This window comes from Taudactylus pleione, unplaced genomic scaffold (genome assembly GCF_031769625.1).
Source record: "Taudactylus pleione unplaced genomic scaffold, aTauple2 ptg000208l, whole genome shotgun sequence".
NCBI lineage: Eukaryota > Metazoa > Chordata > Amphibia > Anura > Myobatrachidae > Taudactylus > Taudactylus pleione.
This window is the reverse complement of record NW_028284610.1, coordinates 2,791,320-2,916,472: the sequence shown is the minus strand read 5'-3', so window position 1 is coordinate 2,916,472 and position 125,153 is coordinate 2,791,320. Positions and strand designations below refer to the sequence as shown.

Below are 125,153 nucleotides of genomic sequence, written 5' to 3'. Positions count from 1 at the left end.
AATCAGAATCTATGGGCTGAGAGGCCGGTGCAGTCCATTTATATGCTTAAACAGCTGATGCCTTAGTTCGCCTGTAACATCTGCAGATAGGTAGATGCTAAAAGCCAGACACTGAACTATGGACAAAGAGGTGAAGAGGAACTATAGCAGGGCTGTAATCACTGTGGGAATCCTGAGTGGGAGACAGTGTGGGGGCTGATAAGCGGTCCACTAACTGCGTCACAACCTGAGACCAGGGGATCATTCAAGGTGACCCCTGAACAGGTGCTGCCAAGGTAGACTGTTGTGGTGTATAACAATCAACACACAGTCCATCCTGTATGAAAACCTGAGAAGCCTACTGCACAGGGTTTACACAAAACCAGCCCAGGGACAACAGTCTTCTAATTCCCTTGTCCTGAGACCTGGAAAATATTTTGCAAGTAACCTACAACAAGTGTAGGGTTACCAATGCCAAGTGACCCCCTTCACAGAAAAAAATAAATGTGAAGCACTCTCTAACCCCATAAACCGGCAGTTTGGGGGCTTAGGAAGAAACAAAAAGAAAAAAACTCTCTCAACAGTAGAGTTAACATAAGTCACATAAAATGCATATAATATATTTGCAAAACGGCATTAAAATCAACTGCCTAAACACATCAGTTTGGTAGGATCTACCTGCATATAAACATATTTGCAAATGGGCACTAAATCGCAGTCATATTTGAAGGATATAAAGTGCAATGCATACAAATATACTTAGAAATTGGCACTGAATCACAAGCAACAAAAGTTGATAGGATTCCAGTGCTATATACCTTCCTAGGAAAAAGGTATTCTCAGAGAGCCCAAATCTCCCCTCAGCCAGCACTCAACTGCAGCTGTGCGTCGACTAATTAGGAGAGAGGGGGATGGGCAGCTCAGTCTTCACAAGTATATGTGAAGTACAATTTAACCCCTGTCTGGCAGCTGGGGGTTAAATGGAGCAATAGCAGTGATTGTTATAACAGACAGCCATAAATAAAACCTGCACAACCTGCTGCTTCTTTTAGTCATATAAAGGCAACATGTAATGTGACCACCTTAAAAAATATCCAGTAAAATGTGAAGTACAGTTATAACAGACAGTTTTTGCACAAAAATAAAGGCAGTATAATACACAAACTCAATGCATTTAAGCAATATATTTGCAATAAGCTCTTAGTCAACTATGAACAGCACAAAAGCCTAGTAGGATATTGAGCTCTGTATAACTGGCCACCAAAGGGGAGGTATACAGGGAGACTGACCAAATCTCCTGAGATTCACCTACAGTAGAACACCTGAAAGTGGTCTCTAGGTGTCTCATAACAGAGAGGCAGGTAGGAGCAACCCATACGCGAGAAATCTGGTCTCTGGACCAGCATCTGGGTTGGGAGAGTGGGCCGCCGGAGAGAGCCTACCTCCCCTAGGCTGTATGGATCCACCTGGAGCACTAGCTTTACATGGCCGCTGCCTCTTACTATCCCCAGTGCCAGAATTTTATGCCCCGGTGGTCTAGTGGGGAAGCAGTAGTCACTGGTTTCTCACAACAGCGGCCTCCGGCAGGTCTCCACTGTCAGAGGTATGGACTGCCACGTGGTTCCCCACCAGCGGGGAACCACCTTACTTGCATCCCCGATGTCTCCAGCTGCAGTCCTGGGCCCAGCGCCAACAACTCAACTGACTCCCACTGAAATCACCAGTTCCCTCACTGGTGCTGTGGTGCCGGCGGGGGTAGACGGAGCAGCAACACGGGCATCCAGACGCCTAGTGCTGCTCACTCACAGGCAAAAAAAAAAACTTGTTTGGGACTGCTAAAGCAGTCCCCTGTTCATAAGGTGCACTCGTATGCACCAAACTAAAAACGAAGTGCCTGTAGCCAGGGGCAGGGTATATATGGAGGAGGACCCAGTGCATCCTGGGAGCTAAAGCTTGTAACTGGTGCCTGGATCATTCCAACCACATACCCCAAGGTAATTCCTGTGGACCCTATGGAATCCGAAGATTACATATTTTCTCCTGGAGCATTTTGTGCTGTGTATTTGGTGCAAAAATGTGTCCAACTTAACATTGGCCCCTCAGTATTTTATGGTACTTAGGGCCTGACTCAGTCGCATGCAATGCCGATGTTCATGTAGTTTAGCGATTTTTGCAACTGCGCACGCACCAAAATTTCTAAAGACAAGTATGTCGCATTGTTACACAGTTTACGCACATAGGAGTTGTTGCGATCAAGATGGATGGTATCAGAAACATTGTGGAAAAGCGATGGGCGGTGACTGGGAAGCGGCTTGAAATGAAAGCAAAAATGGTCCATTTAGTGGGCATGTTATGGGACTGTTGCTGGAATGTCAATGCAAGCAGGTGCGTTCACAGATGCACAGCGGCAGGAATAGGAGGCTATGGTCAGACAGAAACTGCACCTACCATAGGGCTGGTTCAAGTCTCTATGGTGCGACCAATGGTGGCGTCTAGGGACGCACCAATCGGTATTCCTGCATGCACAGATGCTGAAAGTGGGCCCCTCTGTCCTTGCACATAGGCCGCACTGATGTACAGCAGGGAAGAAGTATGTAGCACTATTTTATAAAGTTGCAGATGTCAGAAATCTGGGTTTTGTTTGTGGGCACAGGAACAGGGAACACTGGACTGCATGGATAAGATTGATATGAGTGATGACTGTGTAGTGGTGCTTAACTGTAAACAGTAGTGATTTTATTAGTATGACTGAACTGGAAGGCATCCGGACTGGAACCAGTATACTGGATGCTGAGGTGGGACTGGCTTATGCACACAGGGCCCGACAACGGGCACACACTGGAATGGGGCCCGACAGCGGGCACACACCGGAATGGGGCCAGATTACTGAATAACTGGAATGGGACCAGATTGCTGGATCAACGGAATGAGACCGGTATGCTTGAAACAATAATGCTGCAGACCTGATATATGCTAGAAGCATTAGTAACTATACAAGGACTAGTATTTGCTGGAAACAGTAGTGTTGTAGGTATGATAAATGCTGGAAGCAGGAGTAACCAACCTGGGACTGGTACTTGCTGGAAGAATTAGTGCTGCAGAGCTGGTGAATACTGGCAGCAGTATAAACTAGGCTTGGGGTCTTTGCAGAATTAGCAGGCAGCAGGATGATTGATTAGCTAGCCCCTCAGGTTGACATTACAATTAGTATTGACTGACTGAAGCACTATGATGCAGACACCAAACTAAATCCGTGGATTGTATCCTAGCAAAATATAAAAATAATGAGGAATAACTCCAGGAGTACTAGGTAACAAGGAATACAGGAACCAGTAAGTCATGAATGTGACTTGTTTATATGGCAAAGTACAATTGGAAGCGTTTAAATAGTCTGTCCTGGGAGCAGATAGGGTGCAGAGATCATGTTGAGAATTGCATGAACCCGATTGGTGCAGGAATATTCACAAGACCATAGTCAAGATGGCTGCACCCATACTGTTGGGCTTAGTCACACAGTCTAACTGAAACCAGAGGCAATACAGGGAATGACATACACAGGGATATCCAGGGAACATGGCATACACAGAGGACCATAGGACACGCAAGGATGCCACATGAATAAAGTAATCTGCTGTCACGTCCTGCTCTTCTAGATCAGAGTATGTAACATAAGTTTCTGCTATGTGCGCTTCTTCATCCACTTCTGAATCAGACCCTCTGTATGATTCTCAAAGAGATGTCAATTTTCTCCATAGAAAACAAATTAGAAAGCTTTAGTTTACACAAACACTACAACAACATGTCTATATATGGGCAGCTTTCAAAGGAGGATAATGTCTCTGACAGGTGGAGACTGATGGTTAGGGACACACTTGTTATTGGAATCAGTGGTTGAATTAACAGAAACCTGTATTTATATACATCAATGATTCCCAAACTTTTTCAACTAGCAGCACAGAAATTTGAAAATTGCCAAAAACACACACATTATCCCCCACTGGCAAAAAACACACACACACACACACACACACACACACACTCTAGTCCCTACAGGGGAGAAAAAAAAACAATGTCCTCCACAGTTAAAAATATATAAAAACACATTAGACCCACAGCAAAAAAAATGAAACACATTAATTATTGCCCCAGTTCTCCTCAAAAGACCTGACCTGTTGACAGCAGAAAAGAGAGAGGAACTCCCAGTCTGTCCCTGGCCTGCGCACATTCGGAGAAGTGATTTCCAGCCATGGCCCACATGACGTGGTGTGGCTGTAACTGTGACAGGTGAGCAGGGCCCCGCCCTCCTTCAGATGGCGCTAGCCCATCCCAGGCTCATTGCACGGTTGACAGACGGAGGAAACAGCAGTCATGGGCAGGAGGATAAGACCCAGCCACCCGGTGTTGCATCCGTCCTCTCTGCGCATGTGTGACCCCCACTCCCCTCACTGAGGCCGCATCTGTAGAGCATCACATAAGAGGGCTGCACCAGATATGGAGTCTGCAGAGTATCACATCATGGGGGGTTTGCACCTGAAATGATGTCTGCAGAGCATATCATAGGTAGGGGCTGCATCTGGCATGGGATCTGCAGAGCATCACATCATAGGGGGCAGCTTTCCACACAAGAAGTTCCAGCCTCAGGCAGCCAGCAGAGCAGCAGGCACAGCCTCACTCCCATGGGGCTTCACTGCTGCAGATCTCCACGGATCAAAGAAGTATGTGTTGGGCTCCTCCAATCAGAGCTGGGCACATGCTCCTCTGACCCCTTTGCAGAGTCTCATGGGATTTACCCAGTAGTGCAGTGGTCCAGTAGCTGCCAGGACTCATTAACCCTGCTATAGTGAACGGTGCCACTGCCATAATATAAACCCCGCCATCCTGTGATAGATGGCATAGCTGAGAATCAATGGGATCCACCGGGGATTTCCCAGACTCCCCAACAACCATGAATGGATGGATGGATAGATAGATAGCAATGCCCGTGCAGTTAGTAGAGGGGCTTTGACATGCCGCTCTGTACACTATAAAATCATTCCTTTCCTTCTCCCCTCACATGACATGCTGATTATGTATGAATTCCAGCCACACAATTTGACAAGTACAAAATGATTTGTAGGACAAGTAAGAAAAAAATACTATAAGCAGCATGCTAAAAGGTACTTTACTCCTATTTTAAAAAATAAGTCTATGCGGGATTGTTGCTTTAAATACATATAAAACTATTTCAAAAGAGTACATAATAGTTAAATTAACGCTAAACCTAAAATACAAGATACAAATATTTGCTTCGCAGGAAAGTACAAACAAAACCCCTTTTTAATCTTACATTTCTACAAAAGAATACCAAGAATATTGCTGAGATAGTGTATTTCAATGGGATTACAGACAAAAAGTCTGGTATGTTTTGGAAAAGTGATCAAAATTACAAGTTCAATCCAAATATCTCCTATTCTGATGAATTCTTGAAATTTCAGTTCTGGCACATTTTTTAAACATTTAGATGCTCTTAAAGTTTCAATTGACAATTAGATTTTACCGGAGACCATTTCCCAAGTTGTTAACCAGCAAGCTGTAAGAATAAATGATATTCAGAACACTTCCAAACCGGAAAATGTTTTTGTCAAATTTAATGACAGAGCCTGATTCTTAACAAGGGCATCGTTCTGGAAGTGTAGCAGATGGTACAGATGGGTGAAAGCAGACTGACAGTGTGTGTCTGTAACAAGAAAGGGACGAAAGAGGGAAAAGCACCGTGTTTCTGTCCAAAAGTAAATAAGCAGTCCGTTATAACAAGTTCCCTATTCAATGTATTTTACCTTTGATAACTAAGTATTCCATTAAGGAACACTTTCAAAAAGTGTGACAATGGAAGGGCTTGTTATTTGAACACTTTCAAGCAAATAGACCATCTAAGCAAACTTCTATTAAATTGTGTGAATGTAGCAGGCAGAAGTATTACACAGTCCTATCAAGTTTCACTTACTATATTATTTGGATTGTTTCATTCACATATTACATATTCATTTGAACTGTCCTTTTTATATTCCTTATTGTACTGTGGACCACTATTCAGGCGAAAGCTAAAGCTTTCTGACTGTTCTTTGCAATGGTATGTGATTTCTCATTTGCATATGTGTTGATGAGATTATGAGAAGCTATCAATTCCGGACATTGACTCGTCCTGTCGGGATCATAACTTTTGCCTCGTACCTCATAAAGGTGCAAGGGAAAACATGCAATGTTGGCACTATCGTAATTGACCGAAATATGCGCAGCCGGGCTTTGCCGCAGCACACTGGGCTCAATTCAATTCAAAACAAATTGAATAGCGCCGTGAAGGAGCTCCCGGAGCTATTCAATTCAGAAGCACATGGGATATTCACTGATGTAAGATTTTCAATCTATTAAATTGATCACACACATAATAGTGCATCTAAGTGTGCATAAATGTGTCATGTTTAAGGTTGTACTCTGCACAGGTTTAAATAACTTGAAAGATGACTATTTTAAAGTGAGCTTATAGTTGTAACTTTAGGAATGAACATTTTATATCTATTAAACATGCATGTGATCTTATATGCATTTCATCTTTTTAACTGCAAGACATTCTATCTTGAATGCTGATCTAGCATTAGGAGGCAGCTTAAATTGGATGTAAGCACCCGTTGGAGCTTCACGCACTTCCACGTATAACGGTAGATAAAACGTAACTACATTTTGCTTGCACCACTGTACAGTGTGAGTAAATATATACAATGATTTACTACTCTACAATCCCACAAAGTCTCATTGTGCTAGATTCTAACAGAACTTCATAGATACGGTAATTGAATCTGCCCTTTCATCTATCTGTCCCATGTGCTTTTGTGTTGAGAGCATCTCTTGTTGCTAGTGTTCACATAATAATTTTTTTGAATAGGAGAGGTTTTAAAATCGCTTCATTTGTTTTCACTCGCTACCCAAATATGTTGTTGAAGTTACCAGGATAACATTTCATTGACTAATATAGCTAATATGCTCACCTATGTAAAGAATGATCCATACTCTTTTATCTATAGCCTTCACAAAAGCCAGGTTATCGTGGAGAGCTACTGTTGAAAACAAAATCAGGAATTCGTTTTAAGAGGAAAGTAGACTAAAGCTATAAATTAAATTTTTTCGTTGGCCACAACTTAAACAGCACAAATTATTGATTTTCAAAATGTACATATTAACAGGTTACATTATATAAACCAAACTAGCTCCCCATATTTATTTATATATACACAGGTTGAGTCTCCCATATCCAAATATTACGAAATATTGAATTATTTTGGCATGACTGAGATAATGAAATGTTTGATTTTTGATGGTTCAATGTACACAAACTTTGTGTAAGGCACAAATTATTAAAAATATTGTATAAAATTACCTTCAGGCTGTGTATAAGGTGTACTGTATATGAAACAAATGCTTTTTGTGTGTGTATATTGGGGTCCCATTCCCAAGATATCCCATTAGGATATGCAATTATTCCAAAATACGGAATATTCAGTTATGCAAAATACCTCTGGTCCCAAGCATTTTGGATATGGGAGACTCGTACATACATGTACGTGTGTGTGTGTGTGTGTGTGTGTGTGTGTGTGTGTGTGTGTGTGTGTGTGTGTGTGTGTGTGTGTGTGTGTGATATATAATATATTTTATGTATGTAAATTTGCCCTTATCTCGCGCTAGCATATAGATAGATATAGCTACACCTCTTAATTAGATTCTACTGACAGAGGACCCACTAAATAAAAATACGCAAGAAAAAAGACCAGAAAATACTTTCAGTGATATTAGTTATTGTACATATTCAAGGAGTCCATATTTGTGGAATGATGAATAGACTTTACCAATTGTGAAACAAGGAATAGAATAATTATACGGTTATTGATTCTTTCTTCTTATGGTACCAAGGTTATTCCATGTGTTGAGTTCAATGTAAACACTCTCACCAAGTAAAGTCACCAAGAAAAAGGCCTAAAGGCTGCTTGTTAGTAGCAATCAGAATATTTTATTCTTGATAAAAAAATTGTATACAAGTAAAAAAATAGCTTATTCTGCTTTACATAAGTCTCATATTGTTCACCACCACTTAAGGAGAAATGGAACCACTTCCTATCATCACCCTTTAGGGTGTGAGCTCAAATGATAGTGTTCTCACAAAATGGCGCATACATACGGCACCAGAACCCTACAAGTTTCGTCCCTTAAAGGAACTTCTTCAGAGGTTATCTTGAATATAAGGGTGATATTGTACCATATATTGTATAAACAATGTTATTAACAATGGAGGGTACAATTAAATTATACATTTCATAAAAAAACATGTAGATAATGAATAATATTCTACAGAATAATTAAAAATGTCATTATACTTCAATGGCTTTTTTAATTATACTGTATAATATTATATTACCGTTCAAAGTTTGGGGTCACTTAGAAATTTACTTATTTTTTGAAAGAAAAGCACTGGTTTTTTTCAATGAAGATAACATTAAATTAATCAGAAATACACTCTATACATTGTTAATGTGGTAAATGACTATACTAGCTGCAAACGTCTGGTTTTTAAAGGAATATCTACATAGGTGTATAGAGGCTCATTTCCAGCAACCATCACTTCAGTGTTCTAATGGTACATTGTATTTGCCAAGCGTGTTAGAAGACTAATGGATGATTAGAAAACCCTTGTGCAATTATTTTAGCACAGCTAAAAACGGGTTTGCTTGTTAGAGAAGCTATTAAACTGCTAGTTGAGTACCTGGAGCATCCCATTTGTGGGTTCGATTATACTCTCTAAATGGTCAGAAAAAGAGAACTTTCATGTGAAACTCGACAGTCTATTCTTGTTCTTAGAAATGAAGGCTATTCCATGCGAGAAATTGCCAAGACACTGAACATTTCCTACAACAGTGTGTACTACTCCCTTCAGAGAACAGCACAAACAGCCTCTAACCAGAGTAGAAAGAGAACTGTACAAAAAGACAAGTACATTAGAGTCTCTACTAGTTTGATAAATAGACGCCTCACAAGTCCTCAACTGGCAGCTTCATTAAATGGTACCCGCAAAACGCCAGTGTCAACGTCTACAGTCAAGAGGCGACTCCGGGCTGCTGGCCTTCTAGGCAGATTGGCAGAGAAAAACCATATCTGAGACTGGCCAATAAAAGGAAAAGATTAAAATGGGCAAAAGAACACAGACATTGGACAGAGGAAGACTGGAAAATGTGGCATGGACAGACAAATCGAAGATTGAAGTGTTTGGATCACACAGAAGAACATTTGTGAGACGCAGAACAAGTGAAAAGATGCCGGAAGAGTGCCTGACGCCATCTGTTAAGCATGGTGGAGGTAATGTGATGGTCTGGGGCTGCTTTGGTGCTGGTAAAGTGGGAGATTTGTACAAGGTAAAAGTGATTTAGAATAAGGAAGGCTATCACCCCATTTTGCGCAATACCATACCCTGTGGACAGAGCTTGATTGGAGCCAATTTCCTCCTCCAACAGGACAATGACCCAAAGCACACCTCCAAATTATGCAAGAACTATTTAGGCAAGAAGTAGGCAGCTGGTATTCTGTCTGTAATGTAGTGGCCAGTGCAGTCACCAGATCTCAACCCTATTGAGCTGTTGTGGACCATATGGTACGCAAGAAGTGCCCATCAAGCCAATCCAACATGTTGGAGGTAGTTCTGGAAGCATTGGGTGAAATTTCTTCAGATTACATCAACAAATTAACAGCTAGAATGCCAAAGGTCTGCAATGCTGTAATTGCTGCAAAGGGGGGGGGGAGAAAGAGAGAGAGAAAGAGAGAGAAAGGAGAGAGAGAAAGAGAGAGAAAGAGAGAGAAAGAGAGAGAGAAAGAGAGAGAAAGAGAGAGAAAGAGAGAGAAAGAGAGAGAAAGAGAGAGAAAGAGAGAGAAGAGAGAGAGAGAGAGAAAGAGAGAGAGAGAGAGAAGAGGAGAGAGAGAGAAAGAGAGAGAGAGAGAGAGAGAGAGAGAGAGAGAAAGAGAGAGAGAGAGAAGAGAAGAGAGAGAGAGAAAGAGAGAGAGAGAGAAAGAGAGAGAGAGAGAAAGAGAGAGAGAGAGAGAAAGAGAGAGAGAGAGAAAGAGAGAGAGAGAGAGAGAGAGAGAGCGAGAGAGCGAGAGAGAAAGAGAGAGAGAGAGAAAGAGAGAGAGAGAGAGAGAGAGAAGAGAAAAGAGGAGAGAGAGAGAAAGAGAGAGAGAGAGAAAGAGAGAGAGAGAAAGAGAGAGAGAGAGAGAGAGAGAGAGAGAGAGAGAGAGAGAGAGCGAAAGAGAGAGAGAGAGCGAAAGAGAAAGAGAGAGAGAGAGAGAGAAAGAGAGAAAGAGAGAAAGAGAGAAAGAGAGAAGAAGAGAGAAGAGAGAGAAAGAGAGAGAAGAGAGAAAGAGAGAAAGAAAGAAAGAAAGAAAGAAAAAAGAGACCACATTTTTTCAAATACAACGTGCCCGGTACCCTCCGCAGACAATATCAATCTCATAAGGGATGCTTACACACAAAAATCAATATTGGTGGCACTTGAGTCAAAGATATAGGAGCAGGTAATATCCCAACATTTCAAAGATTTAATGCTTCATCATCAGGGTCACAATTAGATTAATATGACAGTAACTTTATACCTTCACCACACCTCATGCAAACCACAGTATCCGGCGTCTGGGAGAATAAGCGCCCTCCACTGACGTCATCTCCCGTCGACCGTATCCCTGGTAACTAAATCAACATGTGAATATACAACACCATAAAAAAACAACAACAACAGTACAATGAATACATTAAGCAAATAGTAGACACAGACATAATGGAAGACACTTACATCCAATAGCTAAGTTTTATCAGATGATGTAGATCCAAAAAATAAATTGGTAGTTTGTTACATAATACAGGTTGAGTCTCCCATATCCAAATATTCCGAAATACGGAATATTCCGAAATACGGAATTTTTTGGGCATGACTGAGATAATTAAACCTTTGATTTTTGATAGTTCAATGTACACAAACTTTGTTTAAGGCACAAATTATTAAAAATATAGTATAAAATTACCTTCAGGCTGTGTGTGAAAGGTGTATATGAAACATAAATGAATTTCATTTCTGTACACAAACTTTGTTTGAACCATAAAATTATTGAATATATTGTATAAAATTACCTGCAGGCTGTGTGTATAAGGTATATATAACACATAAATGCATTGTGTATATATTTGGGTCCTATTCCCAAGATATTTCATTATAATATGAAATTATTCCAAAATACGGAATATTCCGTTATCCAAAATACGCCTGGTCCCAAGCATTTTGGATATGGGAGACTCAACCTGTACATATCAACTTAGATGGCTAAAGTCACCTCAAACAGTGAATACACCATGTAATAGTTTAGAATGAATAGCTTTTTTGAAAATACACAATCGTGTAATATAGTAAGAATTTGATACTTAAGCCGTTCGTATGTATGTGACAGGGAGACACCTCTCCTTCCCTGTCACATACATACGATCGGCTTAAGTATCTAAAGCACTGAAAGGAAGTAATTTTAATGTCATTTTGACCCTGATTATGAAGCATTAAAGCTTTGAAACGTTAGAGTATTACCTGTTCCCGTATCTTTGACCAGAGTGCCGCCGATATTGATTTTTGTGTACAATTATACATACATACATACATACACACAGTGGCAATATCAAACTAGGTGAGCCACAACTTCTGTCTGGGACTGGAGCGATCCACCCACACAGGGAAGAAAAATGGCTGCCCAGGGGAGTCAGTCCAAAAGAGGACTGGGGCAGACAAGTGTGTATACAGCCCAGGTGGTGTTGTGGAAGCCAGACCAGTGGTCTTTGAATCTGAGAAGGCCAGGGTCCATACTTGCATGTGGCAGGAAGGACCACAAGAGAGACTTTGTGGGACTTTGTGGCAGCCAAGCCAGTGTCTTTACCTGTGAGATAGAACTAAGACTGAGACTGTTACGTCTGCAGACTAGCTGGCCTGTTAGTCATGGTTCAGAATGCAGGCATGCATAATCAGATCTATGCAAGAGGTTTACGCAGAAATAATGGATGCATAGCATAATGAAGGCAAAAGGACAAGAGTACTCACCTGTGCAGCCGAAGGGGCTGGTGAGTGAAAACAAAAAGCCTGTTTGAAGTGTTGTGAACAGAAAAATTGTCTGCAAATGTGCAAAAACGTGATGCAAAGTTTGCTAAGATTTCCAGTGTGTGAAATAATAAGTGTTAAAGTGTACACTTTGTCCTTGGGAGAGGAAGAGAAATAAGTGTTAAGGTGGGTACACACCTGACAGATATATCTGCAGATGATGGTCGTTCAAACACACTAAGCGGCCATCATCTGCTTGTGCCCTCGGGTCCCGGCTGCAGGTCCCGCCCCCTTCCTCGCGGCTGCCGTTGTGCGTGTCCATCGGCTATGCAGCACAACCAATGCGATATGTAGGTGAACGCTGACATACACCGACATATGGCGCGTACACACTGGCCGACAGGTAGCAGATATATTGGCCGATCAATTGATACCAATTGATATCAATCAAGTGTGTACCCAGCATTACACAGTTGTTGAAACATGTCTGCAAACAAAAGCAAGTGTTTGTAAAAATTTGTTGCAGCAGTGTGCAGCAGAGAAGAGGTTAATAGTGCAAAACAGTTTGTGGCTGTGGTTGCTGAAGAAAAAAAAACGTGTTTTTCTCTGTCTCGTTAGATCAGGGTGTGGTACCGACAGAGCAGAGAGATACCTCTGGCAAAAGGCAGTTAAAGGGATAGTGCTTGATACATGCTGGTAATTGTAGTGCCACATCAAGTGAAACTTGCATGAGCAAGCTGAAAAGAAGTTACTAAGTGAACTATCTTCTTTAAAAATATTCTTTAAAAAGAAGGAAGCAAATAGTTAATTGGAGATTAAGGCTCTTAAAGAGACAAACCACTAATTAGCAGTTATGTCTGAATACCTTGAGGAGGCTGAAGCATTAAAATGTATTACAAACTGTGGAAATTATGTGCTGCTAGCAAAGAATTAAGTATTAGAGCAAGACATTGTTGAATTGCACCAAAAGTGCATGGTACTTCAGCAAATAGTGGAAGAATCAAAATAATGTGTCAAGGGACATCAGAGTGATGCAGCACGCACGCAAGGAAAAGTGGGCGATTTAACTTTGATGTTAACAGAAAAACACTTTTAGTGTTCTCCGTAAAAACAAGACTTGCATAGTGTGAGTTAGAAAGAAATAATTATTTGTCTGTGAAGCTCCGTGAATGTTCTAGAGAAAGGGATTGATTTATCATTGTTACTTATCTGCTTGTGAGAATTTGATGGTTCTCTTCGATACCAAGTGTGGCAGCTGGTTTTCTTTGTACCTTGGATATCTATCCAAATATTTTTCTTTTTCCTATTCTGCACACCAGTGATTTGATTTCTAGGCAGCAGTTATGTTTCAACATAGAAATGATAGAGCTAAAATAGGTCAGGCAGCAGTGGTGTGGCACTGTGTACCAGGTCAGGAACTTGATCCTGTGCTCGTGTATAGTGGTGAACAGGAGTGCTTCTGCAGATCTGGTATTAGTGCACCCTTTTTCATTTTAATTTTATCTTTTGGTGTTAAATAAATTATTTTTAAATACTACACCATGAAATCTCCCTGCATTTCTTTACATATGGAGTCTGTCTAACTCCTGAGGATAGGATGACACTTGCATAAAAGATACAATACTGAGGGTCTGTGCACATCAAGGTAAGTAAGCTTGATGTAAGCACCTGTTCTTAACACACACTCTGGTGATACAGAGGTGGAAAAGCACTAATGGTGATCAAAAATCTATGGAGTAAAAGATACCTTTTGTGGATTTAAAAGAACCTGAATGGTGTAAGCATACATGTGAGCCACTATCCTAGATGTGTATAGTACATTTGGGACACCATTACACATAGAGGCATTGGAATAATCCTTAACGATACCTTTAAAAGGGAGTGTACCTACTGTGCCACATTTAAGCAACATGTGAGTTAATAATTAACTCGTATAAATGGAAATTGTCTCGATGTGATATTGAAAAGACAGAGGCCCAGATTCAGAGCCGGACGCTCTGACAGAGCGCTCGCTCTGAATCAGGGACGTCCCTGATCCTTTTTGAAGCGGCCCCCTGGCCTGACCACCCACAGCTATAGCGAGCGGCCAAAATGATGGTCGCGATGGTCAAGTCCATCGCGACCATCGGGCTTGCGACGAGACCCTGCGGTAGGGTCACGCTGCTGCAAGCCCAGGAGTGCTTTTGGCTCTATCAGAGCCAAAAGCACTCCCACTGACATCACTAATGATGTCAGTGGGGCCGGAGCCAGACGGTAGGCGTTCCCATGGGAACGCCTCCGTCTGGGCAGCCACACCCCCGGCACGCCCACCAAAGGGGGCGTGCTGTCAATCATTATCGACAGCACGCCTCCTTTGGTGCGAGACCCTTATTGACGGCTTTGGGTCTCGCGCATGCGCACGACGGAGCCGCCTCCGTCGTGCGCATGTGCACTTGGGCACCATCGACCCGCTTGCGAGCACTCAGCGCTCGCGAGCGGGTCAGAATCAGGCCCAGAGTGTTTTCCAACACTATACTGTCTCTCCAGGGGTGGTCCATATGTAAATAGATATAGATAAAACAAAGGAAACAGACAACAACAACAGACTTTTTTTATCATATTTTGTGAAACTACTAAGCGCCGAAGGTCTGGTATTTATCAAAGGGAGAAATATCTCCAGATGCTGCAGAAAGAGCGTGATGCAAAAGGCAATGAAGTATTTTGTGTTTAAGCAAGTTGGAGAAGCAAATGCAGATAGTCCAATCCAACTTGGTTATTGCCAAAGCAACTTCAGAGCATCTGGCTAAAATAAACGCATTTCTGGAGGAAAGACTGCATGACACAGTAGAACTAAGTAAAGCTTTGGATAAATAAATTTACAATGTACATGCTATGGTTGAGAAGTTTCAATGAGAGAATAAGACCCTTGAAAAATTTCTGTTAAGTATACAGAACCAGTTGCACAATATCCAGGTGGAAATGAGTGCCAAAGAACAAGAGCTTCAGTATGAGATAAAGGTGGCAGAATCTGAAATAGCCGTACAAAAGTTGGAAAATGCCATAGGAAAACTTGACCAGCTGGAAGTACAGCTCTCTGCATCTAAAGAAAAATCCACTTGGAAGTGGGAAAATCAGGAGGAGGAAAAGAAGTTGGATAACCAAAAATGGCATCCGATGTCTTCACTGAACCTAGTGGGACAGAAATACAGAAGCTCAAGTAACCAGGCTACATAGGTTTTTATTTCAAAAGTGATATTACATACACAGGAGGAACACAGGAGGAACACAGGAGGAACACAGGAGGAACACAGGAGGAACACAGGAGGAACACAGGAGGAACACAGGAGGAACACAGGAGGAACACAGGAGGAACACCGTTAAAATAGAACTCTTTACAACTTTGAATTTAAAAGGATCTTTTGAGCTTTGGGATACCCTGCAACTTAGCCACCAGCTTTCATTATAACCTGGACCCACATTTATCCAACACCCTGCTTCAGCATTGTAAGCAACTACCAGTTAGTTTGCTGCACTTTAATTTTTGTATGTATGTTTAAATCATCCCTGTACCACTGTCAATTTATCTCTATACCACTGCAGTATCTACCATCGTTTAACACTTATACATATTTAAGAATACTTTATCCTAAATTTAAAGTACTGCAACTTTAACAACTCCAAACTCATTTTGTTTATTAGATACTACTGTAGTTGTGCCTTTACATCTACCAGCACTGTTCTTCCTTTTATCTGATTTTTAGCCATTTTTACTGTACTGTTCCTGCATCTCACTGTCATCACTACTACTGCTCCCCCCCCCCATATTCCCTCATCTACACTATGGGCCATATTCAATTAGATGTGAAAAGTTCGTTGCCGGACTTTTCGCCAACATTGGAGGTTTTGGGTTCGAAAAAATATCGCGCTCGTCCCCACGTATCCCCGTATCAAATTCCAAATCGGCAAAAACGGGACCCGGCAAAAACGAAGTGAGCGAAAAGTGCTGTCATTTTTGGTGAAATCAGCCTGACACCCCCCTAAAGATGCTGTGACATGGGTTTTAACTAAGGGTACCCCCGCATAGCCCTGCTGAAGGTATTTTGGGTCTTTAAATGGTCTGAATAGGTGCTATTTAGCATCTTGAATAAGTGATGATGAATAGCATTTACCAAGTTTTTTGGGGGGGGAAAACTGAATAGTCCCAGCAAATTTGGGGTACCTCAAAATGGGTGCAAGCATATTTTGGCTAAAGTGAACTTATAAAAATCTTGAAAAATCCACCTGCTGCAACCACCCACAATCAAATATACACCTGGGGCATACTTGGGGTTACCCCCCCTGAGTATAGTTCGCTAGTTTTAAAGTTTGTCCCCCAACATGAAAGTACTATTTTGGAGTTTCCAGTGGGTTTTTTTTTTAGAATTTTTTTACACAGTTAAGCTTTTGGGGACTGTCTAAGGGGTTCTGGGGGGTTCCCGCAATGTTGCACCCCAAAAACCCAATTCTGCACTCGTTCGACATCTATTCATAGGTGAAAACTTTTCACAGATTTAATACAGGAATGATTGCAAAATGGCGAAAACGGCTTTTCGTTTGCAAATGAATATGGCCCTATGTCTCGCTTTTCTTCTGCTCTACCCCTCACTTAGCAGCAACATAACTCTCTCCTCTACCACCAGTTCCCATCTATTTCCTCCCTTCATAGTCTCCTCCCCCTCCTTCCTCTCCTGTCTCCCTTGATCCCATCTAGTACTCTCCACCGTATCTCCCACAACTCCATTATTATTTACTCCTGCACCCTCCCTTTTCTCCAAGTTACCTCTATTCTCCACCCACACCACACTTCATTCAATGCTCATGGCATTTGCTTCTTCCAACTTCTTCAAGTAGCTACCTTTATTCGTCCCCCTGGCCTTAGCTCAAAATTCCATGAAAACTTTGAAGATTAGGAGCCAGGGAACAAAGTTTTCAAGTAGTGGGTTAAGATGAGCGCTGGAAAGCTTTGAGGAAGAAAGGGTTCTCGAGAGCCCATTTGCAGATTAGGAGCCAAGGAACAAATGGGCTCTTGAGAAACCCTTTCTTCCTCAAAGCTTTCCAGCGCTTATCCTAACCCACTACTTCATGTTCCTTCCTCACAATCCAACCCATATGTGTCACCCCTGTTTGTTTACTCCTCCCCTTTAGAATGAAGCTCTCACGAGCAGGGCCCTCTTCCCTCACGTGCTACTTCTTCCCATACTTATATTTTAATTTACAACAGCCCCTAAACACTTGTTTGCTGACACACTGCATGCAGCATTGTTATGCAGCAATTTTTACAAATCTTGTATTTGTCCTGCATTGTTTGCACTGATAACTGTTGTTCTTGTGTGCTCATTTGTTTATGTACTTTGTAAGGCGCTGTGGAACCTTGTGGCACCTTATAAATAATAATAATAACAGTACTCTGAAAATGGATTCTGGACCAAAAATGGCTTCCGATGTTTTCACTGAAACTAGTGGGGCAGAAATACAGAAGCTCAAGTAACAATTACTATAGGTTAATCAAGAAAAGGCTGGCATCAAGCAAGATATGCTAGAGATGCAAAGGAATTTGGAGAGTATACAAAATGACTTGTATAATGAACAGCAGACAAACAGTAAATTGCTTGAACAAAGTAAGATGTTCCAAAAGGAAAATATCCTTCAGCAACAGTGGGACAATGGAGATGTATCCATGTGCAAAATGGGACTGAAGTATCAAAGTTGGGAAACTCCCTAAAAGACTGTTGCAAAAGTGGATGAGATAACTTGCAGGGACATTCAGCTTCCTATTTTGTCTTAAGGAGTGAAGTCCTCCCAAAGGGCTACAGTTCCCAATGACAAAGCTGTGCCTAAAGTTGGTGATATGGAACTGACAAATACAAATGGTGATAGTTTGTTCCTTGAGGCAAAGATTCGAGTAGACGAGGAATGTCAAACTCAAAATACCATCCGGGCCAAATATTCAAGCTCTACGAGCGTGTGGACCACAACAAAAAAAGTCTTATATGCAATTTTTGAAGGTTTATTATTAATAAAACCAATGCAGTGCCCCCTGTAGTAGTGCCCCTTATGCAATTCTACCCTGTATTACAGCCCCTTTTGCAATGCCCCCTGAATTTGTGCCCATTATGCAATGCCCAATATGCAGTGCCCCAGTAATGCCCCTTATGTTGTGCACCCAGTAATGTCCTTAGTGCCCCTTATGCAGAGCCCCCAGTAATGCCCCTTATGCAGAGCCCCCAGTAATGCCCCTTATGCAGAGCCCCCAGTAATGCCCCTTATGCAGAGCCCCTTTATGAAGAGCCCCCAGTAATGCCCCTTCATGCAGAACCTCCAGTAATGCCCCAAGTAGTGCCCCCCAGTAATGCTCCTTTATGCAGAGCCCCCAGTAAGGCCCTTAGTAGTGCCCACATTAATGCTCCTTATGCAGAGCACCCAGTAATGCCCTTAGTAGTGCCCCCAATAATGTCCCTTTATGCAGAGCCCCCAGTAATGCCCCTTATTTTGTGCCCCCAGTAATGCCCCTTATGCTGTGCCCCCTCCCAGTATAGAAAAGGCCCCCTCACCTGTTTGTGCAGTACTTACCTTTCTGCATGACGGCCGCTGGGTACTGCTGCAGTCCTTGCCATCCCGTGTAGACGCTGCCGCTGACTGGATCTAATTAGATCCAGAGCGGCAGGCGCAGGGGGTGTGGGCCGCATATTATATGTGAGCCCACACTCTGAGGCCGCAGAAATTGTTTATTCGGGCCGCATGTTTGACATCCCTGAAGTAGACTATAAAATACATACAGTAGACTATAAAAATATATATGGCTTCCCAGGACAAGACTCTAATGTTGCTATGTGATCAGAATGATACCGTATGGATATGACCAGATCACAAATGTTTGCAGTTGAGAGTAAATCCTTGCAGGAAGTTGATCTTGACAGTCTTGAGAAAAGTAGTACTCTGGTCCATGAAATATTGTCTTTATGTAATCACGTCAGTGCTTATAATTCAGCAGAGTGTGTTTGCAAGGAAATCAATTTAAGTGGGTCTCAAACTACAAGGCTTGAAACAAGAAAAATAGCTGAACAGAATCTGAAATGAAAGACCTCTGTAGAGGGTGAATCTCAATCCGTGCTAAGGGAACATGTTTAAGTTGTACACCATATTTTCAATTCCCAACAAGTGGATGTCCAAGAAGTTTCAAGAGAGATGAACATTATTGAAGTTCATCTCACCTATCTATGAGATGAAGGGTAAGAATCAATGGAGTAAAAATTAAAGTATGTTACATGGACAAGAGTTAAGAATCTGAGAGGGGCAATGCCAGTACATCCTTTGATGACAGACTTGGTCTATAGATTATGATGTAAGTGGCTCTTTGAAATAGATGAGTTACCAGTGAAATATGCCAGTAGCCAATACAGTGCTTCAAGGCTGAAAGTTAGACATTTCAAGTAGAAGTCTTCCAATTGGTGTGACAATAAGAGGTTTATGCATAAGAAACCTTGACTCTGTTATGAAGAAAACAAGGAAAAGTCATTGTCTGAATCAAAAGGGTCTAATGCTGCCCATCCACTAGAAGACAGGCAAAAGAATGCACGATTATGACATTGTAATCGTGCAGTCGTTTGTCAGTCTGTGATGTGCCTACACAGAACGAGCAGGTCGTTCAGTCTAGGAACATCAATCATCTGTTAACATGCTCAACATGACGATATCGGCAGGTTGTCCAGCATGTTTGCCCGATGATAGATGTCTAAACGACCAGCAGGAGCGTGCATCACTGGTCATTTTAGACAATTTTGCAAATGATTTATGAACGATAACGATATCGTTCAACTTAATAGTCTAGTTTCATGGGCACCTTAAGGAAAGGTCTGTGTCTGACAATAGTGCCTTGATAATCAGTTTGCCACTGCAGAATCCTTAATTTAATTAACTTGCCCTGTTGATCAATGTTAGCGTTCCCGCTAGGCTGTTTAGCAGGGCGCGACGCCCTGCTCGATTTCAAAAGGGCAGAATGCACCCTGCTGTTTTGGCAGCACCCCGCTAAAACATGCCGGGTGACGTCCACCCACGGGTCGCAGTGTCCTGCGAGTGGAAAAAATAGCGGTGCAGCGATCACCGCCGGTGAATAGATACCGTGCGCATGCACATGGCATCTACTCACAGAGAGAGGAGTGCTGGGGGGGCAGTCCGGCATGTCCATAAGTGCCGGGAACGCCCCCAAGAGTGAAGAAAAGGGGGTGCATCTTTAAGACATGCCCTATTTTCTCTTGACCATGCCCCCTTTTCAGACATGCACTAGAGTGCCCCCTCCACGGTCCGGCGCCGTGCTGAACCTAGAGTGAAGACTAAATGAGGAGGAAATAAAATGTAATTGAAAAAAATGTGACCTCCAAATGATACTGTAGGAGTCGCAGAACATTGCATCTCCTATCTTGCTTACTATGCTATTAATTGATGACCATTTACTGACCATGCAGGGACGTGCAGAAAGTTGTTACTGTGCATAAATCATTTTTTTATGGCCTTGGTGTTTGTGCAGCTAGGTAAAGAGTTTATCTTTGTTTGTATTAATACCCAGGGAGCCACCCTGGATGGAGGGTATAAATGTTAGCTACAAAAGATACACAGTAGCCTCAACTGGAACCATTTAATGCAGAACAAATGCAGAGATGTACAACCACAACTTTTTTTGTCCAACAAAACATTATGCAAAGTTCTAGTTTACAACTGCTGGCTGCAGATCTACTTCAATTATCTTACCTGAAAAGGAGTTTTTCATGTATTAAATTTAAATAGGCATTTTTGTGGGAAGATGGGGATGATAGGGCATTGAAAACAGGGATTTAATCTTCTGTAGCGTTCCTGCTAGCTTGTGTTAGGGGGGCACCACACACTGCCCGATTTCAAAAGAACAGCATGCGCCCTGCCCTCTTGGCGGCACCTTGCTAAAACATGCCAGGGGCTGTCCCACGGGTGGGAAAAATTGCGGTGCAGCATCCACCGCCGGTGAACAGATGCCGGACACATGCGCTGGCATCTATTCACAGAGAGGGGAGAGCTTGGGAGCAGGCAAGCACTTGATGAAAAGGGGGGCGCGACTTTAAGACACACTCCCTTTTATCATGGACACGCCCTGCCCTGGACCTAGAGTGAACACTATGCTGGACAATGTTTTTTTTATCCAAACTGGGTTTGACATTGCTTGAATTCCATATTATTCATGAATGTATGTATGTATATTATGCCCATTGTACAATTCCTAAATGTCATCAGATAGGGTTGCACACACTACCACTATTGTGTAAACATTCCTTTTGTTTGTGTACTGCGTTAGTTGTGTAATACGCTTCCTGGCAGTTAGGCTGCATGCATCATATTGCTTTGCATACTTCTTTATCGGTCATGCTGGAGTCACACAATGCTGGGTGCCTACAAGTGAACTGATGCCTTAGGGAAGTTCACAGGCATAGCCTGCTAAGTGGAAACCCAAACCCAGGTGGGGATGTGGTAATGAATTGCCCATCTGAAGCCACACATCCATGGGAACATGAAAAGGGATTGAAATTATGCAAGACAGAGGTGTCTCTCTTGCTTTCCTAGTTAGTGCTCATGACTGCTAGCATATTGAAGACCGTGGCTCAGCATCCAAGATTGTGCAATTAGTTTCTTGGACAAAAAAAGCTGGTGTGGTACAGATGTGTGTAATCTGCAGTGTGTTAAACACCCTATAATTAGTTCCCAAACTGGCTAGATTTTTGTGTTGTACATCTTCATATCAAAAAGATCCATTTTTCATTGATCATTTATTTAACCCAAATTGAGGTACTGAGAAAGCCTAATACGCCTAACTTAAAATTAAACCAGTTGCCTGGCAAGGTAAAAAAAAACTAAATATTACCATGGTACACTCACATTTGGTGGCAGCAGTGGGATCACCTAGGCCACCCTCACAAAAATAAAACCTGTCACTTGTTCATACCTAACCTACTGGGCCTCTCTTCAGCTTTTACACATTACTGTCTTCTCCCAGCTTTGTCATCTTTAAAAGAAGCCTTGCATTTTCCAGTCATCCAGGTGAGAGCACCACAGATTGCCCCATACAGTATCTGCAAGCACCTCATACCTGCCAGTACTAGTATTGAAGCACTGCAGACATTTGAATAACTACACCACTTAGTCCAAATTGACTAAACAACTACTGGTTGCAAGTGGAGTGGTTAATCTTTATCTTGTAACACTATGGGCCAAATGTAATAGGGTGAGAGTTTAGAAAAGTGAGAGTTTCTGACACTTTTTAAACTTTGCCAATGTAATAGAGTCCAAAAACAAAGTAACAGAGCGAACGTGCACATTTTTTTAGACTTAAAAAACTCACGATTTAAAATCTCATTCAGATGTTTTCCCATTTTGAAGATAAAACTCAACCAATGTGAGAGTTTAGCAGTAAACTCTCACCCTATTACATTTGGCCCTATATCTTTAAAATGAGGGGAACTCAATGTTGTGCATACGAATAAAGGATATTAGAGGACCTTCACAAATTACATGTATTCTTTTTTTTTTCCCCCAAAGCAACAACATAGATAATTACACAATACTTATTCTTGCAAATCCCCATGTTTACATTAGCTGTCCTTCAACAGCTAATACTTTAGCTGTAGAAAGATTAATGCAAACTTGTTTCATTATGTAAACTCCTAGCCAATATCAATAGAGTTAGGAAAAGTGTATTTAAGGAGACTGTATTTAAAACACATGAGTATATGATAATTAGTATTTTGGACCAGTCATTCGCTAGAAATTTGTGTCTGGAGCTGCAGATTTTTTATTATCCTGCCTCTTCCCACACGTTGCTGAGAACTCACTGCAGCCATGTCGGCCAGATATGTCTTTCCTATTCGGCCAGAAACGACATATCTGTGGACTGTGCATTTTGGAAGTTATTGCTCTATCCGGATTCAACTATACAGCTACATCATTTAACCACTTGGTAAATATTTGCCGTTCATGAACTCTGAAAGACTTTTTGGGAGCAAGTCCTAATTATAACCAATGTTTATACACTAGGTCAGGAGTCCACCTAACAGCTGACAACATATGACTATGTATTAAGCTCCTTTATGGTATTATGAAATTACTTCATGTAATAAATGTGAATTGGTAGTTTATTTTATTTCTGTTTCTCAATAAGTAGCTAAATAAATAGTTAGCAAGTGCTGGTTCTCAGATTCTTAGCTTTGTTCCCTTAGAGCAGAGGTTTTCAACCGCTGTGCTGTGGGAAGCGTGAGAGCCGCTGGTCACATTAAAGATCTGCGGACCAGGCAGCACTGCCGCTGAGCTCCTAAGGGAGACTCAGGCACGGCCGGGCCATGACCTGCTAACAGTGTCCCGCCAGCCAGCCCTTCCCTTCCTCCCACCCGCCCGCAGCCAGCCCGCCCTTCCCTTCCCTTCCACCCGCGGCCAGCCAGCCCTTAATGGACACTGCTGACAGCTCTAAGAGACGGCTCTGTACTGTGGGAACCTGCAGCCAATGAGGGACAGGTAGGTCTAGAAAAATGTAAAATTTATTTGTGTGTGCGCCATTTGTTTTTGGGGGCAGCAATGTGTTTTTTTTTTCTCTTTAGGGGCCAGCCAATGGTTTTATTTTTTGCGGGGAGCAATATGGTTCATATTTTTTTTCTGTGTGGTCAGCAATGTGGGGGTTTTTTTTCTGTTTATGTGGGGGCCAGCCAATGTTGTTATTTTTTTTCTGTGGGGGCCAATGTATGTGCATTTTATTCCTGTGGAGGCCAATGTATGTGTTTTATTCCAATGGGGGTCAATGTAAGCGTGGTTTGTATTTTTTAATGTGGAAGCCAATATGTATGTTTTTACATAGGTCGCGCACACTGTATCGCTGGATGGTGTGCCTTAACAATTTTAAAATCTTGCGTAATGTGCCTAGAGTTAAAAAAGGTTCAAAAAACGCTGCCTTAGGGGCGACAACCTTTTACCAGCTGCTCCGTGACAGCGCACTTCAATTTTTTTATATATTCTTAGGAACAACAAGGCGAGGCAGGGCGCCGGAGCAAGAGAGGGCATTTCCGTGCGCGCGCCGAAGACACGCGTGCGACCGAGAAGGGGGCGTGGTCATCAAAAGGGGGCGTGTCTAAAAGACGCGTCCCCTTTTTGTCACTCTTGGGGGCGTGCCCGGCACTTACGGACACGCTGGGCAGCCCCCAGGCCCTGCAGACAGGGAGAATAGATGCCGGGTCACCGCACATTTCTTCACCCGCGGGACACTGCGACCCGCGTGTGAAGACGGTTCCCGCAGTCTGTTAGGGCAGGGCGCTTTTTGCCCTCCTTCTGGAGGGCAGGGCGCTTTTTGCCTTCCAGAAAGACGGCAGGGTGCCGCGCCCCGCTAAAACAGCCTAGCGGGAATGCTAGGCTGGATAGATGAGTGTGTATGCCCAATCTGCGCGCTCCCACAGTTGTTATCGATATCTTCTGGTCGATTATGGACAACCGGACAATATTGCATGCAGCACTGTGCAAGGTAATGAAGGAGGGAACGAGAGATCGTTCTGACTTCTTTACATTGTTCTGATGTGTACTGCAGATACAACAGCCGCCATATCGTCCGGTGTGTACCCAGTATAACATATCTCCTTATATCTGCCTGTTTATCTCCCATGTGTCTCTGTGTCAATAACAACTGCCCCCAGTGCTCATCAACACACATAAGCACTTCCAGCAGGGATGACACTCAGGGATGATTGCTCCATTGTTTATCCCTGAGTGCCATCCCTGCTGGAAAAATTTTTATATATATATATATATATATATATATATATATATATATGTATATACACACACACACACACATATATACACACACACACACATATACACATACTACCAACCAGCACTCAATGCCGCTGGTTTGTAGTACATGTAAGTGAACCCTGACGGGTGTTTCATGTGGAGGGCATCTGTGTTCCAGCATCTGAAGTGTATTATGAAGAGTGCTTACTGCATAGTGGAATAGATAGTGAGATAGATGTGCCAAAAGTCATGAGATATATGCCTAGTATCGTATAGGACCCTCTCTAGCCCGGCAAAGTCCAGTAACTCGATGTGGCATCGATTCCACAAGTGGACGGAAGACCTCTGGAGATATGTTGACCCATGCCATCTGGATAGCTTCCCACAGCTCCCTGATATCTGCAGGTGCAGGATCTTGGTTGCGAGTAGACCTCTACACCATGTTCCATAAATGCTTGATTGGGTTCATGTCGGGCGAAAGTGGTCGCCACACCATTCGTGTTGGGGTACATAAAGTCCATGAAGGAAATGGTCATCAAATAATGCAAAGTAGCGATTACTGGTCAATGACATGTTCAGTCGAACCAACAAATACAGCCCATGCCACGTGAACACACCCCACACCATTATGAAACCATCACCAGCCTGCATGGCCGGCCCCTGCGGTGTCCACGTTAGGTGGTAATGCCTTCCAAGAGGTATTCCCGGTACATACATGACACTTCAGATTGAGGAATGTTGAATGTCCACACATCTTCAGAAATGGAATGACCCATCTGTCGAGCACACATGATCATGCCCCATTCAAAATCCAATAATTCACGCCACCTTGCCATTAGCACCCTAGCCCATGTTCATAACTGACTCACAAGATATCAGATTACAACCGATGCAGGGCGGGGCATTTCCAATATGTCACCTACGGGATCTGGTTTAAAGATCTACAGTAAAAAGGTAGACAATGTCTAGATAGACACCAGATGTTAGACAGTCAAATAGGTCAACACTAAAGGTCGATATGCAAGAAGTTCGACAAGTACAAATGTTCAACAGGTACAAAACGTAGACATGAAAATGGTTGACACATGATTTTTTTACATTTTTTCTTATGGTTAGGCACTTATCGGAGGGTTAAGGTTAGGCACTTGAAGGGACGGTTAGGGTCAGGCACCTACCCCGATGGTTAGGAAATAAATAAATGTGTCGACCATTTACATGTTGACCTTTTGAATCTGCCGACCTTCTTACAAGTCGATCTTTTGTCCCTGTCGACCTATTGACTGTGTTGTCATATGGTGTCTATCTAGACATTATAAAACAGATAGGCTGCGCAGTCTAGTCAATTAATAAAAACATTTAATGACATATCTCAGAAAACAATCAATAAACCATGTCCAGCAGTCTATCGCAGCAGCGTCCTGCTGCACAATAATTAAAATAAAATGTAAAAAGCAAAAAACACACAAGAAGGAATGTTAGGGATGATGATAAAAAGTATACAAATTAACTATAAAGCTAAATTTTGTTAGTCCTGGAACAATATCACTAGTGTTCACTTGTAGATGGCAAAGTATATAATGATGGATAATCAATGTTATCTTCTTAAATAGGTGCCGTGATCATTTGAAATAGGTAGTCACTGATGTATTACTGTTTCCGTGACTGTAGATAGAGCGATATAAATAAATCCCATCGAGGGGCTACGAGAAGGTGATTGGAATTGGTATCTCACCTTTCTTCAATTTGTAGGCAGTGTATTGTGCACGACAGCTACTGTTATTAATGGTCATTCAGTTGTCTAAATATCACACTTTTCTTTATTTTCTCCCTTGTTCTGGATTTTTTAACTTTATAATTGTACTGTTAATGCGTATGAAAATTATTTCCCCTTAATGATGCTGTGAACACTTGATAGAACGATATAGAATATAATATATAATATACAAATACACAATGGAGTGGTTCACAAGCGCTGTTTGGAATCAGGTATATGTACAGCACCCTCGATTTCCTCTGTAATAGGATTCCCATATACTTCAAAAGATCGGAAAGTAGTGATTTAATAACATATGCGGTTCCTTTTTCTTAAAAGCTGTATCTGTTTTTCCCAACTCACCGCAAATAAATGGGATATGGACATCAAAAGGTATCTTTACTTCTCTCTATATGTATTCAGTGTACCATAGTACCCCCAATGGTAAATAACTCACCGATTTTTAAGCTGCTACATGCACATAAAAGTTTGTTTTTCCATCTGGATACAGCGATCACTATTAGGCGCTTTGAATTATTTTCCAGAGGAAACCAAAAATGAATCGTATTCAATTCAAAAATGGAAAGGGATTCCTTAGTATTCCAAAAATATTTTTTACATATAGAAATATATATATAAAAAAAAAAAAAAAACAAACAAGAACAATCCCCCAGAAAAAATGTTTTGGTTTGTTCTCCTCTACTCCACTATGACTGAGAACACATTCCTCTCACCACTCATATCCCAGACATAGGAATGGGACATGGAACTGTTCATAAACTGGATATTCAGCCAAATTTAGAGATGAGTAGATTTCAAACCATAGGGGATCCTCCAGCTCACCAATGCATTTCGGAATATGTTATCCTTCCTCGGGGTGTGGAGGTGAACAAACTATTTGGGCTTTTATACCCTAAAAATACCATGTGACTAATCAACCAATCAAAAACCACCCCTAGTAAAAGGAAGAATTAGAGAGAGATACGGGTCTACAAAACATATAGAGACCTCCAATAGTGTCTATGCTTCGTATCCACATCCATAGTTTATATCAACATCCAATACATACATATAAAAATATATATAAATAGACAAAAAAGAATATATGACATATCCAGGACCGGGGTCCACTATGGCAATATACACATATCCAAATCCAGGATCCGCAATCGAAATCCAGTCAGTTTTAAATAAAGACTGTCCTTATAGTCCCGTCCTCCAATCATAGAGCCTCTCCTATAATTCCGGTTGTTATCTTCTCCACCATTGGGGGAAAAGGGCGCATAGTTAGTTGCCAAGGAAACCGCTGCTGCAAGGAAGAACGCTGGTTCCCTCGATCTCCGTCTGGGGGATTGTTTTTATTGTTTCTTCTTTTATATATCATTCTATATGTAAAAAAAAAAATTTGGGAATACTTAGGAATCCCTTTCCATTTTTGAATTGAATACGATTCATTTTTGGTTTCCTCTGGAAAATAATTGAAAGCGCCTAATAGTGATCGCTGTATCCAGATGGAAAAAGAAACCTTTTATGTGCATGTAGCAGCTTAAAAATCGGTGAGTTATTTACCATTGGGGGTACTATGGTACACTGAATACATATAGAGAGAAGTAAAGATACCTTTTGATGACCATATCCCATTTATTTGCGGTGAGTTGGGAAAAACAGATACAGCTTTTAAGAAAAAGGAACCGCATATGTTATTAAATCACTACTTTCCGATCTTTTGAAGTATATGGGAATCCTATTACTGGGAAATCGAGGGTGCTGTACATATACCTGATTCCAAACAGCGCTTGTGAACCACTCCATTGTGTATTTGTATGTTTATGAGGCTTGGTGTCCTTTCTGAGTGGGTATTGAGCTGCTGTAAACGGGCGCATGTGATTTTCACCCTATCACTATTTTATAATATATAATGAAAATATTTAACCATGCACTACCTTTAACAATCAGCTGCTAGTGAGTTTCTACAAAGAGTACACACCTATCCTTTTTCTAATACTACAATTGCACAAAGTTTTATATAAAAACCACCAGCACTCAGTTCCAACGATCCATTCAATAGTGCTGTGACAGTTATATACAGTCAGGTGCATAAATATTGGAACATTGACAGAATTTTCATATTTTGGCCTCTATTCACCACCACAATGGCTTTGAAATGAAACAAACAAGATGTGCTTTATCTGCAGACTTTCAGATCTAATTTGAGGGTAATTACATCCAAATCAGGTGAACAGTGTAGGAATTACAACGGTTTCTATATGTGCCTCCCACTTTTTAAGGGGCCAAAAGTAATGGGACAAACTAAACAATCCTTAAACTTTCACTTTTTAATACTTTATTGCAAATCCTTTGCAGGCAATTACAGCCTGAAGTCTGGAACGCATAGCCATCACCAGACGCTAGGTTTCATCCCTGGTGATGCTCTGCCAGGCCTCTACTGCAAATGTCTTCAGTTCCTGCTTGTTCTTGGGACATTTTCCCTTCAGTTTTGTCTTCATCAAGTGAAATGCATGCTCAATTGGATTCAGGTCAGAGGATTGACTTGGCCATTACATAACATTCCACTTTTTAGCCTTAAAAAACTCTTTGGTTGCTTTTGCAGTATGCTTCGGGTCATTGTTCATCTGCACTCTGAAGCGCCGTCCAATGAGTTCTGAAGCATTTGACTGAATATGAGCATATAATATTGCCCGAAACACTTCAGAATTTATTCTGCTGCTTTTGTCAGCAGTCACATCATCAATAAATACAAGGGAACCAGTGCCATTGGCAGCCATACATGCCCACGCCATGACACTACCACCACCATGCTTCACTGATGAGGTGGTATGTTTTGGATCATGAGCAGTTCCTTTCCTTCTCCATACTCTTCCCATCACCCTGGTACAAGTTGATCTTTGTCTCACCTGTCCATAGGATGTTGTTCCAGAACTGTAATGGCTTTTTTAGATGTTGTTTGGCAAACTCTAATCTGGTCTTCCTGTTTTTGTGGCTCACCAATGGTTTACATCTTGTGGTCAACCCTCTATATTCACTCTTGTGAAGTCTTCTCTTGATTGCTGACTGACACATATACATCTACCTCCTGGAGAGTGTTCTTGATTTGGCCAACTGTTGTGAAGGGGTTTTTCTTCACCAGGGAAATAATTCTTCTGTCATCCACCACAGTTGTTTTCCGTGGTCTTCCGGGTCTTTTGGTGTTGCTGAGCTCTACGGTTCGTTCTTTCTTTTTAAGAATGTTCCAAACAGTTGATTTGGCCACACCTAATGTTTTTGCTATCTCTCTGATGGGTTTGTTTTGATTTTTCAGCCTAATGATGGCTTGCTTCACTGATAGTGACAGCTCTTTGGATCTCATATTGAGAGTCGACAGCAACTGATTCCAAATGCAAATGTCACACCTAGAATCAACTCCAGTCCTTTTACCTGTTTAATTGATAATGAAATAACGAGGGAATAGCCCACACCTTGCCAAGAAATAGATTTGGAGTTGATAGTCTCATTACTTTTGGCCCCTTAAAAAGTGGGAGGCACATATAGAAACCATTGTAATTCCTACACCTGATTTGGATGTAATTACTCTCAAATTAAATCTGAAAGTCTGCAGTTAAAGCACATCTTGTTTGTTCCATTTCAAAACCATTGTGGTGGTGAATAGAGGCCAAAATATGAAAATTCTGTCAATGTCCCAATATTTATGCACCTGACTGTATTGTAAACCACACATTAGATATATACACATATATACACACACACACACATACATATAATCCAGAACATCCGCCACTCACATCGCCATAATGTTCAATATTTGGAGTACACCACACTGGAAAGTTCAAGATATTGGGTCCAGAAAATATATAAATCAAAATAAACAATCAAATTTCACAATATACAGGAACACCTTCTTGGCTTCTGGTGTTCCTGTGTAATACATTGTGAAGTTTTATTGTCTAGACAAAGGTCCCAAGGGACCAAAACGTCGACCCTGCATGTGACGTGAGCTTATTATATAAAAAAAAAATTTCACAATTGGACCTGGTGAGTGCCCTCTGTTCATTAGATAGATAGACCACCATTGCTACTTCAAACAATCCAAAAGTGCTGTGACAGTTCTCCATATTAACCACATGTATCTTATTCCGATGTTTCCAAATAAGGTAACTTTTCTTTTGCTGTATCCTTTTTTCTTTCTTGTCAAGTATTTAGAGTTAGACTAACACATACATAATAATTCTAAGGCTGGGTACACACTTAGCGACCAGCCAAAGCGACGCCCGATGGTGCCTATGAACGATATATCGGGCGGGAGGTACACACTGTATGATACGGTGAATGACTGAGCGCTATATAATTTGTCAGCACCATTGACCTTGCCGGCGTCAGCAGCTGTATCGCTCTATCGGCCGTGCATGCAGGCCGATGGAATTACCCCAATGAACGACCCACAGGAGCACGCATAGGGCAGTATCCAATTAGCCCCGAACATTGTTCAGATGCTAATGGATCCCCCGGGCTATCCAATTATCCCCGAAGTCCATCCGACACCGGCACTTATCATTGCTTTTTTGGGGGGACTTGATGTGTCCCGAAAAATAAATGCCGTTTTTCACCTCTGAAATGGCGAAAACACATAGGTCTGTGAGCTTAACACTTATGTGTTTTTGGAAGAAATATCCTATTCCTGCAATCCCATAATCACTCTCCCTCCTGTCACATCTGCCTACCCAGTAGACTCAACACGTTATGGAGATTCTATCTCCTTTTTCAGGCAAAACAAAATCCCTGATAAGTGCTGTTTTTTTTTCGTAACCGCAAAAACAAAATAGCAGTAAATTCACATTTTTACCAAACACAAGATTATTGTGTGCAACTGAATTCCCCCATTAGTATACACATCTAAAATAACCAAAAACTCCCAACATACATAGTGAGTGTTGCATTACATTCAAAGGAGAACAAAAATAGGCACTTTTGTATGATAGGTGCATAAACTGGATGCAAAAGAGCTAGAATTCGAGGTATGGAAAAAAGTGGGACAGGGATATCAACCTAGTGACAGTTGCAGGGTATGCCTACACCTCTATTACTAGCACTCCTCAGTGCTACACCATTCTACTACTATCCAGTACTGCACCTCAGTTACTACTACTCAGGGATACACCTGTTACTACTACACCCCAGTGTTACCCAGCACTACGCCTCAGTTACTACTACTCAGGGTTACACCTGTTACTACACCCCAGTGCTACACCTCAGTTACTACTACTCAGGGTTACACCTGTTACTACACCTCAGTTACTACTACTCAGGGTTACACCTGTTACTACTACACTCCAGTGTTACCCAGCACTACACCTCAGTTACTACTACTCAGAGTTACACCTGTTACTACTACACCCCAGTGTTACCCAGCACTACGCCTCAGTTACTACTACTCAGGGTTACACCTGTTACTACACCTCAGTTACTACTACTCAGGGTTACACCTGTTACTACACCTCAGTTACTACTACTCAGGGTTACACCTGTTACTACACCTCAGTTACTACTACTCAGGGTTACACCTGTTACTACTACACTCCAGTGTTACCCAGCACTACACCTCAGTTACTACTACTCAGAGTTACACCTGTTACTACATCCCAGTGCTACCCAGCACTATACCTCAGTTACTACTACTCAGAGTTACACCTGTTACTACACCTCAGTTACTACTACTCAGGGTTATACCTAGTAATGCTACAATCATGCTACCCAGCACTACAACTCAGTTACTACTGCTCAGGGTTACACCTTTTACTACTACACCTCAGTTACTACTACTCAGGGTTACACCTGTTACTACTACACTCCAGTGTTACCGAGCACTCTACCTCAGTTACTACTACACCCCAGTGCTACACCTCAGTTACTACTACTATACTGCACTATAATCCATTTACTACTACTCCTCTGTACAACACAGCTACATGCACAAACTTTCATGGCACGACTATAAGGTCAGTGGTGACCGGCATGTAGCTCAGTGCATACCTTCAGTATATCTCTCCCCCAATGGAAAAAAAAAACACGGATCTTACCAATTAAAAGCGTGACCCCAACATTTACATTGGCCGGGTTGAAGTAAGACAAAAAGCTCCCCGATGCCCCTCTATTCCTGGTGTGAGGGGTATCGGTGCTCGGATGGGGAGTCCTGCCCTTCCCCCGCTGCCTGTGCCTCAGGGGACCATCCGTCGTTCTACTCTGCTCCTTGCATTTATTTGGGGGATCTTTCAGCCGGGATTTGCATTCGACGGCCATGATATAGACCACCTCCAAATTCGCAGCCCTGCGAGACAGAGCTCAGACACCGTACACACCAGCAGCAGAGCGCTGTACAGTGAGCGATGGTGTTGCGCTGCAGTACAGGAAACGTACAGTACCGGGCAGTGGCGCTGTGTGTGTGGCCGCCAGCTGCGCGTGGGGTATATTGTACCGGTCACTACTGACTGACTGACTGTGTCCGAGCGCATCAGCACCCAGCTACGCCCCGACATTCGACTTGCAGCCAATCGGTAGCGGCCGTGGATGAAGCCAATGAGAACACCGCTGTTATCTGCAGCTTACTCCACGAGCTATAACATGAGAAGTGTGATAGGCTGCTAGCAGCAGCGTTATGGTGACGCTTTGATCCGGGAGAAACAAAATCTGGTGGTGGCGGTGCAGCTGTGTTGTTTTGTGTACCTCCTGCTATCTGGGGTGTAAGCGCAATGCTGCAGTATGTGAGCTGCTGTGTACTGCTCCTGTACCTATGTGTCCCTACTGTACCCCGTGTAACAGGATAGTCACAGGTACATGTTGCTGCTGTGCCCCTAGTTACGGTGCATCTGTATAATCTGGATACAATTCATTAACAGGAGTTAAGTGGGGGGTTTTTATATCCCAGGTTACTGCTACTCTACTTGGGTTTACAAGCAGACAATATGTAAAAATACTGTCATACCTGACCCCGAAATGGCTCATATAAGTGTATGAGAACTGTTGACTAGGATCACATTTGATGGGACAGAGGATGGGTATGATACTATGGTAACTTTGCCAGGGCCGAAACTAGGATTTTGGTCACCAGGGGCAAGACGGTAATTTGGCGCGCGGCCCCCGCCCATCATAAGATGGCCTTTTCTGACATAAATTTAATATCCATCTATCTATAAATATATAAAGATATATATTAATATGGATAGAGGGCACCGGATTGAGGCGACAAGGCCAAGACAGACCAGACGGGACAGCAGAAAGGAGTAACAGGGACAAGAAAGAGGTGACAAGACCAGGAAAGAGGGGATAAAGCCAGGGTCGAGGTGTCAGGACAGAGGTGACGGGACCAGGGCAGAAGTGACAGGACAGGAAAGAGGTGACAGAACAAAGAGGGCAGGGTAGGACAGAGGTGAGAGGTCTAGGACAGGGGAGACAGAAACAGGACTGAACCCCTCACCTTTTTGGGCTCACTTGACACATTCCCTTCCCTTAGTAAGCACACTTAACAATCATCCCCTTTTTATTGGGCACACATAGCAACCCCTCATTTAGTTTGCCCTTACTAGGCAAACTTATCCACTGGGTACACTTACCCCCACCATCTGGGCACACATAGCAACCCCTCTCTCAATGGCCACATTTAGCACCCCCCTCCCCTTCCATTGCTGGGTACACTTAGCCCCCCACCCTCTCCTCCATACTGGGCACTTAGAACCCCCCTCCACCTTCCTGGACAAACTTATAACCCACCCTTGCCAGGAGACTTACCTCCATTATCCTTTCTTTCCCGGAGCACTGAGAGCCACCGGGTACAGCTGTCCGCATCTTCTCTGGAGTCCCGCTGCCTGGCTACCTCCCGACTATCCAAACAGCACCTCTGCAGTCACTGGCACTCCGGCTCCCGCTGATATGAGCCTAATGTCAAGGCCCTTCCAGCCAGGCTTCTCCTGCTTCCAACGGAGGAGTGGTCTCCAGTCAGGTGCAGCGCAGCAGAGGAGGGGGGAGGAAGGGAGAGGGAAGTTAAAACAGCAGGGGGTGGGGCTGTGCGAAGAGCCTCTCAGGCAGGCTCAGCCACACTTCTCTGCAGCAGGCTGCCACTGCATGTAATACTGCTTGACAGGCGCAGCGGTAGCCTGCAGCAGCATCAATGGACTCGGCAGCAGCTGCAGGGATAGCGCCTCTCAAGTCTGGCGCCTCCCTGCAGTGCAGGATCCACTGAGTGGTTTGCGCCAGCACTGCAGGGATATGTATAGTAGGTTTGGTGGTCGCGGGGGTGACCGCTCATGCCGACCCGCACATAGTTTCGGAACTGGACATCGGCACCTGAATAATCCAGCACCCGGTGCACGTGCACCTCCAGCCCCCCCCTAGTTGTGGCCCTGACTTTGCACCTGGACAAACCATGATGCAATCCATGCAGTGGCAAACGCTGGATTTCCAGATGGGGGTTTCCAAATGCTTGATTTTGGAGTAAGAGTGGCCAGTCCATGCAGAGGACATAGGGCCTGATTCAGACCCACTCGCGAGCGGCTGTCCGCTCGCAAGTGGGTCGATGTTATGCACTGAGCATGCGCACGACGGAGGGAGCTCCGTCGTGCGCATGCGCCAGACGCGACGAGCGAAGGAAATTCCTTCGCTCGTTGTGTCCGATCAAAGGGGGCGTGCTGTCAATGTTGATTGACAGCACGCCCCCTTTGGTGGGCGTGCCGGGGGCGTGCCTCCCTGACGGGGCGTTCCCACGGGAACGCCTCCCGTCAGAAGCCGGCCCACTGACATCACTAGTGATGTCAGTGGGAGTGATTTTGGCTCTGATAGAGCCAAAATCACTCCGGAGCTTGCGGTTGAAAACCTCAACCGCAGGCTCCGGCTCGCAAATTCGATGGTCGCGATGGTCTCGACCATCGCGGCCATCACAAAGCACGCTCGTATAGCCTGTGGGTGGTGACCCACAGCTATACGAGCGTCCAGGAGGACGCTCCATGAAAATGGAGCCCGGCCCTCATTCAGAGCGTGCGCTCTGCTCAGAGCGTACGGCTCTGAATGAGGGCCATAATTAGCATTTCTCCAGCTTTAATATGTGTCATACAAAGTGTATTGTGTCATAATTCCAGCATATACAGGACCAGCGATCACAGTAATAGTCATTAGGTGCTGCAGTAGGACCATCCTACCTGAGCTGAAAGTTTTTATTTCAGATGTGGGCACCATTACACAGTATTGGAGGAAGTCCAGGAGTCTGGGGGAGCAGCAGAAGAACCTAGCACTGCCCTGGACATATATGAACATATTGGTCTCCATATGCACTGGATAGTGTATTATTATATGGCATTAATCATTAACTCTATTGATGGACTATAGCAGTGCACCCATAACAGTGCATGTTTTCCAGATCTCCTAGTTGGTGCACAGGTGTATTATTACTGGCTGACATGTTAAAAAATGCACAGGTGGTGCTTGTTATTTCATTGTGATAATGAGAAGAACATGCAGTACTAGTAAAACTATTATATTACTACGTATATCGTGGTCATGGTGTGGGCTGGGGAGGGGGGTTTCCAGGCAACTGGAACCGCCCCCTGCAGTTGCCTATCCCATGGGGGCATATATATATATTATTTTTATTTTTTCCGGCACTCAGCACTGTCCAATACATCTGACCCTGTTGCTTACGTAAAAAATCTTCATACCATCCAAAAACGACACAGCACTCCAAGGACTCCAAACTGGCAATATCACATACCAAGTGTATTTAATGTCAACGTCACATTTCAGGGCATCCGCCCTTTCGTCAGGACACACTTGCATATAATATGTATTTGAGTAATGACGAAAGGGTGGATGCCCTGAAACGTGACGTTGACATTAAATACACTTGGTATGTGATATTGCCAGTTTGGAGCCCTTGGAGTGCTGTGTCGTATATGGATTGTGTGTGTGTGTGTATGTATATATTGTGATAGGATCACTGGTAAAATGGTCTGTGGCAGGGACATTTATCCCAGATTCCTGTCCTATGTGTTTAAAATCCCCAGGAGAAAGTCTGCAGTGTAGCAGGCTTGAGTTTCGGTTTTTTGAAAAGCCGGTTTGGGACCTGGGGGTTGTGGGTGAGAGGAGAGGGAGGGCTCCACCCACGGCCACTCCAGGTTTTGGTTCTCGCAGCCTGGTAACAGGCTTGTTAAGGTTTCCACCTGAGAGTGGCCAATATAAGCCTAGTGTGTTGAGGGCTGATTGTCTCACCTGGGAGAGCAGACAGGGAGTTTGCTCAGAGACACTTGAAAACCTAACTGTAAGTGTTATGCTGTGCTTTTGTTGCTGGTGAGGGCATTAGGCCCTGCCAGGTTCTGGTAGTGAGGGAACTACCTGTGAAGTTAGTGCCCCGACAGGGCTAGGATTTACGTTTATGTTTTCTTTGTGCTATTTCTGACATTGCATAATAAAGACTGGCGCCGACCAGCTTGTACTTGCATCCAGTCTGGCTTACTGTTTCCCAGCTGCTGTGTGTGAAAGATGCTCAGAGAGGCAAGGTTCAGCTTCCAACCTACACCCCAGAACAAAATGGAGGAAATTATTAAGGCCTTGCTCCAAGCTACAGGAGCTCAGCAGGAGACGAACCAACTTCAGCTGGAATCTACCAAGGCTCAGCAGGAATCTACCAGGGCTCAGCAGGAATCTACCAGGGCTCAGCAGGAATCCACCAGGGTGCAACTGTTGGCCTTGGAGACAGCCCAGAGGCAACAACAGGTCGCCATCGAGGAAACCCACCAGGCCTTAAGAGAGGTGATACAGCACCTGGTCGCCCGGCCCAGAGATGTTACTACTGGTCCTCCCACCACCACTCACTCCGTACGAGCCAGTCACTTCCTCCAAAAGATGACTTCGGGCGATGATGTGGAGGCCTATCTCGCCGCATTTGAAAGAACGGCCGAAAGGGAGAGTTGGCCCCAGGAGCAGTGGGCAAGTCTGGTGGCACCTTTTTTGTCTGGGGAGCCACAAAAGGCCTATTTCGACTTATGCCTGGCTGATGCCAAGGACTATAAAAAACTAAAACAGGAGATCCTAACTCGCTTGGGAGTCACCACCTTTGTTCGTGCCCAACGGGTCCACCGCTGGGAGTTCCATATGGACAAGCCTCCACGTTCACAGATGCATGACCTCGTCCATCTGTCCTCAAAATGGCTACAGCCCGAGACGCTGACGGGACCACAGATCGTGGAAAGGGTCGTGATGGACCGGTACCTGCGATCGTTACCCGCGACTCTGAGCAAGTGGGTGAGCCATGCAGACCCTAAGTCCGCGGACCAGTTGGTCGAGCTGGTGGAGAGGTACGTGGCGGCTGAGGAGCTGAGGAGTATGCCCCACCAAGCCCCGATGGCGCATCGGCGAACTCCCACAGACACCGGTAATACTGTTCCAGGGGAGAAGGGTGCTGGGCGGTGGGATGTACCTAAGACTGAGGGTGTAGAACCTGGAGACAGGCCAGGAAGGTTCTTGCCCCGTAAACGACTAGACATTAATATGATTCAGTGTTTCCGGTGTGGTGACTTCGGCCATATTTCCGCTAATTGTTCACTTACAACTGAACCTATGCAATGTGATACTGCTCATGTCTACCGCAGGGGGTCTTTCTTTGCACAGACAGCCTGTACGGCTGACCGGCAGGCTGAGACTGATAAGCACATGTGTGTACTTACTGTAGATGGCAACCGAGTAGAGGCACTGTTAGACTCTGGTAGCTTGGTGACACTTATAAAAGCTGAGCTGGTGAACCCCTTGAGGCATAAGGGGAAAACTGTTGATGTGACCTGCATACATGGGGATAATCGATATTATGTTACTGCCGAGGTGAACATCGAGACACCATGTGGCTCTGCTATAGTTTCTGTGGGTTTGGTGCCTGGTCTGATGTACGATGCAATATTGGGGAGAGACTTTGCTCACTTCTGGAAATTGTGGGAAAGCCGTTTTGTTCCAGAAGTGAACAACCCCGGTCCACTTGAGAATGTTGTCGATATAGTGGAGGAGGGAGTTTCTTCTGAGTCAGAGTTATTCCCTTTTCCTACTATGGTTGGCGAACTAGAGAATGCGGAGCGTGACGGTGGCCCGCCAACTGATGTGCCTCCCATTAAGGTGGGAAGTGTTGTTGGGCCAGTGGATCGTCTGCCTGATTTAGAGGTCAGAAGAGAGGTCTTTGCCGTGGAGCAGTTGAATGACCCTACTTTGGTAAAAGCCAGGGAGAATGTAAAAGTAGTTGATGGTAAACCCATAGACCCTGATAGTCCTTTGTCCTATCCCCACATGGTAATGTGTCAGGATTTGTTATATCAGGTGACTAAGAAGGGGGAAGATGTTGTGGAACAACTAATAGTTCCCAAAGCCTACAGTAGAACAGTGTTGGATCTGGCCCACAGTCATATAACGGCAGGCCATATAGCGGTAGAGAAAACCACTGAGCGAATAATGCAGAGGTTTTTCTGGCCCGGGCTTCGTAAAGAGGTATCTGACTTTTGCGCATCCTGCCCTGAGTTTCAGTGTCATGCTCCCAGACCACATTTTAAGGGACCACTAGTTCCATTGCCTATTATAGAGGTGCCGATAGTGAGAGAGCACCTGAAACAGGCTCAACAGGCACAGCAGAGGGTATACAACCGCAAGGCTCGGTTACGCAGCTTTGCTCCTGGGGACAGAGTGTTAGTGTTTGTTCCCACGGTGGAAAATAAACTTTTGGCTAAATGGCAAGGGCCCTTTGAAATCTTAGAAAGAGTGGGACAGGTCAATTACAAATTTTACCAGCCGGGGAAAGAAAGCCGGAACAGGTATACCATATAAATCTGTTAAAGCCCTGGAAAGATAGAACGGTACCGTCGGCCGTCCGAGCCCCTCCAGTAAATCTAGGGCCCTTAGTTCCCGAAGTGACAGTGGCAAAAACCCTGTCGGCAATTCAACAACGAGAGGTCAAGGAGTTTCTGGTCAGAAATAGGGTGCTGTTCTCTGACGTACCTGGGAAAACCTCTGTCGTTAAACATGACATCATCACTGACCCAGGGGTTAAAGTTAATCTAAAGCCCTATAGGTTACCAGAAGCACCAAGAGAATCGGTGTCGAAAGAAATTAAAAATATGCTAGAGTTAGGGGTTATTGAAGTATCACATAGTGAATGGTCAAGTCCCATTGTGTTGATTCCAAAGCCCGACGGGAGTGTGCGTTTCTGCAATGACTTCCGAAAGTTGAACAGTGTTTCAAAATTCGATGCCTACCCGGTGCCATAGTGGAGAAGGAGGCGTTGGCCATAAAGTGGGCGTTACAAACTTTTAAATTTTCGGTGGAACACAGGCCAGGGGGCCTGTTGTTTAAAGCAGATGCGTTGTCACGCGTTCATTGTTTGGGGGCTTCAGTTGTTCCGCCCCATAGGTCGAAACAAAGGGGGGGGATATGTGATAGGATCACTGGTAAAATGGTCTGTGGCAGGGACACTTATCCCAGATTCCTGTCCTATGTGTTTAAAATCCCCAGGAGAAAGTCTGCAGTGTAGCAGGCTTGAGTTTCGGTTTTTTGAAAAGCCGGTTTGGGACCTGGGGGATGTGGGTGAGAGGAGAGGGAGGGCTCCACCCACGGCCACTCCAGGTTTTGGTTCTCGCAGCCTGGTAACAGGCTTGTTAAGGTTTCCACCTGAGAGTGGCCAATATAAGCCTAGTGTGTTGAGGGCTGATTGTCTCACCTGGGAGAGCAGACAGGGAGTTTGCTCAGAGACACTTGAAAACCTAACTGTAAGTGTTGTGCTGTGCTTTTGTTGCTGGTGAGGGCATTAGGCCCTGCCAGGTTCTGGTAGTGAGGGAACTACCTGTGAAGTTAGTGCCCCGACAGGGCTAGGATTTACGTTTATGTTTTCTTTGTGTTATTTCTGACATTGCACAATAAAGACTGGCGCCGACCAGCTTGTACTTGCATCCAGTCTGGCGTACTGTTTCCCAGCTGCTGTGTGTGAAAGGAAGGAGTCCTCTACCCAGGAGAGGGACCCCCTAACCTAACTGTGTCACAATATATATATATATATATCTCAAGATCGAGGAAGCGGCAGTCAACGGGTTAATAAAAAGATTTCAAACAAGTTCCATCAAATCAACGTTTCAGATTTATTTCTACCCGACACATATGTCCTGATGATGGGTTGAAATAAACCCGAAATGTTGATTTGATGGAACTTGTTTGAAATCTTTTTATTAACCTGTTGAGTGTCGCTTCCTCGATCTTGCTATTTTAACTCATGACTGGCCCCTCGGTATTTTCATTATGTGACTGGGAGTGCCGACTCTATGTATATATATTGTAGCAAGGCCGGGGAACTGGTACGATCTTCTGAGGTAGATGGCACTGCGCAGCAGCTGAGAAATCACACAAAGCCCACTGTCTGGTGCAACTGGTCTCCGCAAGTTTTATTAGGCAAACAAAATAAACAGAAAAACACCTTGCCATCTGGCACTAACTATACAGAAGTGATCCTAGCTCACTAATACCCCTTTTACACCGGAGCTAAAACCCGGGTTATTGCAGGGTTAACCCGGGCAACTCCCTGGTGTAAAAGGGGAGGGGGTTGGATCGCCGGGTCGAGTGACCCGGCAATCCAACCCAGGTAAATAGCAGGGTTTAACACGGGCATAGCCTGTGAAACTCTGCTGTAAGAACAGCGCATTCCGGGTCACGATGACTTCAAGCGTCCACTTTCACGCCGGGATATCAGGGTCTATGCAGACCCGACTCCGGTGTGAGCGGCGACGACTCAAGAATATCCCGAGTCAGCGCCGGCTAAATTCCGGTTCTGATCCGGATAGGAACTCTGTTCCAACTCTGGGTCAGACCCGGAATTTTGGTGGAAAAGGGGTATAATAAACAAAGTATTAGAAGGGTTTTTCAGGTTTAATTTACCTGCTTTCATCAACCTGATTCTCACAAAGAGATACAGAAATCTGTCCTTTCCCCAGACAGTGTCTCCCTGTAATGACCAGCCTCACAGCACTAAAAAGCAGCCACACAGCTGAAAACCCTAATTAGCCTCCTGTGAAGCTCATAACCCAAAAAACTCCTAACACAAACACCTTCCTGAGGTTTCAAAAGACATAGGTCAGGAATCTAGGGCAAATATACCGGCCTTCCACTATGATGCCAGTGACCTTGTCGCATATCCCCCACCCCTGTTTCGACCCAGGGGGAGGAACACTTGCAGTCCCCAAGCAAAAGATGCTGGACAATGCATCTGCATTAGCCAGTTGGGACCCAGGCCTATGTTCCACAGTAAATGTAAATTCCTGCAAAGCTAAATACCATCTTGTTATCCTGGCATTTTTGCCTCACTTTACTGACATCCATTTTAATGGGGCATGATCCGTTACGAGCTTAAACAGTCTGACCAAGAGGTAATACCTCAAAGTGTCCAATGCCCACTTAATGGTAATGTAAGGTCTGTTATTGGCACCGCTGTGGTGGCAAAATTTGGGATAAACCGTCTGTAGTACCCAGTAACACCTAAAAAAGCTCTAACTTGTTTTTTTGTTTACGGGACGGGGCCAGTTTTGTATGGCTTCAATTTTGTTTGACTGTGGCTTAAGCCTCTCCCTATGGTGTACCCCAAGTATTGAACCTCTTCCGTTGCAAGGCAACATTTCTTAGGGTTGGCTGTTAGGCCGGCCTTCCTAATTGAGTCCAGTACCGCCTGTACTCTGACTAAGTGAGATTCCCAGTCTGAACTGTGGAATACCACATCGTCCAGATAGGCCGCTGCATACTGTCTGTGGGGTTTAAAAATTCTATCCATTGTACGTTGGAAGGTTGCTGGGGCCCCATGCAACCCTTATACAAATATAAAGCAGCTATATATATTTTTCAGTGCTTAGTAATATGCTGCTTTATACAGCGGAGCGGCAAGACTTTCCAATACTGCGCATGGATTGTATGACAAATGGGTTGATAGATATTACTTGTATGCTGCGGCAAATTAACCCCAGATGGTAAACATGAAGGTAAGTATTTTCAGGACACTGATACTATCTATGTTATACAGTTATAAAGCAGCTATATATATTCCAGTGCTTAATAGTGTGCTGCTTTATACAGTGGAGCGGCAAGACTTGCAGATACTGCGCATAAATTATATAACATAAATCGATAGATGTTGCTGGTGTGCTGCAGTAAATTAATCCCAGATGGTGAACATAGAGGTAAGTATTGTCAGGACGCTAACACTGTCTATGATTTAAGCGTCTTGAATGTTCTGCATAGCTGTAATGTCAGCTGTTTTCAACGTCTTGCTGAGTTCATGTATAACTGGTCACAGAGTTTTAGCATATAGACATCACATGTATGGTTACTCGTCTTGTACATAAACAAACATAAGGTCACACAGCGGGACCTGCCGCCAACGTGTGTTTCGCTGAGAATAGCTTTATCAAGGCTAACCAGATTGCTCTGTCTGAAGGTCTAATATACGTGAGTATGTCCAATCCAAATTCGTTCTTAGAGTCACATGTCAATCCTCATCAGGTGCATTCCACTCGTGCTAATCAAGCCAAATTACTGTTCATGGAATACTCTGGATGCAAAGAATCCAAAGCACATAAATTGAAGATATTTCCCGTGAAAATAGTGGAATATAAATGTTGTCTAATAATTAAATGTAACGCATAATGATTACTAGCCAATAGTATTAAATAATGTATTAATACTCTCCTCTATATATATTTTAGATCAATATATCCACATTATTGAATCTTATGTCAGGCAATAGGTGATCTTGATGATATTATATATAAAAAAAGTGTATGTCATTGGATACATTTTATTCACCCAATAATGAATATGTGCAAAATATATGTAGCTAAATCCTTTAGACTACAACTAATATTATTCCTATTATGTATGTGAAATCTATATATAAAATCTATATATAAATTAAATATAATGATTACAATATAAGAATAAGTGAAAAAGAAAGTGCCAACCCATTTTAGGGGACTACAAATAGAATAAAAATATTAATGTGTACCCCTGCAAAAAAAAAAAACCTCACAATAAAAGCAAAAATAATCTGTGAATAATACCTGTGATCAGTGATGAATATGTATCAAAAATATAAATGCTACCTAAAATCAGTGTATAAGATATAGATAATATATACTTATAAGGTCACCTAACTGAGTGCGTATTAATGAGTGTCATCTATTCAACATTAATAATATATATCTGTAAAATAATGTGTTAATACCCATTCAAACATCACAAAAAAATTTTGATAATGACCAAAAAAATTTTTTACCAAAAAATATACTTATAGATGATACCTGTAAACAATTAATAATGTGGATACAGTAATTATAAATATAAAGTCTGTTGTAAATGATATCTATAGATGGTATGAATTGAAACTGCTCTACCTTCTTCACTATTAATTCACTATTGGGAAATGAATAAATGTGCTGTTAAATGCGATATATAAAATGTCGATCCTATGACATCATTGCATCATACCATTATTTCTAAAGATATTCTGGTCATTATTCTGACTAATAATGGAATCATTGATACCATCTAGTTGGAAGAAATGGAATTTATATGTTCTTGACAAAAAGGCTAGGTAACTATTCCTCTCAGGAAGGAATGAGAGGAATAGTTACCTAGCTTTTTTGTCAAGAACATATAAATTCCATTTCTTCCAACTAGATGGTATCAATGATTCCATTATTAGTCAGAATAATGATCAGAATATCTTTAGAAATAATGGTATGATGCAATGATGTCATAGGATCGACATTTTATATATCGCATTTAACAGCACATTTATTCATTTCCCAATAGTGAATTAATAGTGAAGAAGGTAGAGCAGTTTCAATTCATACCATCTATAGATATCATTTACAACAGACTTTATATCTATAATTACTGTATCCACATTATTCATTGTTTACAGGTATCATCTATAAGAGTATATGTTTTGGTAAAAAAATGTTGTGATGTTTGAATGGGTATTAACACATTATTTTACAGATATATATTATTAATGTTTAATAGATGACACTTATTAATATGCACTCAGGTGACCTTATAGGTATATATTACCTATATCTTATACACTGATTTTAGGTAGCACATTTATTATATTTTTGATACATATTCATCACTGATCACAGGTATTATTCACAGATTATTTTTGCTTTTATTGTGAGGTGTTTTTTTTTGCAGGGGTACACATTGATTAATATTTTTATTTTATTTGTAGAATAAAATGGGTTGGCACTTTCTTTTTCACTTATTCTTATAGTCATATATTGTAATCATTATATTTAATTTATATATAGATTTTATATATAGATTTCACATACATAATAGGAATAATATTAGTTGTAGTCTAAAGGATTTAGCTACATATATTTTGCACATATTCATTATTGGGTGAATAAAATTTATCCAATGACATACACTTTTTTTATATATAATATCATCAAGATCACCTATTGCCTGACATAAGATTCAATAATGTGGATATATTGATCTAAATATATATATAGAGGAGAGTATTTTTAATACTATTGGCTAGTAATCATTATGCAACATTAATCATTAATTATTAGACAACATTTATATTCCACTATTTTCACGGGGAATATCTTCAATTTATGTGCTTTAGATTCTTTGCATCCAGAGTATTCAATGAACAGTAATTTGGCTTGATTAGCACGAGTGGAATGCACCTGATGAGGATTGACATGTGACTCTAAGAACGAATTTGGATTGGACATACTCACGTATATTAGACCTTCAGACAGAGCAATCTGGTTAGCCTTGATAAAGCTATTCTCAGCGAAACGCGCGTTGGCGGCAGGTCCCGCTGTGTGACCTTATGTTTGTTTATGTACAAGACGAGTAACCATACATGTGATGTCCATATGCTAAAACTCTGTGACCAGTTATACATGAAAACAGCTGACATTACAGCTATGCAGAGCATTCAAGACGCTTAAATCATAGACAGTGTTAGCGTCCTGACAATACTTACCTCTATGTTCACCATCTGGGGTTAATTTACTGCAGCACACCAGCAACATCTATCGATTTATGTTATATAATTTATGCGCAGTATCTGCAAGTCTTGCCGCTCCACTGTATAAAGCAGCACACTATTAAGCACTGGAATATATGTAGCTGCTTTATAACTGTATAACATAGATAGTATCAGTGTCCTGAAAATACTTACCTTCATGTTTACCATCTGGGGTTAATTTGCCGCAGCATACAAGTAATATCTATCAACCCATTTGTCATACAATCCATGCGCAGTATTGGAAAGTCTTGCCGCTCCGCTGTATAATGCAGCATATTACTAAGCACTGAAAAATATATATAGCTGCTTTATATTTGTATAATATTTACCTGCTTAATAAGGAGAGCCCTCTTATATTGACTTTTAATACGGAGATAGAATGTGATTGCAATCATTATAATGATTTTTCTCATTACTTAACATACGCAGCCACTCTATAAGTGTATACATATTGGATTATATCCTCATACCCCTGATATTATCAATGACATTTTGTCTTATGGAGTACAATTACTGGCAATGTAAATCACACATGCTGGTGAATAGGGGTACGTTATAATATAGTGCACACGTGACACTCAGAGCTATTAGCGGCTTCAATTCTGCACAGCGCTGCATGCAGCAATGTAGGGATATTTTTACTGATATATCTATCCTTACTGCATGACTGAATATATTATTCAGTGGTTTTGGTACAGATAGGATTGGATCCATCACTTATAGTACATGCATATTTTGCTCTACATGGTGGTAATGTTCCACATAAGGAGCTACATTTAGACTTTCACTTGGTTACATTTATTTATTGAGAGTTGGACACACAACAACATTGTTGCTATTAGCATATATCATACAGAATTTGATGTGTAGTCCCTCTCATAACTTAATACGAATTATTTATACATTATATATCCATCACACAGCGGGACATATAGTTTTTATTGATATCTTTTTTATTGACACTTTCTCTACAGTCCAGTCCACACCATATATGTTTGTCTATAGTCTGGAGACATCTGTTTCCTTTTAATATTTCGCTGTTGATTTTTCAGTAACATATGTTTATTATAAGATGAATTAAAAGTTATGTTTTAACTATTCTTTGTGCGCCTGTAATAGACATTCTTCTTCTTTGGTATATTTGGATGTGTTTTTCATTGTCATCAGGCTGCACCCCCTACATTAATATAATATTATTATTCGTATTTAATAATAATTTCAAGTATAAGGGGCCTCACTAATATTTATACATCATTTTAACTAACTAGTGCAGTAGTTTTCTTGGTTGTTTCTTTTTTTGTGAATAGCCCCATGCAACCCAAAAGGCAACATCCTATACTGGAATAGCCCTTCTGGAACAGAAAAGGCTGTTTTTTCTTTCGCCCTACCAGTTTATGGTACTTGCCAATAACCCTTTGTCAGGTCCAGTGTGGTGAGATATCTGGCTGTCCCTAGCCTCTCTATCAACTCATCTACATGTGGCATGGGATACGCATCAAATTTGGAAACTGCATTTAACTTACGAAAATCATTACAGAAGCGTAGGCTGCCATCACGCTGAATAGAAAAAAACTGAAATCTGGAACGCATAGGAGGAGGTGAGTATGGATTTTTTATTACAGGTAATCCATTGGATTATCTACTGGAGAAGAGGACAGATTGGCTTCAGGGATACTAGGTGAGTATGTGAGATAGTGTGTATGCATGTGTGAGTACATGTGTGTGTGCATGTATGTTTTAATAAAATTTTACTTTTCTACGGTGTGTGTGTTCTGTGATTTTTTAATATTGCTTTTGTTGTGGGACTACAGGTACCATCAGGCCCATAATGTCCCGCATGTTGATACTTGTGGTTCTCGAAGTACCAGCATGCGGGGGTGGCTTGCTGGGAACTGTAGTTCCACAGCAAAAGCCAATATTTTAACATTACTTGCACCACACTACATAATCAACCCAGCACCCACCGCCCAGGGGTGCTGGGATAGCCCCGGGCTATCAACCCGGGCCTGGGGTGCCCTGATGAGGAGGACCCCTTTATTGGGGAGCTCCCCAGTTCCCCAGGGATCCCCAGCCTGGGCTGACTATCGGTCAGGGGTGATGCTTTGGCTGGGGGGCCCAGTGAAAGGGCTCCCCTAGCTGTGGCATCAACCCCCCCCACCCCTGCTAGGAAGGGTCCGGTGCTGCTTCTGGTGAAGATAGGGGCACCCTACGCATTTTTTCCCCCTGTATTTCCAGGACTGGCTCAGAGCCCAGTGCTGGTTGCGCTTACATCATTTGTCCCCTATATTTTGGCAACCAGGACTGGGGCTCCAAAGCCCGGAGCTGGTTGTTCTTTGGGGGGGTATGCCATCACACCCTGTGGTTAACTGCAGATTCAGGACTCTCACAGAATGAGATTGCTGTCACTCACAAAATGGTGGAGCTGCTAATTCACAGAATTGTGTGCTCATTGGAATACACACATGCAGTCTATGCAACTGAGCTTTGAGCAGTTATGTGGCTCCCACATCCCACTCAGTGCCCACAATCTTCCCATTCAATCACCACAACAATCTCACCGGCTTCCAACATCCTTCCCACTGCATACATTTATCTCATTTAGAATACACGTTCAGCTCCCTTATTTTTAAAAATATCATACTCTGTCTATGCATGTACATTTTTTTCCCCTATATGCCTCAATGCTGCTATATATTCCTGAAATCCCTCCCAACTGTGCTAGTCTGTTCCCTCATCCGCACCAATCTGTTTTTCCCCAGCCGCACCGCCTTGCATCCGTGCCTTCTCCACAGCCACGTTGCTGTCTTTTCTCTCATCTGTTGCACTCTTTCTCCCTCCATCTGCAGTACTCTGGTCCCCCCAAATGTGCAACTCTGTCTCCCCCCACCACCAGCACCACACTGTCTTCCTCCGCATCCACACCAATCTGTCTTCCCCAATCCCTACTGCTGTGTGGTCTATGAACTGTGATAGTCTGTGTTCTCTCATCCGCACCAATCTTTCTTTCTCCATCTGCTCCGCCCTGCATCCGTGCCACTCTGTTTCCTTATGCACCACTGCCTTCCCCTAAGCCACTGTCTTCCTTTCCTCTGTGGCACTCTTTCTTCCTCCATCAGCACCACTCTGTCCTCCCAACTGTGCAACTCTGTCTTCCTACCCATCCACACTACTCTGTCTTCCCCAATCCCTACTGTTGTGTGTTCTCCTATTTGTGCTAGTCTGTATTCCCTTATCCGCACTAATCTGTCTTTACCCATCTGCACTGCTCTGGCTTCCCATGTTCATGCCACTCTCTACCCCCATCCACGTTGCTGTCCCCCCAAACTGCGCCACTCTGTTTTCCCTCATCCACACCACTGTTTTCCACCCATCTGCATTACTTTGTTCCTCCACCTTATCCGCAGCACTGTTTTTCTCCCATCTGCATCATTTTGGCTACCCCCCCCTCCCTCTGTACTGCTTATCCCTCCTCTACACGCCTTTTGGTCTCACCTATCCACGCTGCTCTGTCTCCTCCCCCCATCCACACCACTTTTATCCGATCTGCACAGCTCTATTTTCTGCTTAGATCTCAGTTGCATAGACTGCATGTGTGTATTCCAATGAGCACACAATTCTGTGAATTAGCAGCTCCACCATTTTGTGTGACAGCAATCTCATTCTGTGAGAGTGCTGAATCTGCAGTTAACCACAGGGTGTGATGGCATACCATATCTGTATTGCGCAAGGAACACGTCCATTAAGGTGTCAGCCTTAATGATTGTAATTTCATTGCTTTTTTTTTGTTTGAGTGGCACAAATTCAGTAGGTTTTGTGAAATTTCAGATCATGTCTAAGAAGCCTCAATGGGACATGTAAAACCGTAAGGTTTTTTGTCTATGGAATATATAAATATATATTTGGCATGTGGGATAAATATTGCGGTTTAGATTTCAGTTTGGACACTATTGCCAACTCTAAAGGTGCGTATCCACTACACGAGAGTGGAACGACTGTATGATTACAACATTGTAATTGTTCAATCGTTTATCACCCTGTGCAGTGGATAATGTGCCCACACTGAACGATATGTCGTTCAGTGCAGGCACCCTCCCTCATCCCCGAACATGCACAACCTGTCGATTTCGACAGGTTGGCCTGCATGTTCAGGCGATGGCAAATGCTGACACGACCAGCAGGAACGCGCATCGCTGGCTGTTGCTGACATTTTTCTCTGCATGATTAATGAGAGATTGAACGATGTCGTAATCGTTCAATCGCTCATTGTTCTCGTCTAGTGTATACGCACCTTTAGGGGTCAATCCTATTAGGCGCGAATTGCGAGTAGCGAGTTTATTTCTTGAAACACGCAGACTTATAATGCGTGCGCTCCAATTAAAAATGCCTATTCGCGTGCTCGCAGCAGAGAGGTGCGAAATTACTACCAAATTCGATGTGAAAGAAGTGCATAAAAAAGTGGGGAGACCATCCTGGACCCCCCAAAATTGATAATTTCGTTAGCAGGACCGTATAGAAGGATGTTTGTGGGCATTAGGAAGGTACTGTAGGTTTTTAAATTATCTCAAACTCAGGGCTGCCGAGAGCCGCGCAAGGCCCAGGGGAAGGGGGCATGGCCTAATAGTGGGGGGCGTGGTCATGCCCCCTTAGGCTTAAAAAACCTATAATGAAATATTTTTTCAGCGCTGGGGGAAGCGGGCGTTGTGAGACCCTCAGCCCCGTGGCAAGCCTTGGGGGGAGCACGATCAGTGTGATCTCTCCCCCCCCCACAGGCATAGGAGACTGTCGCGGCTGCTGCTTAGCAGCCGAGTGTAGTCTCCCACTGCCGCCCGGCACACAGCAGCATGTGCTGGGCTCCAGTGAGTTATGAGGGAGGGAGTCTGTGCCAGACCCGGGCCCCTCCAGCAAGCCCGGGCAAACAGTACCCGCTCCCCCCCCCGCCTCCCCTCTCGGCGCCCCTGCTCATACTTACCTGCTGGCTCCAACAGCAGCAGTAGAGTACTGGTGGCTCTGACAGCAACGTCGGTGGGCACCCTCCTGAGCGCTGTGGCGCGCCTGCGCAGGCAGTTGTGACACAGTCTGCATGGAGGCCGCTTTACATGTCACTGGCCGGGTCAGGGCGCCCTCCTCTAGGTGGCGACTTGCGTAACCAACATATATGTAAAACCTCCCTCCCTGCAAAATCTGGTCGCCAGGCAGCAAAATTTGGTCGACCTGGCCCCAGGATTTGTCGACCCTGTTCTATTAGATGCAGTGCCCGGGCTATTTATTCAATTGCAGCCTGTGATAAACCTGCAGGCTCCACTTTCAGCAGATATTTTTTTGCACTCTCGTGAGGTGCGAGAGGGCGTGAACAGAAATCTGCAGTATTTACAGTAGGGCTTTTTGCACTGCCGCGATTATTATGTATCCATCTTGCCTGGAATATTTTCATTTTTAATGAAAATATCCCCGCTATGTACCAAGGGGAACTCGCAGAGACAGCGGTTGCGAAAACAGCTGTCCCTGTGAGTTATATCCCTGGCATTTAGAAGAAGTCTTTCACAGAAGTGAAAGACTTCTCCGAGGGAAGCTGAGGCTGCGCATGAGCTGGCTGGGGGCTGCTGGGGAGAGATCAAAAAATCTCTCTCCTGCCCCTGGAGCCCCCAATGGCTAACAGTATTTTGCACCATCTGAAGATGGTGTAAACTACTGGGGCTACTGGGCCTGTGATCTGAAGTGCTAATTAGCACTATGCTGGAGATTCTCCTGCATTGTTCTATTAATTCATAACTACAATACATAAAATTATGCAGATACTGCAGTTTCTGCATAATTGTGTGTAAAAATCAGCTTGATACATAGGCCCCATAACCCAGAATCTATGAGCTAACGTGCATTAGCTGTGGGCTTTACATGGGAGGAAATGGGCCTATGGGCCTGATTCAGAGCCACTCGTAAGCGGCCGCTCGTTCGCTCCGAGCGATGTTTGCCCAACTGCGCATGCGTACGGATCGTTATACGCATGCGCGAACCAGTCAGTGCGGCTGAAATTCATGTGCTCGCAAAATAGCGAATGCCTGATAATTTGAGTGACAGGAGTAGGCGTATGTGGGTGGTAACGGGGGAAGGTGCTTGAAAACGGGGAGTGGAGATCCGAACGCAGGCGTGCTTAAAGGTCAAAACGGGCGTTTTATGGGTGTGCATAATTAAAACAGCAGCGTCATTGACCACGTCACTGGGTTATTTTATAGCCAGAACTGCTCGCAAAATTGTGGTAGCAAAAACCAACCCCAAGAATAGCGAGCAGTTCATACCCTGGTCGATGTACTCGATTAATCTAATAAATAGCGGACATGACGTAGGATGCGAGCTGCCAGGGGGCGTATTTTTTAAAAAAACGACCGCAAGTTTTGTTCGCTCGTTCAGACCTAGAGACGTGAACAGACCGCAAAGAGCGAACGGTTGATTTGAATAGCCACCCCTATTTTCTGGACGAGCGAGCGCTAATTGCGTCCGGCTCTGAATCAGGCCCTATATTTGAATAACTCGAGGTTATCCTCCCCGTGATAAGCCCCGCTGCTAATTGAATATGCCTGTAAGTGGGGCATGCATCTTTTTAATATTTGCAGAGCTGAAAGTAAGATGGACTTCCTTTACTCATAAGAAATGTGTTTGGAAAAATGGATACTGGCTGTCTGCATCTTGAAATGTGCACACCTCTGCATTGTGATTGTTTACTACTAATCCTCATCAGTGTGTATTGTACCTCCCCTTTCCTAACACACCTCATAGTGGGTGTATCTGCGTTTATGTGCATTTATGCTTGGGCCAAATGCCCCAACTGAGCCTGTTTAAGTGAGAATTCTCCATCACACCCCCTCTTTTTATTTGATGAAATTCATACAGTACACACTTCAGAAATAGCCATATGTCCAACTCCGCATCAGCAGTTTTTGTATTCTTATTTTACCTTTTTGTAAGGTGTTGCCAATATTGAATTACTTTACACTAGCTATCTCCCCTCCTTTAAAGATCTTGTTGTCTTCTAGAACATATGTGCTTCCACTATATACCCAGGATTTCATTTAAGAAGTGCACAGCAAAAAATAACCTTGCTTTTGAAAAGGTCTTACCTGCATTGTCCAATCAAGGTCACAGCTACTTTCCTGAGAAACTTTGAAGTGTGCCTAGGTTTGGGAGTAGGTAGATAAATCTAAACCGGCACTCTGCAAAAGTGTAAACATCACATAAAAGTACAATTTCCTACCACTCTTTAAGTACCCTTTTCGTTACATTGTTTTGATTTTTTTCTACAAATCCTTGTTCAGTTTGGTCTTTTTTATGGTGATTATGTTGAATTAGATAACCAATACATAATGATATTACTAGTGATATGATTTGACATTGATACTTCTGTGTTACATTGCAGCTTCAAGGAATAAGGAAATATTCTTCACTGTGGCTAGTAAGGTACAGTATGTCATTTCCTTTGGTGTGACATCACTCTTGGGGGCCAAGTGTTCCTGTGGAACTATACATCCTAGCAAGCTTAGTGACTTATCTAGAGAATCTTCAGATCAATGAAAGAAGAACACATAAGTAATATTGGAATAAAAATATTCACAAAGTTATTAGTTAATATCTGTTTGGTTTTAAGACAGAAAATACAGTAGACTATAGTATGTGCTGTAGAAAAGAATCTCTATAGGAAATTCTATGGTTATGGTTTGCAACATCTGGAGTTAAAACATATGACAAGTGCTGACAGAAAATGCTGACACATACTGTAACGCAGCGTACTGCTTGTACTTGTCACGTGATAAAAGAAAAGACTCATTAACTAATGGAAATACAGTTAGTCTGAAAATACTCACTGTCGGTATACCTACAGCCATGGCCAAAAGTTTTGAGAATGACACAAGTATTGGTTTTCACAAGATTGCTGCTTCAGTGTTTTTAGTTCTTTTGTCAGATGTTACTATGGTATACTGAAGTAAAATTACAAGCATTTCAGAAGTTTCAAAGGCTTTTATTGACAATTACATTAAGTTTATGCAAAGAGTCAATATTTGCAGTGTTAACCCTTCTTTGTCAAGACCTCTGCAATTCACCCTGGCATGCTGTCAATCAACTTCTGGGCCACATACTGACTGGTGCACCGTCCATTCTTGTCTAATCAATGCTTGGAGTTTGTCAGAATTTGTGGGTTTTTTTTGTCCACCCGCCTCTGGAGGATTGACCACAAGTTCTCAATGGGATTAAGGTCGTCGGAGCTGATTTTGTCCCCGAGCCACTTAGTTATCACTTTTGCCTTATGGCAAGGTGCTCCATCATGCTGGACAATCATGTTTGTCACCAAACTGTTGGGAGAAGTTGCTCTTGGAGGATGTTTTGGTACCATTCTTTATTCATGGCTGTGTTCTTAGGCAAAATTGTGAGTGAACCCACTCCCTTGGCTGAGAAGCAACCCCACACATGAATGGTGTCAGGATGCTTTACTGTTGGCATGACACAGGACTGATGGCAGTGCTCACCTTTTATTCTTCGGGCAAGCGTTTTTCCAGATGCCACAAACAATCTGAAGGGGATTCCTCAGAGAAAATAACTTTACCCCAGTCCTCAGCAGTCCAATCCCTGTACCTTTTGCAGAATATCAGTCTGTCCCTGATGTTTTTCCCGGAGAGAGGTGGCTTCTTTGCTGCCCTTCTTGACACCAGGCCATCCTCCAAAAGTCTTCGTCTCACTGTGCATGAAGATGCACCCAAACCTGTCTGCTGCCATTCCTGAACAAGCTCTGCACTGGTGGTGCCCCGATCCTGCAGCTGAATCAACTTTAGGAGACTGTCCTGGCACTTGCTGGACGTTCTTGGGTGCCCTGAAGCCCTTTTTGTGCAAAGCAATGATGACTGCACGTGTTTCCTTGCAGGTAACCATGGTTAACAGAGGAAGAACAATGATTTCAAGCTCCACACTCCTTTTAAAGCTTCAGGTCTGTTATTCTATCTCAATCAGCATGACAGAGTGATCTCCAGACTTGTCCTTGTCAACACTCTCACCTGTGTTAACGAGACAATCACTGACATGTCAGCTGGTCCTTTTGTGGCAGGGCTGAAATGCAGTGGAAATGTTGTTTTGGGGATTAAGTTCATTGTCATGGCAAAGAGAGACTTTGCAATTAATTGCAATTCATCTGATCGGTCTTCTTGACATTCTGGAGTATATGCAAGTTGCCATCATACAAACTGAAGCAGCAGACTTTGTGAAAACCAATACTTGTCATTCTCAAAACTTTTGGCCATGGCTGTATGCCGGCATTCTGACCACCAGGATTCTGAATGTCTGGATGCTCACTAGTACACCACCTCCATACTTTTGCTCATCCAAACTCCTCATCAACTTTTTTGCAATGTCTGCTCACAATCAATGTTTCTTCCAATGTCATTTTCAGGTCTTCGGATTGTCTCTGGCAGCCCGCAAGTGACTGCTCCAACAACATCCTTGCCTAAGTGTTCATAATCACAATAAATTGTTCTTTGAGCAGCTCCTGAAGCCCCCTTTATTGGTCACACACTAAGCACAAAAGGGTGGTGACTTGTGGTTGGTCATTCGGTCAGTCATTATGGTACCAATGTATACATGTACAATAAATTATGGTTTATAGGCACAAAATCATTGCTATGTGACACAATCTTTTAGTGGAATCGATTTACCTTATATTTGTTTACGATGGCAGTAACATCACAACTATCCCCTCCCCCCTCCTCCCATTCGATTCTTCTTTCTAGCGTGCCTGCAACTTTGATTTGAAGTTCCACCTCCTCTGGGTGTAGGCTGAGTTGTATACAAGTGGAGTTCCTCAAATATGATTGTGGGCAAACCCAGTCCAGTTTCTTACATTTAGTGCTCCACAGCATTGGACAATGGGAACAGACATGCATAAGACAGGGCATATCCAAGTAGCCACGATATATTTTTGGCAAAAATTACGACGACATTCAAGACTATTTTTTTTTTTATTAAGGCAGGTATGCGTGCTCCCGATTTCCTAGTAGTCCAAACTTTCAAAGATGGTTGCTGTGATCTTTCCCACAAACCTCATCAGGAAATTAAAAATATAAATAAAAAAACAGCTCGTACCCTAAAAAAATGGTTTAAATGTTTATTACTGTCCCAATGAAAAATATTCTGCAGTAGATGATTTGTGCATTTCGGGGGTTTTTTTACAAGTAAAAAATTATGAAATGTAAACTTTTGGTGTAAATGCAAATTAATTAAACAAAAAAGTAGAAAAAGTGATTTTGGGATAATATGAAGCCAATTTATTTTTTACATTATTTTTTTTCAATAAAAGGTCCACAGGAGACCTTGGGGTATAGGTGATGACGAAGACATCCGGGCACCATGCAGTTAAAGTTTTCTCCCAGGATGCAAAAGGGCCTCCCTCTATACCCCGCCCCCGGGCCGGAGGCTCCTCGGTTTCGTTTGGTTCCAGGCCGGAGTTGGGTCACTGTATTGCAGTACAGCTCTTACTAAAAGCCCTGAAAATGTTACGTTTTTTCTAAGTGCGGTCAGCGTGAACAGTCCAGTGGAAGTTCGCACGGCCGCTACATCATCCCACTGGTGCTGAGACGCCTGTACTGATTCGTGCCTCTTGGTGGGCAGGAGTCTTGGCTAGCTGGGACCCCGGAGGATTCCTAGATGTGGCTGGACGCTACGGGGTGCCAAGACACAGTCTTTTTCCTCCAGGGTTGGGGGACACCCTGGGGATGACAGCAGTGTGGCCACGCACTGAGTCCTGCGTCCACACTAAAGATGCCCATTCACTAGCAGACATGAAAACGACTGCACGATTACGACATTGTAATCGTGAAGTCGTTTGTCAGTGTGTTATGAGCCTGCACTGAACTAGCAGTCGTTCAGTGCAGGCTCATCAATCATCTGCAAACATGCTCAACCTGACGTTATCGTCAGGTTGACCAGCATGTTTGCACGATGATGGATGTCTAAATGACCAGCGGGCATGCACACCAGGCCGGTGAAAGGTTTTCTCCGGCTGCGGGATTATCCCCCCGCTAGAAAGAGTTTGGTGCTGGTTTTGGAATTTTCAGGAGACCCCTACTCATTTTTTCCCCTGATTTTCCAGAACCAGGACCAGCTCAACAAAGCCCTGTGCTGGTTCTTAATATACAGGGGTCCCCTACGCATTTTGGCCCCTGTATTTTTAGAACCAGGACAGGCTTTATAAAGCCTGCGGCTGGTTATGCTTTTGGGGAGGGGGTGCACAGCATTTTTTTTATAATGTAAAACCTTTTACATACGTGCATGTTTCTGTGTGTACTTATCTCATGGATATGTGCATGTTTCTGTGTTAATCTGACCTGCTCAGGATATACTCGCTAACCTGAAGCAGGTCTATTATTTGAGGACTTTTGGTTATCTTTTTTTTTTGCCATTTTAAAACAGACACCCTATTACATTGGGTGAGTTGATTGTTTTCAATGTGAAAACATCTGGATGCAAGTTTGAGAATGGAGATTTTTAGTAACACTTAAAAAACGCGAGTTCTATTGAACTGACACCTTATTACATTGGAGAGTTGTGAAAAATTGCGAGTTTAGCACAAAACTCACAATTTACCAAAACTGACACCCGATTACATTTGGCCCTCAGTCTCTGTTAAGTGATCTTCTTTACTATATCTGGCAGTGAGAGTGATATGACTAAGTTAACCCCTATTAAACTGCCCTGTAAAAAATGTACAGCGGTGTTAATGGCAGGGGACATAGCTTCTGAGGAGTTACATTTCCGGTGTTACATTGCCACAGGTCCTTATGAGGCTTCTGCCGTTCAGCAGGAGCCGCAATGGGAGTGCTTTGTAAAAGCACTATTAGCCATTGCAGGGCGTTTAACAGGCCCTCCTATATGTCCACAGTTCAGTTTCAACAACAGCACCTTTTGCCAGTGCAAAACCTGCTGCAACCTACTACACCTTCACAGGTGTTGCCCCCTCAGTGGGTTAATACAGTTCCTGCTATTGTGCAGGGTGGGACTGAGATACGTCAGCAGGACGCACCTATCAGCAGACCAGCTAAAAGGGTCTTGCTTTCGTCGCATTCTACTGTATGGGATGATGGTGATGTGTCATCTGATGATGGACTGCTTCTAGATGAGTCTGACTCTGAGCTACTTCCTCTGGAGGCGGGGGTCAAGTCTAAAATATATATTCCAGGGCTAATAAAATCTGTAAAAGCAGTCCTGATCATTGAGTAGGGTGAGCCTCCTGGGCCTAAATCTAGGCATGCATATTTCATGGAAGAAAAGGTGACTGAGGCTACATTCCAATTGTCTGACCAATTGGTGAATCACTTGGAGGTAGCTTGGAAAACACCTGGAAAGCGGTATCAACCACAGAAGCGTCTAGTCTCTGCTTACCCTTTTGCTAAGAATTATTTTTCCATATGGGAGACTCCACCAGTGGAGGATTCCCATGTCACGCGCTTGGTAAGAAGCACAACGCTTTCCATGTCATCCCTGAAAGATGTTACAGATGGGAAGGTAGAGGTATGCCTTAATTCTGTTTATTCCATTTCGGGGGTTGCGTGCAGACCAGCTATAGCCATTTGCTGGGTGGCTCGGGCCATGGAATGTTGGGCTAATAGCCTTGAAACATCCTTAGCCTCTAATGCTACCAGGGAACAGCTGAATCTGGTGGGAAATCTCAGAGATTTGGCTACTGTACATATAAATGAGACAGCTTTAGATATTGGCCTACTAAATGCCAGGGTTTCTTCGGCAGGCAATTGCAGCTCGCCGTTCTCTGTGGCTCCGTTCTTGGAGAGCTGATGCGGAATCCAAGAAGGGGTTGGAAAGTTTGCCTTATGATGGTAAAGTCTTGTTTGGCCCTGATTTGGACAAGATTGTGAATAGCTGCCTTCTGCTTGGACTCCGTCCTTTCGGACCTATCGGGCCCCAGGTAAGGCTAGAACTTAGTCCTTTCCCAGGCCATCCACCGCCAAGAAATCTGCCAAGCCTAAGAAGCAGCCCTGGAGTACCAGACCTCCGGCTCCCAAGCCTGATGACAAACTCCGCTTGATGGGATGGGCCTCCTCCTGGGAGACCCCAGGGTGGGAGTCCGACTTCTTCAGTTCGCCCAGTACTGGTCAAACTACCACGGATTTCTGTGTGAAGGAAGTGGTCTCTCTGGGGTATGCCCTCTCTTTCACAGTAGGCCTCACCATCAATTATTTTGCACAGGACTTCCGAAAAACTCGGACAAGGCTGTGGCTATTCAAGAGGTGGTACAATCTATGCTGCAGGCAGGGGTCATTGTACCGGTCCCGTTGTCACAAAGGAACAGGATATAATTCCAGCCTTTTTCTAGTCCAGAAGCCAAACTGTTCTTACCATCCTATTTTCAATCTACGGTCCCTGTACAAATTCCTCAGGGTACCCAGGTTCAGAATGGAGATCCTCCACTCAGTTATACTGGCTGTGGAACCTGGGGATTTTATGGTTACCCCTGATATTCAGGATGCATACCTGCATATTCCGATTGTTTCAGCTCACCAATGTTTTCTCAGGTTCGCTGTGTCACAACAACCTTTCCAGTTTCAGGCTCTGCTGTTTGGCCTTACAACTGCACCTTGGGTGTTTACAAAGGTCATGGTGGTAATGGCAGCCCATCTGCGGCTGCAGGGGATCTGCCTAGTTACCATACCTGGACGACCTCTTGCTACTAGCAGCGTCCTCAGAGGTACTTCACCACCACCTGCAGCTAACGATATTTTTGCTCCAGGTACACGGGTGGTTGATAAATTAGAAAAAGTCCTCACTGATTCCGTCTCAAAGGATGCTCCATCTGGGAGCCGGTTGGATTCACAACAGCAAAGGATTTTTTTTACAGCAGAAAAGATCTCCACTTTGCAGACGCATGTACGCAGATGCCTTCACAAGCGCCGAATGTCAGTCTACTCAGCAATGTAGTTACTGGGATGCATGGTGTCGACATTTGACATGGTGGATTATGCCCAGTTTCATTCCCGGCCTCTGCAGCTATTGATCCTCTCCAAGTGGGACGGATTTCCCCATCATATACGGACTCAAATGATGGTGCTCTCTCCGGAGGTACGCTTGTCACTGACCTGGTGGCTACAGAAGGCTCACCTCACCAAGGGGCATCCCTTTTGTATCTCTGACGGTCCTTCTGATGACTGATGCCAGTCTTCAGGGCTGGGGCGCAGTGACAGGGCACACTTTCAGGGAAGGTGGATCACAGAGGAATCTGCACTTAAAATCAATATATTGGAACTGCGGGCAGTCTTCAGGGCTCTGCAGCAAGTCAGGCTGTTGATTCACAGAAAACCCGTGCAAGTACAGTCAGACAATGCCACAACAGTGGCTTATCTAAACCATCAAGAAGGAACTTTAAGTCAGACGGCAATGACAGAGGTGTCACGCATTCTGACATGGGCTGAAGGCCATCTACCAGCCATATCGGCTGTGTTCATTCCAGGAGTGCTAAATTGGGAAGCGGACTTCCTCAGCCGCCACGACATGCATCCAGGGGAATGGTCTCTCTTTTGCCAAGAAGTGTTTCAACTCCTATTGGACAGGTGGGGCCTTCCAGACGTGGACCTCATGACTAAATCACAAGCTGCTTCAGTACAGGTTCACGACAAGAGATGCCAGTGCTCTCTTGGTGGACGCTCTGTCAGTCAAGTGGACTTTCCAGTTTGTGGACCGGTTTCCTCCAATCTCCCTCCTTCCTCAAGTAAATCATAAGTTCAAAAAAGATGGAGGCATGGTTTCATGGAGTCAGGTCCATAAATATTGGGACATTGACAGAATTTTCAGATTTTGGCCTCTATTCACCACCACAATGGTTTTGAAATGACACAAACAAGATGTGCTTTAACTGCAGACTTTCAGATTTAATTTGAGGGTAATTACATCCAAATCGGGTGAACGGTGTAGGAATTACAACAGTTTCTATATGTGCCTCCCACTTTTTAAGGGGCCAAAAGTAATGGGACTATCAACTCAAAAGCTATTTCATGGACAGGTGTGGGCTATTTCCTCGTTATTTCATTATCAATTAAGCAGGTAAAAGGTCTGGAGTTGATTCTAGGTGTGACATTTGCATTTGGAATCAGTTGCTGTCAACTCTCAATATGAGATCCAAAGAGCTGTCACTATCAGTGAAGCAAGCCATCATTACATCATTACAAACCCATCAGAGAGATAGCAAAAACATTAGGTGTGGCCAAATCAACTGTTTGGAACATTCTTAAAAAGAAAGAACGCACCAGAGAGCTCAGCAACACCAAAAGACCCGGAAGACCATGGAAAACAACTGTGGTGGATGACAAAAGAATTATTTCCCTGGTGAAGAAAAACCCCTTCACAACAGTTGGCCAAATCAAGAACACTCTCCAGGAGGTAGATGTATATGTGTCAAAGTCAACAATCAAGAGAAGACTTCACAAGAGTTGAATATAGAGGGTTCACCACAAGATGCAAACCATTGGTGAGCCACAAAAACAGGAAGACCAGATTAGAGTTTGCCAAACAACATTTAAAAAAGTCATTACCGTTCTGGAACAACATCCTATTGATAGATGAGACAAAGATCAACTTGTACCAGAGTGATGGGAAGAGAAGGAAAGGAACTGCTCATGATCCAAAACATACCACCTCATCAGTGAAGCATGGTGGTGGTAGTGTCATTGCGTGGGCATGTATGGCTGCCAATGGAATTGGTTCCCTTGTATTTATTGATGATGTGACTGCTGACAAAAGCAGCAGAATGAATTCTGAAGTGTTTTGGGCAATATTATATGCTCATATTCAGTCAAATGCTTCAGAACTCATTGGACGGCGCTTCAGAGTGCAGATGGACAATGACCCGAAGCATACTGCAAAAGTTTTTTAAGGCTAAAAAGTGGAATGTTATGCAATGGCCAAGTCAATCCCCTGACCTGAATCCGATTGAGCATGCATTTCACTTGATGAAGACAAAACTGAAGGGAAAATGCCCCAAGAACAAGCAGGAACTGAAGACATTTGCAGTAGAGGCCTGGCAGAGCATCACCAGGGATGAAACCCAGCGTCTGGTGATGTCTATGCGTTCCAGACTTCAGGCTGTAATTGCCTGCAAAGGATTTGCAACAAAGTATTAAAATGTGAGTTAGATTTAGGATTGTTTAGTTTGTCCCATTACTTTTGGCCCCTTAAAAAGTAGGAGGCACATATAGAAACCGTTGTAATTCCTACACCGTTCACCTGATTTGGATGTAATTACCCTCAAATTAAATCTGAAAGTCTGCAGTTAAATCACATCTTGTTTGTTTCATTTCAAAGCCATTGTGGTGGTGAATAGAGGCCAAAATATGAAAATTCTGTCAATGTCCCAATATTTATGGACCTGACTATATATATATATATATATATATATATATATATATATATATATATATATATTACTGTTTCTATTATGTCTAAAGGTGCAATTTGTATACGGTTTCCCTTGAAATTCTTTACGATTTGTGCCAACAAATGGTACGTTTGTACAGTCGAGCATACAATTTGATGTGACTTAAAGCAGCAAACAACCTCACGATGCATCTGCTTAAATTTTAATAGGGGAGGGCTTATCTAGGGGGTATAAAAGGTAACATTTAATTTTAGATCTGGGCACACTCTGCTCTATGACTAGTGAGGCTTGGCTTTATACCCTGCTGAACGCTGTACATTGCTATTGTGCTTTGCTTTGTGTGTTCTATACTACGTTTTGTGGTGATGGATTCCTATTGCTGTAAGCTTCTGCTAGCCTATGGCTATCTGAAGCTGAAAGGTGATGGAGCTGAGGAGAAGGATGAGGTCTAGCTGGACCAAGGAGTGGATGATGAGGAGGGAGACTCGCTCCCATATGCCCCTGTTGATGGAGATTAGGGAGAACAACCCGGACGATTACCGCAACTAACTGCTTATAGATGATGCCACCTTCCAGAAGTTGCTGCATCTATTTCCAAAGGCAGGACACCAGCATGAGGAGAACCATCCTGGCTGAGGAGAGGCTCATTGCTACCCTGAAGTACCTGGCTACAGGAAGGTCATTTAAAGACCTGAAGTTTGGGACCCTCATTCCTCCAGGCTTTTGGGCGCATAATCCCGGACACCTGTGATTCCCTTGTCAATGTCCTGAAGTTCCACTACTTTAAGGTGAGTAAAAACACTAAAAAAAATGTATTTCACTGAGGGAAAAAAATCAACCAACATGTCTGTAAATATCAATAAATGTATTTTTACTTAAAAGCAAAACTAACATGGCTGCTTTTAAATGTTTACGAAAACTAACATAGTTTTAAATGTAGAAAAACAGCTAAATCAACAAGTTTTCTCTCTCCCAATAGCTAGGCATCTGCATGGTATATGGTGTGTCAGACAACTGATTGAATAGGCCAAGAAGCACATGGCGAAGGTCCAGATTGAGGCCCTGGCATTCCCCAATCTGTCCTTGCGACATGCGGTTAGTGTCCAATCCGCGTCACCTGCACCGTATACCATGCATTAGCTATTGGAAGAGATGAAACTTGTTGATATTTTAATTTTACTATAATTTAAAAAATTGGGGTGGCTACTCATCCTCTGCCAACAAGGCAGTGTAAAGAACCTCAGAGAATGTGGAGGGGTTGGTGGGTTTGGGAGTAAGGTAAGTGGGATAGGGTGTACGGTGGGATGGGTTTGGCCCCAGTTGTGTGACCTGGTAACTTGGTGGCTGGTAGAATGGGATGAGGATGACCCATAGGGTGGGTGCACCATTGTCAGAAGGCAGAGGCTCAGCGGTCAGCCTTGTTGCGGTGCCCAGCTGCTTCAATCTTCCCCGATCACTGTCTCATAGATGATCCTCTGGGCATGGATTGTTGGCATTCATTTATTTCCCGGAGACTACTGGCTATATGAGTGCCCAGGTGGTCGAACATGTTTTCTAATTTGTATTTTCTTTATTCAAGTTCCCAACAACGGTGGAGGAGTGGCAGACCATTGCTTAGGAATTTGAATGTTGTGGAATTTCCTCAACTGCGGTGGAGCCATTGATGGCACAGCGGATTCTTTTATTACAATTATAAGGTTTTTTTAGTATAGTGCTCATGGCGGTGGTGAATGCCAATTACGAGATTATTTTTGTTGATGTGTGCAAAAATGGCCGTGCTTATGATGGAGGGTGATTAAACCAAATCCTCTTCTATGAGAGACTTAACACCAACCGTCTGAATTTGCTAACTACAGCAGCAACCAAGCACGGCCTAAACTATGTTTTTGTGGCTGATGAGGCATTTGCTCTCCATGAACACTTACTGAAGCCATATGCGTAAAGGGGCTTGAAGAAAGAAAAGCGCATCTTCAATTGCCGTCTATCCAGGGCACGGAGGATAGTGGGAAACACCTTTGGCATTCTCTGCAACCGATTAAGAATCTTCAGTACGGCTATAAATCTACGTGTGGGCAAAATAGATTCTGTTGTCTTAGCCTGCTGTGTCCTCCATAATTTCCTCTGCAAACTTCCACTATACAACAGAGGACATTAGACACAGCTACACCAGACGACCCAGACCATCCACAGGAGACATTGCAAATGCCCTCTGTGGCCCCATCTGCAGTTGTGGTGTCAACATGGACTGCGGGGGCTAAAGAGTTAAGGGAGCAATACCTGGTCTACTTTTATGGAGTGGGGGGCAGTACCATGGTAGGAGGACAGTATCTGCTATTGTGATATGGACTATTGAACTTTTAAAAAACATTTGGCATGGTGTGTATGCACAATGTCTGTACTTACCACATCCAAAGAGGACGGAAGTTATTTTTCAGCGGTGTCCTTTTGCTGCTTCTCAGGGACACGACACTGTCGACCATGAGCACTTCTGAAGCTGTCTGCGGCTCCTGCTCGTGCAGGTCGAAGTACCACAAGGTACTGGTGTATACCTCATCGGCCCCCACTCCAGTTGCCCGCGTCTGCTGCTGTTTTTTATTTTTTTTTACGTGCACTGTCCGTAAATTCTGTATTTTCGCTTTCACCCACTTCGGGGAAGCCTCGTCGTGGAATGGCTTGCTGAAAGATACAAGTTCTTCAATTGCAGCAGCTCTCTTGTATTTATTGCTGTAGTCGGGCCCCTTTATGCGTCACAGACATTCGTGGGCCGATAGCGCTCGAGAAAACCGTTGACAAACTGGCGCTCTCTTGCACTGGTCATTTCTGTGGGAAAATAGAAAAAAAATGTTTTAAAAGTTTTAACAGTTGAATTATTTTATTTAGTTATGTTTTTAATGTTTTCTAAAATGTTTAAATCTGTCAGTTTATTTTATAGTACATTTATTTATTTTTTTAAACAATTGGGGACAAATTGCATTGTCCTACACTGTCATAACATTAGCTGGGGCAGTGTGTACATTGCGGGTGCAGTGGATATTAACCATTGATGGGCTACTACGTTGGTGGCATAGGGTACATTCGTGGGGCAGGGATTAATACGCATTGGTGGGCCAGGAGTTATTACGCATTGGGGGTGCAGGGGTTAATGCACATTGGGGGCAGTGGTTAATACGCACTTGTGGGGCAGGGATTAATACACATTGGGGATGCAATGGTTAATAAGCAAAAGTGGTACAGGGGTACATTGTGGTTCAGGGTTTACATAGTAGAATACAGGCGATTACTCACTTTTTATACTGCAAACCTCCGCAAGATAGACCATGCTGGAGCTTCTCTTGACTTCTCCTGTCGTCTGTCACAAAATGGAGGAGGGGAGTGGCCAGGGACATCGTAACTCATACATCAAGCTAAACACTGTACGATGTGTGTCAAATCCTACACGATAGGTAGAAATCTTACTGCGGGTTAAGTTGTATGCGATGCCAATACACGACGTCGGGGACGTGCATTGTAATTGTACTGGAATACGCCATTTTTTACAAGATTGGTCATTACGAATGATCGAAAACGGCCAAAATTGTGTAAAGAAAAATCACACCGTTTATGGGCACCTTTTAGGCCAGTTACCTGACTTCTGCTGGTAAGGTAAGTTCAAAGCATGTGGCTGCATCTTGGAATGGAACCCATTCAAATGTTAACTATTTTTTCTTCTGTTTTTTAGAAATGGAGACCTAAAGTTCCTTGTCGGAGTGTAAAATTAATGATAGGAAATTGGAGACTCTAACTTTCCATCTCATTCTACTTACCATAAAAGTGTTAGAGCTTAATTTGGAAGTTTTATGGTAACTTTTATTGATTCAATATTTCATAATCTCATTTACAAAATAATGAAAACCAACAATACCAACTATCCCATGCAAATTTATTTCAGAACGCTCAAACTCTTTTGCAGAGTTCACTATAAACACTTTACTATGGGTAAAAAAAATTATAGAAAAAGAGCATCTTTAATAAAACCCACAGAGTGTAAAATGGATCTCTTCATTTTTGAGGCTATTATCAAACCATGCAGTTGAGCTGCCACATGTTGTGGCACGTTGGCCAGGTTTAAGGGAATATATTGAACTTAAAGATGCACTATTTAATGATCAAGGTTGTTATAATGTTAAATGGGTGCTACTTTGGGTTAAAGTGAAGTGAATAGCAAAAGATTTCCTTCACATTATGGAGCAAATTTATGCTTTTTTTTCCCCTGCAGTTGTGAGGTGAGAGTAAATATGCCCCAACTTGCAATGTGAATATGAATATTATGCATTTATCATAGTGGGAGCAGCGGTACATAATATATCCCAGTGAAGGGTTAGAAGCAAAGTGAAAGCTACCTCTAGCATTTTGCTCCTATTAGTGGACCCAGCGAGCGTATTGCGCATGAGCGGCCATTGGGCTACACAAGCATGAGAAAGGGTTAACTGACCGGGATCCAAAGGAGGGTCCCTCTCAGAAATTAGATCTGTTAAAATAGTCCATAGGTGACTATGGGCAAACTCTTTCTGAAGATGGCATTAGCTGCCAGGGCCAAGATCCGGAGCTTTGTATGTTACACAGTTTAGCAGCCCCCATAGAAATCTATGGGGACTGCTTTAACAGTCAGTAACAAAGGAACTGCAGCAGGAATCTGAGATATCTGCTGCTGTCAGTCCTTAAATTATGGGGTTATTTCTCTATTATGGGTATCTACCTAAATTGCCCTTAACTCTTTCACTGACCTATGCAATTAAAATAATCACCATACTCATTTTTTTCTTATATTTTGCAAACTAGAAATGATTACAGAATGGATACAATGAAGTACACCTTAGTTTTACAGTATCAAACAGAAATGAATTAAAAAGTTTGGACAAATATGTAGCCAACTTTTTTTTTATAAAAGTACAAAACAAAGAAAACCTAATCAAGAGACCTAAGACCAAAAAATACAAGGCTGTGATCAGTAGCATAAAGAGAAGCAGCATTAGATTTATGGCTAGGAGAAGTGAACCTTCCTCACTGCATGTGGCTCTCATGAAGCTGACATTGTATACATTATTGAGATAGTGACTGGTTCTGGTCATCCCTAAAAACCATGGCGTCCAAACCTGTAATGAATATTGAAGGTTTTGTGTTTGTTTGTTTTTATGGCCGCAATATGCCAAATTTAGTTTTGTGCTACCTTTGAATAGGATGGTTACGGTTTCCATATTTTGGCTGTTATTCACTTGGCTGTTGCCAAACTATGTGATGTTAATTACTTAGAAGGTTTGCTGAGATTTTGAGATAATTAGTCCAAGGATCTTTTGTAATTGGGGCTTCCAACATACGGGCCAATGCTGAGTAGTCTGCAATATAAGTGCATTTTGCAAACAAATAAAAGCATAGATTCCTACTTATGTAAAGACATCAAAATGCAAATATGCTTTGGTACTTTAAATCGATGCAGCTCAGCATATAATTGTAAATGTGTATGTTTGCGTAAACCATGATTATATACTTAATAGTTTTTGATGTGCCAAAATTAAAACTCACAGTAGCACTATCTCTAGAGTGCACAAACTAGGCTACTATTGGCAAATTACTGTAAGCTGTTAGCATTGCTAGGCATCCCTGGCTGGGCTGGGGACACTATAATGTTAACCGCAACATTGCGTCCCGCTGCCATAATGTCCTCTAGCCTATTCTAGGACTGAATTCACCAGGGGAATTGAATCAGAACAAAACAATGCCCGGCCTCCTCTAGGAAAAAACAGCCCTATGTTGAAAGCATTAGGGCTTTTCTCTCTTGCATGTAGCAGTGGGTAATAGAATGTGTCAAAAATAGTTTCAAATAATATTTTTGCTGGTGAACTACATGTGCAAGCAAACCCTGTCATGTTTTAAGTGTTGGGGTATTCTGGCATTTAAAACTTCAAATGCCTGCATACCAATGGCCATTAGAGCGTGCTCGGGCATCTGTGCCCACTGGGACTTGTAGTTGACTTTTAATATAACACTGACAAAAAATAAAACCTTTCAATAAAGACTCCCTGACATGGTCCCTCTTTATTGTTCACCTAGATTTGGATACAGTGGTCCTCTTCTTCCAGGTTTGCAATCTACTTAGCAAAAATAAAAATGCATACAGTAAGCACCAGAATACCGCTCCTGGAAGAAGCCCCAGTAATTAATGCTTCTCATTCTCTTCCACCTCTTATTGTAAGTGTAGGTTTAAGCAGAATGTCTAGAAAGTTACTACATGATTTGTATTCCGCTTGCAGCAGTTGCAGTACCACTTGATCACCAGGGGTGCTGCTTCATTAGATTTTTCTGGATATCCAGGTAAGCTGCCAACGCATCTAAAGATTATCTTTCCAACTAGTTGGCTGGATGGAATGAAAATTTCGTAATGTATGGGAGCAAACTACAATAAGTAAGGTAACAAGATCTCTGATGTGTGTAATCTATTTAATTCTAATTTTGCACCAGTCCAGAGCTGGTAGACCAGAGCTGCTTCCCCTTAAAGCCATTAAACTGTGCCTTATATCATATCAGTCATACTGTCCCAACATCAGTTGTAACATGGCAGGGCTGGCGGAAACATGGTCAAACATTGAGGTGCCTGATCAGAATTCTGCTTCTAAAAGGCACATCAGCAACTAAAAGTCATCGCCAATTTGTCGAGGTGTACAGTGATAACGTCATGTCACGGAAACATGTCTGGTGCATTGCCTTTGATAATGGTAGGACAGACGTTCAAGATGAGCAGCAATCTGACCGGCCAAGCACATCCACCAGATAATAATTTCTGCTGCATTGAAGGTCTGGATGGACTCATTCGAGTTGGTGATATTGCTGACAAACTGAACATCTTGTTACTGTGCACAACATTGTTTATGAGCAACTGGGGTACAGAAAAAAGTGTTTACGTTGGGTATCTAAGCAACACACACAAGTTCACAAAACCAATAGGATGGGATTGTCTTGTGCACGTGACCTGGTACCATGAGGAGAGAGTGCAGTTCCTGCAGCATATTGTTACAGGTGATGAAACCTGGGTGCATCATGTGACACTGGAGGCAAAGCAAGCATCCATCCATGATATGGAAACACACATCATCCCCACCATCAAAGAAATTCAGAACAACTCCATCAGCAAAGAAGGTCATGGCGACCATGTTTTGGGACCAAAAGGGCATGCTTCTTGTTGATTTCGTCACCAAGGTAGATACTGTGAGTGCTGTCCGCTATTGTGATACATTGAGCTGGTTGCTGTGGGCAATTCTTCGACCTGGGTTGTTGCAAACAAGTGATATATTGATGCACGATAATGCCAGACAACACTCTGCCAACTGCACTTGTGAGTTGTTATGGAGCTACCATTGAGAGATACTGGACCATCCTCCCTACAGCCCTGACCTTGGCACAGAGGGATTTCCATCTCTTTGGACCAATGAAGAAGCACCTGGGTGGAAGGTGATTCGCAACCGACGTTTAAGTTTAGCAAGCCGTCATGTCCTCACTTCAGGCGTTTACACTGCTTTCCTCTATGAGAGGAATAGATGCCTTGGTGGTGTTAGTGATACTAGCCAGTCCCAGCCCGGCCTCCATTGGGCTTTCAGTCCAGTTATACTAGCCGGTCCCAGCCCGGCCATTATTCCGGTCCGGTCTATTGTTTGTTCCCAGCTAGTGAACTACACATGTCCATCTGTGAAATACCTCTCTCCAGCAAACAGCCCTTGCCATGTAATTGACTCCACTTTGCAAGAAGCTAATCTCTGGTTTTTCTATCTACTTGCTCCAGAATCTGCTGCCTTGGAATTCTTTTCTGCTACCTGTCTCCTACTCTGCTAAACCTGGACTCTTATTTCTATATTTTATAGTCTTGATACAGCATTATGATCCCAATCCTGTTTCCCTAACCACTGCACCACTACCTTTGCAATAAAGACGATTATACTTACCCCATTCTTGCTTAATTTACACACTTATTTTAGAGTTTGTAAATCAGTGTGAAGCCTCTGTGTCACCCAGTAAGGGTTTGACTATAAAATGTGAAAGAGAGTACACCCCTGTGACCTCTATTTATCCAGCAGATGCGGGTAGCTGTAGGAAACATTATACTTAACATGTCAAGTGTTGTACCATTGGTAATATAATTTATACTTTTGGAAATGGAACTCTTTGCTTTGTCCACCATCATGTTGCTCCAAGACACCTAATTTGGTGTAGCTACATGCTCTCCCATTTTGTTTTGAGACGGGTTTGCCAGGGGAAAAGAGGCCAAGAAGAGATTAATTCATCAGTAGGAGGTAGATAATTGGCTTATTTAAATTAGCTCAAAATGTATCTGGGTCTATGAAGGTGTTTTGTTGGAGATCGGAGAGGGTAATTGGTCTTGTGTGGTAATGTTCACTGTGTACTTGAGAACTGCTCGCAACTACTTAGGAAATCTGTTGGAAGATATATTTAGAAGCAAATACAGGTTACCTCAGAGGGCTAATGTGGACAGAGGCCTGGTCTCCTTTATATCCAAGATAGCTTCCACAGCACTGAGGTGGCTAACCCTCTGTGCTGCCTCACTATATATATATATATATATATATATATATATATATATCTATATATATATATTTAAATGTGTTTCAACTGTTTAATGTCAGAGTCTGATGGCTGCTGCACTGCAGGGAAAAGCATCAGAACTAGTATAGGTAACAATGTAATAAGCTGTGGTTTTGGTATTTAAGCTCCAGAGCAACTGGAAAGTACAAGCCTGGGTACTGTATGTAAAGTTAAGAATGGCTTTAATAGGCTTTAACATGTGATTTGTTGCATGTATTTAAATGTGCTTAAATTAAAATGTATTTAAAGCTCCTGACTGCAGTGATGTAAATGATGCATTTATAAGTCCTGGGCTGCAGTGAAATGATGGGTTCAACTGCGCAGATGCCTGACCTGTTCTGTGCGTGCAAGCGGGTCTGCAATCTCGCACGCAGACTGTCATTGATTGACAGTCTGCTGCTATTTGTGGGCAGGGAGGGGGCAACGACTGCCTCCGTTTCCCGTCGTTGGGGGGAGGGGAGAGGCCAGGATCTCTGTCGGCTGGCGGAGATTTTCTGGCCTCTTCCTCTCATCTGCAGCGACTGGATTGCGTGACTCCATGGGTCACTTAGCCGTCTGATGTTCCCACAGATTATGCGATGCTGCGTTGGACAACGCAGCTCAGATAAGTAATGCAGCAGGAGGCGTGATGCCTCCTGCTGCATTATCATATCTGCAAGGACGGAAATGCAAAGCTGGTTGCGTGCAGCTTTGCAATTTCGTCTGTAGCAGAATCCGGCCCACTGTGTAAATTATCAGGCAAAAATATATTTTTATTAAGTGTATACTAATATTTTTGGACCCATCATTTGCCAGGCCACTAGTTATTGTGCAGTTTCCCCTCCCACATTCCCATCTCTCTCCCCCTATTCTTCACATCTCCCTCTTTTTGCTCATATTCATTCCTTTCCTCTTATTCCACCGGTCTCACCTTTTTTGACACTGTTCCTCCCCTATCATTTTATTTTATTTATTTTAATTTCAAGTGTAAAAGAATGACAATCACAATGTACATATCATATATGGAGATGGCAATGATAAATAACAATGAAACAAGTAAAGAAGGTAAAAACCAACAGTCCAGAGAATACAATAAACATTCTTGAAATTTTACAAATAATAGTGAGGTACAGTATAAGGGAAAAAAAGGAACAAAATCATTCCCGTTTCATAAGAAGACCCTTAACGCATTACAAACAGTCGGACACAATCTACCTTGAATCTTTTTCTGCAGTTGAAGAGGCAGTGTCAACATAACTCTCCCAGACATGGAAAAAGGAAGCCACCCACTTTTCCTTCTTGAACATGGGGCATGATTCAGAGTTGGGAATAGAAGAAGAAGAAATAGCAAGTAACTGTGTACATCAGTGATTCCCAACCTCGGTCCTCAAGGCACACTAACAATCCTGGTTTTAGTGATATCCATTAAACACAGATGTTAAATCAATATAACTGAGGTACTAATTAAGTCACCTGTGCTCAAGTATGACTATCCTTAAAACATGGACTGTTAGTGTGCCTTGAGGACCGTGGTTTGGAAACCCTGGTGTACATGGACAATTCATGTTGCAATGCAAGGGGTGCACATACATACTTTTTTTTGCATGTGGGGTAAATACTGGCTGCTTTTGCACGTAGCTCACAAATGCTGGACAGTTTTATTTTTACACTTCAAATTAGATTTCAGTTTGGACACACCCCTCCCAAATCTCTGAAGATTTTAAATCTGCCCCAACTGCAGTGCAGCATGGTTTTACCAAAATGCTCAGTTACTGTACTTGCTCTTTCTTACTTCCCAACTCTGAATCAGGCCCATGGTCTCCACCCAATCAATCCTAAAGATGTGATTTAGATTTAGTTTATTTCTTATTCAGGGTCCATAGGGATCCACAGGGATACCATGGGGATAATGTGGTTGGAGAGATCCAGGCACCAAACAGTTAAAGCTTTCAGCTCCCAGGATGCCTCGGGTCCTCCTCCATATATACCCCACCCCTAGCTACAGGCCTTAAGTTCGTTTAGTGTGGCAGGATTAATATGCACCTTTGTAACATGATTGCTCAGGCAGCCCTAAGCTTTTATGTTTTTGGGTTGGCAGTACTAAGCATCTGAATTAAGACGCATATAATGCGTCTCCATCTACCTCTGCCGGGCCACAACACCAGTAACAGGACTGGTGATTCCGGCGGGCCTCCGCTGAGCATGCTAGCAGTGATGCTGGGACCCGGACTGCCGGATGCACAAAGATGTCAGGTAAGGTGATTCCTCGCTTACGAGGAATCTCGCATGGCAGTCCTTGCTTCCGGCAAACGGAAGCCACTGCAGTCAGGGCCCTGTAGCATCTGCATCCTCACTAGACTGCCGGGACCTTATAATCTGATGCCATTAGGCCAGCTTACCTGTAGATTTGATGCAGCTTAGGGGAGGTAGGCGCTTTCCCGGCAGCTCCTCAGATGCAAAAGCATCAAAGGTATTCACGCATCTGGGTTCCTCCGCCTACCCTCGTGTATATGAGATGCTCACAGTCCACTATCAGTGTGCTGCTGTAGCTTTTAATCTCAGGAGGGTTTGGGTCAGTCTCCCTGTATACCTCTCCCTTGGTTTGGTATATATTGGTCTATATGCTACCATTCCTGGTGTTTGTGTAGTTGATTTAGAGTCTGTTGTAATTAGATTACATATACATTGTATGTGATTGTTTGCTAGCTCCTGCATTGATACTGTCTTTTATTTCTGTCTGTCAATTATAGCTAGCACTGTTTTTCTCTCCATCCCTGTGGGGTGGAGGTCTTCTTTGGGTACTTCACGCTCATTTTTGTGAAGGCTGTCAAATAACATTGCATTTATTGCCTTTATTTTGAACATGTCAAAAGATAAAGGTAAACAGGAGAGGGAGGCTCCTATGTTGGTTTCATGTAAATCCTGTATGGCCTGTTTGTCCCCTCAGGATGTAAAGAATGGTTTGTGTGTTGTCTGTTCTAAAGAGCCACCTCACCAGTCCAGTTTACCTGTCCCTGGACAAGAGCCATCTTGGATATCCTCGTTGTCCCAGGTAAAGAAACAGTTTGTGGATCGTATGGCTGCTTCCCACACTGCCTCCTTGGATGGGGTGTCTACAGCATGCCATGTTTGCACCTCCTATGCATCCTTCCTGGAAGGATGTTTATGGCCATTCTAGTCATAGTATGGCACCATCTAATGTTAAGCAGACCGGTAGTTACTAAGGCACCTAAGCGCAAGTTATCTTTTTATCAGTGTGCTCAGCATATGGATTCAGAACCATCATCAGAGGAATCAGATGCGCAGGGTTCCTCTCCTGGGTCTGGCTTGGGGGAGGAGGACCATCCATCCACAGTGGATGTTCCTTCTTTGGTGAGGGCGGTTAAATCAATCCTAGATATTCAGGATGATGAACCAGTTCATAGTAAGAAGGCTCCAGTGTTTAAACACCACCAGAAGGTGACCAAAATGGAGTTTAATATATCTGAACAGCTCACTGAGCTTATGGAGAAGCATGGGGTAACCCGGACAAATTGTTTTATGTGAATAAAATATAACATCGTTGTATCCTTTCCCAGCTTCTGTATGTACTAAGTAGGAGGTATGGGTGCCATCCCACCAACAATTTTTATAGTTTGCTGTCCTTCAGCAACATTACCAATTTCAGGCTCTACCCTTTGGCCTATCTACGGCTCCCTGGGTATTTACCAAAAATAATCGCGGTTATGATGGCCTATCTCAGGCGTCAGGAAGTCAGAATACTACCATATCTGGATGACCTTCTGATATTGGCGCAGACTCCGATTGTTTTACAAAACCATCTTCAACTGACCATAGCCTGACTACAAAAGCACTTCTGGATCATCATTTGGAAAAAATCGTCACTTTCTCCAACACAGCAGATGGTACTTCTGGAAGCTTTTCTGAATTCTCTGGCACAAAGGGTTTTTCTGCCAGAGGACAAGATTGTGGCACTATCATTTCAAATACGCAAGCAGCTACACAACCAAAGGGTATCCATTCTGTCAGTGATGCAGGTCCTGGAATCAATGGTATCCACCTTCGACATGGAGGGGTTTACTCAGTTCCATTCCACGCCTCAGCAAAGATTGATTCTTTCTGGGTGCAACAGCAGTATCATCTAATAAAGTCCCAGAGGATTATCCTCACTCCAGAGGTTCACGACTCCCTCCTGTGGTGGCTGAAAAAGGACCATCTGAACAAAGGGCACCCATTCTGGATTCCAAATTGGGTGCTTCTCACCACAGATGCCAGTCTTCGCAGAAGGGGGGCAGTGACATGTCATCACACCTTTCAGGGAAGATGGACAGATCAAGAAAGCCATCTGCCAATAAACATTCTGGAACTGCGAGCAGTATACAAAGCACTTACCATGACTGTCAGGGGTTGTTTTTTTTGTGGACCCAGGGTGGATACAGGAGGGGACACATAATCAGAACTGTAGAAAAACTTGGGTTGTTTAATGAATGGAATGGCAGACATGAAAAAACAACTCCAGGGCAAAAGTGGAGATGGGTCAGAGTCAAATAATAAGTCCAGCAGCAAATAATAAAATCCGGAATGAAGGTAACAGGAGTGGAGCAATAATGTTTAGGTATGTCCAGAGGGAAACCAACTGTAGACAGGGGTCGATGCGGTAAGAAGGTAGTCTGGCTGGTGAGTGGGATTACAACAGTAGCGGGAGGAGGAGTTGCTGGCAGGTGCTGGGAATCCTGAGGCTACTTGAAACTGGCAGGGAGCTAGGCAGAACCGAAGACAGCTGCGTGGAGGAGCTCAGATAAGTGTGACCAGGTACGGCTGATACACATTGCACTAGCAAAGAAAGGAAGCTGTGAACTCCCTTAAATCCCCAACAGCAGAGCGTGATTGGCCAGACAGAACAGCTGACCTTTAGGGGATTGGTTCCCTAGGTCACATGGCCCAATGCAAGATGGTGGCGCCCATAGAACTACAGCTTGGGAACACTGCAACACTCCCATGCTGGCACGGCCTACCATCAAGGAACCACGAGATACACCCTGTGCCAGTCTCCATACTCCAGCACCACCACCAGATGGCCCACGCCAGAGTGCCCTAACGGGCAAAGACCGCAGACTTACCAGTAAGGAACCCCTGGTCATGACAATGACACAAGACCTGCTCCAGGGCAGGCTGGTCCAGACCCAGTCTGACAATGCAACTTCAGTGGCCTAACTCAACCATCAGGGAGGCACAAGAAGTTATGCAGCCATGAAAGAAGTGACAAAGGTTCTGATTTGGGCAGTACATCATCTTCCGGCCATCTCGGCATTATTCATACTGGGAGTACTCAATTGGGAAGCAGACTTTTTAAGTCACCAGGACATACATGCCGGAGAGTGGTCTCTCCATCTGGGAGTATTTCAGCTCCTGGCAAACAAATGGGGTCTGCCAGAAAGATCTCATGTCACAACCACAGGGTCCCCAGGTACGGGTCCAGGTCCAGAGACCCATCAGCAGCCTTTGAGGATGCACTGGCAAGATGGGACTTCAAGCTGGCGTATCTCTTTCCTCCGATTTCCCTCCCAAGAGTTCTCAGGAAATTCAAGCAGGAAGGCAGAACAGTAATACTGGTGGCTTCGGCTTGGCCCAGACATCATTGGTTCACTGACATACAGAATCTATCCATAGACAGTCTGTATCCTCTTCCTCTATGGCAGGATCTGCTAACGCAGGGTCCCTGCCAGGATCCAGACTTACTTCATCTAGCTTTAACGGCGTGGCTCTTAAATCTTCCATCTCAATAGCAAAGGGGTTTTCCAGTTCTGTATTTCATATAATGCTTAGGGCACAGAAGCCTGCCTCTGCCCGCATCTATTACAGGGTTTGGCATTCTTTTGGTCAATGGTGTTCCCACAGAAAATATGATCCTAAGGTGTTTAGGATTTCCAGGGTACTGGCTTTTCTCCAGGCAGGTTTAGACTGGGGTCTATGCCTGGCCACTTTGAGAGTGCACTAGCAGTCTGATTCTGCGAGTTCAGCCTCCTTTTTGTTGCACCGATAGCACCGTGGGATTTCTCTTTGTTTTTTATCGGGCTACAAGCTCACCCATTTGAACCTCTAGACTATGTAGATTTAAAGTTGCTGACAGTGAAGATTGATTTTTCACCAGGATAAAGCTGTTCTTCATACAAAGGAGGGTTATCTTCCTAAGGTAGTGTCCCATTTTCATGTAAATGAAGATATTGTAGTTCCAGCTTTTCAGGCTCCAGATCTGTCTGTAGGTGAAGCCTCCTAGGATGTAGTTCGTGCTCTCCATATCTATGTGGAGTGCACAAACTCTGTTAGAAAATCAGATGCTCTTTTTGTACTATATGGTTTCACAAACAAGGATGGCCAGCTAATAAGAAGACTGACGAGATGGCTATGCATGACTATCTCTCAGGTGTACACACAGGCTGATCTCCCTGTCCCAAACACGGTGACATTCTACTCGGTCTGTAGGGCCATTGTGGGCATTTAGTCGTGGTGTATTCTGAACAATTGTGTAAGGCAGCCACATGGTCCTCTGTCCACACTTTTCTTAAGTTCTATGTATTTGATACTTTTGCCTCTCAGGATGCTTCCTTTGGGCGACAAGTTCTCCTTTCTTCTCAGGATCATCCCCCACCCTAGGGGTACTACTTTTGAAACATCCCCATGGTATCCCTATGGACCCTGAAGAAGAAAATTAGAGTTATGGTAGACTTACCCTGATAACTCCTTTTTCTTCGAGATCCATAGGGTCCACAGGGCACCCACCCTGACGCACCTGGCTGCATGGGTAATTTTTTCTTTCAGTAACGGATTTCCTCATCTTGTGTAATAGTGTTTCTGGTGTTGCTCTTCCTTTTCCTCTTTCTCCTGCCTTGAGGCTTGTTAACAAAACTGAAGACCTGTGGCTGGGGGTTGGGTATATATGGAGGAGGACCCCAGGCATCCTGGGAGCCAAAAGCTTTAACTGTTTGGTGTCTGGATCTCTCCAACCACATTGTCCCTATGGTATCCTTGTGGATACTATGGACCTCGAAGAAAAGGAGTTGTCAAGGTAAGTCTAATATAACTCTAATATTTATATAAGAAAAAGGTAGGAGGACCATGATGTATCCAGTTCTGAAGTATAGTTTGTTCTTTAGCCCCAGAGCTAAGCACCAGGAGTTCTTTACTGCCCCTAGTGACATGCTGAGTCTGAGACAGGTACCCAAATATTCACAATTTGGAATTAAGGAATCATATTAATCAAGGTTCTCTTTGCATCATGTTTCACCTGTAACCAAATGCCCTAACTGGGCAGTCCTGCAGGGAGTGATATGATTTGCCTCATCTCAGTTACATTTTGGACACCTATGAGAAGAAGTTAATACCATAAGAAATTGTCTGTGAGGGAAGAGGTAAGCCCTGGGAATCACATTAAAGAAAAGTTCCTGGTACATACTAGATGACAAAGACTTACAGGAAACATTCAGAATACACATTAAGCCCTGAGTAGAGTAAATGGAAATGGGTAAGGCACTGCTGCTTTCAAGTATGAGAGGTATCATGGTCAATAGGTTTCCTTAAAAAAAAAACAGAAATAAGATATACCTTTATTAATCATAGGACCTCACAAAGGCATTTTCTTGAATTATGGTGGAAACATAGTGTTGGGCCTGTAGGAATTCTACGAGGAATGCTTGGAATGTTTAAAGTTTTTCCACTGCATTGGTAAACAAAAGAAGTAAACTTATATTTATTTTACCCAAACCTTACCATATAGTTAAAGGGTATGCCCTCTTGGAATTCCAAATTATGCAGCAAGGAGAGGTGTAAGAACCTTTGGCCATTAAGTTCTAAGCTGTCAGAGAATGCCCAAACTTTCTTTTTGACCAAAGAAGGGGGTTAGCCTGAAAATGTGATAATTCTTGGTTGTGTAAATGTAAAAAAACAAGAAATACTAATATTCATACTAGTGAGGTATTGGCATAGAAATCTAGCCAATTAAGCCATAAATCATCCCAATGTTTTTGTCTGCATTAAAAACTAGTACAGAGATTTTATTCAATACAAGTAAGAAATTTTAATATCATGAGACCCAATTTGGATACTGCAATACTTGGCAAGGCCTGTAATATCTGCAAAAGCAGATCAGGTGTCAAGTTGAAAAAAATGAGAAAAGCGTGCTTCCATGGCATGTTCCCCTACCCTTTCAATAATATCCCCTATTATCCCATTTATTAATAATAATGTGTTAGGGGCTCTATGAAAGAAAGACATTACCAAATAAAATCAGCATCAAAAGCTCTAGATTCTAAAACAGAAAATATGTTGAGCCAGTGCATTGTCAAACGCTTGGTGCGTATTTACACTAACATTTCAATAAGAAAAGGAAAGAAATTTGAAAAAGCCTGGACCACACTGCAGATAACAAGATCACCTGCAGCAGTTCTAAAAAAAAGGGATATTGCTGACACCACAAACATGCAAAACATGAAAGAAACTACGCTGGTGTATCTTTATATAATCAGCCAGTGTTAAAAGACACATTTATTAACAAACCTATTATTACAAGTTACAATATCATAAAAATCCAAATTTAAAAACAATGTATAAAGAACATCAATACACAATATAAATGAGGTAATTTCACAAATGGATCCTGAGTGGATTTAATTTGACATCACGGTAGCAACGTGTTTTGTCCACCCCTGTGGACTTTTTCGGCATTGTGGAGCTCTTCAAAAGGGGTTTGGTATGAAATCCCGGCTGTCGGAATGCCGCTGGCCAGAATACCGACAGTGGCATCCCGACACATATAGGAAGTAATGGTATGTTTATTTCTAACCCACCCTCCCTGGTGCCTAACCTCCCTCCTAGTGCGCACCCTAAACCTAACCCCCTCCTCGGTGCCTAAACCTAACCTCCCCCCTTAGTGCCTAAACCTAACCTCCCCGCACCCTAATCCTAACACTCTCTACCTGGTGCCTAACCCTCCCCCTAATGCCTAACCCGCTACCTAACCTTCCCCTAATGTCCTGATACTTACCTTCGGGATGTCAGCGGTTGGGATACAGGTGCCAGGATTTTGGCGTCGGTATTCAGACCATCGGCATCCCGCACACTGGGATGCCGACTACATCCCCTCCAAAAGTAGGTAGAAAATAACCCTTTCAAACAGGAACTGCCGCTGGCATACAGCGGTCCTTATCTAAAGCTGGGTACACACTATGCTATCCATTGCATGATATGTTGTTCCTATGCGGATCGAATAGTGTGTACGCCTGGTCACTTGTGCCCAGGAGATTGTTCATCGCATCGTCTCATCTGCTGTGCATCACAGCAGCTGGGATGATGCGATGAACAATGCCATGCTGCAGAATGCAGCATGGAACCAGTGGCATCCCTACCTGTTGTAACACCCAGTATGGGTAGGGGTGGATGGGCCTGTATTGTGCGTGGCGGGCAAAGGAGGCATGGCCTCAGGAGGGGGAGTGATTTTGCGGTTAGGGTGTGTCCTCTCGTCCCAAACCCCCGTATTTGTCACTCTGGGGGTGCCATAGATGTGGACTGCACCTGGGGACTGTTTTACAGTGCCGGGTCCCCCACTGTGTCAGGAGTCGAGTGCTGCACGCAATGAATTTACTAAAGACAAACTCGAGTGAGTGTGGAAGTGAGTTCTCTCTTTTCACTGTTAAAACTCTTGTGAGATTGCAAACTCGAAAAAACTCACCTTCAGCCATAGTAGAAGTACTTTACATGAAAAAGATGCAAGTCAGACATCGACTATTCAATTTCTGTCGGGGACTACTGGGGTAAGGGTAAGTCAACCTTTATACGCAATCAACGGATCTTCTGGGGATCATTGGTAGGACGTGGGAACTCATCTAACCTATAAAGAATGCTTGTGGAAAGTAGGACTACATTTTCTATGATATCTGATGTAACATTTACTATACATATAATTAAGCATGACTAAACCTATTCACATTTCTATTACTTGATTGTGTTTTCGATTTCAGGATTATACACCAAATCTGCAAATCTGTTTTTTTGCAAAGACCCCCCAGCCAGCTTTGTAATTTTGTCCTTGCTAATATGCAAATGCAGCTGGAGGTGTATGACACCCCCTGCTGCATTTGTGATCCCAGCACTCCGACTGACGTCGCAATGGTGGATGGCGCTAGGCCGCCGCAGAGTTTAGTAAGCTGAGGCTTACTCAGGCTGGCCTTCTTGCAAGGCCAGGAAACCTGGCGTCTGTATACGCAGTTTCTGTCCTTGTCACTCCCAGAAAACTATGCCGTCCCCGCCCTGCACCACCCCTTAACTGCCTCTGCCTGTCAATCCATCCCGGAAAATAAGGCCATGGAAGAGTACATCAAAGACGGACTGGCCAAGGGATTCATCTCACCTTCCAAGTCTCCAGCTGGGGCAGGTTTTTTTTTGTCAAGGAAAAAGAACGGCTTACTTAGACTCTGCATAGATTACAGGGGGCTTAACAACATTACGGTCAAGAATTCCTACCCTCTGCTTTTAAGTTCTGTTTTATTCGACCAGTTACGTGAGGCCACCATCTTCAAGATCGATCTTCAAGGCGCCTATAATTTGATCCGGATCAAAAATGGTGATGAATGGAAGACAGCTTTCAACACTCACTCTGGCCATTATGAATACGTGGTCATGCCATTTGGGCTATCAAATGCTCCAGCTGTCTTCCAGGATCTTATAATGATGTACTTCATAATTTTTGGGGGGTCTTTGCTGTTGTATATCTTGACGATATTCTGATCATTCTCATTCTTTGGATCTGCACCGCCAACACGTCCGACAAATGTTACAAAAGTTGCGAGAAAATAATTTATACGCCAAACTCGAGAAATGCAAAATCGAGGTGACTGAGATTTCCTTCCTGGGATATACCATCTCATCCCAGTGGTTTTCTATGGATCCTGGCAAAGTCAAGGCCATTCTGGATTGGGTACAGGGCACTACTCTTAAAGCCATCCAATGTTTCATCGGATTCGCAAACTACTATCGGAGGTTCATTAATTTGTTTTCTTCTATTGTGGCCCCGATAGTTGAGTTGACCAAAAAAGGAGCTAATACCGTTAACTGGCCCTCTGAGGTGGTACAGGCTTTTGATGATTTGAAAGCAGCCTTCATTAATGCTTTGGTGCTTCATCACCCAAATCCGGATCTACCATTCATTGTCGAAGTGGATACCTCGAAGGTCGGAGCCAGAGCTCTAATGTCACAGAAGGATCCTTTGGACAAAAAGTTGCATCCTTACGCTTTTTTCTCCTGTAAATTCGCCTCTGCAGAAAGAAATTATGATGATGGCAATCGTGAATTATTGGTGATAAACTGGGCATTTAAAGATTGGAGGCACTTGCAAGAGGGGGCAACAGGTCACTGTCCTCACTGATCACAAAAATTTAGCGTACATTGAATCAGCCAAACAATTAAATTCCAGGCAGGCACATCGGGCCTTATTTTTCACCTGCTTTAATTATCTCATCTCTTTCCATCCAGGATCAAAAAATTTAAAGCGGATGCGTGTTCCAGAAGTTTTGTACCGGCGCAACAGACTCCAGGTCCTGATGAAACTATTATCCCTACTCCTCATATTCATCTGGCTGTTGCACGTGAGTTGGCCGATTCTATTAAAGCTTGTTAGTCAGAAGCCACAGCCGAAAAACCCACCGGACTATTGTTTGTTCCAGAAAGACTTCTGGAAGCAGTTTTTTTGGATTTCCAATCCTAAAAAGCCATAGGTCATCCAGGCATTTTCAAGACAATGGTGTTACTTTTTCACTCAGTGTGGTGGTCTTCACTTTCGAGAGATGTTTGAGAGTTTGTTCGGGCCTGTGAATTCTGTGCACGGAATAAGACTCCACGTGTTGCCCTGTCTGGCCTCATTTTGCCTTTGCCCATACCTAGGAGACCTTGGACACACATTGCCATGGATTTTGTTGTTGATCTCCCGATCTCTTCCCATTGCTCAGGGATTGGGACGGTGGTAGATCGCTTCAGCAAAATGGTGCATTTCATTCCTCTACCCAAGCTTCCCACTGCTAAGAAACTTTCCACACTATTCCTCCATCATATTTTCTGTCTCCATGGGTTACTTTTGGATATTGTGTCCGACTGGGGAACACAGTTTGTCACCCAATTATGGAAGGATTTCTTCGTCTTTAGGCATTGGTCTTAGCCTCTCCTCAGGATATTGTCCTCAGTCCAACGGTCAGATGGAACGTGCCAATCAATCTTTGGAACAATACCTTCGCTGTTATGTCTCTAAAGGTCATAATGACTGGGTTGCTCAGTTGCCTTTGGTAGAGTTTGCTTTTAATAATTCTTGTCATTCGGTTTCCTCAGTTTCTCCATTCTACTGCATTACTGGACTACATCCCAGAGCTAATTCCTTGAAGTCCATATCCAGGGAGTCTAATTCTCCATCTTCTGCCTCCCGGCTGCGCTCCATTTGGAACAAGGTTCATCTGTGTCTCCGTAAAACTTCCATTCGTTCCAAGACCCTTGCTGACAAACATCGGCAGCCATGTAAATTCAAGGTTGGAGATTGGGTTTGGTTAGCCACGAGGAATATCAAACTCCACCAACCTTCACAGAAATTGGGGCCCAGGTTCATTGGTCCTTTATGGATTATTATCCAGGTCAATCCTGTCATGTTCCGGCTTCAATTGCCTAAATCGTTGAGCATTAACTACACATTTCATTGCTCCTTGTTAAAGCCAGTGTTCTTTTCCTCCAGATTCAAGTCCAAGCGTTCAGTCATACCCTCTCCAGTTGTGATTCAGGGACAACAAGAATTCGTGGTCGAGAAGATTCTGGATTCCAGGTTCTCATGAGGACGTTTGCAGTTCCTGGGCTATTGGAAGGGTTATGCCTCAGAAGAAAGGTCTTGGGTTTCGGAGAATTCTTTACATGCTCCCAGGTTGAAGAAGATCTTATTTGTGGCCTTTCACTTCAAACCACGATCTAGGGGTTCCGTAACCCCTTGTCAAGGGGGTGTACTGATACAAGTCGCCCTTGCAACTTGTCACTCTCTGGCACTCCAGTGACCACATCTACCACTTTCTGCCTGCCACGCGGGAACTGCATCATCGATTGCTAGGTGATCTGGATGCCGGATGACACCAAAAGTACTGTGAACACGGGATGATTGTCCGTAGTTCTGATTGGTTCTCTCCCTGTTTTTTACCTGACATCGTCCTCATGGCTTAGCCGCATCACGGCTAACCAAGCTGCACTTTGGTCACCAGGCCACATCTAAAACCTCCGGCTCGAGTAGCCACATCACGGCTAACCAAGCTGCATCTCGGTCAACAGGCCGCATCTAATCCCCTGGCTCAAGTAGCCACATCACGGCTAACAAAGCCGCACTTCAGTCATCAGGCTGCATCTAAAACTTCCGTCTCAAGTAACCGCATCACAGCCTATACCAGCCACATCAATTCTACTTGCTTCTAAGCTGCGCCAATTCCACAGTCTATACTAGCCACATCAATTCTACCAGCTACTAAGATGCATCAATTCCACAGGCTATACCAGCCACATCAATTCTACCAGCTACTAAGCTGCATCAATTCCACAGGCTATACCAGCCACATTGCTACCACCAATGCCACATTGGCCACATTCTTACAACCAGTGCTACATGTGCCGCATCTATACCACCAGTGCTGCACCAGCTGCATCTCAGCTACCGGCTCTCGTGGGTGTCATATTCTACTCTAGTAGTCCTGGTAGATCTGTGTAAACCCCTACTACTTTGAGTATAAGTCCAGGCGGCCGCCTAGGTACTGGTGAATGTTCCTAGTTCTAAGGGAACAACGGGTGGCTGTAAGTGGCAGAAGACTTCTTCTGTAGAGTTCTGGTGGTTTATACAGGGTATGCTAGGGACACCGTAACAGTAAGCTTCAGGAGCCACAAAAGGAATGTGAAAGCATGTGTAGAGGGCCCTTGATAGGGTTGGACTTCGGGGAGGTAAAAGCAGCACCAATTTCACAATCCTGAGAAGCAGCCAAAAGTTCAGGAGGGTCACTTTGAGCGGAGCTTTCTCCACTGTGACCATCAACCCTCTAGAGATGAGAGCCTTAAAGGATCTGCTGCTAACATCTTGACTCCATACACCTTTAGAGGTCTTGTGAAGTCCATGCCTCGATGGGTCAGAGCTGCTTTGCAGACAGGTGGGAGGTCTACACAATATTAGGCAGGTGGTTTTAATGTTATGGCTTATTGGTATATAATATAATATATATATAATAGAAGAGAAGCAGCACTCTCCAAACATCAAACTGAAACATATCCAGTATTAATCCAACATTTCAGTCTCTTCAGACTTTTTTCAAGGGACCATTGTCACACATTGGGGTCTTAACCTTACTTATACTGTCCAGCACAGTTATATAATGGTGTCCTGCACTTCTAGTGGCCACCTCCAGCATTCTTGAGCATCAACATCTCCATTGTGTACATCCTTCCTGACTGAATGGGAGCACACATATTGGACTCAGTCAGGTAAATGGTCCCTTTCAGTTAGCACTCAGGAGCTACACTCCCATGTCCTTTGCTACCAATTAATAGAACCAGTTACTTAAACCAGCCCCTGTGAGTTACGCATGGCCAGAACAACTCCCTTTTTAGGAAGAGGATTTTCCCTGGCAGAGCTGCTATATATACAGTATGTTCCTGTTTAACCTGCAATCACTCCCAGTTACCTACAAGTTACTCTTGTTGTGCTACATGCACTCCTGTCACCTGCAAGTACTTTCGTTAAGCTACACGTACGCTTGTGTTCCTGCAAGCACTTTTGACACCTGTAAGTACTCTTGCCTACCTGCAAGCGTATCCTGCACTCCTGTCATCTGTAATTTTTTCCGGGACTCCACTGGTGCTCCAGCAAATCCATCTTCTGTTCCTGCTGCAAAGGATTCATCACTCCATCCTGGGATTGTCCTTGAGCACATATTCTACTTTACCATCCAGCATCTGTCCTCAGCAGTACTCCATCTAGCCCTTGTCTTGCTACTTACTCTCATACTAGTCCACCTGATAGCACACCATAGGTGTAGGTGTTTAGTCTGTAAGTTCTATTATCTGACAGCTGGGGCTAGCTCTGAGTCTCAGGCTCCAGCTGAGCTAATAAGTGGAATACAGATATGGGTATCTTTGGATGCACAGATCTGAGCTCTTCACCTCTAGTCTCAGTTCTGAGTTTTTGATTCCATTCTAGTTCTATTTGGTTCAAGTCTCTACTTGTTCCCTGAGTTCCCACAGGTGGGTGCCGACCTTTAGTTTCTATGGTTCAGCTGCTGAGGCTGAGTTTTCCATGATTGGTTCCAGGGCCTCATTCCGGTGGATTCCAGTCCAGTCTTTGGTTCCAGGGTCATTGCCTATTCCCAGTGCTACTTTGGCCCTGGGTATATCAGGTGAGCAGAAGTTTCTTTAAAGCACTTAGTTTCAGGTTTCAACCAGCCTCAACTAGATTCAAGGGTCCCGATACATCAAATAAATACAGTCAACAGTGACACACATATTGTACTGTGTCCTTGAAAAAATCTGAATAGACTGAAACGTTGAATTAAAACTGGATACATTTCACTGTTTAATATTTAAATGCTGGTTCTCTTCTATTTTCACAGCCCAACAAAAAAGTTTTTATTTAGCTGCCAAGGATATGTGAGCAAATTTAGGTTATTTTGGGGTTGCTGAATTAAAAAATTAAAGTAGTTATTTCAAATTGGCTCTAGTACTTGAGATGATGGATACCCTCAAGTAAGATGGAACCCTAATGTGTGCATATTTGAATCTATAGGAATAATCTAGAAAGTGAGACATGCAAACTATTCTTGGTGTTCACTCCACGATCATTCTAGAATATCCCCCCTCCATATATAAGTGATTGTCCACCCAACCATCAGTCAGCTGACAGTTGTCTATTGTGTTTTTCCTGTTTCTCATTCCATGTATCTCAAAAATTAGAGCCAATCTAGAAAAAACTATTTTATATTTGGAACCAGCACCACAAAGTTACCCCAAAATTGCATGAAAATGATTGTTTGTTGATCAGTGTTAATTATGCTAGGTGATGATTCCCCTTTCTGTGCACCCCATCTTTACCTTGGAAGTGGTGAGCAGCAATGTAAATATTTTATATGTATGCAAGTTATTGCAAGGTCTGCTAATCTTTAACTGTTCTTTAAAATAGACACTAGATGGCACTTGTGTACTTCATTGTGAACAAGTAGAAAAATACAGCAAATTTGCAGAATCAAAGCATATGTACTTATATATAGTGCAGTTATATATAGTGCAAAAGTATCTATTTACCATGCACCTCAATTTTCTATAAGGCACAGGTTTAAGGATCATGATTATTTTTTGTGTGGAGGAGTAGACATTTACAGATCATTCCTAACAAAGTATGTGGTAGACACATTGATGCACATAATTTGGCAGAGAAGTGAAGAAATAATGAGAGTTTAGCACCTTCCTGATGCACTTCAGCTATGAAGTTCAGTCAGAGCCATACAATAAAACAAAAATTTCACACATAAAATTGCTACATGTAATGATTAGCATTACTGCCTCACAGCACTGAGGTCGTGGGTTCGATTCCCACTGCTGTCCTAACTGTTTGGAGTTTGTATATTCTCCTTGTGCTTGTGTTGGTTTCCTCCGGGTACTACGGCTTCCTCCCACACTCCAAAAATATAATGGTAGGTTAATTGGCCCCCAACAAATATTAACCCTAGTGTGTATGTGTGCGTAGGTAGGGAATATACTGTAGATTGTAAAATGCACTGGGGCAGGGACTGATGTGAATTGCCAGATATTCTCTGTAAAGTGCCGCAGAATATTTGTGCGCTATATAAATAACTGGTAATGAACAAATAAATAACATGACATACATGATTTTCAATCACTCTCCTGATTTAACATAAGCAACAAATGAGTCTAAACCAAACAATTTTCTGATAATAAAGAAAAACTTTTAAATTAATGAAAGGTATGTCCCTAAGGTGGTAGAATATTGTAATTTTGATGTAACAGAGTTTTGTGCATTGTGCCTTCTGCATTTTTTCCACCAATATTTATAGCTTCCAGAATCATTGAGGGAGGACGGTAGGCCAACATCTTGAAGTGCTCTGAATGCACCATCCAGGGGCATCTGTGTAAAACCAAGATATTTTGCAGTGCGCATCAATTGCACTTTGTAAAGGATCTCCTCAGTATAAATATATTGCAAACATTATAAATAATTGTCTCACACAACCAAATTTAATATGCAGTAGACTCATAATAACTCTATGATCTTTAAGGGAGGAACTGCAATGAGAATAAAAGTACTGTAGATAGTCTTAAAAACTTTAGGAATATAAAAAAAATTGTTTCTCAGTCTATAATTTGATTACTATTGTAAACATGACTCGATTAGTGCACTGCAATGGCTGTTTCACATTTCTATATTGTGCAACATTATGGAAATATAAAGATTGTCTAATATGTATGCACATCTCAGACATGTACAGTGAGATTGTTAGGTTACACTCCGAAGTTTTAACATTCTCTGAAGCTAATACAGAGTGAGAATTATAACAGTTTCCTGGGCCAGAAAGTGAATGCACACAAATGTGTGGGGGAGGGGGACTCTGCACATTCAAATAGATGAAGACCCCCCCATAGATGCAGATGCAATAATAACGCTTGTTAAATTTGTTATTGCTGAGGACATGTAGAAAATTGGCTTTATTATCTCACTAACAACACCAATCCCCTATTTTACTGTTTGTCATTATCAACATGCTGGATTTGCACCTATAATGTTGGGTACGTGATCCCCGTGCACAGAATACCAGTGCTGAGAATCCCGAATGGGTGACAATGCCGACACATCTTGGTAAGTGCCTAACCCTAAACCTCCCCCACCTCCCAAAGCCTAAACTCTTAACCCCCCTCCCGCAGCCTACCCCTAACCCTCCCCCTACTGCGTACTTGCCGATCGGGCAGGTGATGGACATTTGTGGGTGGAATAGGGGCGGGGACCACGCGATTGCATCATTTTGGCCCCACCCACGCTGTACAATGCCAATAATACAGGCATTGTGGAGCAGGGAGCAGGGCCAAAATGACGCGATTCAGTGTGAATCGCGTCACCGCCCCCCTCCGCTGCAGGGGTTTACCTATTAATCGCGAGGGGGGTCGGGGGGATCGGCAGCTGCCGGGAGGCTTGCCTGCCTTCCGGGGGCCCGGGAGCTGCACCTGATTTTCAGGAGGCTCCCGGGAAAATCGGGAGGGTAGGCAAGCCTGCCCTACTGCCTAAACCTAACCCTAATACTTACTGTCGAGATGCTGATGTCTAGATTCTGACTGCTGTCTGGATTCCGGTGCCAGCATTCCGACCGCCGGAATGCCAACTACATCCCTATTATATACCTCCTTTTGTGCATAATAATGCAATTATTTTGGTCAGCATAGCCTGCAATTGCAAGAACATTCCCTTACTGTACATACTTACTACAGTATGGCTCTGATCCACCCATTCAGTTGTAAGACACGGGAAATGGACAGATAACTATTGTTGTACTCACTCTGCATAAGCTGCATTGCCAGCTTGGTCTTTGTTAATAGTTTTATAATTGTGTGTTATGGTAAACTTTGGGTAGGTAGAGGGGAAGTTGAATGGGGGGAGGATTTGAGAGATTTTGGCTAAAGTATACGGGTGTGTGCCCCAATAGTCTGTAAGCAGTTATCTTTGTGTCCTAATACTTGGCTAGATATTTTCCCCTCTAAATGTCAACACACTGCCTGAGATTTGCTTATTGCACTCAAAAAGAAAGAGAGCTTCTATGGTGTAATTATGTTTTGAGAAGTAAGTAAACCCCTGTTTCCATATTTAAGTATATATAGAAGGTTGGTAATCTCTTCCATAGAAGCCAAGGCATGAGATATTTCCAATATTTAGCTACTGTGCATTTTGCTGTTTAAAGGACATGAAATTCATACTTATCTGACCATCTATTAAGGTGTGAAATTAGTAGAGATGTTTTGGTTTTGGATCTGGATATCCCCTGGTTTTGGATCTGAATCTGGTTTTGGATTTTTTCCTTTGTGTTTTGTTTTCATGTTTTTGTTTTTGATCTGGATTTTTTTCTTAAAAAATTAAAAAAACAGCTAAAATCACATAAAATTTGCCTTTTTTGTTCCAACAGTATTAATAAACTCAATAACATTTATTTCCACTCGTTTCCAGTCAATTTTGGTTACCTCACAGCTCACAATATTGATTTTTTTCATCTAGTTAAAGGGACAAAAGGTTGCATCCAGCTTGCTGGCTCAAAACTGATTGATATAATTATTAATAGAGTTGAGGACTGTGCAAAGATGATAGTTGGGATACCCTTGAGGATTGAAGGCATGAGCCTTCATAGAAGACAAGGAAGTTGACGGCCTTGCATTATCATGATGACTGCTGGCGGCAGCTACAACATGTGGTTCTTGGCCTTGCACTCCTGTCATGTGACAGCCTTCCATATTTTCTGCTGTCTTGAAGCAGTGTCACAAGCACCAATAGTGTAGCCAAGGTGCGATTACAAAATTCACAACCGTGCATTCGTGCGCACACAGAAAAAAAATATACAAAAGACAATTTTTTTTTTTTTCAGGTCCAGAACTTGGGCCCAGAGCACAGATTGGTGACGACTGGAGTCGGGCAGCACTAGGTTGCATTGCTGCATCTTGTGTGACCAAGCCTAACATGCATACACACACACACAGAAAATAAATAGACAAAAGACACTATTTTTTTTGGGGGGGGGGTTCGGGTCCAAAACTTGGGCCCAGAGCACAGATTGATGACGACTGGAGTTGGGCAGCACTAGGTTGCATTGCCAACTTGCTAGATCTTGTGCGGCTAAGCCTAACACGCACAGACACACAGACAATTATTAGAAAAAAAGACAATTGATTTAAATTTTTTTTATGCTCCAGGACTTGGGCCCAGAGCACAGATTGATCACGACTGGAGTCGGGCAGCACTAACTTGCAACTTGCGTTGATGGCTGGATCTTGTGCGGTACAGCGGTTAAACCTAACACGCACACACACACAGAAAAATATGAAAGAAACTTTGAATGATTTTTTTTTTGACTGTGTATTTTTTTTTTTTTGAGTCCAGAACTTGGGCCCAGATGGCCAGAGCACCAGCCCAGATGTATCTACAGTTCTGCACCAGCCCAGATGGACACAGCAGACATGAAAAACACCAGCCCAGGACACAGCAGACAGCACAGACAGCCCAGATGGATCAGCAGACAGCACAGTGACAGCACCAGCCCAGAATGGATCAGCACCAGCCCAGGACACAGCAGACAGCACCAGCACCTCTCCCAGCCCTACACTACCCATCCTCCCTGTTCAGTCTCCACAGCTGGAGTGAAATGGTGTCCGTCGCGTGGTCCCTTATATACTGCATTGATCATAGAGACGAAAGCTCGCGAACTGCGAGATTTAGTATCTATGGTTTTGCCTCGATTTGAGAGATCCGAGTAAGGTGGGAACATCCGAGCCTGCTTGGATCCGACTTGGTTCTGCTAAATTTGGGTGGGGTCGGATCTCTGGAAACCGAATCCACTCATCTCTAGAAATTAGCAGCCACAAGAAAGCCATCCATAGACTTTAATTGGTATTTTATTGTAGAATATCCTCCAGTAATGCATAAACTTCCCTTCAATGTGTGGAAATTTGGCATGTCCAGAAAATGTGACAAAAAACTAATCTTTCTCCATATTCTCACCAACATAAGTGTGAGGTTGTTCTGTAGATTTTGAGTGTAGCAGGTACCATGCACCATCTTCTATGGACCATCCAGTAACTCTGGGCCTGATTCAGCAAGGATTGCTATTGTGATTACACATGTAGACGGCCAATTGTTGCGTACTGGCAGTCTGCGAGCGAGTTAGTAGGGCCCATTCTGCACACTCACAGAATAGGGCCTGTGCTGCGCAGATTCCCAAACATCGGGAATCTGCGTTCAGCAGTGCACTGGCGTGCACTGCAGAATCAGGCCCTCAGTTTGCAAGTATGTGAACAAGCCCTTACGAAAGTCTGTGCTTGCATGCCCCTTCCTTTTCCTGATGCAAATCTGGTGCTCTTTCCAAGCCGCACCTTGGCGCTAAGAGCCGCAACTCGTCCCTCAAGGCAGCATCTCTGCCGGGGCATCTATCTGCTCTCCAACCGCACCTTGGCTCTCAATGCCACCCTTCGGCTCTAGAAGATGTACCTCAGCCCTCAAGGCTGCATCTCAGCCTGACTTTACCTCGGCTTTCCAAGCCGCATCTCGGCCCCCAAGGCCGCATCTCTGCCGGAGTATCTATATGCTCTCCAGCCGCACCTCGGCTCTCAAAGCCACACTTCGTTCCTCAAGGTCGCACCTCCGCTTGAACATCTATTGGCTGTCTAGCCACATCTCGGCTCACAAACCGTATGTCAGCCCTCAAGGCTGCTATTCAGCCTGAATATCTATTGGCTCTTAAAGCTGCACCCTGTCTACTCCTTCTTGAATACCTCACCTTATCCTGTGATTCAAGAATCGCATACATCTTGTGGCCCTAGGATAACCGTTTAAGCCTCTACTATCAAGTTCAAGTCCAGGGGGCCACCTAAGTACCAGTGAATGTGTCCAGTTCCAAGGGAACAGCGGGTGGCAGAAGACCTCGTCTGAGTGATTGTAGGGGTCTTACACAGTGAATCCTAGGAGATCATAACACTATGCCCATGGTAGTGTAGAATATAGAATTTATATAGATTTGGGAGAGATGTGTGGGTGGAGTAGTAGAGAAGTACTGTATAATAATATCAAAATCATACACAATGAACAACCAACCATCATCTGTTTTCTGTGTGTTGGATCTCTGTGTGTTGGTGCTAATCTCTTGAACCACTGGATGGATTTTGATGGGGTTTTCTATACAGCATTGGTTGAGGAAGGTTTGGGTATATGAACCGTTCATCTGCCACAAAAGGGAGCCAAGCAGTGACTATTTTAGTGAAGCAGTCACAGAAAAAAATCTAATCTTACAGTAGTTGGCCATAGTGAGAGCCAATCAGAGCTAGCAATGTTCCCTGTTGCTTAGCAGCAGCCTAGAGAGGGGAGGGAGTCAGGGACTGTGGCAGGATCAATTCTGAGGCAGACAGAGGGCCTGATTCTGATTTGGGAATAGAGGGCCTGATGCAGTAAGGATTGCTATTGCGATCGCAATAGCGATTACACATGCAGTCTCACTGTGAAGATATGCTAATGATTGCAATTGCAATGCTATGCAGCCAAACATAAGGATGCCCACTTTACCTTACACACATTCATAATACTTAGCAAGTCTGCAAAACCATCGGTAACATCCAGGGCCGGACTGGGACTAAAAATAGGCCATGGCATGTAAAGCACACAGGCCCACCTCGCGTGAACACCTGGCTCCTGGCATAGACTCCGCCTATTACTAATCCTGACTCCTCCCACTTCTTATGCTGTTACAAATATATTTAATATTAGAACACCATACAAGTATACATTATTCTCTGTATTAAAATACACACAACAGGAGACATCCTGCAGGGCATTCAAACATGTGTCATAGTCAGATATTTGGTATTTGGTTGGTTCTGTTAGGTAAAGCTGGCACTTCATTGGTGTAGGTTACACACAAGGATCAGTGAAGACATTTTCCCAATTGACCAAGTCCAGATTAGCAATTGTATAAGCTTAGATAGTGTCACTGTAGGAGTTTTTTAGGGCAGGGGTGCTGAACACAGAGGATGACACATCTGTGCACATCAAAGCAGAGCCGTAACTACACATTTAGTTGCCCTGTGTACATTGGTGTCACCATCCATAACTAAAGCAGGGAGAAAAATACAGGTGTGGACTCGCTGGGAAGGGTCATGACCACAAAATAGTACCTCCAATTCAAATTACACCAAACAGTAGTGTCACTTATTCACATTACGCCACACAGAGCCCATTCACGTTACGCCACATAGTAGTATACTACACACAGAAATGCTCCTTAAAACACATTATGGAAAACAATGAGTAATACACACTGCGCACAGGGGATTGATGTAATAGGCGGGGTGTGGTGCATCTACAAGAATGGTGCACTCCTTACTGTATATGTACAAAAAGTAGAGAGGAGTAGTAAATGCGCTCAGAACCCCTCTATACTATATAGCTAGACGGCCTGTCATGTCAGCTCTGTAACTGACCCAAAAAAAAAGGGTTATGACAACCTTGTAAAATGATCAAACTTTTATGCAATCAAATCTCAAAATGCATGTACAAACTTGACCTGATAAACTCAAACTACATATTAGGTCAGGGGTAAATAGGGAGTGTTCATTGGTCATGACTAAAAACAATAAATAATATGAGACATTTTCAGAGTAGGAAACAAAAACAAATTAAAATTTAAATATAGCACTGGAGTTGCTGTAGATTATAGTTCACCCCATTATGTCTAATGGAAATATAATGGTGATGCGCAGAATGGTATAAGAGTCAGTACTTGAGAACTTTGGTGTGGAGCGGCATCCCGCTACTCACCCCTCTAGATGCTGTTGTCCTTGTGATGCTGCAGTGAAGTGTCCATTGCACGGGGTGATCAAGGTGGAATACGAGGTTGGCCGGGGGGTTGAGAAGCAGGGACTCCGGACCAGGGAACAGACGCTGACAGTTGAGACACCCTTCACGGTCCACAGGATACCATCACTGTGTCCTCTACCTGGGGAGGGAGTGTAACTGGTTTCGATGGTTAGGTTTCCGCACACTATGCCACACAGTAGTGTATCTTAAAACACATTATAATGCCCCTTAAAACACATTATGACACACACAGTAAAACCCCTTAAAACACATTTTGCCACATGGTAATGCCCCTTAAAACACATGAAGTGTGTATATGTCTCCTCTCTGATCAGCAGGTTTGACCCCCCCACTGTGTCCCTCTAGCAGCATCTCCCTGTCACTGTGTATCTCCATTCCCACCAGATTAAACCCCCCATCCCTATAGCAGCAGCTCCCTGTCCTGTCTCCTCGCCCACCAGTTTCTAACCACCCCATCCCTATAGCAGTAGCTCCCTGTCCTGTGTCTTCTCTCCCACCAGATGACCCCCTGTCCCTATTGCACCTGCTCCTTGTCCTGTGTCAACCTCTCCCAGCAGATTATACCTCTCCCCCCCCTCCCCTCCCCTCATAGAAGCAGCTCCCACTGGTGCATTATCCTCTTCCACTGGTACCTTCAGTCGCTCTGTCTCTGCCACCCCCAGTGGCGGCAGAGACAGACTCACCTTAGTCTTCCCGGACCCGGACCCTATCCACTCCTGACACCATTTTCTCTTCGCAGCTCCTCAGTGGCAGTAGTGACAGTATGACGTATGTTAAAGGAGCCACCGGGACGTCACGCAGGCTGCAACACAGTGAATGATAGGAGGGTCGGGCCATTGGTGAAGGAGGAGAAGGAACAGCGATGGAGCCGGAAACTCAAGGAAAAGGAGGCTGCGCGGCGTCACTAACCGGACCGGCAGATCTGGCCATCGGCCCTTCTGGCATATGCCAGAACTGCCAAATGGCCAGTCCGGCCCTGGTAACATTGAGTACCATCGCAGCCTCAGTCACACTTGCACAATGTCAGACCATACTCATTGCACGTAGTGAATGCCCAAGCTGTGTATGGCATCGCAATTGATAATTTATGTACTCACATGCAACAGCGTTCAAACGCCTGCATTTTGCCGACCACCCCCCATCACCACCCCCAAACGCTGCCTCCTGTCAATCACTCTGCAATGGGTCTGCATAGTGACTGCGATTGCAGTCCCAGTCGCAGTGGAGTGTTCGCGCACTGCAATGCACACACAAAATGCAACAATCAGCCAATTGCGTATATAATTGCAGTTGTGATCGGTAATGAATCAGGCCCCGAGTAAGAAAGAGCAAGTATCTGTGCATCTTTGTAAAATCATGCTGCACTGCAGTTGGGGCAGATTTAAGATGTGCAGGGAAATTTAGATTTTAGAGGGGTGTGTCCAGACTGAAATCTTAATTTCAGTTTAAAAATAAAGCTGTCCAGCATTTGTAGGCTACATGCAAAAGCAGACAGTATTTACCCCACATGCAAAAAAGGTATGTATTTGCACTCCTTGCATTGCAACATGGTTTGTCCAGGTACAGAGTTACTTGATATATCTTACTCTATTCCCAAATCTGAATCAGGCCCAGTGCGTGAGAGACAGCCTTCAATCCATGAAGATGCCCTGATTCAGTCATAGTAGCCAGGAAGGAGTCAGGTGAGGCATAGCTATCAGGAAAACCAAACAACCATTGGAACACCATGCTGCTGAAAATGCTTATGGTAGCTGCAGTACAAATTTCTCATCCATGCCTTTCTCAGCACATCCCAGTGGCTGGGCCCTAGCCATCTGCAGGCCAGCAGCAGTGGAGCTTTTGGTGACACTGGTGAGATGCATGGGGCAGGTGTGAGAAGCAGGGGATTGTGGTGAGATGCAGAGGGCTGTGGTGTGATGTAGGGGGCCGTAGTAAGAAGCAGGAGTGAGAAGCAGGGGGCCTGTGGTGAGATGCAAGGGGCTGTAGTGAAATATAGGATGCTGTGATGAAATGCAGGGGGCAGTAGTGAGAAGCAGGAGGCTGTTGTGAGATGCAGGGTGAAGGAGTAAGCAGAAGGGTTTTGAGAGATGCAGAAGGCTATAGTGAGATGCAGGGGAAGGTGGTGACATGCCATAGGTTGATAAGAGATGCAGGGGGTTGTGTCGAGATGAAATTGCTCCCTTGTGAGGTCGGGGCGTGTCACTAGGTGTATGAACCATTCATCTGTGGCAAAAGGGAGCCAAACAGTGACAATTTTAGTGAAGTAAAGGCACAGAAGAAAATCTTGCACCAAGCTGCTGTATAGGAGCTGGTCAGGGTGCTGAAATAGCAAGAGACAGTGAGAGCCAATGAGAGATAGCAATGAGCCCTGTTCCTTAGCAGCAGCCTAGAGAGGGGAGGGAGTCGGGGACTGATCAGGGGCATGTCTGAGGCAGACAGAGAGTGAGAGACAGCCTCCAACAAACCCATGAAGATGCCCTGAAGCAGACACAGTAGCCAGGAATGAGCCTGAAAAGGTATAGCTATCAAGAATTAAAAAAACAACACCCATCAGAACACCATTGAATTATTTCCATTTGATGGTGGTAAACATCTGACAGCCCCCATCACATGGTAAAACACCACCATTGGAACAAAAATATTGATGGTTAGTAACCATTGGATTCTGATGTCTTTCCCTAAGATGAACCTACACATGGACTCTGACCACCACTCCTCCACTGTGAAGTGCTCATGATGTTGCCGCTTATCCAAGTGCCTTCAGTGAACAGAAGGCACCCTCCACGGAATTCATCGTTGTTCTCAGAAATGGGAACCATGGCGAGAAAGCTCCACAGGAAGCCCAGAAAATACAGGGTACATTGTGCAAAGAGGACATTGCTCATGGTCATGTTTGGCAGCTGGGTGGGGTGTGCATGGAGGCTGCGGAAATATGTACAGCTACCCTACCCCCGGGGACTTGCTGCTGATAATGCTTATGGTAGCTGAAATACAAATCTCTCATCCATGATCCTCCTGCCCTTCCTAGAAAATCCCAGTGGCTTGGCCGCAGCCAACTGCAGGGCAGCAGCAGTGGGAGTTGTGGTAACACTGGTGAGATGCATGGGGCAGGAGTGAGAAGTATGGGGTTGTGGTGAGATGCGGTGGACTATGGTGACATAGCATACATTATTTTCAGATGCAGTGGGGTATGGCAAGATGAAATTGCTCCCGTGCGAAGCCTGGGTGGGTCACTAGTGTATTATAAAATATAATACAGAACATTCTAAGGATATATTTAGTTGTTGCTTTACTGAACAGCTGGCCCAACAGTGGAGGAATGATGAATAGCTGTTAGATTTTGGTCTATTAGCACAAATTATGGCAAGTTAGATGCTTATTTGCATGGCACCATCACAAATATTGATGAATAGACCCCTGTGCATTAGGAGATCCATTGTGAAAAATTGTGGAATTAGGGGAATGGATCAAAGGCGATACAGACAAACACTTAAAATGATGTGATATTCAAACCCCAAAGTTGTCAAGGCGACTTCTCCCTCATAAAAAGGTCAACTGTAAGTAGGCAGGATATGAAAATAAACAAAAACAAAGGAAAAATCAAATTTGAAGTACAGCAACAAATCTGTATATATGAATGCTTCAAATTGAAGGGTTATTTTCCCCGTGTGGAATGGAAAATTGTGTATGGTGAAGATGATCCAAAGAAGAATAGAACTTCGCCACTACTAATTAAGAGGCTGGGCGTACCATAAACTCACATAGAAAATGTGTGGAAAATATATATACAGGTTTCTTTCCAAGTATTCCAACTTATAATTTAGGGTAGGCATAATAAAACGGGCGTACCCCAACTCGTGATAAAAAGGTTGGGATCCACATATAGCGGTATCTTTAAATTTCTTAATCTGATATAATCGGCAAATCTCTTAAGCCAATGTATTCCACATACTCAATTGTAGAAATCAAAAAAGGTCACTTTATTCGAAAATAGTTTAAAAAACCAAATAGGTACATTCAACAGGATCTTAGTGTCCAAATCAGAGTCCACAGTTATTCGTTAAATAGAAAGAGGCAATATGCCCATTTGCAAGTAAAAAGTCTGGACTTAAACATGCATTAGACCCACTGCATACCTTCAAAAAACAAAAATCCAGGTCTCTGCGATTGTCCTTATTGCCCACTGGTCTCAGTAGATCCATTGTGACAGCCTGAAGTAATTGTGAGGGCAGAGTTGTGTCTGTACCATGGGAAGAAAGGCCATGTGATAAATATACATTTTTAATAATAGTTAATGCTTCCTCTCAAATGCCAAACATCCACCAAGAGGGCAATACACATTATTATTTCAAATACTGAATGAAAAAAAAATATATATACTGTATATACCAGCTCAAGTACCCGACGTTGCCCGGCTTTAAATCTTCAAGTAATTATGTTTTATTATGTGATGTCGTCCAAATAAATCTAGTGGAAGGCCCAGAACAGGCTCCCTGGGTCAAAGTTCTGGCCAGCGTACAAAGCCGTGAGGTTCCACTGGGAACCCAACCACTCTATTAGGCATCCCAGACCAATTGCCACCCCTCTGTGAAGATTTAATCCAAATCAATCTAGTGGGAGGCCCAGAACAGGCTATCTGGGTCAAAGTTCTGCAGAGTGTACACCGACAGGAGGTCCGACCCGGACCTCAACACCCTAGTGTGTCACCTGGAATCCAATGTTACCATTCTGTGAAGTTTTCATCCAAATCCATACAGTGGATGGCTCAGTACAGGCTCCCCGGATCAATGTTTTGCCCACCGTTCACTGACTGGAGGTCCGACCGGGACCCTAACCCCCCTAAAACTTGTCCAGGATCCAACTGGACCACCTCGCATTGGTTTCATCCCAATCGGTGCAGGAGTGTCCGAATGCATAATCGGAGAGATAAACAAACAAACAGACCCATTTATTTTCTTATATAAGATTTGTCGCGTTATCGTGTTGCCGCTATGTGGCCTAAAAGCTTAATTTTTTTTGTAAGCGAAAAAAGATGTTATTGCCCCTTGGTGGAATAAACCCTCATATTTATATGTTATTGCATTTTATTTAAATTTGGGCATGGAACTGTACTCTTTCCATGCATAACCAATATAAATAGTTGTGTTTATGTAGTTTGTAAAAATATAGTTATTGTGGAATAATAATATAAATGTGGGTTATCTTTTCAAAGTGTTCCAATATGCATCAGACCATACAGAATCCTTAGTAATAAAACACAATGGCCCCTGACAGGAAAGAAAACAAACATATTGCCCCCCACAGGAAAAAATAAAACACATTAGCCCATACAGGGTAAAAAAACACATTGGCCTCTATAGTAAAAAACAAATACTTGGGCATTGATAGGAGAAAAATACAACACAATAGCCCCCACATAAATAGAATTAAACATATAAGCTTTTCATGAAAATACAAACAAACAAGCAAACACATTGTCCCATCCACCATGACCCTCCCCCCCAAGTTGGATGCAACTTTCTTCTGCTTACCTGCTCCTGTAGCTTCCGTCACTTGTCACCTCCCCTGGTCTGTGGAGCTTTGGTTAGTCCATGGAATGTGGCTCTGTCCCAGTAAACAGCAGGTACGAGAAATGGTATGCAGTTATGAGACCGCCGGACGCATGGCCGCTGGTCTCACTACCGACAGCATAATCCCGGCAAGAGATCTAACATAGCCGTTGAAATGCTGACGAATATGTTAATCCCAAAAACGGGACCCCGTCAGGATGCTGGACCAATCGTCCAACGCCGGGGGTAAGTATGTATGCAGCCGGGGGGGTTAGTATTAGGGCACCCCGAGGGTACTTAGGGTTAAGCACCTCCCCCGGGGAGGGTTAGGCTAGGGGAAGGGTGGGTTAGGTTTAGGTACTAGGGGGGGAGGTTAGCGTTAGGCACCCCCCCGGGAGGGTTAGGTTAAGGGTGCAGGGAAGGGGGGGTTAGGGTTAGGCACCCCTAAAGGAGGGTTAGGGGGGAGCGTGTTAGAAATAAGTAACATACCTCTGATGTCGGGATCTTGTGCATCAGGCTGCCGGCATCGGCATTTGAACCGCTGGCCTGACATCCGGCGGTCAATCATACCCGTTTCACAAGAAATACCCTGCATTTGAAGTAGTGCTATAACATCCCCCAGCCAAACTTCACCTTGTGACTAGACATTGCCCACCTGCAGGTGTGGGTACAGTTGAGCAACCCACCCATTCTCCTCTGTGCTGCCCGGGCAGTCACATCACCAGTGCATTCCAGTGATCCACCTCATCCCCGTCAACAGAATTTTCTCCCACCCCATGATACCATTAGCCTTGGAGCTCCACCACACATTCACTATGAATCCCAGATGAGTGCTGCATTGGGCAATCATGTGTACAAGCTGCCAAAAGCTATGCCCATCGTATCCCAGGGCCCTCACTGTCACTGTCGGGCTGCGGCTACTAGCACTCTCCAAATTTTGGCACTCTACTTGACAGCTGCAAAGATGGAAAAGTGGCAAATCATTTAGAAGACTCTTCTTCCCTTTATGTTTTCCAACAGCCAAACAGCAGTATCCCTCTGGAGATATTTTAAACTCTCAAATCCATACCCTCAGTACCCCTCTATGGGGCATATTCAGTTGGGCACGAGGTTTAGCGAGGTAAAAAACCATGCGCCCAAAGAATTCTGCCCTTATCTGCCCGGGGGTCTTCGCGGCTCCCGGTGGCCTCCCCTCTATCTTCTCACTGGAGAGGTGGCTGCTGAGAGTCCCAGGGGCTGCTGGGAGGCTCCAGGGGCTGGTGGGAGAGGCAAGGGCTGGTGGGAGATGTGTTTCTCCCAGCGCCGATTCCGGTGGGCCACATGACACTGGGGGGGGGGACACATACACTGGGGGTCACACACACTCATGCACACACACACTCACTCATAGACACTCAAACACACTAACCTACTCACCGCTGCTGCAATAATCTGGGACCCGCCGTTGGATGAAGAAGACAGCACTTCGGAAGGTGAGTAATTACTGACCAATTAAGCTAATTTGAAACTTCCAATTGCTTAATTAGTCCACAGGGGGGTTCCGCCGGGGTCCCAGAGCAAGTCCCTCAGATTTTTCCTAAAATTAACGATTTTTTGAAAATCACACTTGCTCTGGAGGTGTGAGAAATAAAACCTCCCGGCGCGTAAAAAAAGAAAAAAATCTGCACCTATTTGAATACCAGAAAAAACCCACCTGCGGGAAAAACCTTGCAGATGCGGATTTTTTGCTGTTCTCGCACCCAATTGAATATGCCCTTATTTGTTCACCAGCCAATGCTGGTTACCCCAAAATGATGGGACCCCACATCAGTTTTCCCCCTGATTTTGGGGTAACCAATGTTGGGCTGTAAGTGCCAGGGCTGTTATAGAGTGGGGGTGGGGACCTACACACAATTTGTAATTATTATTTTTTTTTCGTATGCAGAAGTAGGTGGACATCTAGTCAACTGGTTGGAACAAAATTGTTCTAGTGTATGGCCAGCTTTAGGTGACAACATACTAATTAAACAAATATTTAAAAGATTCAATTAAGTTTTTAATCACATACTCTCTATGTTTCAACATAAAATTGTATTCTATAGTGGCTTGCTAAAGTATTTAACCCCTTAAAGTCTGCAGGTGTGTCTGTGGTACAAATGCCATTTACACAGAATGTTGCAAACCGTTTTATTGCGAATCAGTAGGCTCTTAAGCTGGGCATCCACTATACAATTTTCTGTCAGATACCTGTCCAATCTGACTGGTTGGAATAAAAACCTGGTAATGTATGGAAACAAATGACAGTCAATCATATGGTTTTAAACATTGAAAAAAGGACAAAAAAAATTTTCAAATTGGTTAAATTTGTGTCTTTTAACTAATTTGTCTGAACAACCATTTTTGGCTATTTTCAAGTGTTTGTGAGCAAATGGACCATTGTCATTTGCTCCCATACATTACCAGGTTTTCATTCCAACCAACCAGATTGGACAGATATCTGACAGAAAACTGTACAGTGGATGCCCAACTTTAGAGTAAAATTTCAAACTCATTAATTGTCTGCAGATTTTCTATAAAATTTCATTAAAACTGAAAAATGCTGTTTGCATAAGTAGTCACTATTGAAGCTTCAAGTTTACACACATGAAATATATTGCCATAACAATTGGCTTTAAATTAGCTTCTACATGTGAATCATTAAAAAACAACAAATAACATTGGCCATACTGTGAATTTTAATGAAATTTCTGAAAATGAAGACCAAAGAGCATCCTAAGAAAATGAAAGATAAAGTTCTAGACATGCACAAGAAGAAAAAGAATAAAAAGCTACAAAATAATATCCAAGTGCTTGGATATCCCTGTGAGCACTTTTGGATCAAATGTGAGGAAATGTGAGGAAATATAAGCTGCATAAATGTGAATGTAAAAGTGGCACTAGCGGCTGCCCATTCTCTGCAACCTAAGGAGAGCTAAAAGGTTTCCCAACTTAACCCAAATAAAATAGAATTGAAAATAGGAGAGTATATCCAAAACTGAGAAGTGTACTTTAAGGATCAAATCTTTCTTTGTGACACATCCACTATGTAAAACTAGTCCTTTGCTCTCCATAAATGGGAGCCAAGCACTATAGGACTGTTAAAGGTAGTGTCAATACTTAAGATATAAGTGGTCAAACAACGTGTTATCCAAACAAAATCTGAGTTGCATTTGGAAATTTAGGGCACTGGGCATCCTGTTAAATTTGAAGGCCTGATAAAACAAGGGGGCGTGACTTGGAGCAGCATGGCGCAGGATCATCCCCGTCTGCTCTATTACTGAACTTCCTACCAAACATCCTGTAGGAGCATTGTTCCCTGGCTCTACATAAAATACTTCAGGGGCATCTCTGATTTCCATCTGTTGCATCTTGGACCAAAATAGGGGCTTTCTGATCGGCAGCTGTGGCCGTGTTATTGCTTTAAAAAAAAAATTGGTGGGGTGGATGTACCATTTTACTTTCTCCCATAATTCTAGAGGTGTTTCTATCTTGGATAACAAATCCCTAAGGTTTAGACTAGACACTGTTAAATGTGAATACGCAGGCCATTATTTTTTTTTAGTTACTTGTTCATATTCTGGCGGTTTAAATTCTCCTTCCTTATTATGATGTTTTAAAGAAAGCGGCCTACTTTGTTGCACTTTCTCCCTCCACCTTGATTTTTTGCCTAATGTTATGGATAGCTCGGTGGATGGCTGTAAATAGTTCCTTTCTTCTACTGGCTGGATATCTGGCAGGTCCATTAACTTCTTAATTCTCCTTTCAGTCATCCACTCATCACACATTCTCCTGTATAGACATGGTATTTCTATCTCCTATATTGGCCCCTAGGGTTTCTGCAATTGATTACTTGTTTAGAGGTGAATCCAATCACTCTCTATTGTGTATAAAATTGGCACTTCCCTTTTAGAAGGTGCACACTTTTGGAAGCTCAATCCCTTTGGTTGTACCTCATGGGTGCCGGCTCTGAACTAGAGGCTGTTTGGATTTCTTACTGTGGATAATGCTTCTCGTCTTGATGCTTCAATTTTGTCAAACTCGTTTACTATGAAATGTGTTGCTAATTTTAAATTGTATAACAGTAAAAAAAGAGGTTGCCCTTAGATGCTTCTATAGAAATGCTGAGTCTCTTATTCCAAATTGAAGATTATGCTTTATGCTTAGCGGGAGTGAATGGATCACTTGTTTGATATATCTAAATGTAAATTGTAATTTTACTGCCACTTAAAATATTCTCAGGCAGATGTTGGAAGTAGTATTTTGGCCTTTCTGGCAAGAGAGGATGGTGCTTCTAGAGTTGTCTCAGCTGTTCTGGACTCCTCTCAAATGTTGTATATCTCTGTGGGAAATACTGTTGCTGTTTTCTGCAGTTCTACACCTCCCTATATGCCTCCGGGGTGTCTTATTCTCCCTCCCACCATTGTATTTATTTGGGATCTGTTTGATTTCCTTGTTTAGCGGATGAGGCTCCAGAATTTTTAGATGTCCTCTTTACAGAAGAAATGCTGGAGGATGCCATCTCCTTCTTCCAGCATTCTAAGACCCCTGATGTTGTTAGGTTCCTGTGGAGGTGTATCAAAACTGTAAATGTTTCTTTATCCTTCATCAACCAGAGACTTAAAATGTGGATACTGGTGTCATTCCTGCCTCTTTGTCAGAGGCTCTAATTGTAGTGCTACCAAGACCTGGAAAGGACCTACTTTACCTGGAGTCTTAAGAACCTATTACCCTCCTTAACACTGATATAAAGATATTGGCAAAAATGGTGGCTATCCACCTTAATTCCATGATCGGTACCAGGGGCAAATGCAGGATTTTTAAGGGGGGGTTTATACACACATATATATATATATATATATATATATATATATATATATATATACACACACACATATATATACATATACAGAGAATGACACAAGTATTGGTTTTCACAAGATTGCTGCTTCAGTGTTTTTAGACCATTCTGTCAGATGTTACTATGGTATGCTGAAGTCTAATTACAAGCCTTTCATAAGTGTCAAAAGCTTTAATTTCCAATTACATTAAGCTTATGCAAAGAGTCAATATTTGCAGTGTTGACCCTTCTTTTTCAAGACCTCTGCAATTCGCCCTGGCATGCTGTCAATCAAATTCTGGGCCACATACTGACTGATGGCCGCCCATTCTTGCCTAATCAATGCTTGGATGTTTGTCAGAATTTGTGGGTTTTTGTTTGTCCACCCGCCTCTTGAGGATTGACCACAAGTTGTCAATGGGATTAAGGTCTGGGGAGTTTCCTGGCCATGGACCCAAAATTTTGATGTTTTATTTTAGGCAAAATTGTGAGTGAGCACACTCCCTTGGCTGAGAAGCAACCCCACACATGAATGGTGTTGGGATGCTTTACTGTTGGCATGACACAGGACTGATGGTAGCACTCGCCCTTACTTCTCCGTACAAGTGTTTTTCCAGATGCCTAAAACAATCTGAAAGGGGATTCATCAGAGAAAATAATTTTACCCCAATCCACAGCAGTCCAATTCCTGTACCTTTTGCAGAATATAAGTCTGTCTCTGATGTTCTTCCTGGAGAGAAGTGGTTTCTTTTTTGCCCTTCTTGACACCAGGCCATCCTCCTAAAGTCTTCGCCTCACTGTGTGTGAAGATGCACTCACACTTGCCTGCTGCCATTCCTGAGCAAGCTCTGCACTGGGGGTGCCCCGATCCCGCAGCTGAATCAACTTTAGGAGATGGTCCTGGCACTTGCTGGACGTTCTTGAGTGCCCTGAAGCCTTCTTCACAACTATTGAACATCTCTCCTTGAAGTTCTTGATGATCTGATAAATGGTTGATTTAGGTGCAATCTTGCTAGCAGCAATAGCCTTGCCTGTGATGCCCTTTTTGTGCAAAGCAATGATGACTGCATGTGTTTCCTTGCAGGTAACAATGGTTAACAGAGAAAGAACAATGATTTCAAGCTCCACCCTCCTTTTAAAGCTTCCAGTCTGTTGTTCTAACTCAATCAGCATGACAGAGTGATCTCCAGCCTTGTCCTCGTCAACACTCTCACCTGTGTTACCGAGAGAATCACTGACATGATGTCAGCTAGTCCTTTTGTGGCTGCAATGCAGTGTAAATGTTATTTTGGGGATTCAGTTCATTGTCATGGCAAAGAGGGGCATTGCAATTAATTGCAATTCATCTGATCACTCTTCATGACATTCTGGAGTATATTGGCACTTTGCAAAGTGACAGCTGGAATCATGGGTTTCCTAGGTTAGTGGCACGCAAACAGGAAGTGAGGTCCCGCGCTCCTGTCCGCATTGTAACTCAGAGGCAGCTTGGGGATTATTATTAGTCTGGATTAATTCGTTTTATTTGTAGTGAATGAGCGGGATCTAATATTATCAATTATACACATTTGTAGTAAAATCTTCCTATGGCCACATCGGTATATTTCCTGAAAGACTCCTGATAGGGGTTAACACATTGGGCAGTATTTGATATTACAACGAAGGGCTGAAGTGATGTCAGGGGGAACCCGGTTTAAATATTTGGCAAGCAGATGCTGAAGTATGTTATTACCTCTAAAAGGATTCTCCTGTGTGCACATTTGTTGCGGATCTAAAGCCACATGCACGCTACACGTCACCGGCGGGGGTGCCAGCATCGGCAAGTCTATACACACTTGCCGATGCCAACCAGCGGCGGACGCCGGCAGGGGGGTGAGCGGGGCAATGCTGCATTCAGCAGCATGGCATCGCTCATGATATCCCCAGATTGGGCTGCATGTACAGCCGACTGGGGATAGTGTGAACGATTGAATGATATCATTATATTGTTTGTATATTATGTAAGTGGATATTATTGTTAGCAGCTATGTTATTTTAAGAAGATTGCTGGTTAAATGCTGTAATTATATTAGGGTTGCTGAATGATCCATTTAATAGTTGCAGGTTTGCAGCATGTGCATCACATTTAGCAGATTGCTGTTTATATACTATTAGAATATACCATCACTGGAGAGTATGTTTCCATTAGTTGGAATTTGCTTATTTGAGAAGGTCTACATTGTGCTAGTTATATATACATTTAAAAATGGTTTAAAGGGTACTTTTTGAAAGTTATACTACTTACAAGGAAAAAAAAAGTTTTTTCTATACAGCTATGCCACATTGTGTACTTGAATGCTAAATAGCAGCAGTGCATTTTGTATTTTAATATTCAAATCACCTACAGCACAGCCACACCACACTGGACATGCCCAATCTCATCTGATCTTGGAAGCTATGCAGTGTTGGGCCTAGTTACTACTTGCCATACTTGCCTAATTTTTTTCCTCCTCCCCAGGAGAACCCCGGGGAGGAGAAGCAACTGGGTTGCGACGAGGGCGGTTTGTGTCATTAAGCCCCGTAACCTTTGTGGTAAATTCTCGTGATTGGTGCAATTTAAATAGGGGGTGGGGCTAAATGATGCGATTCTTGAAGAATCACGTCATTAAGCCCCGCCACCTACATGGGGACCTGCGATCACCTCAGAAATTCTCCCCATTCTGCCCACTTCACTAGGAAGTGGGCAGAATGCGAGAGGAATGCCTACTCTACCGGGGGTGTGGTGGTTACCCAAAAAATCAGGAGCCTCCCACAATTTCCAGGAGAGTAGGCATGTACGGTACTTGGATGAGAGACACTTGGAAATAACAGGTGCTGTAGGTATAGCAGCTATTTATAAGTGTGTTTACCTTTAAAGCCACATTTGGAATACTAGTCTGATTGAAAAGTATATCTATTTTTCAGTCACATATATGTTTTGGAAGTTGAGTTATATGTTTCATAGGAATGCCAGATGAAGGCTATTTGTTAAGTATGTATATTTTTTTAGACCACAATTGGAAAACTATTTTTTGCATGAATTTGCGGAGTACTTCTTCCAATCTGATATGCAGTCATTTTTGGTATGTATATCCATTTATTTATCATTTGTTACTTTTTATATGTACGCATATGGCTTTTACATACATGCATATGTGTTTATACATTTTTATCAGGCCACATTTAGAACACTGTTCCACTTACAAATTCATGGAATATTTGTCCAATTTATTGCTTACCAATTTTTATTATGTATAAGTACTTATGTATGTAAGTCTTTATAAAGCCAATTATATGTTAAAGATCATCCTTGCATACATAATTATATATATATACAACCTTGGTCACCGGCACTCAAAGAGATTCAGAGCTTAAAGGCATGTCCCGCTGGGGTGCTCACCCTGGGGTATATACCCCTCCAATATACTTCTGCGAAAAAAGCAGCACTCCCAGACTTCAAACAACATGAGTGTTTACTGCATCAAAGCATCAACATTTCAGGGTCATCCCCCTTCATCAAATTACTAAAAGGGCGAAACAACTTTGGCCCATAATTACAACAGACCCACAATTGAAAGTTTTACAGAATAGTAAACTCCTACCAAGCTATTCTAGAGGAGCAAATTTGAAGGATCTATTAGTACGCACTGATGTCTCCACACTAGGTTCAGCAAATACTCATTTTTTGGCAAGGAAAGCGGGTTGCCATAAATGTCTGGGCTGTGTCACATGTGGTTTTTTAATTACGGGTGATAAATTTAATCATCCATATACGGGTAAGACGTATAGTATTAGACATGCTTTAACATGCACATCTAAATTTGTGGTATATCTTCTGTCTTGCCCATGTGGGTTACACTACGTGGGCAAGACAGAAAGACAATTCAAAGAAAGAATGGCGCAACATAGGGCAGCTATAAGAGCTGCTCTATTACAGGGCAAGAGCGAACAAACGGTAGCCAGACATTTTGCTGAAGCAGGACATACCATGGCCATGCTCCGCTATCGAATGATTGACCATATCCCTTGGACTATCAGAGGGGGTGACAGGGCTAGAAGATTATTGCAAGTAGAAAGTAAATGGATATTTACTTTGAACACTGTCAGCCCATATGGATTAAATGAAGCTCTTAATCTAAACTGCTTTTTATAAGTAACTGAAGTTGAGACCTACTTTAATTATAGACATCTCAGTGAAACAAGCATTAGGTATTTGTAAATTTTTCTGTGTAGAGTAACAATTTGAGATAATTGTATAAATAAAATGTGATATTGCTAGTTTACAGATTGGCCACTAGATGGTGCTCTTGTATAAACATAGGGTTAATAATGTTTTAGTATTGTTATATATTGAGATTCAAGGGATTGGATATAAGAAACTGTATATATTAGGTTGTATTGTGTGTATATCCGTTTGACAATAACTTAAATATTTTAATGTGCGGTCTACATGTTTTGTGGACAACTAACACTGTCTTAATCACTGTTAACCATCACTCCTAGCAGCAAGGCCATTCCATGGACCCGGCTAAGCGTCACTTCCGGCATGACGTCATAGTCGAAAACCGGAAGTTGGACGCCGGATACCGGAGACCTGGATGGCGCGCTGTGGGGATTCACTGTCACTGTTTGTGAGTATAAAATGTTTGCAATTCACTTTGTAACTGTATCCTGATGAAGGGGGATGACCCCGAAACGTTGATGCTTTGATGCAGTAAACACTCATGTTGTTTGAAGTCTGGGAGTGCCGCTTTTTTCGCAGAAATAATTATATATATATATATATATATATATATATATCACCCTTTTAAAGATTGTACCCCTGAAGAAGTCACATGCTAGGGACAAGACACGTGGGTCCTGTTTTTGGTGCTGTAATCCATCCGCCAAAAGTATCTGTCAATGTTTAATCTTTTAATCTAGGAACTGACACTTGCCAGGGCTGCCCGGTCTTCCCTGCATTGTTTGCATTCACCATTGAGTCTCATTCATACAGAGTCTGGTATCTGGGGCATTTGAACAAGTGGTTTTGTTAACACAATAACCTTGTATGTGGATGATATGCTGGCTGTTGTTCTTGGTTGATGCTTGCAAATCACTGGAGTGTCTTATGCAGGTTATTAAATATTTTGGTCTCTTCTTGGGACTTTTGATTAATCGGTCCAAATCTAGTATTTTTTCTCTTAGAAGTTCTTTGTCTCCTTCCCCTACCTTCCCCTTACAACTAACTCTCTGCTTTGGGTATCTCAATGTCTCCTTCTCTCCCAATTCGGCTGATTTTGTGGCCTGCAATGTGATGTCCATTACGGCTCATTTTAAACAAAAGCTTCATATATGGGAGAAAAGCACCTGTCTACTGTCATGGGCTGTATTAACTTGTTGAAAATGGTTAATCAGCCTAAATATTTATATGATTTTTAACACTCCCCTGAATTTAGCCCTAGAAAAATCTTCTTGTTTATTGAATCTATCCTCTCTGATTTTATATGGGGGCACAAAAGGCCTCGGATTGTGCTTCGTATTCTCTGTAGACCTACATCTTCCAGTGACCTTCCAAATTAATGGTTCTATTATAATGTCTCTCACTTAGTGCATCTGGTTTCCTGATTGAGAACTGGTTCTGATTATACAATGATCGGGGTTCCTCGGTGAGCAGACAAGGGCCCTCATTCAGAGCCGCACGTTAACAACAGTACGCTCGTTGCGTTCCGATGTTGACTAACCGCGCATGCGTCGGTGTTACACTGCGCATGTGCGTACGGCAGATTGCGCGCTTTTTTTCTCTCGTTCCTAAAATAGCGTACAGGAAGTGACATGTCAAATGTGATTGACAGAACAGGGCGTTTTTGGGTGTTGACGGGGGTGGAGATTGAAAAACGCAGGCGTGGCGAGGCGTTTTTTGGGCGTACATACATTAGCAGATGCGAACGTCAAATGTGTTCGGACCGTCTCATACGTCACTGGAACATCCTCTTTCCCTTCAAAATGCTCGCACAGCTTAGGGTCTGGATTACTCGACCACATTGGCGATGGCCTTCTCCTCCGTCCCGGGACTCCACGATGTTGCAGCGATTAATCGCGGGTGGTCAGAAAAGCAATTAGTGTTGTATTGAAAACCGGCTTGGTATGTGTTTGGAAAGCAGTTTATTGGGATAGCACAAAAGCGTACGCAGGTGGAAATCATACCTGCTAATGTCAGGATTACACAATCAATTTGCGTACATTTTTTGGGTTTTATTTTGGCCTCAATTTGTTGTTTATGGCCTATTGTAACAATAATGTCATCATGTTTTAATTAGCTCCCCTTTTTTTTTTTACTGTGGAATTTGCATCGTTATGTGAATTTTTAAACGTTCCTTCAAGAGGCCTTTTTTAAAAAAAAATGAAATAGTTTTTTTTGTCAGTTTTTGCCTTTAGGGCCAGGATTAAATGTAACCCATTTGTACAATAATGTCACAATACAATGTCAGATTTTTTTCTTAAATTTATTGTTTAAACACAAACAAATTGGCATAATATTTGGTTGCCTTTTTTTGTGGCAAAGATACTTTTTCACAAAAATAAATAATCAATAACTGCTAACATAAACGTACAAAAATAAATTAAAAACATTTCACAAGAAAGGAGAGGGAAGTTTTGACCAGAAAGGAATATGAGCCAAGCACAGAAGGAGTGTGGGAAAAGTCGCCATTGCTGTCACCGTTTTTTCGCCCGTTTGGATGGGGGAGGGTGGGCGCCAGACCGGGTCCGGGATGCCATCGGGCTGGCCTGTCCAGAGGCAGATGTTGTGGCCTCTGGACTAGGCACAGGGCTAGGCACATTTGGAGGATTGGCTGATGTTGTGCCAGAGGTGGAGGATCCTGATGTTCCGGCAGGAAGGGAGGTCGGCTCCACCATGTGCTGGTGAACGAGCTGCTCCAGGGCATCGGCGATGCGGATGTTGGCCCTGGTATTTTCCGCCAGGGCCTGACCAATGGTCACGTTGGCCGCAGCATTTTGCTCCAGGGCCTCAGCCACCCGTATCAGACTGGCGTCCATCCTCTGCAGAATCTCCGTATGGAAATCCGATTTTAAATTGAGTTCTGTGAGGAGGCCCACTGCCTGCGAGGGGGCACGCCCTGGACTGGCTTCTGCAGGGTCCTCAGCCGGATGTACTGGTTCCTCCCCTGCAGAGCCAGCAGAAATTCTGCGGCCAAGGCTCCCCTCTGGAGCAGACTCATCCGCCTGTGTCTCTGTTAGGAAAAATGAGAAAAGACTCACATTAGAATCTACATATTGGCACAATAGCATTTCAGAGTTGGTGACATCACAAGACTTACCTGGGCCAACATGAGGAGCCGCAAAGTCTGGCATGTCCGTATCCATGTTGGACACGCCAAACACCTCCACAGGCTGCACACACCCCTGTGCCAGCTCTTCTAAGTCTGTCAACTCCAATGACACAGGGGTGGGACCCCCACCTGTCCCCCTTGCATGCCTAGCCCTGTCGGCAAGTTTTTGCTTGAGACGATATTTGAAGTCGCCCCATCTGTGGAATGAAATTGGAACCATTATCCTTTTGTTTAAAATGGGGCTTGTTTATAGGGTGGGAAAGTGTTTACATACCGCCTTTTGACATCCCGGGCTAGACAGACATAATCACCCACCCTATTGACAGCAACGGCGACCTCCTCCCACATTCTCCACTTCTGGCTTTGGCTCATATTCCTGTCTGCCTGGGGCAGGATGTCAACACACTTCTGGATCAAAACCTCCATCTCATTTCTTGTGAATTGTGGCTGCCTTTTTTTTTTTGGCAGCTTTGGCGGGTTGACTGGGGCCAGCAGTCTCTTCCATGTCATCGTCCTCACCTATTTGGGTAAATATGCAGATTTAGCCACTTCACAACTTGCACAATATTATGTTTGAAAATAATCATTGAGACAAAATGCATGAAGGCCTTACCGCCGGAATTTTGGCCATTGTTTCCCTGGTCTGAAGCCATGTCTCTGCTTCCAGCATGAAATCATCCAGAAATTCAATGTGATTTCGTGACGTATTTATACATGCGTCCTTAGTTTGCGGCCGCATCATTGATTGTGCGTCCCTATGATTCATCCTTAATTTGTGCGGGAAAATAAACACTATTTATGGCTTGGTGTGTGTGGATTCGAGGTTGCGTTGTTGGATTATTGGCGGTTAAGTTGGTTGGAGTTTGTGGTTTACGGTTGGAGGATTTGGCGGATTTTGGCTTTTTTTGGGTTTGCTACAGTTTATTTTTTTATCCGTTCGCATTTTTGTTGTTTTTTTTGGGCCTCGTTTCCTGATTTGGTAAGTTTGGTGAAGTCTAACTTGTGGCCAATTGGTGTCTACTTCTTGTTTTTAATTTAATATTTTCAGCTTAACACTAATTTCATCTCTTTTAGTTTTTTGTGGCTTGCGGACCCAAAGACCTTTTTGAGGGAAATCTTATATATTAGCTCCCATTATTTTTCTTGCATTTGCGAACTAATTAGCGCATTTTTCACTGTTGGTCTAGTGACTTGCATTTGCGAACTAATTAGCCCATTTTTCGATGCGTATTCATCATGTAAACCAGTTTTTGTTTTCCCTTTTCCATTTTTGGCTTACATTTGACCCCTATTTGACGTACGGTGTGCAATGTCGTTTTGATCGATGCCCAAATGTGTGTTTCGCCTATTTTAGGTTTTGGCTTGCACCAATTTGACAAACATAAATTCACCCTGTAAATTTTTGATGTATCATTTTTGGCTTGTTTACAGTTTTGACGTATCATGACAATACCCCGGCATGTAAGCAGCTATGGATGGTATCATAAAGCTAAGTTGTTTTATGTTACTTTTGGGGTGGCTCAAAAGCCTTACATTGTAAACTTTGAATTTCAGGTAGATCTGGGTCGAATTGTTCTGGCCCTGCTCCCGGAAGCCGACCAACCTCAATCTCGTCCCAGGCGTAGGCATCGTAGGCATGCAAGGCCCCAGATATTTCGAACACGTGTCACCCTTTTTGGAATGCCCAATGATGAGGTTTTAAGACGCTACCGTCTACCTCCCAAAATCATCATAGACACTCTCTCATTAATAGAAAGTGATCTTGAGCGGCAAATTGACAGTCCAACAGCAATACCACCACTGACGCAATTTATGGCGGTGTTACATTTCTGTGCCTCAGGATCGTTTCAAACAACGGTGGGAATAGTGGCGGGCATCTCCCAATCCTCCTTTTCCCGGATCCTGAGGGCAGTGATGGAGGCACTTTTCAAGCACCTCCATCATTTTATTAAAATGCCTTTGGATATGGGTGCCCTTAGTGTGGCCAAGGCCAATTTTTACCAAATAGCTGGCTTCCCACACATCATAGGGGTTGTGGATGGTACTCACATACCACTTCAGCCTCCAGCACGGCTGGAGGCAATATTTAGAAACAGGAAACACTATCACTCCCTGAATGTAATGGTGGTATGTGATGCCTCCCTCCAGATCCTGTCCCTGAATGCTAAATTACCAGGAAGTGCACATGACTCCTTCGTAATCCGGCAATCAGGGATATGGCAGAAATTAACCAACCTACAAGCTGGTGATGCATGGCTTCTGGGTAAGTGGAGACCTTTAGTACATAACAATGTTAAGCTTGATACACAGTGTTCCTGATGTTGTCTATTATTTTTAGACAGGAGACAGTGGATACCCTTGCATGTCCTGGCTGCTCACTCCTTATTTGGCTCCCACACCAGGCCCACAAAGTGAGTATAATTCCGCACTTACAGCCACCAGGCAAGTGGTGGAGCGCTGTATCGGCCTTTTAAAAGGCCGATTCAGATGCCTCCACCGCTCTGGTGGCGAGCTCATGTATTTGCCGGATATGGTGTCGAAAATTGTGGTCCTGTGTGGGATATTTCACAACATCGCCATAAGGAGTGGTGTCCCAATGCAGCCAGAGGATGCCTTACCTGAGGATGGCCCCCCCGAGGTTGGTCGGAGGTCAGTATGTGGGGGGGCCATACGCGATGATGTGGTGGCCAGATTTTTTAGATAAGTTTTACCAAAACTACAGTGTTTATACCTAATGTGTTTGTGTTTGTTTGCGAACATCTAATTTAGTTTTATTTTTTTCACCATCTTCTGTTTGTTCACATAATCTTTGGCACTCCAACGCTCACTACTTCCTGCTACCCTTACCAAACCTGGATCTGGTCATTTTGAGCATATATTCTTGAACCCATATCGCAACGCCATGTTTGTGGAATCATGTTGGCATGGTCCTTCGTCAACCAGTTCTTGATTGTTTTTTCTATTTAAATATTTTATTGGTATGTGTTGTATTTAAGATTATCACTGTGTTTTTTTTTTGGGAGTGACCACTTTGATTTCTCATTTATGTTGTGAATAAATGTTTGGAGAGTGAAATGGTCTTCCTTTTTTTGGACGTTAACAGCAAGTGTAACCAGGTTAACACACCTTACATTTGACTAAGGGGTAATCCAGTACTGACACCAGTTGAGGTAAACTGAAATATGTTTTCAGGTTCCCAACCCACACCAAAAGGAAGCCTGTCCAAACCTTTGGATTTGTAAGATTGGCCTAAGCAGCTTGCACACCAACTAGGAACCTGTAAAATGTAGAAATATCTAATTGACACTACACCAAAAAAGGGAAATGACATTGTTACTGTTATGTGTTTCTTGTGGCTGTTTTACATACAAATACAAAACACAATCTAACTTTTAAAAAAGGGAAATCCTTGCAGGAACAGTCTACTTATGTCAGGGTAAACTATCTTTGTTTTGGAAAAAAAGAATGAGCCAGAACGTATATTAGAAATAAAATATTTATTTAGAAAACGAAAATAAACAAAAAAAACTACTGGCGAAGGATGCCAGACAGCCGGTCAAGGCCCACAAGAATGTCAATGACATGTTGGCGCATCTGGGCAACACATTCGTCCACCTCTTGCCGACGCCTCTGTTCCTCTGTGGGTGAGAAAAGTGTGTGGATTAATAAAACAATAGGGAATCCACATTAAAAAAACAAAAACACAACGAAATCACTCCTAAACCTAAAAAAAGCAAACCAAAACAAAAAGGGGGTGCTGCCAAAAATACAAGGCCTATGTACAAATTCCCACAGGTGTGATATATGTATGTTGAAATCAGCAGGAAGAGGTAAAGGCAAACTGCTAAATCACCAAAAGTAAACCAAAAAAGCACGAATAAAGGCACGACACATGATTACATACAAACAGTTTGTGCTTAAAAAAAATGCGAAAGAAAAACATACCGGGAGCCAAAACGGGAGCTCCGGAAGTCCCTCCATGCAGTGGCGTAAGTTTATCCCAGACGCCCGGAGGCAAGTTATAATTTGGTGCCCACTCCTCCCCCGTCACAGCTGCTGACACTGTGATGTAGCAATTCACATGCAGACAGGCTATAGATAGACAAAGGCAGCAGCTGATGATCTGACATAGAGCTCTCCACTAGTGTATGGTGGCTTCTCAGGTGCCAGGAAGGGGTGCCATGTTTTGGGTGGCCGTGAAGGCATACTCCGGGTACACAGTTACAGCCCTAAGTGGGGTGAATATGTTGTGGACAATGGAGGAGGTGCCCCTTCAGAGCTGGAGCCCGGCGGCAGGCGCCTCCATTGTCTCCCATAGTTCTGCCCCTGCCTCCATGTTCTTCCTCGGAGGAGCCTTCATTCCCCAAAGAACGGGGAGGGGTAATGACGGACTCCGGGGAGGGGGTAATTGGAAGAGGGGTGGGTGGTGGAGAGGGGGAAGTGGGACGGAGGGGAAGGAGGCCCGACAGTTCCGGGAGAGGGTCTTGGAAGGCTGGGGAGGAATGGGGAATAGGGGAAATATTTGGGGTGGAGTGTTGGCTGGGGGTTGGGGATAGTGGGCGGGAACGCCGTCTGGCCGGACGGTGACAGCGTAGTCTTGGCTGTCCACCTAAAATATGTCAAAAAAATTGAGGTTAGTTTCTGGCCAAATCCGGGGCCCAAAAAAAAAAAAAAAACCCACCAACAAAAAACATGCAAATAGGAGTAGAATGAATAAATCAGAAATAGAGGGAAAACATGGCCATGCAGATATGAGTACAAATAATAAATAGGACAGACAGGAAAACATGCACACGCAGATATGAGGACAAATAATAAATAGGACAGACAGGAAAACATGCACACGCAGATATGAGGACAAATAATAAATAGGACAGACAGGAAAACATGCACACGCAGATATGAGGACAAATAATAAATAGGACAGACAGGAAAACATGCACACGCAGATATGAGGACAAATAATAAATAGGACAGACAGGAAAACATGCACACGCAGATATGAGGACAAATAATAAATAGGACAGACAGGAAAACATGCACACACAGTTTGCCCCACAAACACAAACATGAAAACCACAATACATAACACTTACTTTCCTGTATCTGCATGCGAAAGCATGCCAGCAAGCGGGGCGTTCGCCGTTGCAGGTCTGACCACCTGCGCTCCAGCTGCCCGATGTTGCGGCGTGAACCGAAGGACCGCAGGCGGGACCGTGCCTCCGCATACGCGGAGCGCTTCTGCTGGTTGGTGATGGGTGGAGGCTGGCTGGTGATACGGCGATCCATCACCTCCGTAAGCACCAGCAGCTCGCGCCTGGTAAATGCGGAGGCTCTCATGATGACAATGATGTTTTTCATAAAAATCATTTTTGATAAAGTGTGCAAAATATTTCTGATTGGCTAATGTATTTTGGAAATTAACAGGAGCAATTTTATTGGTTAGTGTATGAGTCATGTGTTCAACAGGGCCAGAAATCTCTGGAGAGTTATGATAGGCTTGATGCAGTGACATGCGTATGCAAATTTAAATAAAGAAATGAACCCCGGGAAATATGCGGGGATCCACAGCAATAGAACAATTGTTTAATTGTGGTTCACATGTTTTTGGAACAATAAAAGCGAATGTTTCATCCGTACGTATTCTGCGGGTAAACACAAACACGGACAAGAGTAAAGTTTCTTGCATTGTGTTGAAAAAAAAATCACAATTAAGCTAATTGATACATTGATTGGCATGATACGATTGATGGAGGTAGGCAGAATAAAGGAGCAGGTAATCGACATCTGACAAGGCCACTTCCGGTTTATATTTGTGCGTGCGTTCCCTTCAAGCCATTTCGGGGATGTACGCTCGCTATTTCGCACGCTCGTTAGTTAGAGGAGGGACTCGCCTGAGTTTAGGGAGGAATTTTAGATGCGAACGAAAATACGAGCGAGCCATTGAATTTAAATAATTTTGTACGTACGCCTAACGTACGTGCGCCCGCTTGCGAGTGGGTCTGAATCAGGGCCAAGGTCTCCTTTATCTCCCTCACTGCTGGCTTGTTCTGGCCGGTGTTTACATTGCAATATCTATTGAGGGAACAAAGCACTTTACTTTGTTCAATATGTGCTGACAGTCATTCACACCAACGCGGAGACTGGTATTAATTCTATCCAATGCATCACAGGATCTGATAATCCCATATGTTCTCAGCATCAGCTGACGAACATTAAACTTGCAGAGGACACTTTGTAAAAACTTTTATCCAAACTCCCAGAGCTCCTACATACTATATTACATCTTTAAATACCTCTGAAAGGTTCAGTAACTATTCAGATTATTATTCAATTGTTGTGCTTATGGGGTATTGAATACTATTGTTTTTTTAAACTGTCTATTAATTAGACATGTGGTTTAATTTGTAAGACCTTTCATTGTGGTTTATCTCTAGAGATCCAGTAAGAATTGTTACTTAAACACTGACATTTTATATGGGATGTAATATATGTATTTTTAACGAGTAAGATTATATCTTATAAATTATTTGAGTCTCATTGTTTCACTTGACAGGGAGCACACTTAATTTATATTCATTTATTTGAGTTAACTCAGAGAACTGTTTATTTTATCCCTGTTTAAAAAAAATTGCATGGTTTTGCACACACTTCCATTTCACTAGCTGCTAGTATAATAGTATATAAGTTAATATTTTCTCCTCCTTTATCTCCTATGCTGGTCCTGCTCTCTAAACATCTGCCAGGGGTCAACCATTAATATGTCAGGCCTCATAGGTCTGGCAGTTTGCTTAGGATTTGTTTGGAAGGGAGAATCTGTACCCTAATATTCCCCTTCTAGCTTAATGGTAATTTTTCAGAACAGGGCATGCTCAAATTGGAGAATTTGTAGCACAATATTTTTTTTAGCCCTTTGAACACCTGTGGTTGGAGTTTGGCCTTCCTCTTATGGCCTTTTACAGATATCTCCAGCTCGGTCTAGCTGTTTATGTCCAGTTTGGTATCCCCTTCCTTTCTTAAACTTGTATGTCTTAAACTGTCCCCAGGAAAATAATTTCCAATCACTATTGTGACCGCAATTCCTGATATCTGCCAAATGCCCTTCTCCATATTGGGAATAATTGGGAGGCCGATTTGGGTTCTCTTCAAGATAACCATTGGACTCAGATTCTGGGATCTCTTCAATATACCACGCCATGTGTTAAATTTCAAATGAATAAGTTTATTTTACATAGATCCTACCATACACCTGCTGTTCTAGTTCATATTAATGCTAGTACTCCAACTAATTGTCCGAAATGTTGTGCCCTTGACTGTAGTTTTTGGCACCTGCTGTGGGACTGTCCTAGGGTTCAAGATTTTTGGCTACTGGTTTGGTCAGACATTCAATATACTTTTCCAGCATTGCCACCTGCAGACGCCAAACTATGCTTATTTAGCTTAGATGTTTAGGAAGATTTAATGCTACTATTTATAGTATTTACTGATATGTTCTGGGCCTGTTCATTCTAGCTAAGGTTATCATTGCCCGCTTAAGGTGTGTTCCAGATTCACTGGATATTTATAAGTGGAGGCACTTGTTAATGACACCATAGACCATGAATGTTATGTCTATACTAGATGAAAAGCTCTTCCAAAATTTCATAAGCTAGGTAGGTCTCAGTCTCCCCTGGGTCTCTGGAGGTCCACTCAGGAGATTTCCTTATAATACTCCATTATCTCCCTCTTCCCTTCTCCTTATTCTTGTTTGTGTAGATGCATCAACACACTAAGATATTATTTTCTTTTGTTCTATTCATTTAATTTATAATTTATGCTCACCAATTTTCTCTTGTATATTGTTTTGTACATTTGTTTCTTACTCCTCATTTTCTCTGAAGTTGTACCTATTTTACTATGTCAGCAACTGTTGCAATTTACTGTTTTACCTGTTTTTCTATTTTCTGCACAATATCTCATGTGCTTTAAAAAAAAAAAACACAATTGAAGACCCGATGGATGATGCAAAATACAGGTGGACAACATGCTTCAGTCTGCTAGAAATCTAAAGCTTGGGAGAAACTTAACTTTCCAGCAGGACAATGTTCCCAATCACAATGCCAAAACAAAACTGGCATGCTTGAACAACAAAAAAAATAATATTCTACAATGGGCAAGTCAAAATCCATATCTCAATCTAACTGAGCACTACCTGAAGAACCTGGAACAAATCTTTAAGGATTATTGGCATAAAACAATCCCAAACAATGTGTACAATTGATAGAAATTTAAAGCTGTTATTGCAGCATAAGATGGTTCTTTTTAGTACCTGCAGAGGTGCAATACTTATACAAACAGCATTTTTTCGTTTTTTTTATGTTTTTTTTTTAATCTGCAAACAATGAATCAGGAGTTTGAAAATTCAGGTTAGGCATCAACTGATTCACAATACAAATAATAACTGAAGCAATCTTAAGTGTCTTTGTAATACAGACAAATCTATTGACTTTTTGGGGGGTGATTCGTTTTGCACGACACTGTAATTACAAAGTGATATTTTAATTCCTCATGTGCCCGCCTATAATGGGTCTGTTTTTACTTTTGGTTCTTCATTTAAAATGAACCAATACCCATATATGTAAGCCTTCATTCTGATGGTTTGCAGTTGAATATACTGTGTGCTTTTATTTTATTTATTTATTTTTACAGATTTTACAATTCTCAATGAAACAAGAGTGAAGATTTTGTTTTGTCAATATCAAACTATTAAACCTGTCAGATGTATCTAAAACATCACCTAATTGAAGGTTGAAGACTATAATTTTCTACCTCAAAATAAAATAAAAACACGTACTTAGTATATAATTGATGAAAATACCAACATCTTGTCATTTCTTTGTTTGTAATGTCCATTTCAAGATGGATTACAATTACTTTGGTCTCTTGCCTGCTCCGTGGCACTCATAGCCATATGTTCTTCATACTAAAATAACAATGCATATAATAAATAATTAAATAAAACACAAGTGGGATGACCAACCACCAGCCACTAGTTGAAAGTAGATAATTATATTATTTACAATGCGCTCTAACTAGTCAATTGAAGCACAGTAAGTGCATAACCAAAAGGGGGTGTGAAAAACAACCATTAAGTTTGACAACACAGATACAATATAAGGAAAGACATTTTAATCTTTTGGAGTGTTTCTTTGCATTATTATTACAATCTGTTTTACTTCCTGCTATGTATCAGTTGCATTGGAAGGCTTCTTGGCTTCTTTTTTACTAAATAATTATATTTTGATTTAGCATTGTTTAGCGACTCAGACATACAAGAGTTTTTGGTTTCATGGAGTGTCTTTTTAGGCAATAGAAATATTTATAATTATGATTTAAATTCAATGTGCGCCATAGACCACAATATTTTATTTTGTATCCATATAATTGTTAAAAGGGAATTGGTATGCCTTTATTGTGATTAGGCTGCAGTTTGTTTGTGTGTGAGAAGTGCCACACTGTAGTATTAATCATTTGTATCCTATCCACAATTTTTCTTCAGGACCAAAACCTTTCCAGTCAATAAGATAGTACAAAGTAGAGAGGTCTTGAATTCCAAGAACTTGTTAATGTCAAACTCTTTTTGTTCTTGAACAATGACAACATCCTGCATGGTGTTTGATTGAATGAAGAAAAATGGTTCACTACCAACAGCTTTAATAAAGGAAGATCCAACTGAAAGGCCACAATATTGACCATTTGTATGACTTTATAGGGTCTAATAAACCAAGGAGCAAACTTCATACTTGGCACTTTTAGCATGAAGGTGATCAGTGGATAACAAGACTCTACCTACTAAATTAAGTCTTGTATAATTTGTCTATTCTTGTCTGCTGAAATTGTATATGGACTGGAACTTTCAGGAGGTTACTTCTTACAATAAAGAAGCCTTGGAGGAGAGAATTAGCAGCTGGTAACTCCATAGAATCAAATGATGAAGGTTGGATACAACACACAATGAAAAAAACATAGTAGAAGATTCATGGTATTGATTATTATGGACAAAATCTGCCCAATGTAAGAGCTGGGACCAATTATCTTCAATTTCGGATATATTCAGCCAAAGAATTCAAAATTGTGCTTGACTCTACATGTGCTCATTATACAGATAGTCAGCCATGAAATTTTTTTAATACTGATGGATATACATAAAGCTCTCCAAGTTTTAGATGTGAATTGAGTGCCTCAATTGAACACTATCTCCTCAGGTCAACCATGAAGTCAAATAATATCTTTGCTAAACATAGCAGCAAAAATAGCCATAAAAGGTAGCTCTTTAAGAGGTATGAAATGATCCATCTTGTAAAACTGGTCAACCACAACTAGAATTATGTTAAATCCAATTGAATGCAGAAGACCAGTGATAAAATGTATGGAAAAATGAGTCAAGGGTTTGTAGGGAATCGGAAGGAGAGACCTGAAAATACTTCCAGACTGAGATTTGTGCTATTCACAGGTAGTACAGGCAGAAATTAACTCCTTAAGATCCTTGAAAATAGGAGGCCCCAAATAGTTTTTTTTTAGATAACTTTGAGCATTTTTTTACTACATCATATCCAGAAAAGAAGGATTTACAGTATGAGGCAAATTTCTTCATCACTGGTGAGGTAAACAAACAGAACCACAGGTACTGGTCAGAGACAAACCCATGCCAGTAGTGTTGTAGCCTTGGAAAAACATTTGGTATGGTCTGGTTTGTGGGGTACCCATATTGTGGGACCATTCTTCATTGATGGAACATTAACAGTAGGTTACAAAAGTTTGTTAGATAAAGAGATTTTTCCCTCATTATTATCAAAGGATGGGTCATATCCTAATTTCTTCCAGCAAGATGGTTCCCCACCTCATTATGTACTAATTGTCAGGGAATATCTTGATGTGCAGTTTCCCCAAAGGTGGATTGGCCATAGAGATCCAGTCCAGTGGCCACCAAAATCCCCAAATTTAACTCTGATGAATTTCTTTCTGTGGGGTTACCTGAATGTGTTTATGCTGTGAAGATACAAGATCGTTATCTTCTGCAACAACAAATTATTAATGCTTTTGCTCAGATTCAGCCAGACATGTTGGTCAAGGTTCATCAGAAATGGGAAAATAGAATAGCCTTAACACTGCAACATGGTGGACAGCACTTTGAAAATATCCTATAAACTTTATGTTAAAACTCAAGAATGAATAAAGATACGTGAAAATGAAGAACACCATTGTTTTTCTTATGCATCTGTTTGATATGTCATATGACTACCATCCCTATATCATATGAGTAGACACTGGATCAAATCAATATATCTGTACTCTCATTTCCTTTTATAATGGTGTTTCCACACTTATGGAGATATATATATATATATATTGGTTGGAGCTCACTGTATTTTTAATGTAGCAATCAACTATGGGAAAGATGACTGATCTAATTTCTAATATCTAGAGAGAGAAACTGTATTTGATTAGTGATAGGGATTGCCAGGGAAAATTAAATTTGTGTTTAAATATTGTTTGCCATCCTGACAATAAATTACAAGAACATTTCACTAGAAATATGTTGCGCAATCAACCTGGAGGTGACATTGTGGGAGGAAATGTTTAAGGGTCTCTTGCAAGTTAATGTACACAGCAAGCACATGTTACAAGTAGCTACTCCCCTGTATACACCATTGGCTCATAATACATTTGTACTGCATGGCCATAATTCCCAAAAACAAATAAACCACCCTATTCACACAAGCTTTACTTAAAATAACTACATTATTACTTTTGCACAAAAAGTATATATTTGTCTATTTCTGAGTTATCCTTAATGTGAGGTTTTATTACAAGTCTGAATTATTTGAGTGATAGGTTAGAAGAATAATATATTTTTTATGAAGATGGAAGGAAGTGTTAGGAATACATAATAATGGATTCAGTTGTTGGTATTACTATCAGTTTATTATATATATAATAATGGAGACTATCATGTCCTGAGACTGAAATGCTCAGTAGGTGTCAGAAATCTCAGGTAATGATCTCATTCACAAGGATGGGAGGGGTCAGAGTTCAGACCAGCTGTCAGCAACTGTAATGTAGCTGTTACCTAGCAATGGTATGCTTTGGTTATTCCTGTCATTAGAGCCTATCTACAGAGACAGGGTAAATGGGGACATCCAGGAGGCATTTTTCAGAAATGCTTTGTGAAACCGTATGGCCACCTAACAGCCTACATAACAAATGACCAGAAAGTGATCTCTCTGAATACCCATTAAATCTCATGCAACAGAAATATTCATGTATTTATACCAGCACTCTAGGCCAACTTGGACAGGTCACTCATTCACCTCCCCAACTAACTTAACCAATTATTTGCCCACAGACATCTATTTGGAAACTTTATTCCTAGCCAGTGAAGCATGCATCTGCATGTCTTCACCTTGCACATGTCCACACTGATCTGCAATGCATGTAGCTGCCATCAGTTAGGCACACATTCAAATGAATGCATTTTTGTATACTCACAACCCGGCAAAAGATGGGACAAAAATACAAGTTATTATTATTACCATTATGCACCACAGAGCAGATGAGAAAGCAGAGCATACATCAAACAGGGACATCATAACTATACAAAATAACACAAACATGATAAGAGGACTGAGACTAGAAAAGAGGACTCAGCTTGTTAGAGTTTGCCATCTAGCGATAGTAACAATAACTATTTTTAATACCATGAATGGTCAATTTAGAGGGGCTTGTTTGAAAATAAATATTATTTGTTTATGCATTTCCACATTACCTGCATGCTAAAACCATGCAGCTTTCATAAATATGTTGCATGCTTTCATTTTAGATTGCGCCCTATCTCTACTTTATTTGGAATGTGGTATAGTTGGTTTTGGGCAGCTTAAA

The 125,153-nt window shown here is 42.9% G+C and overlaps 2 long non-coding RNA genes across 2 annotated transcripts; one reads left to right on the top strand and one right to left on the bottom strand.

Annotated features, from left to right (window-relative positions):
- Nucleotides 1–3,550: 3,550 nt before the first annotated feature.
- On the bottom strand, nucleotides 3,551–33,246 carry LOC148517841 (uncharacterized). The gene is made up of 3 exons (XR_015879251.1): nucleotides 32,772–33,246; nucleotides 7,002–7,070; nucleotides 3,551–3,726 (listed from the first exon to the last, which is right to left on the bottom strand). It is a non-coding gene; the product is annotated as an uncharacterized LOC148517841 (long non-coding RNA).
- A 259-nt stretch (nucleotides 33,247–33,505) lies between these two features.
- LOC148517840 (uncharacterized) lies at nucleotides 33,506–55,263 on the top strand. The gene is made up of 3 exons (XR_015879250.1): nucleotides 33,506–33,521; nucleotides 53,202–53,242; nucleotides 55,221–55,263. It is a non-coding gene; the product is annotated as an uncharacterized LOC148517840 (long non-coding RNA).
- The last annotated feature ends 69,890 nt before the right edge of the window (nucleotides 55,264–125,153 follow it).